The 144,179-nt window shown below is 32.6% G+C and overlaps 4 protein-coding genes across 5 annotated transcripts; 2 read left to right on the plus strand and 2 right to left on the minus strand.

The window, feature by feature from the left end:
* Positions 1 to 12,375: 12,375 nt before the first annotated feature.
* On the minus strand, positions 12,376 to 27,488 carry LOC134709991 (DNA-dependent metalloprotease SPRTN-like). Of its 2 annotated transcripts, XM_063570119.1 has the most exons (8): positions 27,416 to 27,488; positions 20,102 to 20,176; positions 19,407 to 19,654; positions 18,706 to 18,814; positions 18,026 to 18,070; positions 17,342 to 17,416; positions 16,204 to 16,480; positions 12,376 to 13,762 (listed from the first exon to the last, which is right to left on the minus strand). In XM_063570119.1, exons 3-8 carry the CDS (start codon positions 19,646 to 19,648, stop codon positions 12,612 to 12,614), a joined length of 1,899 nt encoding a protein of 632 aa, XP_063426189.1. In that variant the 5' UTR covers positions 19,649 to 19,654; positions 20,102 to 20,176; positions 27,416 to 27,488; the 3' UTR covers positions 12,376 to 12,611. The 2 variants fall into 2 exon arrangements, with proteins under 2 accessions (XP_063426189.1, XP_063426190.1); XM_063570120.1 differs by lacking the exon at positions 20,102 to 20,176 and having other exon boundaries at positions 27,416 to 27,483.
* A 53-nt stretch (positions 27,489 to 27,541) lies between these two features.
* LOC134709992 (microtubule-associated protein futsch-like) lies at positions 27,542 to 49,424 on the plus strand. The gene is made up of 8 exons (XM_063570121.1): positions 27,542 to 27,650; positions 35,306 to 35,420; positions 35,899 to 36,046; positions 37,388 to 37,602; positions 38,219 to 38,389; positions 40,027 to 40,397; positions 41,754 to 44,405; positions 46,152 to 49,424. Exons 2-8 carry the CDS (start codon positions 35,364 to 35,366, stop codon positions 46,219 to 46,221), a joined length of 3,684 nt encoding a protein of 1,227 aa, XP_063426191.1. The 5' UTR covers positions 27,542 to 27,650; positions 35,306 to 35,363; the 3' UTR covers positions 46,222 to 49,424.
* A 10,622-nt stretch (positions 49,425 to 60,046) lies between these two features.
* On the minus strand, positions 60,047 to 75,311 carry LOC134709884 (peroxidase-like protein). Its single transcript, XM_063570013.1, has 12 exons — positions 75,161 to 75,311; positions 74,197 to 74,359; positions 72,199 to 72,392; positions 71,791 to 71,979; positions 71,268 to 71,316; positions 69,269 to 69,369; positions 68,336 to 68,437; positions 67,091 to 67,177; positions 65,912 to 66,626; positions 64,055 to 64,224; positions 63,118 to 63,220; positions 60,047 to 60,211 (listed from the first exon to the last, which is right to left on the minus strand). The coding sequence occupies exons 1-12, from the start codon at positions 75,309 to 75,311 to the stop codon at positions 60,082 to 60,084; spliced, it is 2,154 nt and encodes a 717-aa protein (XP_063426083.1). The 3' UTR covers positions 60,047 to 60,081.
* Positions 75,312 to 96,127: 20,816 nt separating this feature from the next.
* LOC134709885 (peroxidase-like protein) lies at positions 96,128 to 113,775 on the plus strand. The gene is made up of 13 exons (XM_063570014.1): positions 96,128 to 96,235; positions 101,029 to 101,208; positions 102,125 to 102,287; positions 104,413 to 104,606; positions 105,100 to 105,288; positions 106,392 to 106,440; positions 107,371 to 107,471; positions 107,705 to 107,806; positions 108,131 to 108,217; positions 108,980 to 109,694; positions 110,578 to 110,747; positions 111,388 to 111,490; positions 113,646 to 113,775. The coding sequence occupies exons 2-13, from the start codon at positions 101,058 to 101,060 to the stop codon at positions 113,773 to 113,775; spliced, it is 2,154 nt and encodes a 717-aa protein (XP_063426084.1). The 5' UTR covers positions 96,128 to 96,235; positions 101,029 to 101,057.
* Positions 113,776 to 144,179: the final 30,404 nt, after the last annotated feature.

Here is a 144,179-nt window from a genome sequence, read left to right on the forward strand (position 1 = left end):
TTAAATATACATTTCTGTGGAGGGAGACGTGCATTTGGGTTGTTGATTTTGTTAAAAGACTAATAGTTATTTAGAGGGATTTTTTTATCTTCTAAAAAATTATTCGTCTATTAAAATAAATCAACAACCAAAATGCACGTCTCCTTAATTTAAAAAAAATACATTTCTGTAGAGGGGTGACGTGTATTTTTGTTGTTGATTTTGTTAAAAGACTAATGGTTATTTAGGGGAATTCTTCTTCTTCACCTTTCTTCTAAATACATATTTGTCTATTAAAAAATCAACAACCAAAATGCACGTCTCCTTAATCTAAAAAGACATTTCTGTAGAAGGGAGACGTGTATTTTGGTTTTTGATTTTGTTAAAAGACTAATAGTTATTTAGAGGGATTCTTCTTATAAACAAGTATTTGTCTATTAACAAATCCAACAACCAACATTCACACCTCCCCTCCTCAGAAATTCATTTTTCAATTTTGATAAATAGTATATATACCAGTAATTTGTACATTGATGTTAATAATGTACACACTCGTTTACGATTCGCGTTTTTAAAGAAACAAATTTGTAGAAGAAACATATTCACCAATTTGAAATATAAATTCTTGAATGTGACATTTATTTTCAGATTTGTAAGTTTGCAGATTGCATATTCCTAGTAAGAAAATGGCAAATTACCTTCAAAAAACACCATTATAAAAAAAAATGGATATCTAATGAATTAAGAGTACGTTTCGTAAACACAATTCTTCTCTCTTTTTATAGGGAGTTTATTTCAATGTTTGGTTCCAGGGTAATTTTTGTCACATTTTCGAGGGTCTTAATGGTGGTGTGGGGGTGTTTTCCTTCTCCTCTTGGTACCAGCTGAACCCCTCAATTACGCATTTATGTTCACACGCCATGTTCGAGATTTTGACAATTCCAATAAAATTATAGCTCATTATATATACTTGTTTTGTATTTTGAATTTCGGCTCTGTACGCAAATTAAACTTTTAAAAAAAAAAAAAAAAACAGACAGCACCATGGACAAAAGTAAAAACAGACAACATCATGTTTGAGGATTGAAACATACAAAAAAAAATTAAAAACGACAACGCCATGGATTAAGAAAAACAGACAACATCATGTTTGAAAATTGAAACAGACATCATGCACTAAAATAAAAAAAAAAACGACAACGCCAATGCATAAAAAAAAACACATTATGGGCAGAAATAAAAACAGACACCTTCATGGTCAAAAATTAAAACATACAATATCATGGTAAAAATATTAAACAAACAACTCCAAGGACAAAATTCAAAACAGACAACATGATGGTCAAAAGTTAAATCTAACAACACTATGGCATAAGAAAAACAGACAACAGCAAGGACACAAAAAAACACAGGCAGTACCGAGGTCTATATAAAAACAGACATCATGGTACCGTAAAAAATTAAAACATACAATACCATGGACAAAACTAAAAACAGACAACATCATGGTCAAAAATAAAAACATACAAAACCAAGGCCTTAGAAGCAAGGACAAAAATGAAAAACAGACAACACCATGGACAAAAATGAAAGCAAACAAAATCATAGAAGAAAAAAAACAACATCATGGTCAAAAATTAAAACATACAACACCAATGCATTAAAATAATTAAGACAACAACAAGGACAAATAAAAAAAAAGACAGTGACTGTCAAAATACAAGTCCAACAATAAAAACAAACATCATCATGTACAAAAATAAAAGCAGACAACACCAAAGACAAAAAAAAACGACATCGTGGCAAAAAATTGAAACAACACCACGGCCTTAAAAAAAAGACAACTGCAACATGTGCAAGGACTAAAATCAAAACAAACAGTATGAACAGAAATTAAAACAGACAACAGCATGGTCAAAATTAAAACATACAGCACCATGGCATTATAAAGGAGACAACAACAAGGACAAAAATAAAAACAGACAGCAGCAAGCCCAACAATAAAAATAGTAACATCATGACCAAAAATAAAAACAGACAACACTACGACAGAAATAAAATCAAACAACACCATGGAATAAAATAAAAACAAACAACACCATAGACAAATGAAGTAGTGTTATCAGTAAAGAAAGATAGATTGATACTATAGAATAAGAGAAGATTACTTGTAGGGAGAAAGACTGAACCACACTAAACATCAGTGTTAAACTATACAAGCTACATGATTTTTGTAAAAATGATTATTCAAATCAAATCAAATTTGGTAGGAATAATGCTGCCGTTAAACTCCAGGAAAGCCAGATACAAACTGAACTCCAATAGTCACTTTAACTATATAACACTTGAATTACCATATCAGTTTACGACATTACAAGCATTTCATTGCTTTAGGTCAAACTTTAATTTTATACAGGGGCAGATTAAGCAATTTGAAAAGGGGGAGTGGTGGGTGTTCCAACCATACGTTCCCATTCAAATGCATTGATCGTCAAAAAAGGGGAATTCGTGTTAGTAATTTTGCATAGGATTAAATAGTGTCCCCATGAAATTATGTTCCATGGACCAAATTGCACAGATATGATCTATGAAATTTGGTCCAGGACATAATTTTATTATAAAATATTGTCCACCTCTATGTAAAAGTGTCCCTTGACAAGAGATTCTATTGTGACCTTCGCTGGACATTTTTTCATAGTGAAATCATGTCCATATTGCATAAAATTCTTGTCTAATACCAAAAAATGTATTTAACAAAAAATAATAAGACTAAATTGACATTAATTTTGTATTTAGATAAGCAATAGGAATCTACGAATTGTTTTAACATCTTTGAATTATCCTTTTTAACAAGATCAATAATGTCAGGAATAATATTCATAAATGCTATTGCCGTTTCTTTTTGCCCATACGTTTCGGTCTTGATGTCGTCACCAGAATGTCATGTTCAATAACAGTTATATATCATCAGTTGGGATAGTGTTATTATTGTCCTGTTCAACGGGTAGAAACATGTCCCTAAGAAAAACGGGATATACATAAAGACTGAGCAGAAGGAAAATAATCTACATATATTCATGATTTTTGCTCATTATTTTCATCATCAGTTTCACTAGTAATTTCTGCTTCTTAGAAAACTCCAATTTGATCATGTAGATCATTTTTTGTCAACATGTATATAATACATTTCATTGTTTTTAATTTGAAACTGCTTTGCCTTCCTTCTAAATGATCTCCTATCATCATTTTCAAATTCTGGAGGGTACTGACCATCAGACACATAATTATACAGCTGTTTATATTTTTATCACTTTTCATTTTTGTTCACATCTGTGTTGTCTATATTAATATTTCAATTATGATTTAACTTATTCATTAAAACATTTCAATGATTTCTAAATTATTTCCCTTCTATAGGGACAGAAAAAAATAGTTACACTATGAAATATTGTCCTTTGTGACAAAATTTTATTAAACATCCATGAAATTATGTGCAAGTACTTGGGACAATTTTTCACTAAGGGAGACACTATTTGATGGTTTACAAACATGATATTTTGTACCATGAACAAAATTTCACAGCTGAACTGTGAAATAATGTTCTAGAGGACACAATTTCATGGGACACTTTTTTGGCTTACAGCATCAGCTCAATTGTAAAAAGTTTCATTATAATAATCATGGAAGTATTATATTGACATAATACTTTCATGTAATAACTAACTAAGGTCATTTATCAATAGTTTTAATTTTGGATGTAACACGTCTTCTGATTAGATGACGTTGTTTTGTTTATCTTATTGTAATTATGGCATGTGACCATGATGTCATCAACTTTTTAAAACGTCGTTAAATGGAATTTAGAATTAAATTATAAAAAAATAACTGTTATATTTTCTTAATCTGTTCGAAATTGCATAAAATATGAGATGCAAACTGTTTAAAAACGTGTTACGTGCGTAATTCAGTGCGCACCACATTTTTTAATCTTATTTCATCATACACAGAAAAGAAAATTTGTAAGGGTTCCGCGGAACCCAGTGTCTCGCCTACTTTTGCTGTAAATCGGAGGCTCAACAAAAAATGAGGAAAAAAATAAATAAAAAAATTCCTCTTGATACTATCTTTTGATTGTAAGAAGCTTCTGTCCAAGTTTGGTAAAAATCTAGGATAGTTAATGAATCTAATTAATGTTTGAAAACTTAAACTGCCGACTGTATGTAATTTTAACTGGAAGAAAAACTAAGTCCATTTAAAAGTAAAATAGGGAAAAAATGGATTTATTTTTTTACAAAATTTATTTCTGGATACTATCTTATGATCATAAACAAGCTTCTGTCAAAATTTGGTTCAGACCAAGGATAGTTTAAGAAAGTTATTAAAATTCTAAAAACTTTAACCACAGAGTGAATGTAATGTTTCCCCGCAGAAAAAACTAAGTCCATTTATAAGTAAAATACGGAAAAAATGGAATTATCTTAAAGTTTTACAATATTTACTTCTGGATACTATCTTATGGTCATAAATAAGCTTCTGTCCAAGTTTGGAACAAACCCAGGATAGTTTAAGAAAGTTATTAAAATTTTAAAAACTTTAACCACAGAGTGAATGTAATGTTTCCCTGCAGAAAAACTAAGTCCATTTAAAAGTAAAATACGGAAAAAATGGATTTATTTTTTTGCAAAATTTATTTCTGGATACTCTCTTATGATCATAAACAAGCTTCTGTCAAAATTTGGTTCAGACCAAGGATAGTTTAAGAAAGTTATTAAAATTCTAAAAACTTTAACCACAGAGTGAATGTAATGTTTCCCCGCAGAAAAAACTAAGTCCATTTATAAGTAAAATACGGAAAAAATGGAATTTTATTTTTACAAAATTCACTTCCGGATACTATCTTATGATCATAAACAAGCTTCTGTCCAAGTTTGGTAGAAATCCAGTATAGTTTAAGAAAGTTATTAAAATTTCAAAAACTTTAACCACAGAGTGAATATATGTGGACGCCGCCGACGACGACACCGACGCCGACGGAAAGTAGGATCGCTTAGTCTCGCTTTTTCGACTAAAGTCGAAGGCTCGACAATAATACAAGTACAAAAACTATCGACAAGTAGGGTGCACAATAAGTACCCAATGGAATACCGACTGTCTGTTGAAATATCAATCCCCAAACTCAACAAATATATTGTAGATCAAAAAGTCCAGCATTTTGATAATATAATCTTCAGTATATTTTCTGGTAGATTCGGTAGGGTTCTTTGGTAGATTCGGTAGGGTTCTTCACATAATATAAATTATTGTAACCCAAAACAAAACATTTGTATCTACGGTTCCAATTTTTTTAATGTTTTGATGAGATGGTGAATTCGATCTTTCAACTGAACATGGGGAATAAAAGTGTAAAGCGTAGAAAAATCAAAAGTTTTTATGTTGCTGCAATCAACACCAACTATTGTTACCAAATTGCATATAGACTCTTAAAAGCTTGCTCATAGTATCCGAGAAATACAACGTGTAATCATAAAAATTAGGTCAATGTCAGATTAAAATCTCTGAAAAATTTGTACACCATGCCGTCATTTCATACACCAAATTAAGTTTACATATTGCTTAAAGTATATGAAAAACAGTTTTTACAATGAAAAATTAACCTTGACTAGGCTTTTCAAAATGAAGTCAAGGACAGTTGATACCTGCAAGACAGCCTTTGTACCTGTAAACCCGGATTTGTTTTCTCTCAATCGATATGAATTTTAGACAGCAAAATACCACTGTTGCTTTTCTTAACAATCATTCCATACCCTGAATAAATTTGACCACCGCATTTAAATGTGGTTGAAAAAAGAGGGACGAAAGATACCAAAGGGACAGTCAAACTCATAAATCTAAAACAAACTGACAACGCCATGGCTAAAAATGAAAAAGACAAACAGAAAAACAATAGTACACATGGCACAACATAGAAAACTAAAGAATAAACAACACGAACCCCACCAAAAACTAGGGGTGATCTCAGGTGCTCCGGAAGGGTAAGCAGATCCTGCTCCACATGCGTCTAAATAAGACTCATCAATGACGCTCGTATCAAAATATTTAAAAAAAAAGTCAAACAAGTACAAAGTTGAAAAGCATTGAGGATCCAAAATTCCAAAAAGTTGTGCCAAATACGGCTAAGATAATATATGCCTGGGATAAGAAAATCCTTAGTTTTTCGAAAAATTCAAAGTTTTGTAAACAGGAAATTAATGTAAATGACCACATTATTGATATTCATGTCAACACCGAAGTATTGACTCCTGTGCTGGTGATACCCTCGGGGGTTAAACGTCCACCAGCAGTGGCATCGACCCAGTGGTGTAAATGGTTATCAAAGGTACCCGGATTATAATTTAGTACGCCAGACGCGCGTACTAAATTATAGTACGTCAAACAGTTGACAAGAAACTACAAACAGTTTCTGAACCATGAAAATAGGTCAAGGACAAAGGACATGGGGAACAACGATAAGGTATCTGCATACAAGGAACGAGGCATTTAGGTCTTCTACCTCCTGAAATATAAAGTTTTATACAAATAGTTCAACCATTACACAGTAATACCAATGTATCAATTGTCTATAATATCTTAGAAAAAGTAAAAACAAAACAAACACTCGAGCTCTCATCAATGACCAATAAATTATTACAAGGTCAAAGTCCGATAAAAACTACCGGTCTGACATGTAGCACTTCTGATCATTCTATGTACCAACAAATAGTTGATCTATTGCTTATGGTATCTGATTGATATAATGTGACAAAAATGCAGTTTAGGCATAAAAAAGTATTTGTAATTTATCGTTCAATTGTAATCAATGATTAATTACCCGTTTGAACAATGCGTTAACGAAGAATACATATACAATCATTCTTTTCTCCTTGTTGTTATGAGACGCGTTAATTGTTGATAGGGTGCTCTCTCCAAGGTCCGCGCTCTTGTTATATAAAGACACTGATTCAAAGTGCCAGTTCGCTCATTTGTTATTTGGCCGTTGATAGTTAAACATCGGGAAGAAAATACCAGCAAATAAAGAAGTTAGAATTGAGAAGTTTGTAAACCTAGTTGAGTTGAAAGCGTCGTGGTTTTGAAGCAAGCGGTTTTTGAAGTCTATTTGTTACGATTGTTGCAAGCTACCGGGTTGTTCCGATACTGTAATTTCCCTCGGGAATGGTCGCAGTCCCTCGAACAGGTGGTTTGTGATAGTCTGGTGACTTTGGTGCTTCGGAGACTAAGTATTACAATTATTAGAAGCTACCGGGTTGTTCCGACACTGTAATTTCCCTAAGGAATGGCCGCAGTCCCTCGAACAGATAGCTTGTAATAATCTGGTGATTTAGGTGCTCCGGAGACTAGGTGCTTCAAAACTAGTTGTCTCAGGAACTAGGTGCTTCAGAGACTAGTCGTTTCAGGACTAGGTGTCTCAGAGACTGGGTGTCTCAGAACTAGGTGTTTCAGGAACCTAGGATTTTTGAAGCTTGTTCTTAAGTTTAATATAATTGTTTGTCAAATCAGTTTGGACCTCGGAGCCAGTGAAAGGATCAAGGATAATTTGAGGTTATAGTTTTCAGACTACTTTTTGATACAAAGTTATTTGTGTAAATAGTGGTATTCCTTTATTAAGTTTCAAAGTTGGTCTTGTAGTTTTGAGTCAAGCCTCCAAGTTGTAGTTAGGTTTTCGAGTTAATTGAAAGATTGATAATGGAGTATCTCAGATTCTGTGAAAACGGATACGAACATATAGTTCATAAGCCAAACACGTTACAATACAAACCTTACTATATGCATGAAAAATTACCCTAGATCATCAATTAAATGAGGTCGATATCAGGTGTACAATGTAGAATCTCCAGAATCCATATATCAAAAAGTTAAAATCACAAAAATAATAAACTCCCAGAAAAATTCAAAACGGAAAGTCCCTAATCAAATGGCAATATAAAAAGCTCAAACACATCAAACGAATGATCACCAACCGTGTAACGGCTGTATAGCCAGTCAAGGTCGTTAAAAACTTCCATTTCGGATGATCATATTCCTATCTTGGTACAGGCATTTTCTTATGTAGATATCAGTATCCTTTTATTCTTAATCATGAGTTGAAAGTTCGTATTACAAAAATACAAACATTTTTTGGCAGGCAGTCGCTGTACCATGAAACAAGAGGCTCTCAAGAGCCTGAATCGCTCACCTTAATTCTTTTGGTTAAATCTCTCGGATCAACCTATTTTCTTCAAAAGCAAAAAAAAAATCATTTTCTCCTATGTTCTACTTTAGCCATAGAAGCTATGTTTCTTGACATACAAGGAAATAAAATAAAAAATTAATCTAGATACTATGAAACTCATTTAGCCTAAGTTTGGCTGAAATTGATACAGCAGTTTCAAAGGAGAAGATTTTTTAAAGTAAGTCAACATGATGAACAAATTGTGAAAAAAGTCTTTAAAGGGCAATAACTCCTTAAGGGGTCAATTGACAACTTTGGTCAGATAGACTTATTTGTAGATCTTACTTTGCTGAACATTATTGCTCACTTTATAGTTTATCTCTATCTATAATAATATTCAAGATAATAACCAAAAACAGCAAAATTTCCTTAAGATTATCAATTCAGGGGCAGGAACCCAACAACAGGTTGTCTGATTCATCTGAAAATTTCAGGGCAGATAAATCTTGACCTGATAAACAATATTACCCCATGTCAGATTTGCTCTAAATGCTTTGGTTTTTGAGTTATAAGCCAAAAACTGCATTTGACCCCTATGTTCTATTTTTAGCAATGGCGACCATGTTTGTTGATAAATCAAAACCTCGGATACAATTTATAAACTAGATACCCTAAGGAACATTCAGTTGAAGTTTGGAAGTATTTGGCCCAGTAGTTTCAGAGGAGAAGATTCTTGAAATAGTTTACGACGACAGACGACGACAGACGATGACGACAGACGACGGACGCCAAGTGATGGCATAAGCTCACTTGGCCCTTCGGGCCAGGTGAGCTAAAAAGGTTAAGGGCAAATGACAAACAGAAAATTTGTAAATAAAGAATCTGCAAACAAGGTATGAAGCATACATGTTTTCAGCCCTCAGAAATATGAAGCTTCAAACAAACCTCAATGTTAACATCTCTAATTTGAGACTTTGGTCACAGTGAAGACAAAACGCTTTGTAATCGTCAACACACTGAGCCAGATAAATGTGCTAGTTTAAAACAGAAACATCCAGAGAAAGTATAAAAAAAGTAGATGTGGTATGATTGTCAAGGAAAAAACTCTCTAATTGATGTTAAACAATTCATACGAAAAAATAAACGGCCTAATTTATGTACAAATGAAAAATGTACGAAAAAACAAATATGTAACACATCAACTTTGGAAAAAAATATTGAAAAACATATAACACAGCATTGACATTAGCGGGTACTTGTATATCCCAACAACAAAAAGACATAACTACTGATCTGAGAGTGCTTGCAGTTACTGACAGCTGGTTCAAAGCCACTAACAACTAACAAAAACATCATGCATTTTTAACTAAGGTATGTCACCTTCCCACAGGATTTTATTCTGACTCTGACATTGTTGTCTGAGCCAATTAGTCTTTGTTCTAACTCCCAAATGCCCTGTGTGTAGCAGAAAGGCAACACATACCAATTTAAAGTCTTTGGCTGAGGATTAACCCTATACTTGAGTTGAGCATGAAATTGGGTTAAAAAGACAAATGTTTTGGACAAGTAACAATACCAATCACTAAAGTTTCATTTATATCATGTTTACATTGAAAGACGAATTTTAAAAAAAGCTTTTGGTGGTTCATGGTAATTCATGACATTTAGACTTACTCATTTTTTTTATTAGTGTGTATTTCTTTGTGGACTATAAAGAGTAAAATCACAAAAAAATACTGATTTTTTTTATAGCTCTGAATTAAATGGCAAAATTAAATCTCAAATCATCAAACGAATGGACAGCAATTGAAATATGTTTTTTTTCCTTTTCTTTTGAATATATGTAAATAAAAAGATGTGCTATGATTGCCAATGGGACAACTAGTACTATCCACCAAATGTTAATGAAGTTGATGTAATTAATCATAGGCAACTGTATGGCCTTCAACAATAATATTACATTGGTATTGGTGTATATCTTTCTTAATCAGAAACATAAACATGATAAAGGATTGTAAGTTCAAGTGTTTAATGTAAAATATCATAATCAGCTCAATGTAAATTCACATTGTAAAGCTGTTCAGTGTGAGCCTAGGCTCCGTGTTGAAGACTGTACCTTGACCTATAATGGTTTACGTTTATATTATGTGACTTACATGTAGATGGAGAGTTGTCTCATTGGCACTCATACCACATTTTTTATTTGATACATGTGTTTCTTGTTTTTTTTATTTTTTAGACAGATTAGACCATTGGTTCTCCTGTTTGAATCGCTTACATGAAGATGGAGAGTTGTCTCATTGGCACTCATACCACATTTTTTATTTGATACAAGTGTTTCTTGTTTTTGTTTTTTATACAGATTAGACCATTGGTTCTTCTGTTTGGATGGTTTAACACTAGTCATTTTTGGACCCTTTAAAGCTTGCTTTTTGGTGTAAGCAAAGGCTCTGTGTTGAAATCAATACTTTGACCTATACATGCTATAATGGTTTACTTTTATAAATTGCGACTTGGATGGCGAATTGTCTCATTGACATACATACCACATCTTCTAATATCTATGTAAATGAAAAATTTTGAAAAATTAAACAAACCAGTGAATGAAGCATTCTGCTTTCAAATACATGTTATAATTTACTTTTAGAAACACACAACATGCACAATAACAGTTTCAATACAAGATCTCAAAACTAAAAATTAAAAATCAAATTTCACAGAAATATTTGTAAAATCATTATTTTTTTTACATTTTGTATTCTACATGTTCTAGAACTACATGAACTACTAAAATTACTTTCCAAAAATGTACAAGAAATGAAACAAAAGATTTATACGTTTTGTTTTATCAACAAACCTTCTACTGCTAGTCATGACAAACATACTTTTTTGCATAATTAAAATGAACACAACCTGTGGCAAAAACTTCAAATAATATATTCTATGAAAGAAACACAAATAGCTGAAGAAAAATAGAACTGTGAGCATTGTGGGGGAACTAAAAAACTAGAGGCTCTAAAGAGCCTGTGTCGCTCACCTTGGTATATGTGAATTAAACAAAGGAAGCAGACAGTTCATGACAAAATTGTGTTAAGTTGATTGTGATGTGTTTGTACATCTTACTTTTCTGAACATTCTTGCTGCTTACAATTATCTCTATCTATAATGAACTTGTCCGTGTAGTTTCAGTGGAAAATGTTAGTAAAAATTTACAAATTTTATGACAATTGTTAAAAATTTATTATAAAGGACAATAACTTCTTAGGGGGTCAATTGACCATTTTGGTCATTTTGACTTATTTCTGAGTCTTAAATTGCTGTACATTATTGCTGTTTACAGTTTATCTCTATCTATAATTATATTCAAGATAATAACCCAAAACAGCAAAATGTCCTTAAAATTAACAATTTGGGGGCAGCACCCTAACAACGAGTTGTCCCATTCATCTTAAAATTTCAGGGCAGATAGATCTTGACCAGATAAACAATTTTACCCCTTGTCAGATTTGCTCTAAATGCTTTGGTTTTTCAGTAATAACCAAAAACTGCATTTAACCTCCATGTTCTATTTTTAGCCATGGCCGCCATCTTTGATGGTTGGCCGGGTCAAAAAACACAATTTATAAACTAGATACATCAATGATGATTGTGGCGGAGTTTGGATTAATTTGGCCAAGTAGTTTCAGAGGAGAAGATTTTTGTAAAAGATCATGGAGATTTATGAAAAATGGTTAAAAATTGAATATAAAGGGCAATAACTCCTAAAGGGGTCAACTGACTATTTTGGTCATATTGACTTATTTGTAAATCTTACTTTGTTGAACATTATTGCTGTTTACAGTTTATCTCCATCTATAATAATATTCAAGATAATAACCAAAAACAGTAAAATTTTCTTAAAATTACCAATTTAGGGGCAGCAACCCATCAATGGGTTGTCTGATTCATCTGAAAATTTCAGGGCAGATAGATCTTAGCCTGATAAACAATTTTAAGCCTTGTCAGATTTGCTCTAAATGCTTTGGTTTTTGAGATATAAGCCAAAAACTGCATTTTACTCCTATGTTCTATTTTTAGCCATGGCGGCCATCTTTGATGGTTGGCCAGGTCAAAAAACACAAACTTTAAACTATATACATCAATGATGATTGTGGCCAAGTTTGGACTAATTTGACCCAGTAGTTTCATTGTGAAGCTTTATATTGTCTTCATAAGGCAATGTAATTAAAACATTTAGCTAATATTACAGAGTTATCTCCCTGTAGTGTTAGGTACCATCTTTATCAGAACTCAGATTTAACATATATTGCATTTTTGTCCCGTGTTCATCAATCTCATAGACCAGTGATGTATAAAATTACACAATAACCCTTAATCATGTGAATATATAGTACCAGAGGTAGAAACACAAATGTTCAAATGAAAACTAGCTCATTCCTAAACATTGGTCTAAATGTTGGTTTATATTAACAGAGGGTACAGATTGATTACAGACAGGACAGTTAGCTTTACTAGGGTCACTATTCTCATTTTGTTTGTTGTTTATTTTTCTAAAGGCGTCATCGATTTTTGATTCCTGATCAATTTTCTGTTTCTTCCTGCTACCTGTCATATCATCACCTGATAATCTCTTTCCAGATGAATGTCTTTTAGATTTACTTTGTCCGTTTCCTGAGAGATAACTTTGAGATGTATTATTTCCATTCCCCGATGAATTACCTTGAAAATTATTGTTTTTTGATGGATGACCTTGAGATTTATTTTGACTGTTTCCTAAAACCTGACTTTGTGATTTATTAGGTATCAATGAAGTACTATCTGCTTTTGGATCTAATATTTTCAATGATGACCCAAATTGTTTATTTGCCCAGACACTGCGCACTTTAGAAGCTACCTCACTGTCACCTGAAGAAGCTGAAGAAGTTCTATGACTTATTGGGTCAGGATTTAAATTTGGTAACGTTTTATCACTATCATGATTGTTTTGTCCGAAATTCACCCGAGTCATTAAATCCCTTGTTTTAATACTTTCGTTATGATCCTTATTTGCTGAAGAATTTGAATCATAATTGCTTTCATCTAAACTTTTTTCACTTGTAGAATTGTTCAGATTATTTTTCTGTTTTACATCTGTATTGTAATATTTCAAGTTTGATTCTGTACTGACACTTTCACTAGGTTTTTCACTAGTATCCAGACCATCACAAAGAATAAGATCATCATCATCCGAGTCAGATAACATCAATTCTGCAAATTTTTTTTGGCGTAATAATTCTTTATCTGATATTTTCCCTGAGGTTGTGATTGCATTAACACTTGTCTTGACAGTCTTTTTGGGCGAGTCCTTTACAACAGACATAGTTTTTTTAGGCGAGTCCTTTACAAAAGACTTAGAAGTACTGGGTTTATTATCATAGTTATCTAGCTTTGATGTTGATGGTTTACCAGTTTTATTAACTGTTGTCAAGACTCCATTAATAACCATCTTTTTCAGTGAACTTTCTGATTGTAAACTTTGCCCTTTACCAAGGAATGACCTGATATCAGGATTTGTCTTCTTTCCTGCTTTACCCAAATCTGAAAAAAAATGTATGATAAAATGAATTCCAACATCCTCATCAACTATATCTAACACATTTTCTTTTACATTTGTGTGTGTGGGGCCTTGGTAGTTGAGTGGTCTAAATAGTTACTACTGTAATCACTAGCCAGTCAACACTGAGGTTGTGAGTTCTAACCTCGTGGTGCTTAAAAGTGACGTTAAATGACAAACAAGAGGCTCTCAAGAGCCTGAATCGCTCACCTGATTTTTTTTGGTTTAATCTCTCATCAATGATTATTTTGGCTTTTCAATTTATTTAAATGTTCTTTGAATCGTCCTATTTTCTTCAAAAGCAAAAAAAAAATCATTTTCTCCTATGTTCTATTTTAGCCATAGGAGCTATGTTTCTTGACATACAAGGAAATGAAATATAAAATTTATACTAGATACTCTGAAACTCTGAAACTCATTTAGCCTAAGTTTGGCTGAAATTGATACAGCAGTTTCAAAGGAGAAGATTTTTTAAAGTAAGTCAACATGATGAACAAATTGTGAAAAAAGTCTTTAAAGGGCAATAACTCCTTAAGAGGTCAATTGACTATTTTGGTCAAATTGACTTATTTGTAGATCTTACTTTGCTTATCATTTTTGCTATTAACAGTTTATCTGTATCTATAATAATATTCAAGATAATGACCAAAAACTGCAAAATTTCCTTAAAATTACCAATTAAGTGGCAGCAACCTAACAATGGGTTGTTTGATTCATTTGAAAAGTTCAGGGCTGATAGATATCGAACTAATGAACATTTTTACCCCATCTCAGATTTGCTCTAAATGCTTTCATTTTTGAGATATAAGCCAAAAACTGCATTTGACCCCTATGTTCTATTTTAAGTAACGGCGGCCATGTTTTTTGATGGATCAAAAATCGAAGCACACACTTTGTGCAGGATAATCTAAGGAACAATCATGCTAAGTTTCATCCAAATCCATTCAGCAGTTTCAGAGGAGAAGATTTTTTAAAGTAAGCAAATATGATGAACAAATTGTGAAAAATTGTCATTAAAGGACAATAACCCCTTTAGGGGTCAATTGACAATTTTGGTCATATTAACTTATTTGTAGATCTTACTTTGCTGATCATTTTTGCTGTTTACAGTTTATCTTTATCTATAATAATATTCAAGATAATGACCAAAAACTGCAAAATTTCCATGAAATTACCAATTAAGTGGCAGCAACCCAACAATGGTTTGTTTGATTCATCTGAAAATTTCAGGGCTGATAGATCTTGAGCTAATGAATATTTTTACCCCATTTCAGATTTGCTCTAAATGCTTTCGTTTTTGAGATATAAGCCAAAAACTGCATTTGACCCCTATGTTCTATTTTAAGTAACGGCGGCCATGTTTTTTGACGGATCAAAAATCGAGGCACACACTTTGTGCAGGATACTCTAAGGAACAATCATGCTAAGTTTCATCCAAATCCATTCAGTAGTTTCAGAGGAGAAGATGTTTGAAAAATTGTTAACGACGACAGACGACGACGTCGACGACGACGGACGCCAAGTGATGAGAAAAGCTCACATGGCCTTTTAGGCCAGGTGAGCTAAAAATCGATCAAATTTTACATTTGTGATTTGGATTATAAAAGAAAAACATGTTTACTTTAATAAATGTAAATCAGACCATTGTTTTTCTCATTAGAATTGTCTCACATTTAGTCAGGGCTTTTAATAGTTAATTATGAGGTATGGGTATTATAATTAATGCACATCCAAAAACAGGCTTAAAAGATATTTGCTGATTTTTCTCATACCTGTTTAAGTATAGTTAGACAAGTTTTTTCTATTTGTGATTTATGAATGATATGAGCCAATTAAAATAAGAGTACTCTGAAATGAAGCAAAAGTAACAGATGACCACAAACATTTGGGTATTTCTTTTCAAACTTGTTATGTGTAAGTTTGACTCAATGAACAGTATTTGGAAATATTTTTTTCTTTTACTGTGGATTCATCTATTTTCGTTGGTATCAATTTTCGTGGATCGCTGAAAACTGGCATTTTCGTGGATATTTGATTTCGTGGTTTTGCCAGTTTCTGTATAGAAAACATATTGTAAATATGTTATTCGTTTAACATTTGAATTCGTGGTTCATCTCTTCCCACGAAACACACGAAAATTGGTATCCAACAAATAATAATGAATCCACAGTATTACCAGAATAATCATCAGAACAAACCCTATCTTTCTTCTCCTTGTTCGTCTCCTTCTTCTTATTGGCAAACAAAAATTGTTATTATGTGATCCCCTGGACACCCACATGAGGAACCCCAAAAACTAACAGGAGATGTCCACAAATCATTTTGTATTTCTTTTCAAACTTATTGTGCGAAAGCTTAAGGTTGGCTGAATGTATTTGGAAATTATCTTTTTTCTTTTAATTTTTGACTTAATACTCATCAGTACCTGTCTCCTTTTTTGCCTTGTTCGTCTCCTTCTTCTCCTTGTTTTCACTTTTATCTTTTGACTTCTTTTTGCCATACCCTTCTGGTTCCTTTATCTTTTCATACGTTCCATTACACATGTTCTTATGGTCCTTCCACCAGGGGTCTCTCTCTGATGGAGCACGGTTCATGGCTCGCTTAACATAACCAAAGTAGGGTTTTCTAGTTTGACACGGTCCATTACATCTCCACCAATGTTGTCTGAAATGGTCCACCTCGTCATGGAAATTATGATATACCTGTAAATAATGAGAAGACACCTTTACTTCTGGAAAGAGAAGGGAGAACTTGATATTCTGAGCATTTTTTCACTATCAGATTTTTAACACTTACTTCAAGCCATGTTTATTACTAAAGAACAAAAAGCAAGTAAAAAAAACAATATTATATAAGCACCTGCATGTTTGAAAATAAACCACATTTTGTATACATGTTATCTTTTTTGTGCACATAAAGTAGGTTTTTATCATTTAAATGGTTAAATATATTTTGTCATTTCAAGTTTTTTTATAGCTTACTAAACAGAATGTTTTTAGTCATTCTTGAAGGTCATACAGTGACCTATAGTTGCTTGCATCTCAATCATCTATTAAAGCTCTAGTTGATACATTTATCATTGGCAATCATTATTGATCTTTTCAATTTTATATTCGTAAAAAACTTTTTCAAAGTTTACAAATATTACTTGGATGAACAAAAAACACCACCAAGAGACAATAATAGATCATATGCAAAAAAATAGCATATTATAGGTCTCTGGGTTATCCTTCTTATAAACTTTGAAATTGAAAGCAAAAAGAAAAAAAATACCAAGTTCAATTATATATATAGGTAACACTAGGCCATTGAAAGCTGAATATTGGTTCAGTTGGTGTCCATGTGGTCTAGAACACTGGGCCCAGTGCAGGTGGTGTTGTCTTGATGTCCCAACAGCATGAATTTGAATCCATGCGATGGAAGAACAAAAATTAGATTCCCCAAATTTGCAGATTTAACATTGTAGTGCTGATATTTATCGGTTTTATCAATATTGATACTTCCTGTCAAATTATTTTCTTTTTACAAATGGTAACATGACCTCCTCACATAGGTATACTCACTGATATTTTAGTCCCTGTGGCATCATTAATCCTGTACATGTGTTTATGGAATTCTGGCCCATGTCCATCATGATCCTGTAAACAAACATATCAACTACAGTCATTACAATACAAGCATTTATACATAAATACCTTAGATGCATGTTTCATTATAATACTTTATTCTGACTGGATAACTGCACATCACATGTTATTCCTTAAGCAATGGCATTACTCAATAAAACTTTTCATTCATGATAACATGTGGTCCCACAATAAAGTGCACAGGTGAATTAAATTAAAAAAATATAGAAAATTCTGTTTTTTCATGATCAAAGCAAAAAATTTATTTATAAGTATTGAATGCTTCTTTTTGTAACTTCATAGGGTTGTAAAAGCGTTGACTGTGTGTAAGAATGAAGCGCTTCATACAAAATGTACTTCGGTCAACACTTTTACACCCCAATAAAGTTAAAAAAGCAGCATTCAATTCTTAAAAAAACATCATTTATCTCCATTTACCATGCTGTTGTTCTATTTAACTTATATTTGATGTTAACCCTACATACATTGTAAAGCTCACTGTCAGACTGTTAGCAGATCAGAAATTATATAGATTCAAAGTGAATGCAAAATAAATCAATTCAAAGTATGATGACATTATGTTTTCTGGGAAATAATCTAAAATTACATTTGAAAACTGACCTTATTATTATCTGTAATAAACAGGTAGGCATGTATCATCTCGTGCTATAATAAACAAACAAATTGATAAAAACAAGATTGACAATAATCGACAGTAAATTGGATTTTCCTGCATGAAAATGAAATTTACAAATCCCGACCCTGAAACAGGACCAAGTAACACATATAAAACGAATAAATACATTTTTGTAAGGTTCAGAAATGGAAAGTACAAAATTAATCTAAGTTTCCCTGTTTGTGGTTTCAAGATCTACAACTCAACAACGAAACAAGCTAAAATAATGAAAATTAACTTGACCCTCATGGATCAGTCATAGGAAATAACAATATGAGCATATCTAAATCTAAAATGATTTCATCAAAGCTTGTTCGAGTTATTGCACGGCCACTGTCCCATCTGCCTGACCACCAGCCTTGAATCCTGAAATGTGACATAAATGTTAATTTTTTTGCTAGATATCTCTCAGGTCACATATATACTTGTATTGCTGATTACTCAACATGAACAAATCTCATTTAAACCGATTTTGTGGCTTACTTCTGCAACTAGACATAAGTGACCTATAGTTGTTAATTTCTGTGTCATTTTGGTCTCTTGTGGAGAGTTGTCTCATTGCTCTTGGCAATCATACCACATCTTCTTTTTTTTATATCTTTTTAAATTTATATAATAAACTTACAAGTAGTGTTTCTACCAGATCTCTTCGAGGTCGTAACTTTAACAATGGTGAACTGAGTCGAACAGAACATAAACCTCCTCGTCTTTCATAACAACAAAGTCCTGCACATCTGAAATATATAAAACTTTATCATACAGGAAGAAAAAAGAGGAGTTGAAAATCACCAACAAGTATTGTGTGAACCCCCGTCTAAGTGACAAAAATAACTTTGACAAATTACAACTCACCAGAAATATAGTTAAATGTCATTCCAAATCTAATTTAGGTAAGGATATAAAGGCTATATATCTGACTTTGCCTTTCAATTAAATGAAATAGTTTAGTGGTTGTTATTTGTTGATGTAATTCATAAGTGTTTCTTGTTTTTTAAATAGATGACATTACGTGTAGAAGACTGTTGGTTTTTTGTTTTAATGGTTATCCACTAGTCATTTAAGGGCCCTTTATATTAAAGCTTGCTGTTCAATGCGAGACGGTACTTTGACCTATATTAATGGTTTACTTTTACATTTTTGGACTTGGATGGGGAGTTGTCTCATTTGCACTAAATACCACATGAAAACTGGTATCTAACAAAAAATAATGAATCCACAGCATCATTATCACATAAAACATATTACTTTCATGGCAGTATGACAGAACTTTGATATATGAGACAGGGTTAATACCCTCTCAAACTAACTTTCCACAATTGTACTTACAGGGTCATTCTTGGGCTCCATTTCACTTCTATTCCTGCTAATCTCCCCCAGAAGAATTCTTCATTAAATTGTAAGAAGAGTTCCCTGATGTCAGGGTTAGGGTCAATTGTCTCCCAGCTCTCATCCACTATAGACAGGTTAGCACCAGGTTTAGCTGTTGATTGTGAGGGCTGCCATGAGTCTCGGTCTAATTGTTCTTGTAGTTCAAGTGCCAATAAGAAATCATCATCAATAAAGTTCATCTCGTTCTACAAAATAAAAAATATATATTCTATTACCATATACATGTAATCTAATTCCCCTGGTATGGTATTGATGTTGAAGTACAATTTTTCTGCCTGAAATGCCTTATACATTGTAGCTCTTGAAATTTTATGTTATAAACAATGATATAATGTCTTATAATGGTTTACTTTTATATGAATTGTGACTTGGATGGAGAGTTGTATCTTTGGCACTCATACCACATCTTCCTATATTAATGCTATAATATCTGTTTTGGAATAAATATTCTAGAGCCTTTACTTTGCATGTTATGCAACACGTGTAAGGAACAAAAAACCTTATTAGAAACTATATAGTAATCAGTTTTGAGTTACAAAATGTCCTTTTTATCTCCCCTTTCATGCCAGTGGAAAAACAAGTGAAAGTCTATGACTAGCACTTTCTAATAGACATGATAGAGTTTAACTCACCTTTTTATTGACAAATCCAGAGACTTGTAGTGTATCATAAACCTCACCAGGTCCTCATTGACAACTTTTGACTACCTAAAAGCAAAGGTAGATTCTGTATTCAAATATGCTTTTCAAACATTTCAATGGTTTTAAAATCATAATCTGTGTATCATGAACAAAATAATTTCAAATTGAGACAAACACCGTTACAAACAAGTTAACTAACAAATAAATATCATACTTAAAAAGTTGTATGCAAGATACATTTGTACATTAAGACAATAGTGAACAGTCTAGTAACATCCAGACTTGATTATGGGAATATTCTGCTGAACAGTATCAACAAGACTATGATAAACAGATTACAAAAAGTACAAAATACAGCAGCTTGTCTTATCATCAGGACAAGAAAACATGAACATTTTATGCTGATACTTGCCAATTAACATTGGTTACCCATTCAATACAGACCACAATTCAAAATACTAACTTATGTGTACTGCACTTTATGTAGCATTGGCCATTGGCCCTGCTTACATTTAGGAACTAGTCAGTGTAATGTCTATGAAAAGACACTGACCCAATGTTGTTACATTTTGTTTCTTCATTAGGCACAGCCTGGTCCACACTAATTTCTGGTGGAAATTATTAATCATTTGTAATGTAATTTCCTACTAAATAGTCTGCAATTTTTTTGCAATTTTCATGTACAGGAGCATTTAACATTACATAGTCTGCAAAACTGTTCAGTTTATTTTAACAATATTAAGTTGTTTTTCTATCATGTCTAAAACATGATAAATAGTTATGGATTTATTTTTCATACATATATATGTTTTTGTATTAATCCATACAAATGTAATAAATTTCAGCTCAAACATTATGCACTGCATGTGACAAGTAACAGAAAGACACTAGAAATGTCAATAGACAACTTTCGAGTTTGATGCATTTCTGTCCAAAAAAAGTTTTGTTTTTATGTGAACATCATTGGTGCGTTTAGGGGCGTAGTCAATTCCATTCCAATGTTGAGCAATTTGTTGGAAAATTATAAAGCTATATTGCACAACTATTCGGCAAATTTAATTCTCATAATTGTTTTTCAGCACTGCTGTCAATAGGGAACTGTGATTACAAAATGTAAGTACTACTAGTCCAAATAATTATGACGTCTGGCAAGGCTATTTTTTTTTTCTGGGTTGCCTTCCTACGACAGGTTAAAATGGCTATAACAGGAAGGCATCCCAGAAAGAAAAAAAAATAGCCTTGCCAGACGTCATAATTATTTGGACTAATTAAGTGACCTACAGAACAAATATTATTTCAAGTTTATCCTGCCCAATGATGATCAAAAAGACGGTTGGTGAACGTTTATAAAGACGAGCCACTCTATCTGGTAAATGACATCGTAAAGGCCACATGATTGAAGAGTTTTTTCCAGTGAAGAACAAAATCGAAAGTGGTCTATTGATGTTCAAGAAGATTTATGCAAAGTTGAAGAATGGTGCAAAATGAATAATATGTTCATCAATACCAAAAAAACTAAATGTTTGGTTACTGGAACAAGTCAGAAGTTATCAACCCAATCTTTTCAACCAAATTTAGTAATAAATTCAGAAACACTACAAAATTCATCATGTGAGAAATTATTAGGTGTTAAAATTGACAGCACACTTAGCTGGAAAAACCAAATTGATCAAATTTGTGCTAGCATTTCATGATCAAGAATATACCTTCTTTCTAAATTAAAGAAATTTTTAGATATAAATGCCAGGAAAGCATATTATAATGGTTATATTCTGCCTCTCATCGATTACTGCTGTATTATTTGGGGAGAATGTGAAAATGAAGGGATAGTAAGAATATTAAAACTTCAAAAAAGAGCAGCAAGATTAATTCTTGATGCAGACCCATTATCCCCATCAGCCCCCTTATTTAAAAAAACTTGGTTGGATGACAGTAGAAAACAGAATCAAATACCACAAATATTTATTGCTATTTAAATGTATGCGGAAAGAAGCACCACAGTACCTAATTCAAAAGTTTCAACTTATATCTGTAAATAATCCTTATGCTTTAAGGGGTGTTTACTCAAGGTAATCTGATAGTTCCAAAGCCAAAAACTGAACTGTTTAAAAAATCTTTTGCTTATTCTGGATCAGTTTTATGGAATGGACTACCTTATGAAATGCGTAAAGTGCAAAACACTTATTCTTTTAAACAAATTATAAAACAATACTTGAGACAGTCTCAATATTCAGTCTGAAATGATTGCAACTATTACTCTTAGAATTTATGATTTTAATGATTTGTATATAATACATGTAGGTCTATTTACTACATGCGATATGTAACTGTTTTATATCTTTAAATCATGGTACATGTACATTGAACTATTATGTCTATACAATTGTGTTTATATGTTGTATGTTTGCTTTTTTCTTTTATCATTAACATTTTGTTTTTACTTGTATTGCATACATGTATATATATATGAGGGCCTCAGGGAAGATTGTAACTAACTGTGTTTACCCTCTTTAAATAAAGAATTTATTATTTTTATTATTATTATTATTGAAATGACTGAACTCAATGACAATCATGACAATGAGTCAATCAAAAACAAGTCATGCAGAGTCAGGGATATAACTCTATAGGGTTATTACAGAAAAATAACATACATTTAAATTTGTTATTGTCATGATTGTGGACTAAAAAATCAAGGAACTTTGATAACATATGTATGTTACATGTTTCAAAGGGACAATATACATCATTAGTTTAGTTAAAATGTATAAAAGTTCTATTGATATTACTTTTTTCTATATGTATACTTAATTCAAGCTTAGGTATTTAAAGATATAACAGTTCATAGTTTGCCAATTTTGCATAGTACAACTACATGTTATTACAGAAAAATAAAAGCCTGTAATAACTAAAGCATGTAAAGGGTGTTATCACAGCTTCTCTATATATATCACTTCAAAGCATTTGCTCAGACAAACATCATGCTTAATAACAATGTAGTTTAATTTTTTGTAAGAAATAATGACCAGAGCATGTAATGAGGTTCTGCACCACTTTCTCAGTAATTCCCAAGTGTCTTATATAACAAGTTACATTCCTTTAATAACTGAGCCTTGTTATCACAGCTAAGTTTATCCCTTAAGGAATAGACTTGACTCATTGATTTACCATGGTCAATCAAAAATGTATTAATTAATCAAAAAAAATAGTTAACAAGGCTATATGCATTTAGTTTCTGCGCAAAGTCTGAAGAGTTCCTTAGAGCCCACTGATAAATGAAATAATTTTACAAATAACAAGCATAAAAATGTATGTTATTACAGATTTAGAAAATTCAAGGAATAAAGGGTAGACAACTCATGAAAGTATCTATAATAACACACAGAAGTTATTTTCTGGAATAACCCTTTAGAGTTATATCTCTGACTGGAAGCAGGACAAATCACCCCACTGGCAAAAATTATGCCCCACACCAAATCGCCCCACTTTTTCACAAACTCGCCCCACTATTAAAAAAATTAAAAAATCGCTCCAACCTGGTTAACCAACTCGCCCCACTTTTAAAAAAACATCGCCTCACTTGTGAAAAGGGTTAAATCCAGTTAATTTTTCTCCTGTCAACTCGCCCCACTTATTGAAAAAAGGAAAAATCTACTTCTACAATGTATATAAAATTTTCAGGTCTACCAACTAGCCACACTTAAACAATGAAAACTTATTTTGATTTTTGTAATCTACACAGAATACAAAAAAAATACACGAAATTTATTAAACTTTTTTAACATTCTTAAAATATAATTGCAAATACATTTTAGTATCATTATTGGGGAATAACTTTATACTTGAAGGCTTAGTTATTTGTATAACAATTGAAAAGAAACCTGTTAATTGTATCATAATCATACAATTGATGCGTGATTAACATTTATAAATATCACATAAATAGTATCCAACAAAGAATCTATGACCCGGCTTATCAAATTATAAATTGTTCTATCAATAAATGTGAAAAATTAAATTTCTTTTGTCATACTAAAAGAATTAGAAAAAGGTCCCCATATATTGATATATGTAAATTCAAAACTGACCGATCAGTTTTCAGTAAATTTAAACTAAGTGCACATTCCCTAGCAATTGAAAGAGGGCATTATACCAACATTGAAAGAAGTAAACGCATTTGCTTATCCTGTAACAGACAAGAAATTGAGGATGAATACCATTTCTTCTCAATCTGTCCATGCTATACATCATTAAGGGATACCTATATACAAATATTAATAACCAGATGCTCCGCAGGGCGTAGCTTTATACGACCGCAGAGGTTGACCCCTGAACGGTTGGGGCAAGTATGGACACAACATTCAAGCTGGATTCAGCTCTAAATTTGGATTGTGATTAAATAGTTGACACAGCATAGGTTTCTGACACAGAATGAATGTGTTCTAATGAAATTAAAATTTTTGTTTTCTCTTAGAGCAATTCACTATGCTGTTGAATATTATTCCTCTCAAAAAAATGTTTGAAGAAATTTTCTTTTTATTTATGAAATTTCAAATAAGAAAATTGAACCCAATTTTTTTAATCACATCCCCCTTTCCCTTATTCCAAAACTAATCTCAATTAAAATTTCTAATGGAGTTTGCAACAATTACTACTCATTTAAATACATCATAAAATGTTAAGATGTAAAAAAAACTGCTTGTTATCACTGAATGGTAAAGATTATTTTAATTTATCAGTTGGTAGTAAAAAGTGAATGTATATATATAACAAAGATTTAAGTTGATTCTGGACAAAGAAAGATAACTCCAAATAAAAAAATTCTTACAATTAGATATTTCTTGCTTACTATTCTGGACAAAGAAAGATAACTCTAATTAAAAACAAAATTGCTATTTCACAATATTTTGCAATAAGATATTTCTTGCCATTGCGCAATACTGTGCAATTGAAAAGACTTGCTATTGCACAAAACTTAATATAATTTTAGATCCTGATTTGGACCAACTTGAAAACTGGGCCCATAATCAAAAATCTAAGTACATGTTTGGATTCAGCATACCAAAGAACCCCAAGATTTCAATTTTTGTTAAAATCAAACTAAGTTTAATTTTGGACCCTTTGGACTTTAATGTAGACCAATTTGAAAATAAGACCAAAAATTAGGAATCTACATACACAGTTAGATTTGGCATATCAAAGAACCCCATTTATTCAATTTTTGATGAAATCAAACAAAGTTTAATTTTGGACCCCGATTTGGACCAACTTGAAAACTGGGCCTATAATCAAGAATCTAAGTACATTTTAAGATTCAGCATATCAAAGAACCCAACCGATTAATTTTTTGTCAAAATCAAACGAAGTTTAATTTTGGACCCTTTGGACCTTAATGTAGACCAATTTGAAAAAGGGACCAAAAGTTAAAAATCTACATACACAGTTAGATTCGGCATATCAAAGAACCCCAATTATTCAATTTTGATGAAATCAAACTAAGTTAAATTTTGGACCCTTTGGGCCCCTTATTCCTAAACTGTTGGGACCAAAACTCCCAAAATCATTACCAACCTTCCTTTTATGGTCATAAACCTTGTGTTTAAATTTCATAGATTTCTATTTACTTATACTAAAGTTATGGTGCGAAAACCAAGAAAAATGCTTATTTGGGTCCCTTTTTGGCCCCTAATTCCTAAACTGTTGGGACCTCAACTCCCAAAATCAATACCAACCTTCCTTTTGTGGTCATAAACATTGTGTTTAAATTTCATTATTTTCTATTTACTTAAACTAAAGTTATTGTGCGAAAACCAAGAATAATGCTTATTTGGGCCCTTTTTTGGCCCCTTATTCCTACACTGTTGAAACCAAAACTCCCAAAATCAATCCCAACCTTTCTTTTGTGGTCATAAACCTTGTGTCAAAATTTCATAGATTTCTATTAACTTAAACTAAAGTAATAGTGTGAAAACCAAGAAAATGCTTATTTGGGCCCTTTTTGGCCCCTAATTCCTAAAATGTTGGGACAAAAACTCCCAAAATTAATACCAACCTTCCTTTTGTGGTCATAAACCTTGTGATAAAATTTTATAGATTTATATTCACTGTTACTAAAGTTAGAGTGCGAAAACTAAAAGTATTCGGACGACCACGACGACAACGACGACAATGACGACGACGCCAACGTGATAGCAATATACGACGAAAATTTTTTCAAAATTTGCGGTCGTATAAAAATCTTAATTTCAATTTTATTAAATTGCAGTCCACTATAACACTTAAGCATTTGACTGTACTTTTAAATAGCAGTCTACCAGTCATTATAAAAATCACCATAAAGTATATTAATGATTGTCTTTTATTAAGAACATCTGTATAACTTGTATTTCTTTTAATATGCAATGCCAACCTAATTTTTGTTTGTGTTCTTTTTTCAATTGTTCATGAACATTAATAATGTGTTAACTGTTGATATTTATAGCCTTTTTTCTTCTTTGCTGTGAATACCACTGTCACTCTAATATAATTGTAATCAATTTAACTATTGTAAGTTTATTGTCTTAATTTTGTATGCCATAACCGTTTAATGTAAATGTGTTTGTGCAAATAAAATATTGTCTATTGTCTATATAACTTTATTGCAAAAACAGAGTGTTTAACAGCAATTTGATTTTATTGCACTTCACTTAAGTTTTCAAAGGTATTGACATGGGCAGGGACAAAGATATACAACGGGATTGCATCTTTTTTTATAAGTGGTTGATCTATTTGTGATGAGTGGGTCCAGTTGACAGACCGTATTTCAACAGGATTTTAACCCTTTTCATAAGGGGGCATGTTATCATACCTATTTGCAATGGGAGTTTACCCTTTTCATAAATGGGGCGAGTTAGTAAACAAAGAGTGGGGCGTTTTTTTAAAAAGTTGTGCGAGTTTGTGAAAAGGTGGGGCGATTTTCCAGTGCCAGTGGGGCGAATTGTCATGGATTCCTCTGACTGATGCAAGTAAACATACACTAAACAAATATATTTTATACACATGTCTCAGATATGTATTCTGCTTTGTTATGAATATGTTTTTATGTCAGAAACAACCTCGCCAGTTGTAAGTTTTATGCTATGCAGAATCATAACAAAGTTTTCTATCTCATGTTTGTCAGCTGTTTTGTCCAATGTTTTTGTTTCTTTCCAGGAAGTTTATATCAATTTTAAAATATGTTAAGCTATTTCAGGAGGATTAACTTTAGCATAATTCCGTCGTCTTCTGATTTATTTCGTTATATTATGTAAAAACTAGTTTGATTACCAGAAAATTTAAAGTTCTCTTGATCTCAAAAGTTCATTATGTAACAGTCATAGATAAGTCTGAAGAACTTCCGGGATTATGAAAAATCGTATTTCTCGGACTTTTGCCATATCTTAATTATATCACCGGAAGTTGATTTTTGGATTGGAATGTTTTGTGACCAGCCAAAAAGATGTGATAAATAAGGATGTTTTACCTTTATCATCTACAAAAATACAAATTTAATATAAATAAGGTAACACATGAAAGTTTTCTACCTGTCTGACACTCACATTATCCTTCGTTACTTGAAATTACGCATGTAATGATCGGAACAAGACATGCAGATGGTTACTAAGACAAAATAATTACACAGCAGACGGCGAACTGATAGATAATGACTGTAAACACCAAAAATCATTGAAAATGTAATTGAAAATATATACATCGAATTCTCTAATCACGATTTGTATGGTTGCTTATTTCATCCAGCTCCTGTGCTTATTTAAAATTCCTATTCTCAATTTTTTTCTTCAATTAATCAATTAAGAATATAGACCTTCCCTTATAATTATGGTCTATTGTGGTTATTTATATTTGAAATTAAGTTTTGAATATGTATACCAAAATGAGTTCCTTCATGTCCTTAAACATGATAAACAGCATGGAACATGTTATAATTTATTAATGCATTAGAAATCATACTCTGTAAATATAGGCAATGTCTGTGCATACCCGTATGCAGGGACACTTAGCCAATTTGTCCTTTGTAGGCTAGACTTACCTGCAATTGATTTAATAATAAACTGTCATCATGTTCACATAATAGAGATTGAAAATTGAAAGATACACGAAAAGTATTTTCATTTTGTGAATTCAGCGACCATGGTGAAGATAATGGCAAATGATAAATAAATATAGACAAATAAAAAATAAATGTAAGTGCCCATTAAAAGAATAAAATTATACTGAATTTGAATAAATGTAATATGCTTAAAAAATTTGAGGATGAAAGTAATTTTCTAATTAAATTCAAAACAGAAACAAAAAAAATAAATTATCTAAAACAACTTCAAATGAAGTTAGAGTGTATGCATAATTTTTATCAGCAATCAAAGACGGGCTTCAAAGTTATTGTGAAACTGCCTATTCTAGAGGTGGCGTGAATCAGATGTGGATACTTAAAAATTCCAAAGATCTTTTAGAGTACATACAATCTAACTCTCTTTCATTTTGTAACAGTATTAAAACATTTGACTTTTCTACTCTTTACACAAGTATTCCACATTCCAAACTAAAAGACAAATTAAAAGAGTTGGTATTACTATGCTTCATAAAAAAGAATGGCCAACGTAGATACAAGTATCTTGTCTTAGGGAGGGATAAATCATACTTTGTAAAGAACCATTCTGATTCAAACAAAAAATTCTCTGAAACCGATATTATCAAGATGCTTGATTTCTTGATTGACAACATATTTGTTACGTTCGGAGGACGTGTTTTTCAACAGACTGTCGGCATCCCAATGGGAACAAACTGTGCCCCTCTACTTGCTGACTTGTTTCTTTATTATTATGAGGCTGACTTCATGCAGGAACTTCTTAGGAAGAAAGATTAGAAGTTAGCAATATCCTTTAACTCTACTTTCCGCTATATAGATGACGTTCTTTCACTATACAATTCAAAATTTGGTGACTATGTGGATCGCATCTATCCCATCGAATTGGAGATAAAGGATACTACAGATACAGTTAAGTCGGCTTCATATCTTGACTTACATCTAGAAATTGACAATGAGGGTCGGTTGAAGACAAAACTTTACGACAAAAGAGATGATTTCAGCTTTCCAATTGTGAACTTTCCATTTCTAAGTAGCAACATTCCAGCAGCACCTGCATACGGGGTATATATCTCCCAATTGATACGATATTCCCTTGCTTGCATTTCCTATCATGATTTTCTTGATAGAGGGTTACTGCTCACAAGGAAGCTATTAAACCAAGAGTTCCAAATGGTGAAGTTGAAATCATCCCTTCGTAAATTTTACGGACGCCATCACGAGTTGGTTGACCGTTATGGAATAACCGTTTCACAAATGATATCGGATATGTTCCTTACGTCGTAACTACAATCCCCTTCCCTTTCATGAATTTGACCTACCGAATTAGACTATTTACCGGATTTGTAATCACATAAGCAACACGACGGGTGCCGCATGTGGAGCAGGATCTGCTTACCCTTCCGGAGCACCTGAGATCACCCCTAGTTTTTGGTGGGGTTCGTGTTGTTTATTCTTTAGTTTTCTATGTTGTGTCATGTGTTCTGTTGTTTTTCTGTTTGTCTTTTTCATTTTTAGCCATGGCGTTGTCAGTTTGTTTTGGATTTGCGAGTTTGACTGTCCCTTTGGTGTCTTTCGTCCCTCTTTTAAAGATAAAACTTTATATGTCTAAAACTAGATGCATTTAATATTTATATGTTTATCATCATTTATTTTAAAAACTTAACTTTTTTTTTTAATTTGTATTGTTTTTCTCACTTGCAATGACTTGTTTGTAAAACTTTTTTAATTTGATTATTATCTAAAAGAAAATTATCATATATCTACAAAATATATCACATCAATAATTATAAATAATATTTTAACAAAAATATTCAAAAACTAACCAGTGTCATTTCTATGAAAGTGTATTACAATCATGACAATGTATTAGGGAAGTAGTAGTTACCATGGTTACATGTAGCATGGTTAGTGAAAAATAAAATTGGCATTTCAAATCTTTTAAAAAATCTCTGAGTAATCAATTGTTTTCACTAATTGCGATAAATTACTGGTTCATTTCACATTTTATTCCTGATCCAATGATATTTAATTATAAAACCAGATGCAGGTACATCATGTAGCCTACGAAAACAAATTTGGCATGTGGGAACTGCCTTGTAAATACAGCTGTTTCTCAAACCACACCACATTTGGGGAATATATAATATTCATAGATAATGAATTTTGTTTCAATACTGTTACAGTCAGAGCTCAGACATAAACAAGTTGATTTTAATTTTTGACTTGAAAAAGTCAAAACATGTATTTAATATAAAAATGTGTTTTCAATTTTAGACTTGCATGTATAAATCTAAGTCAGAAAATGACAGACTTGGTTTAATCTATATATGTTGATGAAAACACTTAATTTTACTTGGAGGCCAAAGTACACCGCCTATGACAGCAAAAACCTGTCTGAGAGTTCACAAGGACTTGAGCTATCTACAGTCAGGGGACTTACTGAAATAAGTGATTTTTAAAATACTTATTTGACACATGTTTGAGTAGCAAATTCAAGGTTTTGTCACAAATTGGGATTTTGTAGTTTTTTTCAAAATTTTAAACACATAGGTTTAAATAATATCTTTAAATTAGTAAAATAAAAAAAATATGAACTTTTTGCTTCTTTTAAGTAGTGAGGTTTATGCCTTTGATGCTATCATTTAGCTGAAAATTCTATTTTAGTTGAAAAAATGTTATAATAATAGCTTTACATAATGGACTGATACTTTCTTAAAAGATTTTTCACAGTGCTCAGTGGAAGTATTTTCCTGTGAAGTTCAAGGTTTCATCTTTCAGATTATGTAATAAAATTCTACTGTTCGTGATAAAAATTTCACTGTTCGAGGGTGTTGAAATTAGTGGGGATTATTAAAAGAATGATACTTAAAGAAGTGATTTTTGGAAAGGAAATTGAGGTCTGATATTTGAACAAGTGATCTTTATGTCATTATCCTAGATTCAGTACAAGGTCATCACCTGAAATGACCTGGTCATCCTAGACAACACAGATGTTGGTTCTGATAAGTTTAGGAACATAATTAGTCCCTGGATCATTAGTATTCTATATTTAAAGCTACAATAAAATTAAATCACTTCTTCTAGTGATTTATTTGTACTACTTAAAAGGTGATTATTAAAGAAAGACAACTCTAACTTCCAACCTTTATGGAAATAATGTTACTTGAATCAGTGATTTAGAAAATCACTTGTTTAACAATGTTTAAGTAAGTCCCCTGACTGATCTATATTTAATTTATCTAATTGAACATCCTCACTAAACACAAATGTTTTACCTCATTAAGTGCGGTTTCAGGTGGTTGCATTCTAAGGCACTGTCTTTCAATGTTTTCATTATTTGATGTAGATGCATGACCTTTTTATAAATATAAGTGGGTACCAATTTTGATAACTTATTGACTTGTAGGAGTCGATATTTGCAACCTTTTGATTCTGGTCAATTATTTCTTGCTTAACAATATTTGACTTATTAAATTCGAATTTTGTCTTGCATTAAAGGGAGACAAATCCCAAAACTTACAAATTTAGACCTCTTTGAGACATGTATGATGAATTTTGGTGGAATCACTTTTTAAAACTGAATATTCTAGAGTTATGCCTCTTTACAAATTGTTTAATTATTTGTTTCCTTCTCTTACTTTAGTTTGCCTCAATTAAGTGTTATGAAACTTATACACATTATGCTTATTACCATAAAATGCAGATCAAGTTTGAATTTTGGGGTGTCACTTCAGTCGTTCTAGAGTAATGCCTCTGTCATGCCTGTGCAAATGGAAAAAAATGCTGAATTTTTAGTTTCAGTTCTCTAACTTCAGTTAGCTTCAACCAAATGTTTTGAAACTTATACACAAAATGCTTAATTATAACCACAAAATTCATCAAGTTTGATTTTTGGTGGGGTCACTTTACATACTTTAATTAATGCCTGTTTACTCATGACCATGTTTACAAAATGACAAATGGGAAAAAAAATGCTGAATTTTTCGTTTCAGTTCTCTAACTTTAGTTTTTCTCAACCATGTCAACTAAATGTTATGAAACTTATATACACAATACTTATTACTACAAAAACTCAGATCAATAACATATGTGGATAGCATCACTTTTACTGTTCTTCAGTTAGTTATGTCCCTTCATAACTTTATATGATATGCAAGAGTCGGCATAATCTGTGTCCCATGGACACAATCCCCATTTATTTAAATACTAAGGCAACTGGGAAAATTTATTATGCTTGTGAAGCAGATTGAAAGTTAATTGCAGTTATAAAAGTTATTACCCATATATTAATGTAAAAATATGGCGATGTGGTATGATTGCAAATAAAATATTAAGACAACTAATAATCCACAAAACTTCAAATAAAAGTGGATTTATGCAATTCTAGGCAACCATACTACCTTCAACAATGAAAAGAACTCATACTGTATAGTCGGCTATAAAAGTCCCGAATATAAACACATAAAAAAATTAAAACAATGAAATTGAAAAAACTAATGGCATAATCATGATAATTTACATGTATAACAAAACATAAACATATAAAAGAAACATAACGAGATCCAGGTCATCAGCTAAATAACCTTTAATCATGTTAATGGCATCTTCAGATTTCAAATTGCTGTTTTATTGGAAAATGAGTCTTTTTTCCCTGATTTTTTTTTATCATGCATCGATATATACACATATTCTGGAAAAGTTAAAAATTAAATATAAATTACATTTAGGTTCGCAATTCAGGCTCTTATCAGCCTCTAGTTTGAAACTAAGGTTGATAATTAAAGTAAGACTAGATAAAAATGGATATTAAAAAGCCTTAAATATTTTAAAGGGATGTTAAGATGGTTAACATGGTTAAGACAGCAACCTAACATTTATAAATGATGTATTATTGCAAGAAATATATATCTATATTTGTGCCATCACTGGTTTGTATCTATATGTCACAATTGTCATTGATTGTTCTACATAATTTGCAATCAGTACAAAATTAGATACCAATCAATATCATGAATATTCAAATCTTCAACTGTAAATAACCATCATGATCATGATCTTGTTTTCTTCATTATTCATGGATCATCATAAACAAGGAGACAATGAAATCAGACTATATTAATTATGTAATATTGGTCGTCACAGCCAGTGTAGACTGGAATCTCTTGTGATGACTAACTATTGATCCATTTCTTCAGGTGTTCTAAATTAACCTTATTGATTCTGATGTCAATGGACAGGTTTATTTTTAGATTGATTCTCAACGTTTGTCTTCATGAGTAATTGGTTAATGTCCTGATAAGTACTTATAATAGCTTGTTGACAGTACATCATTGCATGATGTCGAAAAATAACTAGGACTTGGCATAAACATGATGACAATGACAGAGAAAGACTGAGACAACTTTCATTTTTTTTGCCACTGAAAGTGGAATGTTCTTTAATTAGGCTTTTTGTCCTTCATGTTGATGGGGCATTTTTAAATTATTATTCGAGTTCATGTTGAGTATATAATCATGATAAAAGTATTCTGTTTTAATACAACCCAAGACACAAGTTTTTATACAAATGTGCTGCATTTCGTCCAATTAACTTTGCATTTTCGATGTAAATTTGGGACAAGAAGCATATATATAAAATTCTAATTTTAGACACCACAAAAAACTTGATAAATGACCAACAACCATAAAACCAATCTGTATAAGATAGAAAGAACTTTACATTTATAGCAAAAGGCCTACATTGTATTTAATGAAATAAAAATTGTTTGATGTTGTCTGCATGTACTAATTACCCATCTAAAAATCAGCCCCACTCCAAAAAAAATATGACACACATGGTTTCAAAATTTATTTAGTTTAAAGCTCTAATGTCAATTTGTCATATCATATTTTTGTCTAAAACATGTAACTTATTTGTTTATATTATCATGATTATTGGTATAAAAAATTGCGATGTACCATCATGTTCAAAATCCTACAAGGACCTATAAGGCACAGGTGACATCAAACAAACACTTTTTTTTGTTAATCCAATTTGCCATTTTATTGTTCAGCTCTTGAATTTAATCATGTTAATATTGATCAGCTGGACCTTAGAACATGTAGAATAAAAAATCAAAACAATTTAATTTAGAAATAATTTTAATATGAAACAATCTTTGCATTAAAGAAATTGTTTAGACTTTATTATTATTAGGTTGAAATTTTAAGCTATTTCACATTGATAATGCATTCAGTTTGATATCTTATTAAAACATGTTTGATGTAAATTTAAAACTGAAAGAAAAAAGTATGTTCTTAAAATCATATTTAATGAATGGAGTTTATTCAACTCCAAAATTCACTGATATTTTTGTATCAGTATACAAAACATGTGCGTATTGTTATGCGTTTACTTTTCTACATTGGTTAGAGGTATAGGGGGAGGGTTTAGATCTCTCAAACATGTTTAACCCCGCCGCATTTTTGTGCCTGTCCCAAGTCAGGAGCCTCTGGCCTTTGTTAGTCTTGTATTATTTTAATTTTAGTTTCTTGTGTACAATTTGGAAATTAGTATGGTGTTCATTATCACTGAACTAGTATATATTTGTTTAGGGGCCAGCTGAAGGACGCCTCCGGGTGCGGGAATTTCTCGCTACATTGAAGACCTGTTGGTGACCTTCTGCTGTTGTTTTTTATTTGGTCGGGTTGTTGTCTCTTTGACACATTCCCCATTTCCATTCTCAATTTTATTTATATGTTAAATAAAAATAAAGAAGAATAAAAAATTTGACATAGAATTTTTTTTAACCAATTTTCAGATGATCTATAGGATTTAAATAACACATAAATAATTGATGTTATATGCCATGATTTTCTTCTCCATGATATATTAAAATCTACCTCAATTGGTCTCTTATGGATAGTTAATTTTATTTAGAATCATACCAAACCTTATTTTCATGTAAAACATGTAAAAAAACATCATGTGCAAGCAAAGTGCTAAACATACTGCCATATCTTTAGGTAACTACATTGAGTTAAGGTTGGGAATTTAAATATATTAATATTTGAAATTTATTTTATTTTCAGGTCCACAAAATCTTAAAGATGGGTTAAATACACCTTTAGGTGTAACAGTAGGGACAAAATGACCACTGAAGATCTACTTGTTCCAGGTGTGGTCATCAAAGAAAGATGGAAAGTGGTTAGTATCCATCATCATAATATTCATCATTCTTAGATTCCAAATAAAGTAATAAACATGATAAAACTATAAACAAATACATGATAAAGTATATTGGGTAAATTATTTTGGAATATCTACCATGTCTACTAATTACATGAAATCAGACCAAAAATTGTTGATATGCTTCTGTAATGTTTAATGTTCCTAAGGAAATTTATTAAGTCAAAGTGTGCAGAATTTGTAGCTATTTTGAATAATCATAATAATCAAAGTATAAATTTGTATGAAGAAATTTTGAGAACTACAAAACAAATTAAACTTTATTTTGTTTTCAATTAATCCACAAAAAATGATAGTCAAAAACAAGAGAATTTACATAAGTGAAAGATGATTTTTTGACATGTACATGATGTTAGAAGATTGTTGTTGCTAAACATGATAAAGAAGAGTCATGAGTAAGGGGAGTTAACTGAACCAAATATGATATTTTTTTCAGACCAAAAAGATTGGTGGTGGTGGGTTTGGAGAGATCTATGAAGGAACTGATCTGATTACCAAAGAGTCTGTGGCCCTTAAATTGGAATCTTCTCAACAGGCAAAACAAGTCCTCAAAATGGAAGTTGCTGTATTAAAAAAGCTTCAGGGTAAGAAAACCGTGTGATTGATGATTAGAAATTTTTACACTCTCCAGTGAGAAGTTTTATAGTTTCAAAACTTTAGGTGCTTTCTTCAAGTGTCATTGGAATTATCCACAGAATATTATAAGAATAAGGAGTTTTTGTTTGATTGCCAAACTATTCACTAGACCAATATGGCAATAAGATTGGGATGTGAATCACTGAAGCATGACTGAAGCCCCCCTCTTTTGCCTTCAGTGCCCCTTGTTCTATTAGTAGTCAGCTCTAGCCTACTAAAAACTAGTTCAAAATCAAACACAAATAATAAATAAATCATGTTTTTTCATAGAATTATTGCCAATCAGAACACATCAAACAGATTTAGTGTAAAGATGTCATAAACAAACTAAAAACATATAAATGTTGTAACTGTAATCACATCCATTACACTACCTTTAGGTGTAATACCACCAAATCATGGTACGTCACATCCGGTTGCATACGAAAGCAGGTCTAAAAAAATATTCCCTTGAATTTGACCGTTGTAGGTAATTAATCCTACATTTTATTGCAGTAAAACTATTTCTGTGTCATAAACATATGTCTTGGGTATTTCAAAACACTATTATTTTTTATTTGTGATTTCTATAGAAAATTTTGTAATCTTGAGGTTACATGGTGACTAAACTTTGTACACAGATAGAATAAGGGGAGAAATTTGATTGGTTAACTTCTAATGATGGTTATTTTCTTATATGCAATGAAATGTTATGTGAAACTTTTTCTATAGAACTGGACAGGATAAAACTTTACTCATGCCAAGTAATTCTTTATTTGAAACAAAGATAAATTCTGCACAATTTTTTGAAAAGTGCAAATTTAACAAAGACTAATAGGGGAAAATCAATGGTGGTATTACACCTATATTAAAAATCATTAAGTAAGAATCACATTCAAACAATAAAGCATCACATTACCATAGACCCTGTAGGGGAGAATGCTGCATGATTCAAAAAGCAAATGATGATCTTTTGTTGACAGATAGATGTTCTCTTGTACAAAAGTCTTGAAGAACAATAAAATCTTATTTAAATTAAATCCTTGAATTGCTCTTGTACTGATATGACAAGATATGCGACATATCAGAACAAGAGCAATTCAATGATTTAATCTAAAATTAAATGAGAACAATACTGAATATTTTTAAACTGTCACCTTAAGGAGGCATTATTCAGCAATGATTTTAATTAGATGGTCATGATGGTAGTGTCACAGAATAAATTTCGCAGACCTAGGTTTTACTTTCTGTCCTCATTAAAAAATGTTTTAAAAAAATTGAAACAAATAGTTATGTTTTTCTTATTATAGGTCGAGATCATGTATGTCGGTTTATTGGCTGTGGTAGGAATGATAAATATAACTATGTAGTGATGACATTACAAGGGAAGAACTTGGCCGAGCTGAGACGGAGTCAATCTCGTGGATGTTTCTCACTCAGTACTACGCTGAGACTGGGAGCACAGATGTTAAAGGCAATAGAGTCTATACATGAAGTTGGTTTCCTTCATAGAGATGTCAAACCAGTAAGTAATAAGCTCACTTTAGGTGAACACAGTGTACTTTTTAATCGAAATATTGGTTTAGAACATGACAAAAAAGCCTAAACACATACATTACATACTGGCAATCTTTAAATAAGGATATTCTTTACAGAAGACTGAGAAGAGAGCCAAAAGATACAAAAGTGATAAGTACCGATTATCAGGTTATCTGCATGTTGATATCGTAAAATATCAGCTGCGAGACATAATATGAAGCTTTTTGTCAAATGATCGTATTGGTGAGATCTCAAGTTCTCTTCAAAGATAAGCAGATTTTGTTCCTCATTTTACACCAATAGTTTTAGAACATATCAATTTTCACCTGTGAAACAGATTTACCATACAAATCAACCAACCTTTGATTGCCCACAAACAGGGGTTTAAATTTGTTTGAATAATTAGAGTTCTTGGGTATTTTTAATTTGAACGGGAGATGACAACAATTGCTTTTAAAGGAATTTTCCATATTATAGTAATATGGTTGTTTTACCTGTGTAATCAGGACACAGTTTAGACAGGGTTTTACTTTAATGGAATCATAAATGTCCTGATTTTATTATCTTAATTTATACATTTATTGATACATTTTATTTAACAGTCCAACTTTGCAATGGGAAGACTCCAGAAAGATTGTAAGAAAGTGTTTATGTTAGATTTTGGCCTAGCTCGACAGTATACAACAGCCACTGGAGAAGTACGACCTCCTAGGACTGCAGCAGGATTTAGAGGAACTGTCCGATATGCTTCTGTTAATGCTCACAAAAATAAGGTACAGAAAAATCAAATCCATCAGCATTGCCTTGATAAACTTACCTTAATTAGTAGTGAGGGATATGTATTGGTACAGAAATTCAGGGGGGATGTGATTGTCACTTTTAGAAAAAATAAACATCTGGTGAAATACAGTTATTTCAAATAATTTGTTACAGTTTGCAGTAATTTAATCGAAAAACCTTTATTCCATGTAATCATCAAGTAGAAGTTAAAAAATTCTTGTAAAACATTTCACTCCTGTGTAAAACTTGACAAATTCTCATAATAATTTTTTTTTTTTTTTAAATTGTTGGTCTGACATATTCTCTTTGAAAATGAATGTGTAACTTACAAACAAATACAGTGAAATCTTTACTTAGATATTATTAAAGAACAATGAAGAATGTGAAAAACAGTGCCGTTTTTTAAATAGCAGAATGTTATTAAATTTAGTAATTGCATTTATGTTAGAGTGTTTTTTAGCGAAAACAAGACACATGCAACAGTATAAAGCACCAATATGAAGGATCAACCAATTATGTTTTGTAGTTTATACACCATTATGCATAAATATAAGCTGGTTCCAAGATAACTACTACACTTTGTTCATCGCTTAAATTCAAGCAGATTCCAGTTACGTATATATGCATTGCTATAAAACAAAATTAATGAAGCATTTAGGTTTAATATTTATCAGTTAACATGGTTAATACTGGATTTTGAAATTGGGGAATATATATGTTTTAAATAGAAATAAGGGCACCCTCTACATGCTCTTTCTGCTCTACAATTTTAGTTACAAACATCACAGAATTTGGTTTTATTTCTTATTTCCTGTTTATATGACAATAATCTACACTGTTTTCTGACATTGTTATTTTGGAGTAAAACTCCATAGACAAACAAAAGAGAACTGGGTAACGCTTAAAAAAGTTATTCTTGAAGCCATGAGGCTAGTAAGGTATTTTTAATATGAAACATCTTAGTCTTGATCATATATATTACGATAAATTGTATAGACAAGTTGCAACAGAAAATGTTTTAGTTCTTGTCTATAGCATTATGCCCTTTATATACACAGAAAAAAGTCCCATAAAATTTAACTTGAGGAAAACTCAAAATCAGCATTTTTAATTTCCTATGAAAATTAACATTGGAAGGGGAGATAACTCTTTCAAAAATGAGTTTTTTTGGTAAGTTTTTTGTTGTTTTTCAAGAAATTTATTTACAGTGTAATACTTTGATTGGGTCATAGTTTGTATATGACTGAATTATATAATCTTCTGCTCATGAAATGTACAAAACCGAAGTGTTATGGGTAGTTTTATTTTTTTCGTGCATTTTTCATTAAAGAAATTGCAAATTTGAAGCTTTGTAACCATTTTGAAAAAATAATGGGACAATTTGGTAATGTTTATATCTGTATCTTCTGTTGCAATTACTTTCAGGTTAGGGTCAAATTTATGCTAGATTGACTGGACTAGGACAGCACCAACTCCAGTTTACTATCATTATAAACTTTCATTATAAAGTTTTTATGAAACTTTATAAGCACAATCAGACAACCAGTAAAACCTTTCATTTTAAGGTGTACCTTTAGATATCTATAACACACTTGGGCTACAGATGTTTATTTCATATATTTATTTGCAGGAGATGGGCCGCCATGATGATTTATGGTCACTGTTTTATATGCTAGTAGAATTTCTATCAGGCCAGTTACCATGGAGAAAAATCAAAGACAAAGAACAAGTCGGGATAATGAAGGATAAATACGATCACTCTTCACTTTTAAAAAACATGCCAAATGAATTTGCGACATTTCTTGAACACATTTGTAAGTTAGAATACTTTGACAAACCTGACTACCCGATGTTACACACATTACTTGATCAGTGTATAAAACGTAAAGGAATTAAAGAATCAGATGCTTACGACTGGGAAAAGATCTACTCTGATGGTTCTGTAGCTACAACTATAACAACATCACCTCCAATAGGGATTAAACAGACACATGGACAGGGGTATATATCTATATGTGATTTATTATTGACTGATGTTTTATTCAATTAGTTGTTAATGTGTTAATGCCATCATAATTCATTGATTACCATTAATGTATATGATTTTTGAATCATGAGAAAATAATTGTTTGATGAATGGAAAATTGCAGATGCCAAGTAGCCAATGGCCTCCAAAATTTGAGCTCCGCTACTAATCTTTTTAGACATTTTTGGTTGATCATATAGTACTATGTAAAATCTAATATATAGTAGATATAGGAAGATGTGGTGTGAGTGCCAATGAGACAACTCTCTTTCCAAATAACAATTTAAAAAAGTAAACCATTATAGGCCAATGTACTGCCTTCAACACGGAGCCTTGGGTCACATCATACAACAAGCTATAAAGGGCCCCAAAATTACTACTGTAAAACCATTCAAACGGGAAAACCAACGATCTATATGTAATCTTTATAAATGAAGGCCACTTAACATATTGATTAGCCAACCCTTGAAAATGGCAATGTTCATTCTCTAGCTCTAAGAGCTAATGCATTAACACATACATATGACACCCAAAGAATGCACTTTGTAAATTTGGTAACTGACTGTTGAGTCAATTATTGAATTATTCTTACACTCATCAAAAGAAGTGCCTATCTTTGATCATCCTTGATCGCGATAACAGCTGTTTTGGAATATATTTTAAATATAAAGAAACTAAATGGGCATACTGTGGATTCATTATTATTCGTTGGATACCAATTTTTTGAGGATTTCGTTGGCACAGTAAAACCACGAAATTGAATATTCAACGAATGATAATTTTTCTATAAGTTTGTATGCAGACTTCAGCAAAACACGAAATTAAATATCCACGAATATGCAAGTTTTTCTTAATTCACGAAAATTGGTACCCACGAAAATAAATGAATCCACAGTATGTAATTGAGGCAGCAACGGAATGGCACAAATAACCAATAGATATCTAGCAGTCAGTTATTAATCTTCAACATACTTGTATATATCTGTAACAATTCGCCTTTTCAGAAACTAAAGGACTATGGGTAATCTCATTGTTGGTACACCAAAATGAAAATAACGATAAGTCATTGGCTCAATTTCCATTGTTTAGAACGTTTAAAACCAATTACAAATTTCTGGTGTACGTTTTTGAAAATATTACCCAGAATGCATTAGATTCTGAAACGGCGAATATGCAATGTTCTTAAGGTAAATTTTCAAAACTACAATATTTAGTGTTGAATAATATATGGATGACAAATAAAAAAAACAAAATTAATGGTCAATATTAAACTTTAAAATGTATACATGGTATATACAAATGTAAGTTTTCATTATATCTTTTCTTTTTAGCCTTCAACCAGGAGGACCTCACACACCAGGGCATGGGGCTACAGAAGCCATGGATGAAAATCTAAGTCAAGATGAGGTCGAGGACAAGAAGATCAAAGATTATATCATTGACAGTAAAAATATCGATAACAAATTACGTGAAGAACATGGCATAATGGAAAACCAGGAACCGAGAGGCGTGCTGGAAATACAGGAAAAACATCAAGTGGAAGAATTAGTCAAAGAAGAAACTGTTGAAAATATCGCCAAACCTGAAACTAACATTGACATACTGGCTGAACGGTTGAATAAGATTATGAAAACAGAGGTTAAAGTTGAGGAACAAAAGCAGGATGTTGAAATAACACAAGATAATAGAGAGATTGTTCCGAAAATAACACCAGCCAAAAAAGTTATGATCATGCCTGAAAAAGATGTAGATGTTGATGATAATGATAAACATAGAGAAGAAACTGTAGGGAAAAGAAGGGATTCTGGGATTGATCATATTAGTAAGGCAGGCATTACTTTTGCTGTCATGGAAACAGAAGATAAAACACATGATGGCGTCCTTGATGAGAACGCTACCCGAGCAGCCCCATTAACTGTAGCTAGTCAGTGGCAGTCAGCCTTTGGTTCTAGCTCTGATAGTTCTAATGATGAGAGCGAAGGTGATAATAATGCTAAAGCCAAAAAGTTGTCTAAACATAGAATGAACACTTTAGCGGATGAGGAAGAATGGCGACCAGATAATGCTTTACGTAATTCTCTTGTGTTACAGGATGACAATGATTTTCTTAAAGGATCTCTGAATTTCTTAGATGACGAATTAAATGAAAGCGATAGTCAAAGTAAAAGGAAAGATTCACATATGAAAACTAGTTCCTCATTAGGACATATTGGTGATAGACATTTATTGAAATCTAGTCCCGGCAAAGGAGCTCTGAAAGACAAAAATACTTTAATGTCGTTATTAAAACAAGGAGGAAGGTCATCACCCCTGGCATTCAAAGAGGGTTTATTACCTTCCTTAGGCCAGTTTAAAGTGGGTCCGTATGGTAAGCCACCAACACCACAATCAAAAAGGGACAGTTCCCCAGCAAAGAAAGGATCAAAACGGGAAGAAAATTCAGGTGGTAAAATGAAACGATCAGAAAGTGAAGGGAATAAATTAGATAAAAAAGACAATATAATGAAGGGATTATTGGAGGAAAGTGATAAGTTTTCTATTGTAAAGTTTGACAATGATAAGCCTGACATTGCTCAAACGGACATTGATACGATAGATCCAAAACCTGAGATTAAACCTAGTCAACCAATCACTGCCCCTCCTCGTCACATAAGTGCAATAGATCAACCCGATCAAATTACCTCTAATCCTTACGGTACCTTTCTAGATTTCAATTCTATAGGTAAACATTCTGAGTCTAGTACAAAACCAAAAGTTGTTGATAAAACAATTAATCCAGTCAAACTTGATATTACAGACACATTAAAACCAGTGAAAACTAGTGATAATGATAGTGGAATTCATATTACTGATAAAACTTCCGATTCTATTTTAAGATGTTCAGACGATAATGTTCCGACAGACAAAGTTGGTCATGTGACTGATGTATCATATCAGTCACCGTTATCGAATCTCTTGTCAAATCCAGGACCACAGTTACATATACCCACTAGTCTTGAAATTATAAATAGCCTCCCATCATCGCCAAAGAGAAGACAACTCCCTGTAATACAACAAGATAATGAAAGTAAGAAAATATCCGTTAGTAAAAATACTGAGTCATTAGAAAAAGCTGTGAGTAAAAATAGTGAGTTGTTAAATAAAGTCAACAGTAAAAAAAGTGGCTCGGTCGAAAATTTAGTCATCAAAACAGATGAATCATTAGAAAAAGTCATGAAGAAAAATACAGAACTGTCTGAAAAATTAATCCATAAAAAGGTTGAATTGCCGACGAAGGTAGTTAAACCTGCGATACCTAAGAAACCTGCAATAGAAATAAAATTAAATTTAGATGAATTTAAGTCTTCTAATCAGACGTTAAATATCATGGAAATGGATGATCATTTAGATTTAGATGATTTTGAATCAGCGAAACATTTATTTGATAGCGGAGCTAAGATAGATTTAGACAATCTTGATTCCGATCGTCAAAGTTCACATAGTTCCCATCATGACGATAAGGCAATTAACAAAGACAAAAAGGAAACAAAGCCTGTAATCTCTAGTCTCAAATCTGAATCACAGCGAGGGAAAGTTAGAAAACATAACAAACTTCATTTTGGAGTAAAAGACGGTAAATTAGTCAGGAATACCATGTCCCCAATACTGGAAGATCCTAGTAAATTAGTAAAGGATCAGCTTAGGATATCATCATCAAAAACATCAGTTAAAAGAGATTTTAAAGAAAGTGATTCCAAAGAAAAATTAAAAAGTGATTCATCAAATGAAAGATTAAGTAGGGCTGATAAGCCACTGGAACAAAAGCGATCAAATTCTGTTAAAGTAAAACGTTCCTCATCTGCTTCACGATTGGATCGCACAACGAAAGATTTAGAAGATGTTAAAGACAAGCTGTCAAGTTTATCACCCAACCCCCCGGACGCTGATCGTCTTCCTAAACCACCACCAGGGCATGCGCCAAAAAATGCTGCAGTATTAGCAAGGTAAGATAACGTATAAAAATCCCCTTAGTCACCATATCACTTGTTATTCCGTCTCCTTTTCCTATCTATTACTCTTATTGGATTTTACAAAATGTTTATATCCAGGATTAAATCATCAAATATTTTTTAACCTTGTCTCAATGGCTTTAAAGCATATGTATTGAATACTTTTCCCCTGGTGGTAATTTAAGGAAATATGTTGATCTCAAAATGAATCTGTATTGACAATAACATAAATTACAAGTGTTGGCCCTTCACATTTTGGTGAATTTTGGAAGTCCAAACCTGCCATGTTTGGACCACCACTTTTCAATATAAAAAAGAAGATGTGGTATGAATGCCAATGAGACATATGTCCACAAGAGACCAAAATGACACAAACATTAACAACTATAGGTCACTGTACGGCCTTCAATTATGAGCAAAGCTCATATGGCATAGTCAGCTATAAAAGGCCTTTATATGACAATGTAAAACAATTGAAACAAGAAAAATAACAGCCTTATTTGTATAAAAACATGAACGAAAAACAAATATGTAACACATAAACATGATATACAAACAACAACCACTGAATTACATGCTTCTGGCTTGGGACAGGCACATACATAAATAATGTTGCTGGGTTAAACATGTTAAACAAGTTCTCTGCAAAAGGTACTGTTGGGTGGCCATGGTGGCATGTAAAACTGCACATTAAACAGCATAAAGAAAGAGTCTTGCAGTAAACAACACATGAACTATTTTGAAAATGTAGAAATTTTAATTTTGCAAAATCTTCTTCTTAAATTTGACAAAATTATCAGTCCTGGTAGAAAAGATTTAAAATATATACCATTTATACCAAGGGGAAATAACTGGATCTTTACACCCTGAAATTTTCAAGGGAGACAATTGGCAATTATAAAAAGATAAATGCTTCAATGTAATTTTAAATAGTTGTATAAATAGTACAAACATGTTCATGATGTTGTACATTATTGTAAGTGATTTGAAATTATGGTGTAGAGTGGTGGATCCAGTGCAAAACAAAAATACTGCAAAATTTGGTAGATAAGAAAACAATTTTAATCGGTCACTGTGATTTATATTCTAATCTATTTTTATTTACATCAAGAACATATAGGTAAAACATTGTATCTGTTTCATGTCTATAAATTTCATTTATTTTTAGTTATTCCATATACTGCATGTTACGTATATAATTTATTTCATATAATAGCTCGACTGAATCTTTGTAAGTATAATCGTAAGTGTAATAATATATTTCTACTTTTTTCAATTAATTAATTAGTTGCACTACTGTGTCCTTTTATTTTGAAATAGAGATATTGAATAGGGATTATTTTATGCCTTTCTATCAGCTATAACCAACCCCCAAAAAGTATAAGCGGCAACCCCATACAATAGTTACTGTGGATTCATTACTTATTAGATGATAGTGAACTTATATATATAAGTAATCATTACAATGATTTTTTTTTATGTTTGGTGTATCATGAATTTAAGAGTTCAACAAAATTCATGTTTTAAAAAGAATTCTTTGAAAATTTGTAAAATCTGAAAACACCAAATATCCCTTTGACATGTTTGATTAAAATATTCCAGAATTCTGACAATTAGTGAATTGACAGTAATTATGGTAATTTGTATTTTACCTGTACCCTTGTGTACCTATCCTGTATATATTTTGTATAGCTTTGCTTTTTATGTTTTGCTTACTGCATGTTTTATTTTATTTTGCAGACGTCGTCGCTACAAAATGGCGTCCACCAATACAAGTCCAAGAGAACCTTCCTCGCCTAGGGCTCAATAACAATGGTGGACCATTTCTGCTTTCATCGTGTTCATATGTGATCACAATTTAAACGTGATAAAACTGATTTGAGCCGGTCTTGCCTTAAAATGGAAGACATATGTTCACACCATGTGTTCAGTTTAAACTCCTGCATTTACATCATGTACAATGTTAAAGATCTGTAAAAGTGATTTTAAGCATTATTTTGAAAGATCTGTATTATTTTATGAGTCATTTTAGATCTGGTTTAGGCCTAGTCATCTTCTATTTGTACGTTTTGCATGAATAGAAATGATCTGGTTTAGGCCTAGTCATCTTCTATTTGTACGTTTTGCATGAATAGAAATTTGTAATTGTAAACGCCACAGCAACCAAACAAGACAAATATAATTAAAAAAGATAGGACTTTTTCCCCATATAAAAACATGTTGATCTTGTTTGAATTATTCACTTATCAACAGTTTTCTAGCACCCAGCACATTTCTACTCAAGTCTTGCTGTCATTTTTTATTTAAATAAATGACCAATGCCAACATTTGTCTTACAAATTAACAAATTTAGGTTTCATTATTCCAGGAAAGCATTTTGAAAAAATAGAAGAAAAAGTTTTTTTATCAGCATATAATTAACAATGATTAAAGCTGCTGGCTCTTTAAAAAAATTATAAATGTCTGAGTGTCATTCTATAAGCAATGAAAAATAGAAATAAATTCACAGCTGTATTATATGAGGCATTTGAAAGGTTCTGTACTTATAAATGCTTAGGCCAAAAAAAAATTATGTCTATTTCCTGTTTCCCGACCGACCCCGACTCACAGCTCCCGACCCTGGATCTTTTTATTCAATTCCATAAAAAAAGTTGCTTCGGGTCCAATCCAGACCTGTATGCCCAAACAATCAAAATGGCTGCTCCCAGCACAAATGTTCCACAATTAAGGTTTAAAAAATGTAGGCACTGGGATAATTAGTCCATTAAAGCTTTTTTAAAGAGATTAAATCATTTTTGGGTACAGGAACCTAATCAGACATGACATTTAACCGACTGCAAATTTGCCAGGGAGTGCAAAAAAATATTTTAAAAATCCCAACCTACCAACCCTGATTTATTTGCCTAGGCAGCAAGAAACAGACATAATTTTTTTTTGGCCTTACTTTATGTTAAATCCAGTGCTGTTGAAATTTATTATAACAAGATATTCTAAAACAAATAGGAATGTTGTTTTTTCTCATTTCTGTCAAACAAACAAGGATGCACATGTTTTGTTTCATTTTGCAATTTGTGTTTATGTCTTTCAGTTTAAGCATTATCATGATTTATGTATGGTTGTTTATTATAGATTATATACTTCTACCTCCTTTTTTCAATCAGAATTTAGCAGTACTTTTTGAATTTTTTGAAATACTAAGGCTTTTCTACCTCGGGCATAGATAACCTTAGCTATATTTGGCAAAACTTTTAGGAATTTTGTTCCTCAATGCTCTTCAACTTCATATTTTATTTGGCCTTTTTAACTTTTTTTGGATTCGAGCGTTACTGATGGGTCTTTTGTAGACGAAATGTGCGTCTGGCGTATATATAAAAGTTAGTCCTGGTATCTATGATGAGTTTATTTTCTTTGATTCTAAAAAGCATACACCATGTATACTTACATATTTTTATGACAATATGTAAATACTATTAAAGCATTGAATTTTGTGGGATTCAAATTTTGTGGTTTAGTCTCAAGTAAAGGATTTAAAAGTATTGCTAAATTCTGATTTAGGAAATAGTAGCTAAATTCTGTGATTATTTTGTTTGTAGAAAAGTGCTAATATGCTTTATTACAGAACTTTTTTGTTCAAATTAATTATGTTATATTGTATATATTTAAAATAGGGGAAAACCTTTTATTATTTTAGATTGGAAGAGTTACTTCCCCTTGTTAAAAATCAATCCAGCTGTGTTACACAGTTGGTTTAAACACTTCAGATCATGTTTTGAAATTAAAACCATTTCCTGTCTAGCATTTCTAGGCTAAGTTCAGATTTTTTGGGTTATTTAAAGGGGACTTTTAAGGTTCATTACTCTTTGAATCAATTGAGAACTTTGATTTTCAATGCCTCCCTTAAAGATAAACAGACATGTTTTAATAGAAGAGTTTCACAATTAATTTAAATACTGGTTATTAGTAAAATCTCTATAACTCTCAAATAATGTGCTACTGGAAATCAAAATGTTTTTATACGAGAGTTTTAAAGAAATGCAGATGAAAAGGTATTTGTTTTGTCTGAGTATTCTGAATAAAAGTATCATTTGCAAATATTAAAAACGTTTTTTATTGCAGAATATTCTCAAAATCATTTATTCATATTTATGACGATCAGTGCTACAACATCTGAGACATAGATAATCATTTAAGTAACATGATCTGTATAGTTTTTTCATTTGTCATGTGACACAAAGTGCTATCATTCACATATCACATGATTTGTACATTTATCATGTGACCTGTTGTCGTTTCAGATAGTTAAAATGGAGGATCACCTGATTCTGCAATATAAAACATGAATACTCTGTGACAGTATGATTTGTGATAACTAGATCTCGAGCAATGTGTTATGGATGTATTGTGATCCGCAATGGTTGTTTTCACAAGATTATGATGTTGTTTTGATATCTTTTGTATGGATGTATTGTGATCCGCAATGGTTGTTTTCACAAGATTATGATGTTGTTTTGATATCATTTGTATGGTTGTGTTGTAGAATGCCTGACCCTAAACATAGGCTTGATTGTACTTAAATGGTTGTTGACATCCCAGTGAATCTGAATTGTATATCTTTTTTTATATTTGTATTATTACAATATTTTAAGAATTATATCTACATCATGAACGTATAGTCTTTTTAGATATATAATCTTTTTACATTTTTTGGTCTATGAGTCTATGACACAGATTGTTTTGAGAACAAGTTTATAGCCAAAAATAATTCTGTATTTTTTTTTTGTACACACTGATTTTGTTGATTAGTGGCAGCATCAACAGTCTTAATGAGAGAAAAAGCCTGTGAAACCTGAGAATTCTTATTGTTTTTAATACTTTAACATTTCAGAAAGTATTTTGAAATGTTCTATAAATGAAAGTTGTTATCTTCTCATGCTAATGATGTACACATTTTTCTCAATCTGGGAACTCATAATTTCTATTTTTAGTCTAATGAATAATCCTGTTCTAGGAAATATGGAGACATGTTAGCTTTTCTCTTTAAACCTTTTTCAATCTTAACTTCTTTTACACTTTGAATTAAAAAAAATAGTAAACCACAATTTTTTTTTACAATTGCTTCATAAAATTGATTACATAGTCCTTAAAACTTAACAAATTTATGCATTTATTTTCATTACAAATATCTGACAGAAACCTCTCTTAATTTCTTCACAATTCCACACATAACCAACTTTGAGTAAAAGTAAAAATCATGAAACGAATTATAGTATTATAAGATTTTTGTAACATGTACTTAAAGATATATTTTCAATTTAAATTCAATTACTTCAATATACAGATGACTTCATAGTATATAAGTATTATTTGATAAAAAAAAAAGTACATTCACATATAAAGTGTACATTTTGAAAATAAACAATACTGATGCTCTAAAAAATTTGAGCCAATGTTGTTTTTTTCATCTCGTTTATACACAAAATGTGATAATTGTGTAAAAATGTCAGAATATTTGCTAGCATCAATTAAAGACATATTTTCAATTTCAAACTTTTTATCACCAGTATCAAAATAAACAAATTGTCCTTGCTTAAAATACACATTTAAATAAATATCTGAGAAAATGGTAAAATAGTGTGATCTTCCCTTAAATATTATAATCAATTTATATTTTGATATGAAAATTGTTCACTAGTATCAGTTTCTAAATGTAATATGACAGAATGAATAAATCTGTTTTTGGGTCTTGATTGCTCTTGATGATACTTCATTTGACCTTTTTTATACGACCGCAAATTTTGAAAAAATTTTCGTCGTATATTGCTATCACGTTGGCGTCGTCGTCGTCGTCGTCGTCGTCGTCGTCCCAATACTTTTAGTTTTCGCACTCTAACTTTAGTAAAAGTAAATAGAAATCTATGAAATTTTAACACAAGGTTTATGACCATAAAAGGAAGGCTGGTATTGATTTTGGGAGTTTTGGTCCCAACATTTTAGGAATTAGGGGCCAAAAAGGGCCCAAATAAGCATTTTCTTGGTTTTCGCACTATAACTTTAGTTTAAGTTAATAGAAATCTATGAAATTTTGACACAAGGTTTATGACCACAAAAGAAAGGTTGGGATTGATTTTGGGAGATTTGGTTTCAACAGTTTAGGAATTAGGGGCCAAAAAAGGGCCCAAATAAGCATTATTCTTGGTTTTCGCACAATAACTTTAGTTAAAGTGAATAGAAATCAATGAAATTTAAATACAATGTTTATGACCACAAAAGGAAGGTTGGTATTGATTTTGGGAGTTTCGGTCCCAACAGTTTAGGAATTAGGGGCCAAAAAGGGACCCAAATAAGCATTTTTCTTGGTTTTTCGCACCATAGCGTTAGTATAAGTAAATAGAAATCTATGAAATTTAAACATAAGGTTTATGACTATAAAAGGAAGGTTGGTATTGGTTTTGGGAGTTTTGGTCCCAACAGTTAAGGAAAAAGGGGCCCAAAGGGTCCAAAATTAAACTTTGTTTGATTTCATCAAAATTGAATAATTGGGGTTCTTTAATATGCCGAATCTAACTGTGTATGTAGATTCTTAATTTTTGGTCCCGTTTTCAAATTGGTCTACATTAAGGTCCAAAGGGTCCAAAATTAAACTTAGTTTGATTTTAACAAAAATTGAAACCTTGGGGTTCTTTGATATGCTGAATCTAAAAATGTACTTAGATTTTTGATTATTGGCCCAGTTTTCAAGTTGGCCCAAATTGAGGTCCAAAATTAAACATTGTTTGATTTCATCAAAAATTGAATAATTGGGGTTCTTTGATATGCCAAATCTAACTGTGTATGTAGATTCTTAATTTTTGGCCCAGTTTTAAAATTGGTCTAAATTAAAGTGCAAAGGGTCCAAAATTAAACTAAGTTTGATTTTAACAAAAATTAAATTTTTGGGCCTCTTTGATATGCTGAATCTAAACATGTACTTAGATTTTTGATTATGGGCCAAGTTTTCAAGTTGGTCCAAATCAGGATCTAAAATTATTATATTAAGTATTGTGCAATAGCAAGTCTTTTCAATTGCACAGTATTGTGCAATGGCAAGAAATATCTAATTTCACAATATTGTGAAATAGCAAATTTTTTTTTAATTAAGAGTTATCTTTCTTTGTCCAGTATAGTAAGCAAGAAATATCTGCAAGAATTTTTTTTAATTGGAGTTATCTTTCTTTGTCCAGAATCAACTTAAATCTTTGTTATATACAATATACAATGTATATTCACTTTTTACTACCAACTGGTAAATTTAAATAATCTTTACCATTCAGTGATAACAAGCAGTTTTTTTACATCTTAATATTTTATGATGTATTTAAATGAGTAGTAATTGTTGTAAACTCCATTAGAATATTTTAATTGAAATTAGTTTTGGAATAAGGGAAAGGGGGATGTGAATAAAAAATTGGGTTCAATTTTTCTGATTTGAAATTTCATAAATAAAAAGAAAATTTCTTCAAACATTTTTTTGAGAGGATTAATATTCAACAGCATAGTGAATTGCTCTAAGAGAAAACAAAAAATTTAAGTTCATTTGAATACATTCATTCTGTGTCAGAAACCTATGCTGTGTCAACTATTTAATCACAATCCAAATTTAGAGTGGAATCCAGCTTGAATGTTGTGTCCATACTTGCCCCAACCGTTCAGGGTTCAACCTCTGCGGTCGTATAAAGCTACGCCCTGCGGAGCATCTGGTTATATAAGCTATAGGTAGCACTCCACAGTTAGGTGTGTAGTTTCGCATTTTGGCCCCTGTGGATTTTTTAAATATGAGAGCTAGTGTGCAATAAAATTCATTTTTGGATAGCTGAGTATTAAAATAGCCTTTGTATTGGGTTTATATGAACATCAAGGTTATGTAATGTATGTAATATAGGCTGTTTTCTGTATGACAGTCCGTATTTGCATGTCAATACCATACATTGGTCCCGCAATTATTGTAATGTTTTTTTCCAACTTTTTATCGCACGAACTTTGTGATTGGATTTTACGAAAAAATGAGGCGAAAGACACCCATTTTTTTATTTGATCATTAGGAAGATTTAAGAAAACAGTTTCTAAAAAGGTATCACTCAAAGGCATTGAAATTCTAGTTTGATCCAAATTTTGGGGGATATATGACATGTTCACCCCCCTTTTTGCAATATTTTATGGTAAATAAATGCTGAATGTTGCCATGGATACACATAAAAGGAATTAATTTTCACCCTTTTAACTTTGGAAAATTGAATCTATGGAAGATACTCATTACATACATATGCACATGTACAACACAACCAGTTAGGTTAATGTATTAGAAATCCAGGAATAGGAGATGATAAAACATTTTGGGGCTCATTTTTAATTTTATTTTCTAACTGTGGAGTGCTACCATAGGTTAACTTAAAAATATATTGGGTAATATTGTCTGCCCATCTCAATTCAAATAAGTCATTTCTTTTTTACTATGCCACCAAAATTTAAATTTGAAATATTTTTTTGTTTAAATTGAATTTAATCAACAACTTAAACATCAAAAATGTATTTGAGTTATGCATCCAAAATAAAGTTCAATTATATAACTAATGTATATTTTTTTGAGATTTAAAACACTGCTTCACAAAATTGATATAATGCTTTGAGATTTTTTTTTATTCAATAAGCTTTAAAGAACTACAGATCTAGAATGTTTTTTTCTTATTTTTTATTTCTTTTCAAATTCTAATTGATATTTTAGTAGACTGCCTTCAAACGTGGCTTTGTGATAGCTATAGTATGTCTGTATTTAAGTTTCATATTTACAGCTTATTTCCTAAAGCATGTAGAGCAAGACTTTAGTTAGCATGCTTGCTTTGTTTTTATATTGTACAATCATTTGAATAACACCCAATTAAATTCAAATATTATATATACAGGTTAAACTATGTCTATATATATGGTTAAAGATGTCAATCTTATTTTCAAAGCTTGCATAAACAATTATACAAATTAAGCAAGCAAGCCAACCAAAGTTTTGCTTTACATGCATTAGGAAATTAGCTGTAACTAACTTCTAGATTTCACTGTTACTTCAGAGCTTCGGTGATCACATGTTGTATAATTCTGTTGTAAGGCTTTCAGAATATGTTTATTGTAATACATTAGTATGAATGGTTATTCTTATGGTAGAGTATTGAAAGTAGTCAAATTGTGTTTTAGAACTTTCTAATAATTTTTAAACATAAATCGCTTTAAATTTAAAGAAAAGTAATAACACATTGAAGCAACTTTTTTTGATAATATTCATTCATACTTCTTAATGACCCTGATTTCATTCTTATGAATTTTTTACGTTAAGTTTGCTTATCATTTCATATTTGAATCTTAAAACTTTCAACTTTTAACGAAATGATAATTGTTTTCTGATATCATTCATTATAGATAAGTCAAATAGTCTTAGATTGAGAAAGACTGCATGGCCCTCTTTGGTTTTGATTGGTGTTTGTTTTACACCACATGAGCACAAAAAGGCTATATCCAGCAATCCCTTTTTGGTTATTTCTCTAAACAAATTATTACATTGAAGATTTAAGAAAGTTCTATAACACAATTGTTTATATTTTTGTTATAATTTGATTGGTCAGAGTACTGCCATGTTTGTTTATGTTAATGATGCATTATGGGAAGCATTTTATTTGCTTTTCAAAAGATTACCATGCAATCTTGTTACTGTCAATAAAAACATTATATGCTCATTTGAATTAGAGGATCATTTATCAAATTTTATGTCACCACTCCTTTCCATTGGCAGAGAATGCAATATTAAGCAAACCAATGCAAAAAATTATTTCTTCCATCCTTTGATTGTAGTCTTCAACATTTACAATAAAAATAGAGTTGTGGTATGATTGTCATTAGATAAATTTCCATATATTTGTAACTTAAGACAAATGGGAATTACCTGTACCCTTAATAAAATTAACAATGGTTGCCTCAAAATAAACCTAGTGGCATAAATTTCATGTGTGAGAGTATAATAAAAACAAACATTAAGCTAATTGCATGACTAAATGAAGTCAACAGTAGTATACTGCTGTTCAAAAGTCACAAATTGATTGAGACAAAAATAAATCCTGCTTACAAACTAAAACCAAGGGAAACACATCAACTATAAGAGGAAAACACCAAACAGCACAAACACTTAAGTGAACAAAAAACCTATTGACAATGCAACACACACAGAAACTAACTATAAGATAACAAGAGCCATTTTCCTGACGTGGTTGATGGACATTTTAAGAAAAATTGATGGGTTGAATGAACTTGAATCTCGCTTTTTTATGGCAATGTTAAATATAACCATTACATAGTAGGAATACAATACAAATAAATGCAAGAACATTCAAGACAGAGAAATACACAAATAAATAATACAATAGTACATTTCGACATACTAACCACAAAATAAAAACGAACACAAAAAACAACATAGGACAGCACAACAGAACTCATAAGAGTATACCATTTATGTTTATTTCAACAAATATTCTACATTTCAAGATGAATACATTTTGATTGAATCATCAACAGTGAACCATCATTTTTAGTTTTGCAAGAACAGTGGGAAAACTTCATATGAAATATGTGTATGACACAAAATATCTACAGTTTAATTTAGGAACTGCAAGTAACGCAGTGGCGGATCCAGAGGGGGGGTTCCGGGGGTGCGCACCCCCCTTTATTTTTGCCGATCAATGCATTTGTATCGGGACATATGTTTTGCACCCCCCCCCCCCCCCGCCCCCTTTGCCCTGGGTTAGCACCCCCCCTTTCGAAAATTCCTGCATCCGCCCCTGTAACGGACAATGCAAAAGGAGTTGACAATATAATTGTGCCATACAAATACTTCTACACCCATGCATTGTGAATAAATCACTTACCGGTACAACACTTTAGTTGTACTTCTTAATTATATAACTTATTTTGCATATAATTATCTTTTGTTTATATTATCGCTGCTTTCAAAAAAGTGGTACAAAATATAATACTACAATACCGATATCGGGATTGTGAAACAAAATATTATATTTGATAATCATATTGAAGCCTTTTTAATACACAATTAATCTATTCAAACATTTAGAAAGCGGAGGATCCTTTAACATTTCCTATTATGAGAATAAAGAGATATGCTGTGATAGCATATTTTGCAGTTTCTAGTTGCTTATCAGGACATAAGCAACTAGAAACTGCAAAATAAAGCATGCCGATACTTAATGGGGCCTTTAAAAACTCCTCCAATTTAGCCGTTCGTGGTGATACGGGATGAAAACAGTAAACACAAAACAGAACACTTAATTAAAAGGTCTTTAAACTGGCTTATTAAGAGGGTGATGTAATAGTTTGGAATATCCCTAAAACTAGTTAGACAAACCAAGGAGGTTATATGAGAAGGAGAGTGAACACTCTGATTGATACAAAATTAGCAGTTCGATCAGAGAAAAATGATAAAATTATAAAGAAACCGACATGTTTATCACCCACTTGACATGGTCCTCTGATGTACCGGGCTGTTACGGCGAGCAGTTCGGGCTATTAGATAAATCGCATATGTCACGTGATTGTTATCAGTGACTAGGTCATTAAAGTTCAGGTGTATTTTGGTAACAATGCAGTATATAGGTGTTTATGATATGGAAAAAGATTTGACGCGCAATTTCAAAATCAATCATCTGTCTACGGTGAAAAAAGATAAAGAAAAAAAGTTATGAGGGTTTAAAGGAAAGTAATTGTGCGATTTTGATTCAACACTACATTGCTTTAAACAAAGATTTTCGCTTCACCTTTCAATTTCTGTTTATGAAAATTGGCAGGTAATAATCATAGAAAATATACGAATATGCAAAAAAAAGTACTTTAGTTACGGTGACCCGAGTTACGACCGGAAGGAATATTTGCAATTGAAACATAGAGAAATTTATCGGGAATAACGCAAAAGTGAATTCTACATCTATATCATTGAAATGCAAAGGGTCTAAGACCCATCACGCAAGTACTAATTTGGTCATTCAATATGGTGCTCATTAAAAACATATTTACATGTGAAATTAAAATCAAATGTTTGTTGCGTGACTACTCTGTTAAATAAGATGTGAGGCTGTTCTTAAATGCCTCTGCATCTTCTATATTTAACAGTCTTATTGGTAGAGTATTCGAGTCTTTGATGGTACGTGGAAAGAAGCTGTATTTGTAAGTGTTTGTTGAAGTTTGAAGGTTTCTAAATTTGCTTCGGTGGTATTGCCGTGTTGTCCTGCCTTGTTGTTCTACATAATCTGGAATATTTATGGCTATCTTTTTATGTAAAGCTTTGTGAAACAAGCAAAGCCTTTTTATTTTCCGTCTTATTTCTAATGATGGTAGTTTTAGCTCCTTCAGTAGACTAGTAACTGACCCAGGTTCTCTGCTGTATTGATGTTTGATGAAACGTGCTGATCTTCTTTGCACCATTTCTATCTGTTTGATGTGGTTTTCTTGATGTGGATCCCATGCACTGCTTGCATATTCAACGTTTGGTCTGACAATGGCTTGATACTTAATTTCTTCTGGGAATTTGCTGATGTTTCTCCTCAGAAAGCCTAATGATTTATTTGCTTTTGCCGTGATGTTATTGATGTGTATATCCCATTTCAGATTGTTGGTAAACTGAACTCCTAAATATGGGTTTTGGCTTACATTTTCTAAAACTTGGCCATGCATATGATAGTCATGTAATATAGTTTTTTTCTTGTTGGTTATTCGTAGAACATAACATTTTGAAGCATTAAATTTCATCTGCCATTTAGATGCCCAGTCAATCAATTTATCTAGATCTTTTTGTAGTTGGTTACAGTCATCTTTGCAGTCTATTGCTAGGTATAATAGGCTGTCATCTGCAAAGAGACGCAACTTTGACTTGATGTCATCTCCAATATCATTGATGTACAAAAGAAACATCAATGGACCTAAAACTGTACCTTGGGGTACTCCTGATTTAACAAAGGCATGTGTAGATGTTTCGCCTTCAACTGCTACACACTGCTGTCGTTGTGTGAGCCAGGCCTTTACCCATTCTATTATTTTGCCATTTATTCCATAGTGCTCTAGCTTCCGCAGAAGCCGTATGTGAGGCACTACATCAAATGCTTTGCTGAAATCGAATATTAGCATATCCACTTGCTATTTTTTATCTAGATGTTTTGCGATATCTTCAATTGTTGTTACTTATTGAGATATGCATGATCTTTTCTGTCTGAAGCCGTGTTGGTAATCGACTAATATGTCATATTTTTCAAGATGTTGCATTATGTGTTTGAAAATGATGTGTTCCATGATTTTGCATGTAACTGACGTCAATGAAACAGGTCTATAATATACTGGCAAGCTTTTGTCTCCCTTTTTAAAAAGTCGTGGTGATAGCTGTAATCCAATCGTTTGGGACAGCCCCTTCATCATATGTTTTCTTGAATAATGTTGTTATGTATGGGGATAAACTTGTAGCACATTCCTTTAGGACTCTGTTCGGTATGTTATCTGGTCCATTTGCTTTTTTTGGATTGACATTACTAAGTTGCTTTCTTTCTCCTTCTACTGGTATCTCTAGATGGTCTATATCAGGCGATGGGCTGCCATTTAATGTTGGTTGACTTGATGTATTTTCATCAGTAAAAACAGATACAAATTAATGGTTAAGTGCTTCTGCTTTCCCTTTGCTGTCTTCCATAAGTTTTCCGTTTGAAATAAGTGGTACTACTCCTCATGAGTCTCTTTTCTTTGATTTAACATATTGCCAAAACTCTTTTCCAACTACAGGTGTTTTTCTCTCACCCTCTTCGTCTACTTCCAAGAGTTTAGATATGTAGTTTTGATGTGCTTCTTCTAATTTAGTTTTTACTGTTTTTCTTAGGAGCTTATATTCTTCCCAGTGTTTTTAATTATTGGTACGTTTTGCCTTGTTGTTGATATTAACATTGACGGCGATGAGACAGATATTCGTTTCTTTCTATTGGTAATAAGTTTACTTTTAACATAAAATTTTTAATTTTTATTACATAATAAAAAATATCACAAAAAATCTTTTTAACTTGTCAATAATTGTATATCCGGTCAGTTTATGACAACTCGGGTGTTTCCGTTCTTACTCGGGAATGCAATTAGGACAAACTCTCCCTCTGTGAAAGAGTCGATCTCAACTAATTAACACCCACTTACAGAAAAGTCGGTAACATTTTATGTGTAATTATCGTCTTTCGTCCTCTCTCCTTCTCATATAACCTCCTTAGACAAACCAACGGTCATGACATTCACGTGTATTAGCATAACTGGTAAAATGTTAATAAGTCTATTTAAACAATCTCAACATAACGAGACGAAAAAATTTTTGTGAAAATGGAAAACATTTAGAAGGTTTAAAAACAATTCGAAAACTAGTAAATTTGTTTTAAGAAAGTAAAATTTCGTGACCATCTTCATATTTTATCAATCTTTCGTTATGGATCAATGTCTCTTGCGGTTGAAACAGTAAATTTCACCACACAGAATACAAAATTATATAACAGACTTTGTCTCCTATGCAATGCTATTTTGGTGGATTGTTGTTTCATTGGCAATAATACCGCATACAACATTTTGTTTTCATAATCACTTTTCTACCTCAGGAAAAGATTACCATAGCTGTATTTGGCAAAACTTTTAGGAATTTTCGGTCCTCAATGCTCTTCAACTTGTACTTTATTTGGCCTTTTTAACATCACTTGACGTCCGTCGTCTTTCGTCCGTCGTCGCCGTCGTTTACTTTTCACATTTTTAACTTCTTCTTCTAGAAAACCAATAAACGGAATGGAACCAAATATGGCATGAATGTTCCTTATGAGGTGCTGACCAAGTGTTGTTTCATCATCCAAGATGGCCGCCAGCGGGGGATTTAGTTTAAGATAGGACCTACGGGAAATACATACAAATGTCTTCTTTTAGAGAACCACTGAATGGAATGAAACCAAACATAGCATGAATGTTCCTTATGAGATGCTGACCAAGTGTTGTTACTTTTTAGCCGATCGATTATCCAAGATGGCCGCCAGCGGGGGACTTAATTTAACAAAGGACCCTTTGGAAAATACATACAAATGTCTTTTTTTTAAAGAACCACTGAATGGAATGAATGCAAACAAAGCAATATTAAACCAAATTTGGCCTCAAACATCATTATAAGTGTCTGTTACAATTTTTCCATTTTTCAATATTATTTCAAGATATCAAGTAGAATCAGGTGAGCGACACAGGTTCTTGAGAGACTCTAGTTTGATTCCAGCGTCACTGATGAGTCTTAAGTAGACGAAACGCGCGTCTAGCGTGAATATAAAATTTCAATCCTGGAATCTATGATGAGTTTATTTCTTACTTACTTACAGTACACTATTACTTTTCACAGTGAGAAAGTGCAATAACTTATAATGTTTGACCGTTAAAGCAAATCTGTAAAACAAATGACGACAGGTATATAATACCAGATTTTACTAGTTATAAACAAAGTGACGTTTGCCAATAGTTCCATAGGAAGTCCATAAAAAACAAGATAACCTAAGGTTATTGTTGCTGAATCCGGGATTTTCAAGCAAATTTTATTTTGACACTTTTAATATGATTTTTTCTTCTTCCAACTTCTGTTTCTATTACCCCTTTCTCTTTGATAACCGGAATTGTTTCTTCTACTCCATGGTCTCAAGTCCAATCTTGGAAAGTCTTGACAAGGTAAACGTGGATCTCTTTAGAAAACATAAAAATATATATATATTAAGTTAAATGATCATACTAAAACACGTATACCATTTTTTGTGCTTTATTCTTGTCTCATAGTGTTGTCCTTTCAGCGGTTATTTAAACATTGTCATATAAGCATGAGGTTTTTCTAGCTATAAAACCATGTTAAACTTTTCTTAAAATGTCCTGTACCAAAGCTTGAATATGGCAGTTGTTATCAAACAGTCCATTTTTATGAATGTTGGCGTTTGTTTTTGTTGCAGTATAGTGTTTTGGTTGTTCAATTGCTTTTTTCTTATAGTGTTTGTGTTTCCTTTGGATTAAGATTGTAACCCGGATTTATTTCCGCCTAATCAATTTATGACTATTGAACAGAGGTTTACTACTATTGTCTTTATTTGTAAGATGGAAAACTCACAGTAAGATAAACATGGCTCATTTCACCAAAATTTAGATTCATTCAAAATTAAATTAGTTCGGACGTCGAATTTATATAAACCTACGGGTTTCCGTTTACGTAGCGAACAAACTTTATATATGAAATTGCCGTCTTTTTAAGGTAAATAAAATGTAGGTTATATTCCGAGCATTCCGTCTGATCATGTTGCAAAAATCATTTATTTTGTTTTCAAATATTTTACCAAATATTCTTTCATATGCAACATAATTATTAATTAAGGCACTTGACCCCCTATTTTTATATTCTAGTTCGAAACTATGGGTGAAAACTAAATCTCTCGTTGCATTTTAACATATTATAATGTGTATTATTATTCTATGTTTAATTAAAGGTCCGTTATATAACTAAACTATTCTTAACTGTGATTTAGTTAATTTCAATGTTTTTTTTACGAAAACAAACAGGTCCGTGAGCCTCCGTTTTTATATTGAAATTTTAAAGAACATTCACCCAGAAGTCCTTTATAGAAAAAAAAAAATCTAACATGATTATTCCTGTTAATTGTAAACGATTTGAACTTTTGAAATATATTATAAGAAAATTCATCCGAGTGTCTTATTGACTCAGATCCTTAGTTATTCCCAAAAATAAATGTTAAAGCTAGATCGTCCTATATCTTGTTATAGATCCCTTATACTTGAAAACTGATAAAAAATTAGGGGGTCTTAATCACAGTTTAGAAAAATTAATATATTGCAATATCGAAGTAAAGGTTCTCAAATAATTTATAAATCCATGTTTAATCCATCATTTTTATACGAGTCAAGAATATGACAGATGTTTAAAATTTTCCATTCGATTGATGTGTATGAACTTTGGATTAAGCCATTTAATAAAGGCCTTTCCGTTTTGGATTTCACTTAGAATTCTGTATTTTTATTATTTTACTATTATTCATGCTCACCAAAAACGTTTTTATGCTATTTTCTTTTGTTTAAAATGTTTGTTGTGTAAAAAGTAAAATCACAAAAATACTGAACTCAGAGGAAAATCAATTTGGAAAGTCCATAATCACATGGCAAAATCAAAAAACAAAACGCATCAAAAACGAATGGACAAGAACTGTCATATTCCTGACTTGGTACAGGCATTTTCAAATGTAGAAAATGGTGGATTAAACCTGGTTCTATAGCGCTAACCCTCTCACTTTAATAACAGTCTCATCAAATTCCGTTACATTTACATGATGCGTTAAATAAACAGTCACAATAAAAAAAATGGTCAAAATATGGGAACATCAGTCATCATCGTATAACAATTTAACAGGACACAACAACATCTACTATCTACGAACACATGGATTGATTTGAGTGTCTGACGTCAGAAAAATTATATACGTCACATAAATTTGTCGTTCAATGTGCATACAATAGTTATCAAAAGTACCTGGATTATAAACAATTTTAAATTTTACATAGGCAATGAGCGCAGACAGGGTTAAAAAATCAAAAGTATGTAAGAATAAATTACAGAAATCAAACTAGTCCAAAAGTTATACATAGAATTTATGAGAATCCAAAACTTTTAAAAGGGAACAATTTAACAGGACACAAAAACCTATCCACGAACACATGGATCTACTCGAGTGTCCGACGTCAGAAAAATTATATACGTCACATAAATTTGTCGTTCAATGTGCATACAAACAATTTTAAAATTTACATAGGCAATGTACGCATACAGGGTTAAAAAATCAAAAGTATGTAAGAATAAATTACAGAAATAGACCGAGATTCAAACTAGTCCAAAAATTATACATAGAATATATAAGAATCCAAAACTTTTTAAAGGGAACAATTTAACAGGACACAATAACATCTACTGTCTAAGAACACATGGATTGATTTGAGTGTCTGACGTAAGAAAAATTATATACGTCACATAAATTTTTTGTTCAATGTGCATACAAACAATTTTAAATTTTTTTTCATAGGCAATGTACGCATACAGAGTTAAAAAATCAAAAGTATGTAATAATAAATTACAGAAATAGACCGAGATTCAAACTAGTTCAAAAGTTATACATAGAATTTATGAGAATCCAAAAAATGTCAATTCCACTACTGTGGAATTTTTTATGAAATTTAACTGTTCCATGAAGCTATGATATGGTCATTTTTATAAATTTCCTGTTTACAAAAGTATGATTGTTTTTTTAAATACTACGGATTTTCTTATCTAAGGCATAGACGTATCTGGGACAACTTTTTAGAATTTTTAGTCCTCAATGCTCTTTAACTTTTTACTTGTTTGGCTTTATAACTTTTTTGATCTGAGCGTCACCCATGAGTCTTATGTACACGAAACGCTCGTCTGGCGTATAAAAATATTGATAACAGACTTATATCATCCATATAAATGCCACAACATGACTCAAATAATCTTCTGACGTTTTCAATTATCTATATAATTATAAAGTATAATAAATAATAATCTATCATAAAGTATTACCCAGTTAACGGAGACTCAAACGAATTTGTAGGCATTGAATTCACATCTAGAGTCCTGCAAAAAAGTGCTGACAACGACTGTCTTTTGATCTGTCGCAATTGAGCTGAAAGAAATGCAGAATCATTTTTTTAAAGTTTCAGTATACTCGTATTGGCTTCATGTGATTATTGCACATGGGAAATAACAGTTGACATAAATCGTAACACCTTGCAATTTTCTTCATTCCCTTCATTGACAAATTAATGCATTCATTTCTATTTGAAATAAATGGACTTATCAATGGAAACAAAATATATTGAAATGATTTTAAAAAAGTTTTCCAATTTTACATGCATTTTTTTATTATTTAAGAATTGAATGCTTCTTTTTTTTTTTTTTACTCCATTGGGGTGTAAAAGCGTTTACCGAAGTACATTTTGTAAATCTGCGCACTTGGCCTTTTTGTTTTTACACTTTTTGGGATTCGAACGTTACTGATGTGTCTTGTGTAGACAAAACGCGCGTCTGGCGTAAATACAAAATTTTATTCTGGTATCTATGGTGAGTTTGTTTTCAACATAGTATTGCTAAAAAAAACTAAAAAAAAAAAAAAAAAAAATATCCATTCCTGTAGGAGAAATAAATGGTCATGATATGTTCTCGTTTCTCGTTTTTTTATATAGGTAAGACCGTTGGTTTTCCTGTTTGAATGATTTTACACGTCTAGTAATTTTTTAACACTTTATACATGTTATAGTTTGCTGTTCGGTGTGAGCCAATGCTCCGTGTTGAAGGCCGTACTATGACCTTTTATGAATTACTTATACAAACTGTGACTTTGATGGAGAGTTAATTGTTTTTGACTGATTCTGTTATTGCAATATTAGTTGAAAGGTTTTATTGTATTATGATATTATAACAAGATTTAAATTGTGATTAACACAATACATATACTAACCAGCAGTAAAACCAGTGGGAGCGAATGCGTTCTCATAAAAGAAACGGTCACCAATCTTAAAATACATGAACTGAAGTCCAATTATACATCTGAATGTTGGTCCTACCAGAGCACCTGGTACTGGTGTCTCTGACAGTCCACCAGCAAATAAATCAATATCTTCAGGATGGCTAAAAGGAATGAAACATGATTTCGATTAAGGTTAATAACATAATGTTACACTCATCATGTACTATTCTAACTGAAAATGTATTCCCTAATATACCAGTGTATGCTATTATATTAAACGCCATTTTGTCTCAAATTATACTGGTGTCTTTTTTACATTGTTTTACATATTGTATTAACCTTGTGGCATCGATTGAATTAATTCGTTCAGTGTATGTTTACTAGTTTTTTGTAAATATTTATTTTTGGTCGAGTTAAGCCATTTTAATTGACATTTTAGAGTGAGCCATTCTATGTTGTAATGTTATACCACTGGTTAAGGTTGGCGCTTGTTAAAACGTTTAAACCCGCTGCATTTGTTTGCAATCTGTCCAAAGTCAGGAACCTGTTGTTAAGTGTTTCTCGTTTCTCGTTTTTTTTTTTTGGAGACCTTTTGCCTTCCTGTTTGAATTGTTTACATAGTCATTTTGGGGGCCATTATAGCTTGCTGTTCAGTGGTATCCAACGATCCGTGTTGAAGGTTGTACTTTAACTTATAATGGTTTACTTTGTACACTTTATAAAATGTGATGGCGAGTTGCCTATCGTCACTCTTACCACATCTTCTTATAGCTATTTATCAAATAAACAATGAAGTGGAATACAAGTTAATATCTATATACCTTTTCTAGATTAGTTATTATTACATTAATGTCCTGCTTATTAGCTAAATAATACGACCGTACCGACATTCGAGTGTTTGGGATTAATGCGGTTGCCATAGTCACTGGTATTATACTGATAACCGTAATAGACTTGGTGTGACATAAATTCTTTACAAGGAAGACATTGATGTTAGATAAGGATATTCCTGTGTCAGATATGACTGCTAAGAAAATAATCAAAGTCATAAGCGAGTCTACATTCACCAATACAAAAAGAATTATAATATTTGTAGTAATTTGATGAAATCATACTTATGCTACTAGCTTGTATAGCTAGGTAATAAAGAGTGTCTTTATTTATTTGACGGTTTAAGTCCAATTACTCTCAAATGACTTATCAGAATGTCTTCACATTAAGTTTACTAATTTCAACAGTTATGGAAAGTTTCGATCAAAGCAAACAGCAAACTGGAATTATAGTACTGTGGATTCATTTATTTTCGTGGGTACCAATTTTCGTGGTTTTAGGAAAATTGACATTTTCGTGGATATTTAGTTTCGTGGTTTTGGCAAAGTCTACACTCATTCCTTTAGAAAATATGTTTTTCGTTGAACATTTGAATTCGTGGTTCTCCTGTATCCACGAAATCCACGAAAATTGGTATCCAACGAATATTAATGAATCCACAGTATAACATTTGAACAAAATTATTCAAATATGACACTACGGGTGATATGAAGGAGTCTCTCCGTTTTATTCAGAGATTTCACATATTCTCTAGGAATTGAATGTTACACCTGTGTACATTGAAATGCTAAGGTGGTTTTCTAGATTTTCAATTTTGAATCAACATAGATTTATGTGATATACCTACCTAAGCATATAGGAAATTGAATTTACCTATGAATTAAATTTCGCATAATCAAATTTGAGCCAAATAAAAGATTTGAAGCAAACTCACTTTTCGGCAAGTTTTTAAGTCAATTAATTTGGTTTAAAGTCCCTATAGTACATTAGAAAAACTACACAATTTAAATAATTTACCTGTAGATAGATCTTAATGCTCTCGCAGATGAAGGACAATGATCGGTTAAACGTAAGTGTCCTGATCCAAAGTGTAAAGCAGGCTGAAATCCACAAAACTGTCGCCATCTGTTATATGATGGAATACCATGGTCTCTACCACGCTGAATGTTAAGTGAACCAAGGTCAAAGCCATTTCCTGGCATTGTTTGAAATAGTCTATTCCTGATTGTAGGAGTCATAAAACGGTCTGATCTACTCTTGAACTGTGTGGTCATCCATCTTGCTATTGCATCTGGCCCAAAGGTAGTAAAGTTTCTTATTGAACGAGTACTGAAGAAATGATCTTCCAAAGGTTCCCTGGCTCGTGGTGTGAAATCTTGGTTAAACGATTCAACAAAAGAACCAACAAGCGAATGGCCATATCGAAACGCTGCGCATCCAAACGCATTTCTCGTAGATGGATTTGCAGAAGGATTATACAATGTATTAAAGCCAAATCGCTTACTTCGTAGCCCGAACATGTTCATACCTTCTTCACCAAGTACAACAGGTAAATATTCAGTGTAAATAATGTGCTGATAAATTCCTGTGAGAATTTTTTTTGATTCTTGATACAATTCCTCTCCATCATACCACCCTAGTGCTCTCAACCTTTCATTAATATTGTTATGTTCACGTAGAAATGCCGTATGTACGACTGTCAGCATTGGAGTTACTGATAATCTACTATCCCCTAGAAAAAGAAAAATCTTTCTTGGTTTATTTTTATAATGATAAAAAGCTTGTTTTTGTCATTATCAAGATAAGAACACAATTTTGACTGGTGTTCAATATTTTGACATTTTTACTTAATATGTCGGTTTGTTTTCTTTACCCATCGTTTGTCAATATCATGGAATTGTATACGACTGTCATTCAAGTGATAGTTTTAGCTAGCTATAAAATAAGGTTTTATCCAGAAAATGCCCGTACCACGTCATGAATTTGGCAGTTGTTATCCATTCGTTTGATTTGGTTGAGTTGTTATTTTGCCATTGGATTAAGGACTTTCCTTTTTGGTTTTTTCCCGGAATTTAATGTTTTTGTGGTTCAACTTTATATATATAATTAATTTTGTTAACATTTCAATAATTCGCTTTCTATAGTGAGAAATGGACAAACGGAGGGAAAGAGGTAAAAGCTACATTCCTTGCTTACCAGATTTGAAACACTCTTCCCCTGCTAAACATTCAGCTCCTGGGGGACCAGTAGGCAGAAGTCTGTTAATGCCTTCTTGAAGTCTGCCTATAAAATAAGCATATAAATGCAAAATTTTCTAATAATAATATACAAACATAAAATATTATACAATGCAATATTATTTTTTTTTTTAAATAATCAAAACATAATACTTCTGGTTTAATCCCCTATTTCTACGGAAATGCCTGTACCAAGTCAGGAATATAATTGTTGTTTTCCATTCGTTTGATGTGTTTGAGCTTTTGATTTCGACATTTGAGAAAGGACTCGTTTTTCTATACCAATCGGAGTTTGATAATTTTGTATTTTTTTACATTTTAGAATGCTTAAACATTTGTAACTTGTAATCGGTAAAAAAATTATACCATTTTACTTTTACTTCAGTTTCCCCTCAATCTAAGCACAGTTATCTGTTGTAGACATTGTCGAAAGCTTATGAATACGCCCTCTTCTTTTGTCAAGATGCATACTCTAAAGTAACTGCAAAGACTCAGAACGTATAAATCATTTCAGTGAGAGGTTTAGCTAGTTTCAAAACAATGTTTAATTAGGAATATTACAGTTGTTATCCGTTCGTTTGATGTCTTTGAGCTATTGATATTCCATTTGAGTAAGGACTTGCCGTTTTGAATTTTCATCGGAGTTTGGTATTTTTGTGATTTAACCTTTTACACGTTTTAACTAATATGAAGCAGGAACTACATGAGACATCTGCTTCCTAATTATTTTCGTTAGGTTGTAGCTGACATTTGTATTGCTATAAACTGTTGAAGTTAAAATAGCATTATAATAATATTTATATGTTGTGTAATAAAGGTTTATCTATTAAAATGTATCAGTTTAATGTTTTTAAATTCAAATTTATATATTTCAAGGTAACTTTTAGTGCTTTAGTGCTATTCTCCTTGTCCTCAAACTTAAAATAAGGACAACTGAATTGTTTAAATTATAATTTTATTTTTCTCCTTATACCAAAATCATATCCATAAAAAGTCTATTTGTGTTCTTATCATGTTATTTGTTTCAATGCTCAGTATTAGACTGTATAATGAAGTTGTGAAAGTATGAGAGAAATATACGAAACAAAAGACTGTGTGCTTACATCATGCGTTTGTGTAAAGCGGTACATAAAATGCTGATAACTTGTACAAAACACCCGTATAAAATTATAATTTGTACATCATTACAACTTGTACACTATACCTGATCCGAATTCTCGTAAGTCATTTTGTTTAGCGAGTGTGCTTCCATACGTCACAGACAGATCAAGAAAAGATGTAAACCGATTAATTTGGTTCCTAGATTCTGGAAAAAAAGGTAAATGGTTTATTGTATATATATAGTTTGCGTTTTTTTCTTTATTTAATGTTAATCAAAACATTTTCACAAATTGGTTTATGTAAAATCTGAAAGCAAAACCTAAAATTCAAGACCATTTTTGCATATTTGCTTAATCTATTTGTAGTTATCGAAAAATAACGGTGTATCGTTGATTTAACTCTCATAATACGTGTTGTACAACTCAAATGATACAATGTAGAACATAACTCTCATAATACGTGTTGTACAACTCAAATGATACAATGTAGAACATAGTACTCTTTTCGAATTCATTTACTTCATAATCATAATCATAATCATAAGAAGAAGAAGAAGAAGAAGAAGAAGAAGAAGAAGAAGAAGAAGAAGAAGAAGAAGAAGAAGAAGAAGAAGAAGAAGAAGAAGAAGAAGAAGAAGAAGAAGAACAAGAAGAAGAACAAGAAGAAGAACAGGAAGAAGAACAAGAAGAACAAGAAGAAGAAGAAGAAGAACAAGAACAAGAACAAGAAGAACAAGAACAAGAACAAGAACAACAAGAACAACAAGAAGAACAAGAACAAGCACAACAACAACAACAACAACAACAACAACAACAACAACAAGAACGACAAGAAGAACAAGGACCAGAACAAGAACAAAAACAAAAACGATACAAGAACAAGAACTATTAGACCAATATTTATATCTAAACGGCAAACATATGTATATGTTTGTACGATAGCTAAATTCAACGTCTACCTTTTCCAATCAAGAAGTTCAAATAGTTTATTGTGTTTATACCTTATCAACGAACCTTTGAAATTAAAAATTCCTTACCTGGTGGACATCCAGGGGCAACACCAAAGTCTGATCTTACAAAGTGCATACAAGTAGTCTGGAAATCACCTGGCGGAGTTCTAAAGGGAAAGCACTCTGGTCTACAAAACAAAGTCATAAAATAGACATACATTTAGTCTCGAAATCACCTGACGTACTTCTATAGGGAAAACACTATGGGCTACAAAACAAACACAAAACAGACATACATTTAGTCTGGAAATCACCTGGCGTACTTCTATAGCGAAAACAATATGGTCTACAAAACAAACCCAAAACAGACATACATTTAGTCCCGAAACCCACTGGTGCAGTTCTTAAGGGAAAACACTATGAGCTACAAAACAAAGACAAAACACACATACATTTAGTCTGGAAATCCAATGGCGGAGTTCTTAAGGGAAAACACTCTGGTCTACAAAACAGACAAAACACACATAAATGTAGGCTCGAAATCAACTGGCGTAGTTCTAAAGGGGAGACACTTTGGTCTACAAAAACAAACGCTAACCCCAAATGTGTAAATACAAACATGTCTTTGTTTAAAACTATGATTCTATTTTTGTTCACATTTCAAACTCGAATATTTACATGTTTCATAAGGGAAATAGCTAACAAATTAATCGTAAATATATATAAACACAAAGCGTGTTTGTTTATTATGGTAATCTCCAAAGCAAATATTTGTTTTCTTTTTAGTCTTTTTTATAACCCCTTGAATGATATGTTGCAATTATTTTGGTTTATTTGATATTGCAAGTATACTGTTATTACATGGTTTAATGTAATCTATTCATATTCAATGTTCAATCATCGCTTTTAGGTATATTAGCTTGATGCGAAAACTCATAAATTCCAAGTAGAGAGATGTCAGGTTGGAGTTTAGAACTTAAGGTAGCACTCCACAGTTAGAAAATAAGACTAAAAATGAGCCCCAAAATGTTTTATCATCTAGTATTCCTGGATTTCTAATACACTAACCTTACTGTTTGTGTTGTACATGTGCATATGTATGTAATCAATATCTTCCATAGATTCAATTTTCCAAAGTTAAAAGGGTGAAAATTAATTCCTTTTATGTGTATCCATGGCAACATTCAGCATATATTTACCATAAAATATTGCAAAAAGGGGGGGTGAACATGTCATATATCCCCCCCAAAATTTGGATCAAACTAGAATTCCAATGCCTTTGAGTGATACCTTTTTAGAAACTGTTTTCTTAAATCTTCCTTATGATCAAATAAAAAATGGGTGTCTTTCGCCTCATTTTTTTGTAAAATCCAATCACAAAGTTCGTGCGATAAAAAGTTGGAAAAAAACATTACAATAATTGCCGGACCAATGTATGGTATGGACATGCAAATACGGACTGTCATACAGAAAACAGCCTATATTACATACATTACATAACCTTGATGTTCATATAAACCCAATACAAAGGCTATTTTAATACTCAGCTATCCAAAAATGAATTTTATTGCACACTAGCTCTCATATTTAAAAAATCCACAGGGGCCAAAATGCGAAACTACACACCTAACTGTGGAGTGCTACCTTAGAACTATTTTGATATGAGCGTCACTGATGAGTCTTATGTAGACGAAACGCGCGTCTGGCGTACTAAATTATAATCCTGGTACTTTTGATAACTATCTGAATTATTATTACAGTTGTTAACACACAATCATACTATTATAACGCTGTAAAACCAGATTCAATCCACCATTTTCTACATTTGAGGGTGCCTGTACCAAGTCAGGAATATGACAGTTGTTGTCCATTCATTTGATGTTCTTTGTCATTTGATTTTGCCATTTGATTAGGGACTTTCCGATTACATTTTCCTCGGAGTTCAGTATTTTTGTGATTTTTTTTTATTATATTTATCTATACTGTATTTTGGAGAAGACTGCATAAAATTTAAAATTTACTCGAGTTTAACTTTTTTTGCTGTAATTAAGCAAATAATAAAAATTATGTTTTAAACTGATATTACCTGTCAACGGGTACATCTCCATTGCAGCAAACTATATCGTTGTCACCATCTACAATAGTTGAATTACACAAACAATTGAAAAATCTCAAAATACGTTATCCCTGACCTTGGATGTGTATGTGGAATATGTATTTATACTTTATACTTGCTTGGCTTTCAAACTATTTTGATTAGAGCGTCACTGAGACTCATATGCAGACGAAGCGTGCGACTGGCGTACCAAATAATAACCCTGCTACCTTTGATATCTATTTGTTTCTTAAAAAAGTTTGATTTGCCTGTGTGTTTGTAATCAAGTGCACCCAGAGCTCATTTATCTTTTATTTAACACAAAACCGTGAAACTTTGAAACCCTTACGTATCAATGCTGTAGAAAAATGTTATGTTTAGAATGTCCTGACATTAATTACTTGAGTAACGTGGTCATATGAATACGACAAAAATATCTAACAAAGCAAAAACAAAGTTCTTGAAATATACCATTTTTAGAGTGTTTTATACCAAAAAGAACGTAATAATTTACCTTTCAGTATAGGTGTTGATATGAAATCGTGGTTGATAAATTGTCCAAAATGAGTAAATGATTCACTGAAAATTCGACTTCTAGGAGGAGATTCGCCACCATTCAGGACAGCGTTAGATATATCACGTGGACTAGGAAGGAGTGATCCAGTCACACTACGTATACGTGGAACAGAGCCAATGTTATATTCTACAATAAAAGTATATGTCAAAACGGTATTGTACATGTAGATTAATTTACATGTTTACATGTTTCAAATTGCATTAAAACAGTGGTTAGAAAACGTAACATTGCATAAAAGATTATAAGCTACACTCAAGACTTGATTCAAATATAATCGATAAAAAACTTTGCATATCTATAACATATCCTTTAACTTTTTAAATCTGCTGAAAATAATGTACTTACGATCATCGTAAGAAGGGGAGAGAAATCTTGCTTGATTTGTTATAGAGGCTCCCCATAATGGATTGTTAAAGTTGTTGCAAGAACCATCTGCTGTTCGGTAGCGGTCGTTAGGATTACATACAGGCCAACGATCTGCACAGTATGGAGCCATCTGTCTGCTAAATTCCGTTGTGTTGGGGGTAGCACCACCAGATCTGTAATTTATTAATTTTACATGCGACAGACAGAGACTGGTATGCGTGTTGGGTTTGCAGTAGGAGTAAACATAGTGAGTTATATTTGCATGTCTCTGTATTGTTGTCTCATTTTTACATACCATACATTTTTGCTATGATAATTCTGATGCATACAGCGAATTTCATTGATTTTTTTTATACGAAATTATAGGTTCTCAGGTAAAAAATTTGATCTGATTTTCAAATAAAAAATATTTTATTCAAGCGCGTAAGGTTATTATTGTTTTGTTCATTTTCTCATTTCTCAATATGTCATAAAAAAGTAAAATCTCAAAATTACTGAACTCCGAGGAAAATTCAAAATGGAAAGTCTCTAAACAAAATCAAAAGCTCAAGCATATCAATCGAATGGATAAAATCAGTAGGGTATCATTACACATACATACTCGTAGGTTAAACTGGAGTCAATTTAGAAGACCGGTAAACATCAATGAGGTAGCATCATGACAACAGTCAAAACCAAAGATAAGATATTCAGAGATTTAAGTACATTCCTCAACAAAACACAGGTGTCTCAACAATATGTCAAGTATTCATTAGATATATGAAGATGTTGTACGGGTGCCGATGAGACAACTCAGCATCCAAGCATTATAAAAACAAATAGCTATAGGTCAAAGTACGGTCATCAATACGGAACCTTGGTTCACAACGAACAGCAAGCTATAAAGGGCCCCTAAATGAAAAGTGTTAAACGGTCCAAAAAGAAAACAAATGGTCTTATCTATTGAAAAAACGAGAGACGAGAACGACTGGTGTACTGCATCAATAAACGACAACCAATGAAAAACAGGTTCCTGACATATGATAGGTGCAAAACACCTGCAGTGGGTTTAAACTGTTTAGCAGGCGCAAACATTCATCCTAACCTGAATGTTACATCACAACATAAAAAGACACATTATAACATATCAATTATAATAGCTCAATTTCAATCAAAAGACTTAATAACAAAAGCAAGTAAACATACACTGAACGAATTATTTGATCTATGACACAATGTAAGTAAAATATGAATTAAAAAAAGGGAAGAGACGAAAGAGAAAAACAAGATTTAAATCATACACAATGGTTGGGGAAACGTGGTGGTGGTGGTGGAGTGTGTATCTTATACTTACCAGTATTTGCCTTGAAGCCTTCTCAACCATTGAACCTAACACTAAATTTCAAAACTACATGAATGAGAATAAATAGTTTGTATGAACCTATAAAGAATGTTAAAGGGAGACCATATCCTCGTATTTCTTTCGCTTTCCTATCGATGACTTCAGTTGTTATCCATGTTGATGTGTTTGAGCTTTTGATTTTGTCATTTTATTACTGACCCTCTGTTTTGAATTTTCCTCGAAGTTCTGCATTTTTGTTATTCAATTTTCGGGCATATATATATATTCAGTAGCAATCAAAAGTTTAGTTACATGATATAAAACATACAGTAATCGATTTAACAATAATATTTACACAAGTGAAATTTGATTACATGATCGTCGTAAACGAAGTTGTTATATTTAGAATTTCCATTTTGTTCTTACGGCTCTCCAAATCATGTGATATACAATACTTTATCTATTTTGTTACTAGATTTTGTTTTATAACGATACTTTTTTTAATATATCAACACCTATACTGAAAGATATTTTTACTTTATTTACTTAATTTCTTTTTTTACTAGATTTATGTTGTAGTTTTAAATATTAAGGCCATTGACAATTTAATTAAAAAAAAAATACATTAGAAACAACTAATTCAAACTTATACCAACCTTGTGGCATAGTTAGCGATCGCAGTAGTTGATATATCTCCCGCGTAGCCAAAATCTGCAACTGCCTGAGGGGCTTCCCCTCTTCTATTGAACAAAGCATAGATAGATACTGGGTTGACAGCTTCAGATCCCGATCTTGGTGCGACAACTCCACCAAGATCATCTTTTATATAGTAAAGATAAATAAAATGTCTTAGCAGATTACTGAAACTATCATTGACCATTCCCAACTTTTGATATTGACAATGATTCCTCTCTAAAGTGAAGGTAAATTTTTCGACTTAGTTGGTCATACACTAATATCAGATATAAACCATCGGCACTACCAAATCAACCGACAGTACCACCCCCAAGACGAACCAGCGCCTAAATCATTATGTGAATATACATTAAGATATGAATGATAGAACACAGAATATCGAAATAAAAAAAGACTTTGAAAATTATTAGTTATTGTATTATTGCAAAAAAAAAATAAACGCATTTATTTGTGACTCAATTCATCAAAAAGTAAGTAACAAAAATACCGAACTCCGACGAAACCTCAACATGGAACGTTCGTAATCAAATGGCAAAATCAAAAGTTTAAGCATATCAATCGAATGGAGAACAAGTGTCTTATTCCTGATTTTTTCTTATGTAAAAAATGGTGGATTAAACTTGGTTTTATAGCTAGCGAACCCTCTCAAAAAATCATCTGCTTATAAATGAGGGGCCAAAGATAACAGAGGGACAGTAACACTCATAGATAGAAAATAAACCAACATTGCCATGGCTAAAAAAAAGACAAACAGAAAATAATAGTACACAAGACACAACATAGAAAACTGACGACTACGCAACACGAACCCCACCAAACACTTGGGATGATCTTAGGTGCTCCCGAGGGGCCAGCAGATCCTTCTCCACATCTGACACCCGTCGTGTTGCTCATGTTATATTAAAAATCTTATAAATTATTCACCAGATCCAATTGCAGGTCCACCTAGTCGTCTATCAGCCACTTCTGTTACAGCATCAGAGATAGCTTCTGAAATCTCTCCTGGACCTTGGGCGCTAGCGAAAAGTGTCGTCTGAACACAAACATCTAGTAGAATATACCATAAGCCGTTCATTTTTGGTTTCAAAGGAAAGGTTTAAATTTCTGTTAAATAAACAGATATTTATACAAGACTTTTTTAAATGTAAATAACTTTCAATCACAGTAAACACTGCTCAATTTCTTTCTTTTAAAATTAAAAAGTTGCAAGACGCACACATTCTTGGTTTAAAATGAAAGTAAAACATCCATCAAAGTTATTACCACATGCAGATTAAAAACACTTGATGAATGATGATTTTTACTAAAAATGACATTTCATGCCTAATTTATATTCTGATTTATCTGATTCTGATTAGAAATGAGCACAACGTTTATATTAAATCAAAATATGTCAAATGCTCTCGATAAATTGTTCTCTAATGATATTACTTATTTTTGGAGAAAACGTTATCAAGTTATATTGATTCATTTGTAACTTTGAAATAAATATTGTTTAAACTAATTCAAAAAATGTTTAAACTGATTATCTAGGAGAAGAAAATAAAACCAACGGACTAAGGTGGGAAAACTATATTTGCTGAAAGTTTTAAAGCATACTTGTGTGATCAAGATCTAAGCAGTGTATGGAGCCAAAATGTTACTAACTAACACTAATGTGCATGACCTTGAAACGGGTCACTACGACTTTGAAGATGTTGCGCGCGACTTTGACACTTGTGTGGAGGACTTTGAATTGTGTGCTGCGTTTGTGTATTGGGATTTGGATTATGGTTGGTAGTGATACAAAATATCTGATATAAATCTATAACTAAGTCGATATTTTAAATAATCTTCATATCAACATATATCGTTTCGGGTTGATACACAGACATTTTTAATTATTGTTTTTCCTCTTAGTAGACTTTTGTAACTCGAAAATCTAATTTCCTTACCTGCAACTCTATCTCGTTTATCGCAACTTTACTTTTTTAAATCATTACACTAGTTTGGTGTTTGAAAATTATCCTTTATGGTTGATATATGTATCTGCTTATTACATTATAATACATATTTTATTAAACGCCGGACTCTGAAAATGTAAACGTTTTATATATACTAGTCAACAAAAGAAACGATACAAGGCAATGTATTATAAATATAAAATAAAATTTGATACACTGTTCCGAGGTAAATAATTGTCCTGTTGGTTTTATTTTACAGAGTGTTATTTTCTCATCAAAACCATTTATTTAAGAGAAATACATTTTCAAAAAAAAGTATTTTTACCAGAAATTCTAAACATTCAAAACTTGTCTGCTTAAAATGTTTAATGCCTTTGCAGATATTTGAATACTTAATTTTCATCGTCAATTTTAGTGTCGACTTTTGTCATCATTTTCCGCAAAATAAACTTAAGCCCGTGTTCATTAGCTCGGTATTTTCTAACTTTTCCATTTGGTCAAATTCTTTTAACCATATGCATTTGCTTTGTAAATGAATGTTTTTCATTGGACAATTTAACAGCTTTTTATATTCATTATATTTTAAGATACATTTTAGTTCAAACTTGCGTATCGTTTCTTTTGTTGACTAGTATATATGTTAAGGTATTTACTTTAAAATAGAATTTTGTCAGTTCTTAAATTAGGTTCTTAACATTCGTAGCCTCGTTAAATATCACGTCAAACCTGGTTGTAAGTTGGAAAGATGCAAAAAGCGAAGGATCAAATTTATCAAATCGAATAAAAGAAAGCTAAAAAGAAAATCAGAAATTAATATCCTGATAAGCACCCCCATATTCTAACAAAAAAGAATACAAGTTTGTAAGGTCCCTTATATGTAATTGATTGATCATGATAAGTTGATTTAAGTCTTTTTAATGCTCTTCAACTTTGTACTTGTTTGGCTTTATGAATATTTTGATATGAGCGTCACTGATGAGTCTTATGTAGACGAAACGCGCGTCTGGCGTACTAAATTATAATCCTGGTACTTTTGATAACTATTTAAATATCAATCAAGGGACAAATCAAGAACATCTCGCTTGTTTTAAGAGGTTAATGAACCGATCTACCTCATTTGAACTACATATAAACATGTAAACTGATAAAAGTATGTGTTTAAGAGATTAAAATAGTTGATGTACAAATGAAGAAAAAGTCGCTTATTTTTAGAATCTATTTAACCGAAGTTGAAAATCTACATGATGATAGAGTAAAAATTAAACTATCATTTTCACCCTTTTATAGAGTTTTTCGATTTTGAAAAAAAATAGTGGAACAACTATTATTTATGAAGTTTTAATATATATAATTTTGACAAAACATACGAATCATTTTATAACCCTTTTAATAATATTCAATCAGTCAAGTTGAGCTCCCTTTCTTATTTCACCTGAATTATGCTTTACTTTGTTTCCACATTGAATTTAAGGTGCGTTTTAAATAAAAATAGGTATTTATCAATGTTTGTGGCTAAATGTTTGACGAAGTACAGTGTTTTATATGTAATACACTATTACAATTTTAGACACATCCAATTTAGAATTTAGCATTCCTACATCTTTACATTTTTTCCCTACTTCTCTCTCATGTAATATTTGTGCATGGTTAGTAGGTGATAATCATTTTCATATGGAGAGTAATAACAATGGATTCTCATGTGAAACTGAAATTTATACCTTTAGCTGAGTGTGATTTACCTGCTGAATTAAAAACCAATACTCTCCTGATCACGGGTATTGTACAAAATGATTTAAAACCCTAAAAGCTAGATTTGATAACTTCTGTCGTTTCGTGGACATGTTTGATCGGTATGATGTGGAACATTCTACGACATCATAACAGAATAAGATCTTTTAAAGTATTAGGGATCTAAGGTTATTCGGGTCAGTAAAGACAAATCAATCAAATATTATAAGAAATTTATCATCTTAATTTCGTGTTTTTTTCACTACCACGACAGCTACCATGCATGGTGGAACTCCTGGACAATTGTAGGTTGTTTGTTCTATGTTCGTTTTTGAATTTCAACCAAAAAAGCAGAACTGGATCTTTCTTTATTGTATTGGATACATTAGTGTCATTACAAACAACGTTATATTTCTGGGCCTTCCAAGTGCCTCTTTCTAAGTTATTCACACCAATTTAATTAGAACTGTGGATTCATTAATATTCGTTGGATACCAATTTTCGTGCATTTCGTGGGTACAGGGGAACCACGAATTTAAATGGTCAACGAATTGCAAATTTCCTAATGGAATGTATGCAGAATTTGCCAAAACCACGAAATTAAATATCGACAAATATGAAACTACATATTCTAGAGGTGGTAAGAATCAGGTGTAGTTACTAAAACATTTCATCCATCCAAAAATCTCCATCCAATTCACTGTTGGAATGTTTCTACATGTCAATGGAAAGATCACAATTGGGAGGCTTAACTCATGGATTTTGTCGTAAAGTGGTTTTTTTTTTTACCAATCCAGATTGTCAATTTGTAGATGTAAGTCAAAATATAAGGCAGACTAAACTGTATTTGTTTAATCAAGTTCGATGAAATAAATACGTTCAACATAGTCTTCATGGCGGAAAGTAAAAATAAAACGTTTAAATTTGTTTGCGCCTGTCCTAAGTCGGGAATCTGATGGTCAGTAGTTGTGGTTCGTTGATGTGTAGAAACGTCATTACGAGTTGGTTGACCGTTATGGAGTTCCTGTTTTACTGATGACAATGGGTTTGTTGTAATTTTCCCCCGAATATAAACTCTCGAATAAGACTTATTAGCGGGATTCTATATACAAGAATAACATGAGGGGTGCCACATCTGCTTACCTTTCCTGAGCACTCGAAATTACCCGCAGTTTTGATAGGGTTCGTGTTGTTCAGTAATTAGTGTTTTATTTTGTGTCATGTTGTTTGTTTTTTTTCTCTTTAAGTCCTGCCGTTGTCAGTTTATTTACACTTTAAGAATTTAAATGTCCCTTTGATATCTGAGAAAAATAATGTGGAATTTGACGAAAAAGCAATTATTCAAATATTTGATTGCGAAAATTCATATCTTTTGGTCATTTATTTAGAAAGATTACATCATTAGTATATTTCCTAACTATAACAGAGTTATGTACAACAAAACAGTTTATTTGTGTGACCATATATAATATAATGTTCGAAATAATATTAATCAACAACAAAAAATATTATTGAATTAATTTTCCTGAAAATATCAATATAATTAACTTCACACTGTCATTACAGGTGCCCTTAAAAAATAGTATTTTATTTTTATTATCTCGCTCGTGTTTATAAAGATTTATATTGAACAAAAGGCTGTGGTCATTGCATCAAAATTAATATTAACAATGAATACAACTTAAAATAAAATATTTATGATGTTTATCTTTGCAACAAGGCTTCTTAAACACGCTAAATATAGTTAAAAAGAAATACAAAACATGATCTATCATTGAATATACAATCAATTTAATTGCTAAAAATCTAAACAGTATGTGATTTTCCTTAATTACTTGTACTATACATGCTAAAAAGCTTGAATAGAAACAAAGATGCAAATATATTTGCAACAGAAATGTATTGTATGTATCAATGTTTTTGGTTGGTTTTTTTTTGGAGGGAGTAAGTGCTGTAGGTTTGGCATATACCCACCATATCCTTTGTGAAACGTCATACTGCTTTAACATAAGTGTCTTTTTATTTTTCTTTATACATATATTAAGATATGTCTCGTTAGTCAAAGAATTTTACTGTAAAAATTACCCGTTTTTGTGTTTGTCTGATCGATTGACAAGAAAGTTGAATAACACTCATCACACCTGCTGGTTGACCTGAGATTAATCATTCAAATGTATTCTTGATAAGGTGCAGCATAAAGTGGGACATCAATGTTGTTCGAATTGCATGAATATCTGAATGAATGTGCTGCAATTTCAATTAAAATTGATATGCCAGCTATGCTGGCACTTATGGTAGAAGCATCGTTTTGGGACAAAGAACGATAACTCTTGCTAGACGACCCATCTGAAAAGTTTCGTCACTCTCGTTAAATCTCGTACGATTATTTTGTTTTAATGGCTGCCAAAATTCTCGTTTCAACGCGATCCTGAAAAAACGGGACAGATCGGAATAATTTCGATGTTAAATACGTCATGAATTTTTATTTGTTTGCAAAAACAAGAATTCAGAAATTTTGGTAACTTGTGTAGTTTATTTAAATTTAATCGTACCACGGAAATTACCAACGTTAGGACAACAACATCTGACGCCATGTTTCGTCTGCTACAACATTCCATTATTAGTGAGGTCAAAACAAATCACCTAAATAATCACAGGTACTGCATGTAAAAGTCACAAAATCATAGTAAACGATAACATATTTAGTGTAAAAGTTCCGTCCAGTCATGGGAACACAGTAAAAAACTCTGCAAGTAATACATTTCGGATTTTTTTTTATAATGGCCATGCGGCATGCGGGGTAAACTCCGGTGCACCGGTTGTGGTTGACCATGACTACTTATGTTCACCTGCCACATAATTCCCAATACCAACGAACGGTGATAATGACGTTGGTTATACTGTTGAATGTGATCAGAGTAAGTCATGAAACCCACAGACTAATTCAAAACTTATGATTTCCCCCCCTCCCCCCCATAATTCACAATCTGTCTGGTTTTTTTTTAAAAGTTGGTTGAAAAACTGACAATAAATGTGCAATTTGGGTACTCTCATGTTAGCAACTTCACAGCTACAAATTTATTTTCATGACTTCCTTTGGCAAACTCTCAACAAATCTTTTCACTGATTATGTCACATAGATCCCTTTAATAGATACAGTCCCAGGAGATGGAAACTGTTTTGTTTTCTCTCTCTAAGTTCAATCATAAAAGGAGACTTGGAGACTTGAGTCTGAGTAGTACATTTAAGTACAAACTATATATTGTATGCTCTCATATTGTCCAAAATTGGATTTATGGGAAGATGGGAGTTAATTTCATAATATAACCAATGATAATACCATGACTATATATAGATATATAGGTATATACATGTACTGGGCATACATTACCTGGGAGATTATCATATTTGTGGGCTACATCCTTAAACATTCAAGCTGCAACAGTCACCTGTTTTCTTTCACCATGTGAAGTTATCTAATTATCATCTTTTTAAAATGAGTAAATTAAATTTTTTACCAGCATCCTTTTCTTCAAAACATAAAGTTTAAGCATGGTATAATGTCAAATTTATTGAAATATTCGAAGAAATAAAACAAAACATTTGTTTAATTCCAGTTTTAAGGATTTGAAATAAAATGTAATGATGTATGAAATTTGGGTACTGACCTCATTACAGAATCATGGATTGTTTGGAGGTCAGTTGAAACCCATTATTCTATGACTCTGGATGAACTCAAAATTAAATTGGTGACCGTGTAACTATATTGTAAACAAGGATAGTCTAAAAAATAAGCACAGAATAAACTTTTGTCTGGTTTATAGAAAAAGTTGGTGAAAAAAACTCACAATATAGGTGCAATTTGTGTACTTTCATGTTAGGAACTTCACAACAGAACTACAAATTTATTTTCATGACCAAAACAAACAAAAAAGTACAAACCTTAAGGCAATAAAATGCTTTGCCATGCACAGCCTGATACGACCGCAGATGTATATTGAGCATATAAATAACACAATTTTTTTTGTCAGTTGAAATCAAACATATTTTAATTTGGGATCCTTTAAACTTCAATATGGACTAATTTGAAAACAGGTAGCAGGTAGACCCACATATTTCTATTCAGAAGAAGTCTCTAACTACATATCTCCTTAATTTCATATGATAGTAAGTCCTACAAAAATATTGAAAATGTGTTCATTTAATTTTTTTCTAGCTTCTCTCATGTGAAAGCAGTACCTTTTTGGTCACTATTAATGTGTTGCGTCTAAATAAGAATTGTAACACTTTATAGTGACTGAACAGGTTAAACAAATACTTCTCAAGAAATCAAAAAAAGAAGACAACTTGAAACAGCACAGCCATGCCAGTATATGTATGTATAAAACTCGGATCAGAATAGCATAGACAATATGTTAGTTTTATGTCCTTGTGAATTTATTGTGAGGAAAGTTATCAATAATTCTGCAGATAATGCAATTCATTCAAGTGTTTTGTACATTGCTGTTAAAATTTTCACACAATCAGTGAAACATTCAAACAAGCTAAACTGAATTTTATTACTGAAAGTTTCAAACATTGACAAATGTTTTATTTACCAAATAACTCATATGTTTCTGTGAGAGAAAAAAAATCATGTGCAATTTTTGGAATTAAAGGGAAAGAAGATCCTTTTCTTGCTCTGGTGCATGTCAATTGTGAATATATACTTACCGTTACCAAATATATTTTCTTTATCATGATACTCACATCAACATTATCCAGAAGTTCATGTACATCATAGGAAAAATGCACAGACTACAGATAAAATGTTTAAAACACCCTATTTTGAGTGCATCTCCTGCCATATCTGTACTAGATGAGTATAATTGATGTAAATAAGGTAAATTTTGGAAGAAAAACCCAAAATAAAAAAAAATACCCCCAATAATGTACTATAACCCCAAAATCAATTATTATCTTCCTTTTGAGTTTTGTGTATGAACCTCCTGGTAAAATTTCATGGAAATCCATTTACTTAACTCAAGTTATTGTCTGAAACCAAATGTGTTTTTTTTAACATGCTTGTATTTCCCATTTCCATTCTCAATTATTTTTTGCTGTCATATAAGAACTTGAAAAGTAAGCTACATTATGTACATGTAACAAAAAAATATATTCAAGAAAGGACATAAAACCGACTCTGAATTTAATAGTACATAATATTGATGTAGAACTCACAAACTGAAGATGATCAGAAATACAAATGGTTTTTTTATTCGAGTCAGATTTTTTTTACCGAATCCCTTCAGCGCTATCATTTAAAATTATTTAGTCAAAATTTAACACTAGTATTAAGGTTTACCATAACAAATTGGCAAATACAGTCTTATTATCACCTAAAAAATACTGTGGACAGACTGACATATGTGCGGTTTGTGAAGTTTTTATGTTTTTAGATATATAAAAGTTAAATTTATTTAGCATATCTGAAAGATAAAATCATTTTTGGCAAAGATCTAGATTCAAAATATTTTTTTGTCCTATGCTTTTTTATTCATCAATTTGGGATTCAGAATATTTTTTTCAAGAAAAATAGCATTTTCCATCTGAACTTATAATTTTATTTTAGACATAAACAAAATGTTATTTGTTATAAGTGCCTTGGACATTCGTTCTGAACATGCATGAAATATTTGCCACTGAACGTTAAACAACCAACAACCAATCATTATCTAGGACATTGCGGTACCACGATTTCCCGAGAACTACGAGAAAAACGTTATATCCCGAAAACAAGATTATATATCCCGAGAACAAGATTTTTAATTGTGTTATAGGTGTTTTTATTGTGTTTTTACTATTTTTATAAGAGATATTACTCGTTTTTATTCAATAAAAATGCAATTTCAGGTCAAAAATTCGATTTCTATGTCTTGTATGCAAAATCCTTGTTTTCGGGATATTACGTTTTTCTCGTAGTTCTCGGGAAATCGTGGTACCCCTAACATTCTAAAGCTGGCATTTAAGGTAGCGCCTTCCTCATATTAACTGAGTAAGAACACTGCTTTGGTGTTGGTTAAAGAATGACATACAAAACTTGACCAGAGAGAAATTGTGCATTGAACAAATAGGAACTGTATTATTTGCTGGAAAGACCAAATTAATTATAGCATAACCTAGGCCCCCTTTAGCACTTAACTCCTAAAAATGCTCTAAGCCTACGATGGGACATTGGTATGATTAAAATTAAAACAAACTATAAAGATGTCATTTTTCATTGAGATGATACATCTTAACTTTTTTGTCAGTTCATAGTTAAGTTGCGTGAAGTGTTGTTTTTCTGTCGTCATGACTTTTGTTCGACAACAGGTGTCAATAGTCACCAATTAAAATATAAAATTACTGATCAATGAAGAAATTAAGAAACATGGTAATTACATATTAACTACTATATTATTGCACCTTTTTCTTTGTCTTGATATATTTTACGTTTGGATGTTTTCTTTCTGTTGTTTTATTTAAATTGTTTTTGAATTAACAATCCAATCTATTTTAAGATTCAACAGTGACTTCTTAACGAGCAATATGATGATTTCATCTCTTAATATATCATTTTGATAACTATAAACAGATTTAAAACATGATGTTTATAAACATGTATGAAGGTGAGGTATGCATTATCAATAAATAATTGAATCATTGAATAGTTGAAAGATTCGCTATTACATATCAGCCATGGTTCGTCTTTATACTTTTATATAAAGGCAACAGTAGTATACCGCTATTCAAAACTCATAAGCCGATCAAAAAAAAAAATCCGGGTTACTTATCAAGTTAGTCAGAGGAAACAAAAAGTGCGTACTTTGTAAATTAGATGCTAACGGTGATGAAAGCAATTACATTTTTAATGTCCAGTATTTTTATTACTGTAGAAAATAATTCCGCAACATGTTCAAAACAAATTAGCAGTGTTAACTAACATGACTAATTTAGATGAAATCAACAACAAATCGAACATTTCCGAGTGAAATATTGTAAATTTCTCTTTCTGCTTTTGTACCTTAGTTTCAGATCATATTGTAACGATTGCGCACCTTAAACTGAGCGGTAAGTTAAATTGAATAAGGTGGCAGAAACCAGTTATTTTACAATAAATCTATAGAATTTCATGGATTTATGATTTTATTTTCTTGAAAATTCATTCAAGCTTATATACAAATAAAATGTATGGTTTCAAGGAACTAAGATGTGTGCGTGCTGATGTAAATACATAGAAAACCTTTAAATGTGGGTGTCTGTCCAGCATGGAGATTTTAAAATTTATAAATGCATTACAAATAAGGCAAAAAATGTGATGCTCTGATACCAATCTAATGCTCACCTGCAGAATCCTGCTAAAAGCCGACATGAATTTTAGGCAAAATTCAAGAGATAAAGGATATTTGGTGAATTAGAACCTTGTCCGAACCTATCCTTACCATCAAAATCTCAAGATATTTTTGTTTACAAAAAAAATGAATATTTCCTCCACTTTGACTGGATGCCATCAAGTGAGGAGACCACAATTTTGACATCTGATTGGACCTATATGTGAAGGAAATCCCCACTCTGTGTATGCAACTACTTACTTGTGTAGTACAATAGCCAAGAATTTACATTCATTTATTTTTTCAGTCCACATGATGCAGTTAGATACCTCAGTACTTATCTATAACAAAATTTCTGCGTGGGACACTTGTTCTGGTACACCAAAACTGGTACCTGCCACCTAAGGAGGCTCGATCGAACATAATTTACATTGACCCTTTGAGTTGTTATATGTTTGAAATAATAACTAAGTCAGGTATAAAGTTCAGATGCATTTTATATACCATCTATATAATCGAATATTTACAATTGATCATAAAACATACATTTATATTTATATACAATGTGCCGTAATCATCTTTATTTATAGGTCAGAAAGGATGACTTCAAATCTCAATAAGGTTGACTGTTTCCGTAGGTTGAACTTTTCAACCTTCTATTTCCAAAAGTATGAAATACTTATAAGGGTTTGTTTGATAAAATATTCATATATCTTATTTTTTAAAATGAAAGTAGATTTCCAGAAAACCTCTTTCATGTTGAGTAAGTGGAAAGACGGTTGACGGGACTTTCCCGTAGGTCGACGGTTGACTTTTGCAAAACAAACAATAGCCATTTGTAGGTTTAGTTTTCTTAAAACAATAAAACCTACATAATAGTTACAAAATATTAAGACAGCTAAATTCCGACTGCTCTTGCAGACAATGAGAATAAATCTAAAGTTCGTTTTGTCAACCCACTATTTATAATTTTCCGGTCAATAGTTCAAAAAATCAAAGCATTTGTTATGTTCCCAGGCAATCTTGTTTAACAGACAGGCAATACACAAAAAAATATGGCTCCTCTTGAAAATAAACTATGGCACTTCTGAGATTTAAAAAAATGTAAAAATAGCGATGCGATAACGTAAACAAAACAGCTGACTCGTCAATTTACTACTGTAAATTATGGACAACACGAGATCCATTAATTTAATGATACGATCACTAAATCGTAACAATATTCAGAAGCAAGTAATTAATCTTGGCAAAAATTAGGTATTGTTAGCAATACTGGTATACCAGTATAATTGCGAACACCACAGTCAGCTGATCTATTTTATGACATGATGTTTTAATTAAACTAACATAAATATAAAACTTCACAATATTTTAACAGAAATTAACTATGACATTTTATGGTATCATCTCTCTTAATGTTTAATCGTTTTGAACAAAGATTTTTCTGCTGAATATAGATAAAGACGACTTAACGATGTGTATTTTATCATTGTTTTAGCATGTACAGAATAGGTGACTAAACGGCATGTGTTCTTTAATTGTTTTATGTCGAACTGTGCACGTGATCTATAACTGATTTTATCTTCGTCATTTTAACTCTGGTGGATAGTTGTCTCATTATTCAATATAAAATATAAATAACATTACCTCTTACAATATTTCCAGCGGTCTGTGGTACTTGCTGGTAATGGGCTGCATTGATCTCCACGCACGGCATTTTTTATATTCTTATATTTGAAATAAGTCTGTATTTGAATTTGGGTCTATTTGTGCAACTATCAAAACAATAATTGAGGAAGAATGCAAATAGGGAACCACGACTACTACAACATGTACAACTCGGATTTGATTAAAACCATTTTCCATATTTTACTATTTGTTCCACAAATCTTTTATTCAAATAGCGCAAACAAACACTTTTTCTTAACATAATTTGTTTCAACATTTCAACATGCGGCCTACACAGCTAGCTCATGTGGAGAAGAGATATGGGACTGGTTGAGAATAAATGTACACTTAGTTTAGTGCATCATGGATCTCCAAAGTGAAATATATTTACCAAAAAGAACAGGCGGAAACCCGGTTGAAATAGAACAAAAGAATCGAAGCTCTTTGTTAGAGAAGGCGATAAATGCGTACTGCAGTAATGTTTACTATAGTAACAAAAAATTTAAAAGTTAATAGAAACAAATAAATTACAATTTTCTTCTCAATAACGAAGTGTTCCATTCTAAAAACACCATTTGCATAAGATTTCATTTTATCTATTACATAGTTAAACAGAACAATTAGATATCAAGCCGACGACATGGGTATTTATCAAGTTGGATGAAGAAAATGCATAACCTACCACGAACGGAGAACATATTAATCTATCAGTTAAGTAATTTTCATGTCTGCCCTTCCATTATGTGACTCAAGAAAAAATTTTAAAACATGGGTGACAATTATTGTATCGACAAGAGAAAATGTTGGAGTTAAATATTTTGACTTGAAAACGTACAAAGCAAGAATATTTGATACATCATCTCGCTTCAGATTCTATCATTTTTATATATCAAAGCTGCAGCTGGACTTTATAACATAAAACAAACAAACAAACAAACAAATAATTTATTAGAGTCTCACCTCTTTAAAACATAAAAAAAACACAGTACTAAAAGATGAAATATATGGGTCAAATGAAATACCTATCTAATGAATCATAAAAACAGAGTAGGTGTGTTCGAATATATGTTTTTACTAAAAGTACTTGACGACAGTCTTTCAGGTTGGATGATGAAAATGCATATCTTCGAAAAAAACATATTTTTTGGTGTGTGATAACTAAGGTTTATAGTTTTCAACCACTAAAAAAATCTAGTCTGCCCTTCCACGAAATATTTAATTAGAATTTTTTTAAATGTTTATGAATTTTCAAAAGTTCCACCTGACAACCGATTAGACAATAGTTTTAAGTTGAATCAATGCAGACAAGATCATTAACTTATGCTCATTAGCTAGTAGATACATACATTTGTCTTTTAGAATACAACTGACATATAAGGATCGTAGTAATGGTGCTATACGGACAAATTTATCGGTTTTCAAGAGCAAAATTGGCAGCGCGTCATCCCTACAATGGCTTCCATTTCTACGATTGTGAAAAATAACTGGCGTAATGGTAAGATAATTTTGACGAAGCAGAATCCTGACTGAGAAGGGATCAAATAAATGATCAATAGCCTTTTTGTCATCACTAATAAGCTACAAGGAAAAATCGTTTACAAATTAAAGGATTGATTGGATCAATTAACATGGTAATCAGACTTAACATTAACAAGGTAATCAGGCTTAACATTAACAAGGTAATCAGACTTAACATTAACAAGGTAATCAGACATTACAAACATAAGAGGAGCGCGTGTCACGCTAAAACGGTAAAGGACACTTGTTATTACCATGCACCAGCTTGTGAAGAGTTGTCTCATTGGCAATTATACCACATCTTCTTTTTTATATATATAAGCGACAGCTTGCAAAACAAAATGTATACGCGAGAAACAAAAGTGACGGTAGAAGAAAAAAAAATAATAATCAGAAGAAGAAAATCAATAGGTCTTTTTACAGAAAAGAAGAAAGACCTAATTAAAAGATATTTACTTTTTTTTTAAAAAAAGACCCAAATTTCAATACAGACTTATTTCATGTATAAGAGTATAAAAAATGCAGTGCTTTGAATTCAATGCAGCCCAATATCAACAAATATTATTAATTTGTATTATTTAACAAATTTGATTAGTTTAGGCATAGTCACATGTTAAACTATATTTTCGAAGGTAGAGAGAAAACGGCGTATAGCAAAAAGCATATTGACCGGCAAAATGCATATCGCACGGTTATTTTTAGAATATCTAAAAACCGATATACTTTGTGACGTCATGTAATGAATTTCAGGATATTGTTTAACGTTTTGAAACACATATCTGTGATCAATAATTTCACGGAAAAAATCTTCAAATACATAAGATGTCAAAAAAAAGTAAATTAAATAACAACTAATATGTTGTTATTGTCAAGGAGACAAATTGTAATATTTATAAAATTCCAACAAACCTAAATGACGAGTTTGATACAAATATGGTCGGAAATTAATAATATAACAAATATAGCCTTTGTATGAGGTCATTACAGGATATATCGACCCAAAGAAGTATATCGACCTCGGACTTCGTCCTTAGTCAATATACTTCTTTCAGGTCAATATATCCTTGTATCGACCTCATACAAAGGCTGTATTTGTATAGTATTGCAGACTACTAGAAATAGAGGTAATTTTATTTATATTTCATATCGATATAAGGAGACATAATTGTCAACCACAACTATCCACTAGAATTGAAATGACGAAGATTAAAGCAAATACAGATCACGTGTACAGTTTGACCTAAAACAATTAAAAAAAAAATGTCACTTATTCTGTACGAGCTTACCCAATGAGAAAATCCACATCGTATAGTCGTCTTTATCTTTATTCAGCCTAACATTCCTTGTTCAAATAGTTAAAACATTAAGGAAAATGCTTCCATAAAAATATAGGTAATTTGTTAGTTAAATTAAAACATCATTTCATAATATGGATAATCTAACTCTGGTGATCACAATTATATTGGTATACGAGTATTGCTAACAAATAAAACCATCATTAAAAGTACTATAGTAGAAAGAGACATTAACATTATTTCACCCATACAAGTTATATTTGTTGTTGATTTTATCTACATTATTCTTGTCAGTTAACACTGCTCATCAGTTTTGAACATCTTTTAGAAATCATTATACCAGTCTTTTTTCAGTCATCAAAAGCTGAACAATTAAAAATGTAATTATATTCATCACCATAAGCATCTAATTTACAAAATACACACTTTTTGTTTTATCTGACTAAATTGATAAGTATATAATAGTAAATAGACAAACCATGGCTGATTTGTGCTTGTGAACTGTTTAATGATTCAGTTATTTATGATAATGTCAAACACGCTTCACATGTTTTAAATTTGATGAAAGTTATCAAAATGATATATTAAAAGATGAATTCATCGTATTGGTCGTTAATTAGTCACTATCACGTCTTTATAAAGATTGGATTATTAAAATCAAATAAAATTAAAATTAAATATTCCAACAGAAAGAAAACACACAAAAACAAAAGCTATTAATACAAATAAAGAAAAAGGTGCAATGATAAAGTATAGTCATGTAATTGATCAGTTATTTTATATAATTGTTGATTACTGACACGTGCTGTCGAACAAAAGCTTTGACGACAGAAAAAAACACTTTACGCCAAAATTTATATATGCACTGCCAAAGTTTAGATGTACATCTCAATGAAAAACTACATCCTTATGTGTATGTTTTTATTTTTTATCATACCAATATCCTATCATGGGCTTAAATCATTTTTTGGAGCTAAGTGCATAAAAAGAGGGGTCTAGGTGCTGTCATCAGTTATTTAATCTTTCCAGCAAATTATACATTTTCTTTTTGTTCAATGCACAATTTTCCTTCTGGTCCAGTTTAGTATGAAATTCTTCGACCAATATATATAGAATGTGTGACCAATACCTATAGAGTGTGTGACCAATACCTATATAGTGTGCGACCAATAACTATAGAGTGTGCGACCAATACCTATAGAGTGTGCGACCAATACCTATAGAGTGTGCGACCAATATATATAGAGTGTGTGACCAATACCTATAGAGTGTGCGACCAATACCTATAGAGTGTACGACCAATATCTATAGAGTGTGCGACCAATAACTATAGAGTGTGCGACCAATACCTATAGGGTGTGCGACCAATACCTATAGAGTGTGCGACCAATACCTATAGAGTGTGTGACCAATATCTATAGAGTGTACGACCAATTTCTATAGAGTGTGCGACCAATAACTATAGAGTGTGCGACCAATACCTATAGGGTGTGCGACCAATACCTATAGAGTGTGCGACCAATACCTATAGAGTGTGCAACCAATACCTATAGAGTGTGTGACCAATACCTATAGAGTGTGTGACCAATACCTATAGGGTGTGCGACCAATTTCTATAGAGTGTGCGACCAATACCTATAGAGTGTGCGACCAATATCTATAGGGTGTGCGACCAATAACTATAGAGTGTGTGACCAATATCTATAGAGTGTGTGACCAATACCTATAGGGTGTGCGACCAATTTCTATAGAGTGTGCGACCAATACCTATAGAGTGTGTGACCAATACCTATAGGGTCTGCGACCAATAACTATAGAGTGTGCGACCAATACCTATAGAGTGTGCGACCAATACCTATAGAGTGTGCGACCAATATCTATAGGGTGTGCGACCAATTTCTATAGAGTGTGCGACCAATACCTATAGAGTGTGCGACCAATATCTATAGGGTGTGCGACCAATAACTATAGAGTGTGCGACCAATACCTATAGGGTGTGCGACCAATACCTATAGAGTGTGCGACCAATACCTATAGAGTGTGCGACCAATACATATAGAGTGTGTGACCAATACCTATAGAGTGTGTGACCAATACCTATAGGGTGTGCGACCAATTTCTATAGAGTGTGCGACCAATACCTATAGAGTGTGCGACCAATATCTATAGGGTGTGCGACCAATAACTATAGAGTGTGTGACCAATATCTATAGAGTGTGTGACCAATACCTATAGGGTGTGCGACCAATTTCTATAGAGTGTGCGACCAATACCTATAGAGTGTGTGACCAATACCTATAGGGTCTGCGACCAATAACTATAGAGTGTGTGACCAATACCTAAAGAGTGTGCGACCAATATCTATAGAGTGTGCGACCAATATCTATAGAGTGTACGACCCATGTCTACAGAGTGTGCGTTATTATTCCTTTAACATTTTATTGAAATTGAGATTTTTCTACAAATGCAACAAATTTATTTAGATATTCCTGCAATTCGAATAGCAATAATGTCCCACTTTATTGTGAACCTTATCAAGAACACACTGAAATCAACCTCAGGGCAATCAGCAGGTGTGATGAATGTTATATATCTTTCTTGTAAATCGATCAGACAAACATAAAAACGGGTAATTGTTACAATAAAATGCCTTCTATTTTGGGCTAATTTAAAATAAAACATAAAAAACACTCAATGTTAAAGCAGTTTGACATGTTTTATCAAATCAAGATATGAATGAAAGAAAATGTTGGGTATAAACAGTACCACCCCTCCCCTAAAAAAAAAAAAAAAAAAAGAGATACATACAATACATTTCTAGTGCAAATATATTTGCATCTTTTCTATTCAAGCTTTTTTGCATGTTTAGTAAAAATGTTTTAAGGAAAATCATATAGTGTTCAGGTTTTAAGCTTTTTAATTGATTTTATATTAAAATTGAGAATGGAAATGGGGAATGTAACAAAGAGACAACAAACCGACCATAGAGCAGACAACAACCGAAGGCCACCAATGGGTCTTCAATGCAGCGAGAATGCTAGATCATGTTTTGTATTTCTTTTTAACTATACTTAGCGTGTTAAGGAAACCATGTTGCAATGATCAACATCATGAATATTTTTATTCATTGTTAATATTAAATTTGTGAAAAAAATGCATTGACCCCAACCTTTTGTTCAATAGAAATCCTTTTGCAGAAAAGGGAGAGAATATTAATAAAACACTATTTTTTAAGGGCACCTGTCATGACAGAGTATAGTTGATTTTATTGATTGTTTCAGGAAAACTTATTCAGTAATGTTTTTTTGTTGATTATTATAATTTTGGACCATCATATAAATTCTCACTTAAAAGGCTTTATATTAAACATTGTAATTACATTAAACTGTTTTGTTGTCCATGACGACGGAATATTTAGAAAATAGACTAATAATCTAATGTGTCTAAATAAGTGACCAAAAGATAAGAATTTTCACAACAAACTATTTCAATATTGTTTTTTAGACAAATTCAACATTTACCTAAATGTTGCAAGTCCTGTTCTACATTTTGTACCCGTCATGTTGTTCTTGTAAGTACAATCCCGGTGATAAGTCTAATTGGAGAGTTTATATTCGGGGGGGGGGGGGGGGGGGGAATGAACAGTATCGTAGTTACGACAATTACAGCAAACCCATTGTCATCAGTGAAACAGGTATTCCGTAACGGTCAACCAACTCGTAATGGCGTTTCTAAAATTTACGAATTGGTATCTTTTGTCCCTCTTTTACGAAGGATTTGTTCCAACTTCATAAGTAGGACCTACTGGTTTAATTGATTCCTTGTGAGCAGACACTCTCTATGATAATCATGGATAACATGTTAGAATATACAAACCCTGAAATGTCGTATCAATTAGAAGATATATACTCCGTAAGCATGGGCTGCTGGAATATTGCTACATTAAAATGGAAGGTTTAAAATTGGGAAGCTGAAATCATCTATTTATATTAAGGTCATTACTCAAAAAATTTTACGGTCGCCATCATGAGCTGATTGGCCATTATGACAAAAGTGTGTCAGAAATCATATCTGATATTCTTCCTCAGTCAAAATAACCTTCCATCATTACCGAACTGAACAAAGAAATAACACGATGGGTGCCGTATACGGTGCAGTAAATGCTTACCCTTCCGGAGCACCTGATTTCACTCCCGGTGTTTAGTGAAGTTCGTGCTGTTTCTTATTTATTATTTATAACTGTTGATGTGAATGTCTTTTTGATTTGTGAGTCTTTGTTTACTCCTTGGTTTTGATTGTTATTGTCTTGTAGTAAAGTGCTTTTTTAACCAACCCTTATTGTCAATTGTAGATGTAAGCCACAACATAGGACGATTTATTTTTTTTAAATTGTCTGGTTCTATAGCACTGAGAAACCAGCCCCTCGAACACCTCATACAGAAATATTAGCTTCTGGCTTGAGCGTCTTGCCTGTATGTCTTGTAGTTTCAGTTTGGTGAGCGTGTTTGAGTCGCAACCACTGACTTCTCAGGATTTGTAGTCTCCTGTTATAAATCTCGCAGGTTGTCGCTGTAATATTTCAAGCTTATTGATGTCTGTAGATGTGTACTGGTCCCATCCTATTGACCATATGATATCCCATTATTGACCTGACCATTGAAATTTATGCGGTTGTCTTTCATTCCGATGGACAATATCTCAAATTTCTTATGAGGAATCCTAGTGTTAATTTTGCCTTCTTGGCTACGTTGGAAATATTGGTAGTCCATTTGAGGTCCTTGTTTAGTTTTCTGGTTCCTTTAGAGTTTATTACAAAATAGTGCCTATTCAATACAGTTTTAATATATATATACATTAACTTATAAAGTGACTCATTTAAAAGAATGTTCATTCAGTTTGTTATGCAAAGTACAAATATGATATAATAAAACATTTTTTATCTTCATAACTCAGGAGCCAAATAAATATAGATTGTTCGTCCATTTGCTTCTTGTATTAAAACATAATTATCATTAGATAATTACATTCTTTTCTGAAATTTTCATATTGAGATTATAATATTAAGGAATAATGGGTGTCAAACCATTTCTCCCATTATACATTTAGTCCAAAAATTGCGGCCCAGGACAATATTAGTATAAATTTTCCAGCACCGTCTTATATTTCATGTATTTAGTCTTATTTTGACCCGGTTAAATATTCAGTAGAAATTTCCTGCCATGTGACGGTAATATATTTGCGAAGTTGATAAGGAAGCCTGTTCCAGCGACACATCTATATATACCTTAATACAGGAAGTGACACACCCCATCCCAGGTTTGGTGACCAGTACAGTAAACAAACATGTTTTTCGAGGTCATCTCTGTATAAAACCGAGTTCCTGTTATACATGCCATATAAAACAAACAATGTATCTATCTATTTGTTTTCTTTTATATGTAAGTGCTGTACATAATTGATTTAAATTACTTTGGTATATATTCCATATGGCGGTGCTCCTACTTACAGGAGGCTTATACACCAAAGAAGAAGCCGAGGTGCCATCTGTCGTCATTATGATCGTTTGCATAATACAACGATATATTTCACACATTGACATTTAACGAATCGACAAGTTACAAAACATCAATATACAAGTTGACAATTTACGAATTGACAACTTGCAAAAAATCAATATATAATTGGCAATTTACGAATCGACATGTTACAAAACATCCATATACAAATTGACAATTTACAAATCGACATTTAACGAATCGACAAGTTACAAAACATCAATATACAAATTGAAAAATCACACAGTTACAAGTTACAAATTGACAAGTTACCAAGTTACACTGTATTTGTTATATCAATTTCGATGAAAAAGATGCATTCAACATAGTCGCTATTTTTTTTTAGTTAGTGAGAGAATACCATCTTTATGGCGGAAAGCGAAGTTAAAACGTTTAAACTCGCTGCATCTTTTGGACATGTCCTAAATCAGGAATCGGATGTTCAGTAATTGTCGTTTGTTGATGTGGTTCATCAGCGTGTCTCGTTTCTCATTTTTAATATAGATTAGACCGTTGATTTTCCCGTTGGAATGGTTTTACACTAGTCCTTTGGGGGCCCTTTATAGCTTCCCCTACGGTGTGAACCAAGGCTTCGTATTGAAGACCGTAATTGGACCTATAAAGGTTCACTGTTACAAATTGTGACTTGGTTGGAAAGATTTTTTATTTGTTTTAGTAACTAGATACGCCACCCTTAGAATAAGTAGTTTCACCATAATTTGAAGCCCGGCTTTGATAACTAATTAAACTGATGTAAATAAATTAAAAAAGATGGGTTTTTTAGCACTTTGAAGACCCAGAAATATAACGTTGTTGGTAAGGACACAACTATATCCAATACAGTGAAGGAAGATCAAGTTCTGCATCTTTGGTTGAAATCCTGAAGGAACATAGAACAGACCTACAATTATCCAAGAGTTCAAACTTGGTCGGTGTTGTGGTGGTATATTTGAGTTTTAATTCTAATAGTAAAAGCCTTATTCATTAATCAAGCATAATGTAATGTGATTTACTCACCAAAAAATGCTGTTTTCTGCGGGGACAACAAAAAATATTCGTCTTGGGTGTAGGACAGGTGTTTTGTAATATTTGGATTTTTACAAATTGATGTAACATGTGTATAAATATACCAATTTAGGTTTTTTTTTATTCTGATTTGTTTTAACAACTGCACAACCATAGTCTATTCGGAATCAGATAGATTATCTACTACCTTTTTTTCCTGCATTTTACAAACTGCAAAGCCTTCGACTAAATCCAACCGTAAGTGCACATATGTGAAAAACAGAAACAAATTAGTTAATAGATATGCATTATGATCAATATGCGGCTTAATACCATGTATGAAAAAGCTCTGATGTGTAGCTGTTGTAGAAAATGAAGCAGACATTTGTAACGGTCAGATATATATCATGCCCACCGAAAGCTCTTTTTTTGAGAGCCCAGATGGTCGTGTGGTCTAGCGGGACGGCTGCAGTGCAGGCGATTTGGTGTCACGATATCACAGGAGCATGGGTTCGAATCCCGGCGAGGGAAGAACCAAAAATTTGCAAAAGCAAATTTACAGATCTAACATTGGTGGGTTGATATTTAGACGAGTTGTATACAACTCGTCTAAACATCAACCCACCAATGTTAGATCTGTAAATTTGCTTTTGCAAATTTTTGGTTCTCCCCTTGCCGGGATTCGAACCCATGCTCCTGTGATATCGTGACACCAAATCGCCTGCACTGCAGCCGTCCCGCTAGACCACACGACCACCTGGGCTATATATATATATATATACATATGGACAATAGTATAACCAATCAATATATGATACAGATTTTCGTCTACATAATTTGGATGTGTTCAAATATGGTTTCCAATAAGTATAATTATTTGGAAAACTAAACACGAATACCAACTATTATACGTCAAACATCTTGACACAAACATTAACACATCTATATTTTAATTTACAAAAATTCTGAAAACTTTCATTTAATTGCCTGTACACATGTCTTATTGACCTACCGAATTAGACTATTTGCCGGATTTGTTATCACATAAGCAACACGACGGGTGCCACATGTGGAGCAGGATCTGCTTACCCTTCCGGAACACCTGAGATCACCCCTAGTTATTGGTGGGGTTCGTGTTGCCTATTCTTTAGTTTTCTATGTTGTGTCATGTGTACTATTGTTTGTCTGTTTGTCTTTTACATTTTGAGCCATGGCGTTGTCAGTTTATTTTCGATTTATGAGTTTGGCTGTCCCTCTGGTATATTTCGTCCCTGTTTTAATGTATGCTGACTTGAAAAGTAAATGGTTTCTATACATTTTTGTTTGAAATAAAGGAGTTAATTTGTTACTTAAGGTTTCAAAAATATCCCGTCCGGTATGTATAAGTATGATTAAAAGGACACTTTGATCTCTGTATACCAGAGACAAAATGCTTTGAGGTAAACAACTATAGCTTATCATATGGCCTAAAACAAGAAGCAATTGCCAACACCGTACATAAGCTATAAAGGTTCTAAAACAATTTTAATTAGATACACAAAAGCTTGCTTAATGCTTAAAACTACAAACAAAAGCAAAAATCATAAAAAGCAACTAACGACACCTATAATGAATAACAAATCAATTTGAAAGATATTAGGCATATGATCGCTTGCTTACGTTAGACACGTGTTTCGTCGACATAAGACTCATCGGTGACGCTCGAACCAAGTAAAACTTCGAAGAATATTTAAAAACACGTAATCCTATTTAAAATACAGCTTAAGTAATATATACCCCCGAGGTAGAACATTTATTGTATTTCAAATATCTACGAAAAATTCAAAATTTTCAACTAAATGAATAGATATCCCCATATATTACAGTATTTATAGCATGTCAACATATAGGTTCTAGACGTGGCCCTAGCACATACGCTATGCTTCCTCTAAAATACTGACCAAATTTGCACCATCGATAAGTCTACCGTATGCGATAGTTAAAACGGTTGGAAATTTAAAAGGTGGAAATATCTCATGTTCAAGTTCATGGTAAAAATATCAGATTTGACACATTTTTGCGTACTTTTAGTTGATCCCATTGAGAAAGAAGTATTTTTCAATAGTTATTCGTAATCTCTTTTTTGTAAGTGCAAATTGACTAAGAACAGTAAGATATTGGTTTTCTACCAAGAAAAAAACGTTGACATTTGATTTTTCTTTAAACTTTGCGTAATATTAGTACCAAAATTGCCTTCTTGGTTATTCATACTCTTTTATTCGAAGCGTTTAGGTCCATAAACTTGAGGGAAATTAACAGAGAAAGCGATTTCGGAAATTTGATTGAAAAGGGGGAGTGTGTAAAAAATGTATAAAATCCAGAATAATACAGTGATAATGATATGTTTTAAACAAGTTATGAACTCTTAAATAATACGAACATCATTAATTTTGGTTTCGAGCCGAAAATATCTAAGAAATGAAAAAAAAATTTGAAAATTGGCACCATTTTTATGAAAATTCAAAATTGTTACAAAAATCTTTTTTTTTCTAAAAAGATTACTTTTTATATTTTTGAAAAGTATTTTTTTATTCATTGACATGTTAAACGTACATAATTTTTGCATTGTGACAACAGAAAATAAAGCTACATGTTATTTTTTTCACGCTTCAACACTGTTGGTCATTTTTCAATTTGGAATTATTTCTAAATTTTAATTCAATTTTTACAAAAATTGCACCGTACGATTTTTTTACGACCGACCAAAAAAGGAAGTTTAGATATGATACTTTAACATATAAAAAATTTAGCTGTGTGTTAGGTGGGTGCATTAAAGTCACTAACTAAGCGTCTTTTCTGGAAATGTCACTCGCCTAATATACTTTAGCATTAAATTAGAAAAATAGCTACTTCTAGCTTACTCATGGTAATTTCCGATTGATGTTTTCATGGTCATATGCTTGCATAAGACGGGCAAAAATACCAGAGGGACAGTTAAACTCATAGATCGAAAATCAACTGACAACGCCATGGCTAAAATTAAAAGAGAAAAAACAGACAATTCAACGTAACTTGAGATATTATAGAAAACTAAAGACTAAGCAACACAAACCCCACTTAAAACAGGGGTTGATTTCAGGTGTTCCGAAAGAGTAATCAGAATCTGCTTCACATGTGGCACCCATCGTGTTGCTCATGTGGTAACAAACCCGTTCAATAGTCTAAATCGGTAGGTCGCATTCATGAAAAGTGAAGGGTATAGTAGTTACGACGTTTATATACCACTGGGATGATGCCTCATGCTTGATTTCTTTATCGATAAAAGTATGACGAAAGATACCAAAGGGACAGTCAAACTTATAAATTGAAAATAAACTGACAACGCCATGACTGAAAATGAAAAAAATACCGGATAGACAAACAATAGTGCACATGACACAACATAGAAACTAAAGAATAAACAAAACAAATCCCACCAAAAACTGGGGGTAAACTCCGGTGCTACGGAAGGGTAAGCAGATCCTGCTCTACATGTGGCACCCGTCGTGTTGCTTATGTGATAACAAATCCGGTAAATAGCCTAATTCAGTAGGTCACATTCGTGAAATGGAAAGGGATTGCAGTTACGAGGAACGTATCCGATATCATTTGTGAAACAGTTGTTCCATAACAGTCAACCAACTCGTGATAACGTCCGTAAATTTTACGAAGGGATGTTTCAACTTCACCATTTGGAACCCTTGGTTTAGGCCCAAATAATGCCAATGCAAATAAAAGTTAAGAATTCAAATCAGCCTCTTTCCGCCATTTTGTAAAACTTAAATATCTTAAAAAGAAGCTCTATAACGTATCAATACATTTAGCTTATTTTGTTCTTTAACTAATGCATTTTTGACTTTTAGTTTAAATTTTGAATTCTTGATCTTAAGATTTGACTTAAGTTCATTTTTTGTATTGTAATGTTAAAGAAATTGTATTAGCAGATTACTGAAACTATCATTAACCATACCCAACTTTTGATTTTGACATTGATTCCACTCTAAAGTTAAAGATTTTTTTTCGATTAGTTGGTTATAAATTAATATCAGATATTTTGTATCACTACAAACCCGAATCCGAATTCCAACACACAAAATACAACTAAAAATCCTCAAAACCAAAGTCAAAGTCGTGCACATCATATTGAAAGTAGAGTGCAACAGCTTCAAAATCCTAAGGACCAATTTCAAAGTTGGGCACATTTGTTTTTTTCTTTTTCTTTTAGATAAATAGTTTAAAATAATTGAATCAGATATAATTTTTATAACTTAGAAACGTTTTCTCCAAAATAAGTAAAATCATCAGAGAACGATTTGTCGAGAGCAATTGACAGATTTTGTTTTAACACGTACATGTATTTAAAATAAGCATTATGGTAATTTCCAATCAGAAACAGATTAAACGGGTCATACATTTGGCATGATTTGTCATTTTTAGTAAAAATCGACTTTCATTAAGTATTTTTAAAGTGCATCTTGTGTTTACTGTGATGAATGTTCTTCTTTGATTTCAAACCAGTAATGTTTGTGCGTTCCTACATTTAACGTATGGAAGAAAGAAATTGAGAAGTCTCCTGATATGTATCTATATTTGGAATTATTTGTCATAATTTTTTGTTCAAATCGATATGCATCATTTTTTTTTGGTGTATTTACTGTGATGAATAGAAAGTGATTTAAAAATGTCTTGTATAAATAGATATCTATTTTACAGAAATTAAAATCATTTCTTGGAAACTTGAAATGGGTGGCAGATGGTATATTCTACTAGATGTTTTTGTTCAGATGACACTTTTCGCTAGCTCCCAAGGTCCAGGTGATATATCAGTATCTATCGCTGATGCTGTATCAGAAGTAGATAATAGACGACATGGTGGACCTACATTAGGATCTGGTGAATAATTTATCAGCAGATTATAAATCAACTGTTTATAAAACTTTGATTTTTTTGAAAATACCTAGGTTTGTCTACCCCAGGTATAGTTTACCTTAGCTGTGTTTGGCAAAATGTTTTATGACTTTTTAGTCCACAAAGCTTTTTAATTTCGCTCTATATTTGGACTTTTTAACATTTTTTTTGTTTAAGCGTCACTGCTGACTCTTTTGTAGACAAAACGCGTGTCTGGCCCATATATACAATTTGTATCCTAGTATCTATGATGAGTTTATTATGAATATGTTGGGAGGGTTAGCTAACTATGAAACCAAGTTTAATCCACCATTTTTTACATGAGAAAATACATGTGCCAAGTCAGGGATGTGACAAATGTGATCCTTTCGTTTGATGTGTTTGCGCTTTTAACTTTGCCATTTGCTTACAGGCCTTCTGTTTTGATGTTTCCTCGATGTTTGGTAGTTTTGTTATTTTATTTTTCGGTGAATTGAGTAACAAATAAATGGGTATGATATTTTGTGCAATAACACAAAAACTAATCATTTTTCAAAGTCTTTTTTTTTATTTCGATATTCTGTGTTCTATCATTCATACCTTATAGAATATTCACATGATGATTCAGGCGCTGGTTCAACTTTTGGTGGTACTGTCGGTTTGATTTGTTTGAGCTGGTGGTTTATATCTGATATTAGTTTTTTACGAACTAAGTCGAAACATTTACCTTCACTTTAGAGAGGAAATATAAAAAAGAAGATGTGGTATGATTGCCAATGAGACAACTATCAACAAAAGAGGATCGGGATCTGAAGCTGTCAACCCAGTATCTATGTCAATTGTCAATGTCAAAAGTTGGGTATGGTCAATAATAGTTCCACTAATCTGCTAAGACACGTTCTTTATCTTTACAATATTAAAGACGAACCTGGCGGAGTTGCTGCACAAGGATCGGGATCTGAAGCTGTCAACCCAGTATCTATGTATGCTTTGTTTAGTAGAAGAGGGGAAGCCCCTCAGGCAGTTGCAGCTTTTGGCTGCGCGGGAGATATATCAACTACTGCGACGGCTAACTATGTCACAAGGTTGGTATAAGTTTGAATTAGTTGTTTCTAATGTAATTAAATTGTCAATGGCCTTAATATTGAATACTACAATATAAATCCTGTAAAAAAATAAATAAAGTAAATAGAAAAGTATTGTTATAAAACAAATCTAATAACAAAATAGAAAAAGTCTTGTATATAACATGATTTGGAGAACCGTAAAACAAACAGCAAATTCTAAATATAACAACCTCGTTTGCGACGATCATATAATCAAATGTCTTCATGCTAGATTATTCTTTACTTGTGTAACTATTGTTTTTAAATCGATAACTGTATATTATATACGATGTAACTAAGCCTTTGATTGCTACTGAATATAGAGGAGTTGTCGGGTTTTCGATAACGGGACATCTTTACATAAAGAATTCTTAAAAACAAAGTTTACACTGAAATAAATCTGAGAATTGTCCAAATAATGCAATTCCAAATAATTGTTATACTACTACATAAAGCAGTTACTTTTAACTTCATGTAGCATAATCTCGCATTATCATACAGAATTCGTATATCATGTTTATCTCAAATTTAAGGTAAAAATAGGAATTCGATTTCAAGTTGATCATCCGCCTAACGTGACCTACATTAGCAGAAACAGTTCTGCTTGGGAACTTGGGTTGCGGGTCACAGCTTATTCTAGGCTACTGACTGATTGAAAGTGGATGCCCATAAATTGAATAAAAAAAATGCAAAACTTCGAGGAAAATTCAAAACAGAAAATTAGTAATCAAACGGCAAAATCAAAAGCTCAAACACATCAAACGAATGGATAAGATTGAAGTTATCGATAGGAAAGCGAAAGAAATACGAGGATATGGTCTCCCTTTAACATTCTTTAAAAGTACCTACATACTACATGTATTTTTGGAATTAAGTGTTAAGTTCGAGGGTTTAGCAGTTTCAAGGCAAATACTGGTTAGTATAAGACACACATTCCACCACCACCATCACTTTTCCCCAACAATTTTGTATATTTTACACATTGTTTTTCTCTTTAGTTTCTTGTCTTTTCTTTATTATTAATATTGTACTAACGTTGTGTCATAGATGAATTAATCCGTTCAGTGTGTGTTTATTTGATTTTGTTATAAAGTACTTTGATTGAGATTAAGCTATTACAATTGATATTTTAAATTGTGTCTTTCTGTGTTGTGATATAACATTCGGGTTATGATGAATGTTTGCGCCTGTTAAAGAGTTTAAACCCGCTGCATGTGTTTGCACCTGTCCTATGTCAGGAACATGTTGTTCAATGGTTATCGTATATTGAATATATAGTTCATCAGTGTTTCTCGTCTCTAGTTTTCTCTATAGATAAGACCATTGTGTTTTCTATTTGAACCGATTAACACTTTTCATTTATGGTACCTTTATAGCTTGCTGTTCGTTGTGAACCAAGGTTCCGTTTTAAAGACCGTACTTTGACCTATAATTGTTTGCGTTTATAAATTGTGACTTGGATGTAGCGTTGTCTCATTCGCATCCGTACCACATCTTCATACATCAAATGAGTACTTGACATATTATCGAGACACCTGTGTTTTGTTGAGGAATGTACTTAGATCTCTGGATATTTTATCTTTTGTTTCTACTATCGTCATGATGCTACCTCATTGATGTAAACCGGTCGTCTAAATTTGACTCAAGTTTAACCTACCAGTATGTATGTTTAATGATACCCGACTTACTTTATCTTTTCGATTGATATGTTGATATGTTTGAGCTTTTGATTCTGATTAGGGACCTTCCATTTTGAATTTTCCTCAGAGTTTAATTTTTCTAAGATTTTCCTTTTTTATAACAAAATGAGAAATGAGAAAATAAAGAAAAGAATGATAACCTTACGCGCTTGAATAAAATATTTCTTATTTGAACATCAAATATTTTTTTTCATCTGAGAACCTATGATTTCGTATAAAAAAATCAATGAAACTCACTGTATGCATCAGAATAATCATAACACGAATGTATGGTATGTAAAAATGAGGCAACAATACAAAGACATGTAGCGATACTGAAAAGTATGTTTACTCCTACTGCGAACCCTTAACGCTTACAGCATAACGGTCTTTGTCTGTCGCATATACAATATATTAAATTACAGATCTGGTGGTGCTACCCCCAATGCAACGGAATTTAGAAGACAGATGGCTCCATATTGTGCTAATCGTTGGCCTGTATGTAATCCTAACGACCGCTATCGAACAGCAGATGGTTCTTGCAACAACTTTAACAATCCATTATGGGGAGCCTCTATAACAAATCAAGCAAGATTTATCTCCCCTACTTATGGTGATCGTAAGTTTATTATTTCAGCAGAGTTAAACAATTAGAGGATATATAATAGATATGCACAATTTATGTGTTAGGTTTACCTTTATAATCTTTTACGCAATGTTTAATTTTCTGACTCCTATTTTAATGCAATTTGATTGCAGTTAGTAATCAAAGGTACCAAGTTTATAATCTAATACGTCATAAGCCAAACAAGTGCAAAGTTAAAGAGCATTGATGACCAACATTACAAAAAAGTTGTGCTGAATACGGCTAATGATATATTGTCTTGGATAAGAAAATCCTTAGTAGTTTTGAATACTGTAAACCAACTTATTTTCGCGGATACTTTATTTCGCGTTTTACCCTTTCTTGCCCACTTCGCAGATATTTAATTTGGCGATTTTCTGATTAACTTGATGAAGTATAATAAAGAAAGATCCAAGGTTTACATATTCGGCTTACATGTTAGTTTATCTACATGTACAACACCGTTTTAACATATTTATGTTTGTAGAATATAACATTGGCTCTGTTCCACGTATACGTAGTGTGATTGGATCACTCCTCCCTAGTCCACGTGATATATCTAACGCTGTCCTGAATGGTGGCGAATCTCCTCCTAGAAGTCGAATTTTAAGTGTATCCTTAACTCATTTTGGACAATTTGTCGACCACGATGTTATATCAACACCTACAATTAGAGGTAAATTTTTATATTGTTTCGGTATAAAGGACGTATAATATTTCAGGCGAAATTTTATTTTTACTACATTGAAACCGGTCCAAACCGAACACCCACGGGACTTTGCGTTTTGTAGAGGTATGCGGAGGTCGACACCAAAATAATTTTGGCATTTACTGACAAGGGATAATAGGTGACACAACAGACGACAGACGACGTTTATTTTTGTGTTGATTTAGATGTAAATGTAAAAATAAAAGAAGATGAAGATAGACATTTTGCTACAGTTTTTTTTGTAAATCAAACGCCACTCCATCTATCACGCTCGTCATTGGGAGATGTCCGACGTGGAGTGATTTTGCTTTTTATAATTATTTTCTCATCCGTTAATTCACTGACCAATTGATATTCACTGTGAATACTGTCAAATGACGATTCCGTAGTTGATCGGGAACGTCATTGTACACATGAGTTCTCGGACTAAACTGGTCACCCGTCGATTGATACTTCAACACACGATAACAGTGAAACAACATCAGGGGTCCAGTTTATTCTCGAACTTTATCGTTGCTAAATAGATAACGGAAGTCTTGGGGAGCATTCAAATCAAATATAAAAAGCCTCTAAAGGGAATCCAGCAATCGAAATCCATTGATCTTGTTGTGTTGCACGACTTCTTAATCAGTGAAAGGCTTCCAAACTACTAGTTAATTAAACAGTTAAGCTACATAATGGCAGTTACGATGTTGTGGCCGTAAATATTTGAGTAAGGTGCATTTAATTTATCTGAGGGAAAGTTGCTTTCTTGTCATTATCGGCGATGAGGGTAGCTAACCAGTTTATATAACATCACTTCTTTTGTATTAATATGAACACGTTTTTCAAGTAATTTACGTCTAGACATCCATGACAGATAATACGTCGATAGAATTTAAATCGTGTTTTTTGTGCAAAAACAATGGAAAAGAACACTTGGTGTTTACAAATGCCGATTTACAAACTGGCAAATCAAACTCGAATAAGAAACATACATCCCACATATATATCCAAGGTCAATGTTAAAGTATCTTTAGATATGATTATTGTTTGCGTAATTGAAATTTGTTTTTACTATTATTTTACAGATGGTGATCAAGATATAGTTTGCTGTAACGGAGATGTTCCGGTTGTCAGGTAATATCAGTGCATGTTTTTGTCAGATAATGTATGAACATACATATTAGGCTTGAATAAAAGAACGAATTGCAAAATTATATTAATCAAAGTAGAACAACATTTCGCACATCCAAAAGTACCAATTTTTCTGCAACAGTAAATTTCTCAAGCAATGATGTTCGAGGACAAAATATTTGAAAATCCAAAGCTTATTAAAAAAATTAAGAGTTATAAACCAAAAAGGACAATAAAAGCACGGCCGAAGAAGGGCAAGAAACCAGAGCTTTCCATGAGGGATATACAGTTCTGTCAACAAATATCTCGTTTACATGAACCAGAGCTTTGCATGAGGGAAATACAATTCTTTCAGCATTAATATCGTTTATATGAACCAGAGCTTTGCATGAGGGAGATACAATTCTTTCAGCATATATCTCGTTTACATGAACCAGAGCTTTGTATGAGGGAGATACAATTCTTTCAGCATATATCTCGTTTACACGACCCAGATCTTTGCATGAGGCATTAATAATTCTTTCAGCAAATATTTCGTTTTCATGACCCAGAGCTTTGCATGAGGGAGATACAATTCTTTCAGCATACATCTCGTTTTTACCTTAGCCGTATTTGGCACAACTTTTTTGAAATTTTGGGTCCTCTATGCTCTTCAACTTTGTATTTATTTGGCTTTTAAACTATTTTGATCTGAGCGTCACTGATGAGTCTTATGTAGACGAAACGCGCGTCTGGCGTATAAAATTATAATCCTGGTACTTTTGATAACTATTTCATGACCCAGAGCATTGCATGAGGGAGATACAATTCTGTCAGCAAATATCTCTTTTACATTGAATGTGAACAAAAAGAATACACTTTAAATTGATAACATTGTTCAAAATCAAATCTATCTCTGTATTCACATATTTGTTTGATGTCTTTGTTTTGTAGACCCGAGTGCTTTCCCTTTAGAACTCCGCCAGGTGATTTTCAGACTACTTGTATGCATTTTGTAAGATCGGACTTTGGTGTTGCTCCTGGATGTCCACCAGGTAAAGAATTGTCAAATTCAATTTCTGTTGGTAAAGTATAAAAATAATTAACCATTTAAACTTTTTGACTAAACAAGATGTATCGATTATCGAAAAACAACAAAACAAATTATAATTGCGCAAATAATTATGATATCTAAACATAAGTTAAAATTTTCCTAGGATATATGTGTCTTATACGAGTTTGATTTGCTAGTTTGTTTATATAAAATATCATTTACATTTTTCACCAGAATCTAGAAACCAAATTAATCAGAGGACATCTTTTGTTGATCTGTCTGTGACTTATGGAAACACACTTGATGGACAAAATGACTTACGAGAATTGGGAACAGGTATATAATAGTATAATGATATTTTTACTTCGATGCTTTAAGCAACACAAAATACCCGACTTCAAACAAAACAATAACGATTAGGAAGTTCGTAATCTCTACAGTTACTGTAAAGCGTATGCATCGTGACTAAAGACAAACCCAGAGGACTTGTTCTGTGCGAATTCGGTTAGATCGTTAAAGTGAATTGGTGTAAGTTTACCAAGTTATAAATGTTTCAGCATTCATTATTATGTCTATACTTTTTTTTGAAAAGGTAACATTATTATATTTTATGTTTGAATGATTGTTTCATCATTAAGCTTTTTAATTTTGATTTTATAGGTAGACTTCAAGAAGGCATTAACAGAATTCTGCCTACTGGTCCCCCAGGATCTGAGTGTTTAGCAGGGGAAGAGTGTTTCAAATCTGGTACGCAATGAATGCAGTTTTTACTAATTTTCCTGTGGTATTCTGTTTCCAATAGCTAGCAAATTGTTGAATCGCTAAATAATTTAAGTAGATCTAATCGTATGAATAGAAAGTAAAATCACAAAAATACTGAACTTAGAGGAAAATCAATTCGGAAAATCCATAATCAAATGGAAAAATCAAATAACAAAACACATCAAAAACGAATGGAAAAGAACTGTCATATTCCTGACTTGGTACAGTACAGCACATTATTTACACTGAATATCCTCCTTTAGTACTAGGGAAAGATGGTATGAACATGTTCGGGCTACGAAGTAAGCGATTTCGGTTTAATACATTGTATGATCCTTCTGCATATCCATCTACAAAGTGTACTACATTTAAATTTTCGTCATTTCTTACCGAGATATTTGCAGACGAGAGAAATTCGTGTACATGAAAAGTAAAATGTAAAATCAGACTTGCTACTTTTAAGGTGTCTTCAATAGATATAAGAAATGTGATATGAGTTCCAATGAGACAACTCACCATGTAAGTCACAATTTATAAAGTAAACCATTATATGTCAATGTACGGTCTTCAACACGGAGCCTTGGCTCACATCGAACAGCAAGCTAAAACGGGCTCCAAAAATTACTGTGAAAAAAAACATTCAAACGGGAAAATCAACGTCAAACATTCAGTATGTTTTATGTACACGAACGAAAAATAGTACCTCTTACGTATGTAAATAGAAATAGATGAATATTTCTTCTCTAGGTGACAACAGACCTGCAGAAGTACCAATGCTGACAGTCGTGCATATTACATTTTTGCGTGAACATAACAATATTGTTGAAAGGTTGAGAGTAATAGGGTGGAATGATGGAGAAGAATTGTATCAAGAGGCAAAAAAAATTCTAACAGGAATTTATCAGCACATTATTTACACTGAATATCTCCCTTTAGTACTAGGGGAAGAAGGTATGAACATGTTCGGGCTACGAAGTAAGCGATTTGGGTTTAATACATTGTATGATCCTTCTGCAAATCCATCTACGAAAAATGCATTTGGAGCCGCAGCGTATCGATTTGGCCATTCTCTTGTTGGTTCTTTTGTTGAATCGTTTAACCAAGACTTCACACCACGAGCCAGGGAACCTATGGAAGACCATTTCTTCAGTACTCGTTCAATAAGAGACTTTACTACCTTCGGTCCAGATGCAATAGCCAGGTGGATGACCACACAGTTCAAGAGCAGAGCAGACGGTTTTCTGACTCCTGCAATAAGGAATAGATTATTTCAAACAATGCCTGGAAATGGCTTTGACCTTGGTTCACTTAACATTCAGCGTGGTAGAGACCATGGTATTCCATCATATAACAGATGGCGACAGTTTTGTGGATTACAGCCTGCTTTACACTTTGGATCTGGTCACTTAGGTTTAACTAATCATTGTGCGTCTGCTGCTAGAGCATTACAATCTGTCTACAGGTGATTATAGATTTTGTAGTTTTCTTAAGGCAGTATTTGGAGCAAAACCAAATTGTTCTTCAAATCTTCAATCCTAAAATTATTATTATAAAAATATTACGAAATTGTATACGTAGGTGAAAACAAATTCATATATTCTGAGGTTGTAAGATAACATATACCTTATCTTTATTCAAAATTGACAAATCTAGCAAACTGATTAAGCATTAAAAAAAACCAGCTGTAACATTCACTTCCTGAATTTGACAATTGAGTCTTTAAACCGTTAATGACAAGCTATACAAGCGATAGTATACGGCTCTTAACATTAAAATAACATTATATGCTTACCAAATAAATACATTCGAGAATTGAATGTTTCTTTTTTTTTTAAATGGAGTATAATTTCGTTGATCACAGCCCTTTTTCTATGAAGTGCGGAATAGGACCATTAATTTTTTATGATTAAAATTCAATGCTACAATCGCAAATTAAAAGTCATATCAAGCTTCCTTGCCTTTTCAATGCATTATTTTAACTTTGTTGCGGTTGACACTTGTAGTTTAATGGGACTTGAACCATTATAGTGGATTGCCTCTAGATTTTTGCAAAAAAATCAAAATTACGAATTCTTATGAAACATACATGTCATGCACACCAAATCTTCCTATATCTGTGTATTATTATTATAAACATAATTTCAAATAAACTGTGTGTTAATGAGAAGTATAAATTTAACAACAAGTGTCCTGGATTCGACTCGAATCGATATGGGAATATCATGACTCCGTGTATCCGTTTTAAATTTTCCTCGGAATTGAGTATTTTTCCGATGATATAACTTTTTACATTACAACAACGACACACATATTAGTATATCGAAATCACGTTTAATTCCTTTTAGCCATCCTGAAGATATTGATTTATTTGCTGGTGGAATGTCAGAGACCCCAGTACCAGGTGCGCTTGTGGGACCAACATTCAGATGTATAATTGGACTTCAGTTCATGTTGTTTAAGATTGGTGACCGTTTCTTTTATGAGAACGCATTCGTTCCCACTGGTTTTACGGCTGGTTAGTATATGTATTGTGTTGATCACAGTTTATTTCTTGTTGTTATTAGTTGATACAATAAGAGCTTTACACTAATATTGCAATAACACATACGCTAAAAACAGCTGTATATATAAATATAAGTGGATGTGATATAAGTACCAATGAAACAATTTTCCATCCAAGACACAACTTGTTAAAGTTAAGCATTATAGGTCAAAATACGGCCTTCAACACGGTGCATTGGCTCACACAAAACAGAAAACTATAAAGGGCCCAAACATATGACCATTAAGTGAAAACCCCTTCAAACAGGAAAACCTGTGATATAATCTTTATAAAAAAAAGAGAAACGAGAAACACAAAGGAATCACATCATTACTATTAATTTCTCCTACTAGAATGAATTTTTTTTAATTTTGTTTTAACAATACTTTGTTGAAATTACATAAACATAAATGTTCTGTTTGTCTTATTTTTAAGAAACAAATATACTTTTTGAAAGTTGTTGGAAAATAAACTGTTGCATTTCTAAATTTAATTTTTGTCCATTACCCTGTAAACAAAAATGGAGAAAAAAAATACACCAAGTGCAAGAATCACATGGAGGTAATGCGAAGTATACACAAACTTTAAAAAAATCTTTCTCCATTTTTTTCAGCTCAATTGCAACAGATCAAAAGACAGTCATTGTCAGCACTTTATTGTAGGACTCTGGATGTGGATTCAATGCCGGCGAATGCGTTTGAGTCTCCGTTAACTGGGTATAACTTTATAATAGTCTATTATTTATTATACTTTATAATTATATAAATTACTCAAAACGTAAGAATATCAATTGAGTCATGTTGTGGCATTTATATGGATAATTTAAGTCTGATAGTTATCAAAGGTACCAGCCTTTTAATTCAATGCAACACGCGTGTTTCGTCTACATCAGACTTATCAGTGACGCTCAGATCACAATAGTTATAAAGCCAAACAAGTAAAAAGTTGAAGAGCATTGAGGACTAAAAATTCTAAAAATTTGTGCGAAATACGGCTAAAGTAATCTATGCCTAGAATAAGAAAATCCGTAGTATTTCTTGCTTTTTTAAACAGGAAATCTATAAAAATGACCACAAAATAGCTTTAATGAACAATTAAATTGCACGGAAATTTCACAGGCGTTCAAATTAGACGTTTGAAGCAGAAGAAAATAGAATAAAAACGTTTTTAGTTTTTAGTGAGCATGAAAAATAGTAAAAAGACAAAAATACCGAACTCCATGGGACATATAAAACAGAAAGTCCTTAATATCAAATGGCAAAATCAAAAGCTCATACACATAAAATCGAATGAAAAACAACTGTCCTATTCTGACTTGGAACAGTCATTTCTTGTATAGAAAATGCAAGGGGGCTCGCGGGTCTAAATCATTTTTTTTGTTTTATCAAATATAAGATTTCGCTTTATTTTTCTATTTATGAACTTTATCTTTTAGCTTATAGAAAAATAAAATGCAAAAAGAGGGGTCGCCGATTATTTACGCTCACAATCTGCCTTCGAAAGAAGCATACTTTTGTGGAAAGGTATTTTTTCTGTTGAACTAATAGGAGAAAAAGAGGTTATATCGAAATAAAAAAAGAACCTATAATTACAGAAATCGCTTAAATTTTACAATTATTTAGTTTATGTATAGCTTATTTGAAAACAATAATAAAAAATATAGGTCACCGATGAGTAAAAAAAGATATTTTAATTTTAATGCCACAAAATAGCATTTTTGTACCAAAGGGAGATAATTTGGAACTTTTCAATGATATAAACATTTAAAAAGTCATCTGGGGCCAAACCGAATCGATTTTTGGGGTTAAGTTTTATATCATATCTTAAAGTAATAACTAATAGTGTAATAACTAAATTTTGTAATGAAAAAACAAATGTTCAATTTTTTGGTGAAATTGTCGTACCCGCGAGCCTTCTTAAGTTTACTTTTAAGAAGCTGGATTGTGTAAATGTTCAATGTTAGATTTTTCTAAAATCTCTACAAAAGACTTTTGAGGGAATGTTTTTTTCCAATATAAAACTGAGGATCACGAACCTGTTTCTTGTTCGTCAAAATACATTGAAATCAACAAAATATCAGCTATTTATTTTTGTTATATAATGGACCTTTAATTAAACATAGAACAATCAACATTATTATATGTTAAAATTCAACGAGAGATTTGGTTTTCATCCATAGTTTCGAACTAGAATATAAAAATAGAGGGTCCTTTATTAACAGATTTCTACGTTGCATATGGAAGGATATTTGGTAAAATTTTTGAGAACAAATAAATGATTTTTGCAACATGATCAGAGTGAATGCTCGGAATATTACCTATTTACCTTAAACACGGCAAATTAAAATATAAAATGTTGTTCGCTTCGTATACGGAAACCCGTCAGTTTAGCTAAATTCGGCGTTCGAACTAATTTGATTTTGAATTAATCACAATGTTGGTGAAATGAGGTATATTTACCTTACTGTGAGTTTTTGCAGATTATAAATTAAGACAATAGTAGTATACTGCTGTTCAATAGTCAAAAATCGATTAAGCAAACACAAATCCGGATAATAATCTAAATCCAAAAGAAACACATATACTATGAGAGGAAATCAACGGAACAACAGAAATACTGATCTTCGCCAACATTCATAAAAATTGATTATTTCATGAAAACAGCAATATTTCTGATTGGTTTAGAGCAAATTTTGAAAAGATGGTCAATTGAACATTGTTTTATAGCTAGCTAAACCTCCTGCATATATGACAATGTGTAAATAACCGCTAAGAGGACAATACTATGAGACAAGAATACAGCACCAAAAAATGGCATACGTGTATTAGTGTGATCATTCCACTTAATATATTTTTTTTATGTTTTCTAAAGAGATCCACGTTTACCTTGTCAAGACTTTCTAAGATTGGATTTAAGACCATGGAGAAGAATCAACAATTCCGTTTATCAAAGAAAGAGGGGTAATAGAAACAGAAGTTTGAAGATGAAAAAATCATATTAAAAAGTGTCAAAATAAAAATTTGCTTTAAAATTCCCGATTCAGCAACAATAACATTAGGTTATTGTGTGTTTTATGGACTTCATATGGAACTATTAGCAAAAGTCGCTTTGTTTATAAATAGTCAAATCGGGAATTATATATCTGTTGCCATTTGTTTTACAGATTTGCTTTTACAGTAAAAAAGTTATGGCACTTTCTCACTGTGAAAAGTAATAGTGTACTTTAAGTAAGTAAGGAAGTGATTATGAAAATAAGATGTGGTATGAGGTGTTATTGCCAATGTAAGAACTATTCATCAAGATATCATTGCAAAAGAGACAAATAGATATAGGAAGATATGGTGTGAGTGCCAATGAGACAACTCTCAATCCAAATAACAATTTCAAAAAAGTCAACCATTATAATAGGTCGATGTACGGCCTTCAACACGGAGCCTTGGCTCATACCGAACATCAAGCTATGAAGGGCCCCAAAATTACTAGTGTAAAACCATTCAAACGGGAGAACCAACGGTCTAATCTATATAAAAAAACGAGAAACACGTATAAATTACATAAACAAACGACAACTACTGTACATCAGACTACATAAGTTTGAAGTCTGCGAGGTAAAACATACTGTTTAAACCGCAAGAGACACTGGTCTATATCGAAATAATAATAAAATAAGAAAATGGTCACAAATTTTTACGGTCGCCATCATGAGCATGGACATTATGAAAAAAGTATGTCATGCAGAAATCGTATCTGATATTCTTCCTCAGTCATAATGAACTTCCATCATTACCGAACTGAACAAAAAAATAACACGACGGGTCCTGTATACGGTGTAGAAAATGCTTACCCTTCCGGACCACCTGATTTCACTCCTGGTTTTAGTGGAGATTCGTGTTGTTTCTTATTCATTATTTGTAACTGTTGATGTCAATGTATTTTTTGGTTTTGTGAGTCTTTGATTACTCCTTGGTTTTACTTGTTATTGTCTTTGACATTCTTAAATTTTTTTTTACAAGTCTCCGAATTGATTTTAAACCTTTAAATGTTTTCCATTTTTACAATTTTTTTCGTCTCGTTATGTTGAGATTGTTTTTTTTATCTTATTAACAGTTTCCCAGTAATGTTTATAAACGTGAGTGTCATAGCTGTTGTTTTGTCTTACTAGTTTTGGGATATTCCAAACTATATCTCTCTTACTAAGCCAATTTAAAAACCTTATAATTAAGTGTTCTGTTTTGTGTGTACTGTTTTCCATCCTGTATCACCACGAAAGGCTAAATTGAAAGGAGTTTTTAAAAGCATCAAAAAAGTATTGGCAGGTCGTAGGGATTTTTTATACCAATTATATAAACAAATAAGTTACATGTTTTAGACAAAAATCAAATTGACAAATTGACATTAGAGTTTTAAAAATATAGTATATATACCAATACACATAATTAACAGCGCTTGGTGATGTTTCAACATTAGAGCTTTACCCTCAATAAACTTTCAAACGATGTACATGTATGTTATATTTTTTTTGGAGTAGGCTGCTTTTTAGAGTGGTAATTAGTACATGCAGACAACATCAAACAATCTTTATTTCATTAAATAGGCCTTGTGCTGAAAATGTTTAGTTCTTTCTTTCTTGTACAGATTGGTTGTTGGTCATTTGTCAAGTCTATTGTGGTGTCCAAAATTCGAATTTTATAAATGCTTCTTGTCCCAAATTTACATCCAAAATGCAAAGTTAATTGGACGAAATGCAAACTTTCTTTCAATAGCTAGCACCTCAGTATGAAAACCAGTTTCTTCATGTACTTGGGTTGTATAAAAACATAATACTATTGTACTCAACAAGAACTGGAATAAATAACTTTAAAAATGCCCTATCAACATGAAGAACAAAAAGCCTAATTGAAGAACATTTTACTTTCAGTGGCAAAACAAATGGAAGTTGTTTCAGCCTTCCTCTGTATGTTTTATGCTAAGTCCTAATTATTTTTCATCATCATGCAATTATGTACTGTCCACAAGCTATTATAAGTACTTATCAGGACATTAACCAATTACTCATGGAGACAAACGTTGAGAATCAATCTAACAATAAACCTGTTCATTGACATAAGAATCAATAAGGTTAATTTAGAACACATTAACTCTACTTTCCGCTATATAGATGACGTTCTTTCACTAAACAATTCAAAATTTGGTGACTATGTGGATCGCATCTATCCCATCGAATTGGAGATAAAGGATACTACAGATACAGTTAAGTCGGCTTCATATCTTGACTTACATCTAGAAATTGACAATGAGGGTCGGTTGAAGACAAAACTTTACGACAAAAGAGATGATTTCAGCTTTCCAATTGTGAACTCTCCATTTCTAAGTAGCAACATTCCAGCAGCACCTGCATACGGGGTATATATCTCCCAATTGATACGATATTCCCGTGCTTGCATTTCCTATCATGATTTTCTTGATAGAGGGTTACTGCTCACAAGGAAGCTATTAAACCAAGAGTTCCAAATGGTGAAGTTGAAATCATCCCTTCGTAAATTTTACGGACGCCATCACGAGTTGGTTGACCGTTATGGAATAACCGTTTCACAAATTATATCGGATATGTTCCTTACGTCGTAACTACAATCCCCTTCCCTTTCATGAATTTGACCTACCGAATTAGACTATTTACCGGATTTGTAATCACATAAGCAACACGACGGGTGCCGCATGTGGAGCAGGATCTGCTTACCCTTCCGGAGCACCTGAGATCACCCCTAGTTTTTGGTGGGGTTCGTGTTGTTTATTCTTTAGTTTTCTATGTTGTGTCATGTGTACTATTGTTTTTCTGTTTGTCTTTTTCATTTTTAGCCATGGCCTTGTCAGTTTGTTTTAGATTTACGAGTTTGACTGTCCCTTTGGTGTCTTTCGTCCCTCTTTTAAGAAATAGATCAATAGTTAGACATCACAAGAGATTCCAGTCTACACTGGCTGTGACGACTAATATTTCATAATTAATATAGTCTGATTTCATTGTCTCTTTGTTTATCATGTTAATCATAAAGTATAACATGTATAAAGAAAATATGATCTTGATCATGATGGTTATTTACATTTGAAGATTTGTATATTGATTGGTATTTAGTTTTTTAATTTAGTCCTGATTGCAATTCATGTAGATCAATCAATGACAATTGTGGCATATGTATGGAATGCACATGCCAGTTCATGCACACATATATACATGCTATATTTTCTTAAGCTACAGGTGGTGACAAAATGACACATTTTGTATGGATTATACAGGAATAAACACCATTTTGTGAATAGAAACTATGCAAAATGATAGAATTTTAAAATAAATTAGGGAAAGCTAGCTTTGAGACAATGCTTGGAGAAAATCAAAAGAAAATATAAGGTCACCGTACGTTTTTTCCGGCTAGAATACTACATATGGAAATTCCATGTAGAATCCTTCAGAAAATGTACTGACTAAGAGTTACTTTCCCTTAAAAATGCTAATATAAAAACATTTAAAAAACAACCAAAAATTATCAACCCGTGTAAAAATACTAATATTTATAAGTTATATTCTTATAAACTATAGTTCTTTAAAATAAAAATTCATATTAAATATCTGCATTCCTGCATCAAAGTTTGCTAACTTGTTAGGAAATATAGACCTTAGATTCTGTTTTTTTACAATCCAAGATGGAGTTAGACACCAATCCCACCTTGAGGCTTTTTAATATGCATTTCTTTAAATTCAGCTTTATCAACCTTAATTTCAAACTAGACATGCTAGAGGCTCAGATAGAGCCTGAATTGAATTGCTTACCTAAACATGCTAAATGAAGTTCTTGATAAAAAATATTCAGAGACAAGATCCAAATTAAATGCATCGCTGAGCACAACCTGATATAACTACAGAGGTTGAATGAACCATGAACAGTTTACACAAATTGGGACACAGATTATGTCCACTCATTTATCATGTTTATATCATATAAAGTTATGAAGGAACATTGATATGAGGCAGGCGTTACTTGTGAATGGGGACGAAGTCTTTGATTTTTTTTTAAATCAACAATGATCAACAATGTTAAAAAGAGAAACGGAAATACCGTAACGTTACCGACTTTGGTAGAAGTGACGTTGTTTAAGTTATGACGTCATATTCAATGTAAACAAAGAAACGCTGTCATCAGGTAACGTTTTTTAATAACAAACATTTGTTTTTAAATGAATTAGTATTAGTTCCTTTCTTAGACTGATAAAAATACATTTTATTCAAAGTCTCATGTAAACAAGTTCGGAAACGGAAGTAGATTTCTGCGCAGATCCGGAAATTCAAAAACGCGACAAAGAAAAAAATTGAACGATTTTGAGTTCATTAGTACAATGAAAAATTTGGGAAATTTTCCCGATTCTTTTTTATTAATTGAATTTTCTACTGTAAAAAGAAAGAACGGTAAAATTTGACGCCACCCAAATTTTTTATTGATCTGAGTTTTGTAGTACTAAGTATTGTGTATATAAGTTTCATAACATTTAGTTGACGATGGTCAAGGCAAACTTAACATGCTTAAGCTAGAGAACTGAAAGGTAAAATTCAGCATTTTTTTTCGATTTAAAAAGGTGCATTCATGAGATTACTCTAGAACAATAAAAGTATGAAAAGTGACAAGACCAAAATTCAAACTTGATACATAGCTTGATGTATTTTGTGGTACATGTAATAATTAAGCATTGGTACATAAATTTCATAATATTGGTTAATGCTAACTTAAGTAAGTAAGATAACAGTTAACTAAAAATTCAGCAATTTTTCCATTTGCACAGGGGTTTTACTCTAGAAAGGCTGAAGTGGCACCCCAAAAACTCAAACTTGATCTGTATTTGATAGTTATTTATTGTGTGATATCAATTGTGCATAAGTTTCATAACATTTAATCAAGGCAAACTAAAGTTAAAGAACAGTAAGGAATACTTAAACAATTTGTAAAGGGGCATAACTCTAGAATATTTAAAGTGATGCGGTCTGTGTTTTGTGGTAATCATACATGGTAATATAAGTGTGTACACAATAAAATAAAAAAATCATAGTCAAGATATCATGATAGTAGAACTATTATACATATATATGTCATGTATGTATCTATTATTTACTCATTTATTTAGATGTACATGTATAATTAAATGTACAATGTAAGCTATTTATTGTGAAATACATACATAATTCATTAAACCAATCATTGATAATTCTTTGAAAATATTGTAAATGTCATTATCATGGTTATATAAATTTAGAACACATGTTTTTTACTTTCTTGTGTATGTTCAAAAAATTTTGCAATGCCATGAATGCTGACGTATAATAACAAATCAATAACTAGGAGGGTCAATCTGGGTACATAAAATCATTCAACAACTTTACTTACATGTACATATGAGACACATTAATATAAAGTTCCTTATTATCAAATCAACGGGCCTCTGATTGGAAATACAAATGTAATGACACAAATATACAATTCATCCTCAATCAGGTTGCTTTTATGTTAATATTGACAATGCAATTTCCCATATATATGTACATGATTTATTGAACTCCTTTTACCAGGGTTCTCACTAAAAAAAAATTAAGGCGAGTCCAGGGACTCATCATTGTTGGCCATGGTGAGCCCAACAGCAAGAGGAAGATATTTATCGCATATGTAGCGGGGTTGTTTCCCCTTAGTCTAGGTAGAACATATATAGCCAGTCTTAATCAACAGAGCTAAGGAATCGATTCTTTAGCTCAGTGGGTTAACGTACTGACTGTCACACAGATGACCGTGGTTCGAATCCCTGTGGTGACGATATGAATTTCTAGAGTAGATACGTGCTCTCCGGTTACACATATAATGTAATATGTTAGTCTCCATTGCCTAACAAAGCAATGAAATGACATTAAAAAAGTTTACATGGTTTAAATGCCCTGAACTTCTTATAAACTTACAACCTCGGCTGTTGTCTGCTCTATGGTCGGGTTGTTGTCACATTTGGCGCCCAACTAAAAACTCCACGATGGTAATCTGGAGAATAGCCAGGGTTTGTGTTGTTAAGAGTCATATATGAAGATATGATGACTCTTGTGGTGGGGGAATAGTGTAGCTGGGTTGCTTCCCCTTAGAACAGGTAGAACATAAATAGCCAGTCTTAATCAACTGAGCTAGGGAATCGATTCTTTGGCTCAGTGGGTTAACAAACTGACTGTCAGGTAGATGACCGGGTTTCGAATCCCGGTCGTGACGATATGAATTTGTAGAGAAGATACGTCCTCTCCGGTTACACATATAATGTAATATGTTAGTCTCCATTGCCTAACAAAGCAATAAAATGACATTAAAAAAGTTTACATGGTTTAAATGCCCTGAACTTCTTATAAACTTACAACCTCGGCTGTTGTCTGCTCTATGGTCGGGTTGTTGTCGCTTTGACCTGTTGACACATTCCCCATTTCCTTTCTCAAATTTACAACTGTACACTAAATTTCTGTACAACCCCTACCTTCATATAAGGTTTTCAAAGATTTCATGAAGATGGGACTTTTAATTACCTTGACCTGCTGTACAACCTTCACACAGATTTCAAGTTAACCACTATGCATATCATGTATACATTGTTTATGGATATTTACTGGTTACATTAATTCCCAAGTTACATGTTGAGAAATACCAGATGAAGCATAGACATCATATTCGGGAACCAGTACTTAAAACAAAATTAATCATTTATGAATATTATATATCTTCCAAAATGAGGTGTGGTTTGAGAAGCAGCTGTATTTAAAAGACAGTGTGTTCATGCATTGCTGTACGTGTGTACCGATGAACCTGCATGTGGGGACACTTAAACAAATTTGTCTTGGAAGGTTCCGTGTACTAGCATCTGGTTTTAAAAAATTAAAGTTGTTGGATCAGGAATAAAATGTGAAATGAACCTGTATTGTTGCAATAAGTGAACACAATTGATTACTCAAAGATTTCAATATTTAAAATAAAATCATGTCAATGTAAAATTTCGACTTTTGAAAAAAAAGTTCAATGCCAATTTTATTTTAATACACTTTCATAGAAATTAGTTTTTGAATATTTTTCTTTAAAAATTAATTATAATTTATAATTATTGATATAATCTGATAATGGAATATATGATAATTTTTTTTTAATACATGTAATAATCATGATAATCAAATAATTCAAAAAAGTTTTAAAAACAAGTGAGAAAAACAATACAAATCTAGAACAGTTTAAGTTCTTAAAGTAAGTGATAATAAAGATATAAAAATATCAAATGCATCTAGTGTTAGAAATATTATCTTATTACTTCAAATTGTGCATTAAACTTTATTTTTAGTCGTTAAAGATAAAAAAAAATATGTCTGTTTCAAAGCAGTAGGTCCAGTAAGACCACTTTTTGGCCCAAGAATATAGCAGTTTTACAAAATTGTTAAAATGTAAACTTTTAGTTATTTATTGCACAGTAGAATGCTTCTGCTACACAAATATGGGCTGTTTATGACAATACAATGCCGATATATGGACCATAATTTGGTATTGGGCCTTTGGTTTCCTTTTTTTATCCTTTTTTATAAGTTCTAAAACTTTAACTTTTATTCTGTGGGTTGTGTTGGTGTTAGAATAGTATTAATGGAACAATTGAGTTTTTCAAGAAAAAGTTAATACATTTTGATTCACCGTTTACGTGACAGGAAACCAAACAGGAAACCAATCTTTATTTTCTTTATTTTGCACAATATATCTCAAAAGACATAAATGAACACCATTACTAGTGTTACTTGCTTCGAATTGTTTGAATAAAAACGAGTCATTAACCAATCCAAATATCTCAATACAACTCCTAAGACACAATTCCCCTTTTCTTGTAACAGCATAAATCTTCAGAGATGTTGAAATAAGAACGAGTCCTTAAACAATTCAAACATCTCAATATTATCTCTAGTACACACTCTTCTATTTTTGTAACATTATATATCTTCAGAGAATCAGTGACCTATCGTATCATGAAATACATATATAGTTTATTTTCATGTATTTAAATATTTGAAATAGTCGGTCAATATTACTATAAGTTTCGTTTTGAACCAAACTATGTAGGCAAGTATCTATTTATTATTACTTCAATAGTAAACTCATACACGCATATATACTCATAGATATTGGTAAGAGATAATTGATTTGAGGATGTTATTTCACCTGGTGTTTCTGTTTAGGTTTTATACTACCTAGGCATTATCCTCATCAGGTACCCTAGCCTTACAGCAACATGAAAAAATAAACGAAAATTCTGAGGCACGACACTCGGTGAGTCATCTCTCTGTTTTCTTTAGATTGACTTGCGAGTATTATGATATAGCTTAATTGCCTATATTCTATTTCAATTTAGAAGATGTTTAATATTCTTTTAAGTTCTTGTGTTTCTGATATGCAATAATGGGTGATTTTTGAAAAAGTTGGTTTGCTGTGCCATCATTCGAAATTAAGTTCCAGTGTTTCCTTAAAGTTTAACCCAGTTGTTAACTCTAGGATTAAAATTTGTTATGAAACATAAAGGTGGTGATTTCCCTTTCTTCCTAGTTATGTACCGTAATGTACTTTCCCTTGTTCTTTTCATTGTTGTTGTTATTAAGGGATCAATTTCGTCTGCAACATAACCCCGTTTCTGGAGTTTTTCTCTGAATAATTGAATTTGTACTTCTATGTCCTCTACATTATTCGATGACCGATTAATCTTATATTTCTCCTGTTATAAAACCTTTAAATACAGACGATGGGTGGGATGATGATTTATGCAGGTATTGGTAGTTATCTGTTGGTTTCAATATAGTTTGATATCTAAAATTTTATTTGTAATAAACCTCTTTCCTTTGTAAACTTTTACATCTAAAATTGAACGTTTGTCCTTGAGGTTTCATGTGTGAACTTAATGAGTGGATGAATGTTGTTAGCTATTTCGAAAAAGTCAAGCAGTTCATTTTCATTTCCGGCAAATAAAATGAAGCCGTCATCTCTATATACTGGCAAATGTATAATTTTGAAAGCGTGTATAAATTCTTCTAGTATTTTAGAGATGATTTCAAAAATTCTCAAGTCTGTAAAGCTGGACGACATAGGGCCTCCCATGGGAACACCTACTTTTTGTTTATATATTACGCTATTAAACTCAAATTCAAAAAAAAAAGTTGGTTTGCTGTGCCATCATTCGAAATTAAGTTCCAGTGTTTCCTTAAAGTTTAACCCAGTTGTTAACTCTAGGATTAAAATTTGTTATGAAACATAAAGGTGGTGATTTCCCTTTCTTCCTAGTTATGTACCGTAATGTACTTTCCCTTGTTCTTTTCATTGTTGTTGTTATTAAGGGATCAATTTCGTCTGCAACATAACCCCGTTTCTGGAGTTTTTCTCTGAATAATTGAATTTGTACTTCTATGTCCTCTACATTATTCGATGACCGATTAATCTTATATTTCTCCTGTTATAAAACCTTTAAATACAGACGATGGGTGGGATGATGATTTATGCAGGTATTGGTAGTTATCTGTTGGTTTCAATATAGTTTGATATCTAAAATTTTATTTGTAATAAACCTCTTTCCTTTGTAAACTTTTACATCTAAAATTGAACGTTTGTCCTTGAGGTTTCATGTGTGAACTTAATGAGTGGATGAATGTTGTTAGCTATTTCGAAAAAGTCAAGCAGTTCATTTTCATTTCCGGCAAATAAAATGAAGCCGTCATCTCTATATACTGGCAAATGTATAATTTTGAAAGCGTGTATAAATTCTTCTAGTATTTTAGAGATGATTTCAAAAATTCTCAAGTCTGTAAAGCTGGACGACATAGGGCCTCCCATGGGAACACCTACTTTTTGTTTATATATTACGCTATTAAACTCAAATTCATATCAATATTATCTCTAGGATACACTCTTCTATTTTTGTAACAGTATATATCTTCAGAGAGTCAATGACTTATCGTATCATTAAATACATATATAGTTTATTTTCATGTATTTAAATATTTGAAATAGTCGGTCAATATTACTATTAGTTTCGTTTTGAACCAAACTATGTAGGCAAGTATCTATTTATTATTACTTCAATAGTAAACTCATACACGCATATATACGCATAGATATTGGTAAGAAATAATTGATTTGATGATTTAATTTTACCAAGTGTTTCGGTTTAGGTTTTATATAACCTAGGCAATATCCTCATCAGGTACCCTAGCCTTACAGCAACATGATAAAAATAAACGAAAATTCTGGGGCACGACACTCGGTGAATCATCTCTCTGTTTTCTTTAAATTGACTTGCGAGTATTGTGATATAGCTTAATTGTCTATATTCTATTTTAATTTAGAAGATGTGAAATATTTTTTTAAGTTCTTGTGTTTCTGGTATGCAATAATGGGTGGTTTTTGAAGAAGTTGGTTTGCTGTGCCATCATTCGAAATTAAGTGTTTTCTTAAAGTTTTACCCAGTTGTTTAACTCTAGGATTAAATTTAGTTATGAAACATAAAGGTGGTGATTTCCTTTTCTTTCTTGTAATGTACCATTATGTAGTTTCCCTTGTTCTTTTCATTGTTGTTGTTATTCAGGGATCAATTTCGTCTGCAACATAACCCCGTTTCTGGAATTTTCTCTGAATATTTGAATTTGTGCTTCTATGTCCTCTACATTATTAGATGACCGAATATATCTTATAATTTCTCCTTTTTTAAAAAACCACTAATTATTGCTGTAAGGCTAGGGTACCTGAGAAGGATAATGCCTAGGTAGTGTAAAACCTAAACCGAAACACCAGGTGAAATGACATCGTCAAATCAATCATTTCTTACCAATATCTATGCGTATATATCACTGGTATTAAAGAGATAATCGTTACTGCAATTACGATTATCCCAGTATGGCGTCGGCAGATATAGGTAAAATCTTTACAGTCATTTTTCTCAAATGTAGCATGTTTTTGTCAATAGTTACTCAGCTTCAAGGTTGTTCTATACCATTACATCATATTTAAATCGTAACGGTGCACTGGAATTGTCTAAGCGCTTTGAAAATTGCCGTTTAAAAATTCGGGATGATAATCGTTACTCTATGGAATTTTTCTTGTTTGATAATCGTAATTTCTTTATCGGATAATAGTAACTGAAACATTTTAAATGTGTCTTTCAGCATTTCAATGGTAATGTGTGTATTAAAATGCAAATGTACAGTTAATTAATGACATTAACGGAAAATAAAAATAAAACAAGAAACTAACAGGTTAATATCTAAGACAAATTTACTTAAATTATATATCTTCGATTTATTGGCGTTTTTTCTACAAAACCGTGATTTCTTGTCCCAGCCACTTTTAAAAAAAATGTGTTTGATCTTTACAATTTTTGTTTGGTGCAGTCACACATGGAATTAGATTTAACATTTTTTATCTCCTTCAGTACCTGGTTTCGAAATTATAAAATAAAATCAGTATACAGCATAGTACGTGTTTTGATGAATATAATCATCCTTGTTACTACTGCAATATAGAGATTGTGGGGAAAAAAACATGTAAATATGTCCACTTCAAAACGGTCACATACGAAACAAGTATTGGGAGATTTTTAATTTTTTTCAATTCTATTCGTGCAAAACAAATAACAAGGGTTAGTTTCATGTAATATTCAGTATGTTATCAACATAGAATAGGGTTGATGTCAACTACGAAACTTTTTGTCCACAACGATCGAAACGGTTTTGTCCACTACGACACTCATGAAAATGTCCACTACGTAACTTAAGTTGTACGTTCATATGAGAAGTACTGTCTAATATTTATAATAAAAAAATGGTTCTCACATTCAGAAAAAAATGAGATCTTTCTAGTTTATAAAGTAAAACAAACTGGAATGTCTATAGGAGACATTAAAATACAATAAGATGTGCGTTTAAAAGCAGTTTCGTAGTGGACAAATGTCCCCTGCGAAACAGTACATACATTATGAAAATAATATTATTTTAAAGAGTATTTAAGATTGCACTTTTTATTTACAAACAGGTCAACAATAGAGGTATTCAAAATAACTCTAGAAAAATTTCGAGAAGTTGATTTTTCATTTTTTTAGGTATGAAATACACACTTTTATTGAAAAATGCCCTTATAACAGACACCAATATGCATAACCTTTTAATATATACATGTTGAAAGCCGTACATTGACCTATAATGATTTACTTTTTTTTTAATTTGTTATTTGGATTGAGAGTTGTCTCTTGGCACTCACATTACATCTTCCTATATCTATGTACCTGTTCAATAAAGGCAACAGTAGTATACCGCTGTTCAAAATATTGACAATGAAGCAGCTGTCGGGTCAGGTATCGTGGTAAGTAGATATTCTAATTGTTTTCAAAGTTTCAATGTTATGTGCGCGTTTAAGGTGGGTTTTTTTTCTGGGGAGAAAATGGAGGGGGATTAGCAATATCCCATATCACAAAAGTGTAAAACTGTTGTTCTTAAATTCTCGTCAAACTGTCTCTGGCGAATACTAAACGTCTTTCCTCCTTCATTATGGCATAACGGGTATGGACTAGAATTGAACCGGTAGTCGCTTCCCGGGGGAAGATATAACACACATAGCCAGCTGCGTGAAATGATTTAAAAAAATATTTACCTTATTTATTCTGTTTTTATTCAGGATAAATCAATGTTCTTTAATTGAAATGTTTCGGGAATTTTTACGCGACATTGAATACCTGTTGGTGACCTTCTGTTGTTGTTTTTTGTATGGTCGGGTTGTTGATCATCTTTTTTGTCTTAAATCTCTAATAGATAAACACACACAAAAAGGTTCGTAACCATTATACACATGTTTTGTTGACTTTAGAAGAGCTTTTGTTACGGTTAATCATACAGGACTGTTTTATAAACTTAGTAAAATTGGAGTAGATACTCATTTTTATAATATAATCAAAAGTATGTATTCTAATAACATACTATGTATAAAAACACGAAACTTCAGACTTTAGATCATAAATCTTAGCCCAAGTCTCTTTAAAATATTTATAAATGATTTTAAATCTTAGATAAAACCTGTGACCAAGTATTGCTATCAAATGTTTCATTAAATTGTCTTCTTTATGCTGACGATCTTGTACTGCTTTCTGAATCTAAAAAAGACTTACAGAATGCATTAAATAAGCTGGAAATCTATTGTCAAAATTGGGGGTTAGAAGTTAATTTAAAAAAAACAAAGTCTGTAGTGTTTGATACATCTGGCCGTATAAAAGATGCACAGCTTTCATGTAAAGACACGTACATCCAAAGTACCCAACATTATACTTATCTTGACGTAACTTTTAGTGCATCTGGCAGCTTTTCAGAAGCTAAAAACATGTTATATAAAAATGCTTTAAATATACAAAATATTTTACTAATTATAAACCTAATATCTCCACTCTAATGCACATTTTTGATCACACATTGAAACCTGTATTATTATATGGTTCAGAAATATGGGGTTGTTTTAATTCAAAAAAGTTAAATAATGACACAGAACTTAATTATTTCTATAGATTGTGTAAAGATCTTAAAAATGAAAAAATGCATCTAAAATTCGGCAGATTTACATTAGGAGTGAATAAGCACGCAACAAATTTAGCCATATTTGGCGAATCAGGTCGTAATCCTCTAATGATAGATGTTTAACAAACATGATTAAATATTGGAAAAGAATTCATGTTAAAAATAATATTTTATTAATAAATGCATACTCTCTCTCAAATACATTATCTAAAGCTGGGAAGAATTGTTGGGCTAGTAGTAATGATGCTATCTTAAAATTAATTGATTTAAAAGAGTATCAGGTGCTTTCATCTTAAATAAACATTAGAAATATGGTGAAAAAGAAATTATATTTAAAGTATTGCAGCATATGGAAGAAAAAATTATTTAATGATAAAAGACAAAATAAGACCTCTGGAAATAAACTTAGAACTTGATCTCTTTTTATTTGGCTTATGGGAAATGAAGATAAATCATTTTGATAATAATTTGTCAATTATTAGAGGTTTAAATATAAACAGAAATACAATATCAAATTAGATTTCTCTATATAAAATTATGTATGATCAAATATGCAATTACATAAGTTATTTCTTTTACATTTGATAAATTAGGTGTACTGTCCAATAAAGGGACCACAGTAACAAACTATTGGTCATATTATATTATATATGTTTATTATTACAAATTGCCTACTTTATTTGCTTTAATATTATATCAATCAACTTAATCAAAATCAATCATATTAATATGTACTTTGTTTAACCTATTTTTTAATTACTTCACATTATGTTTGAAAATTATATTGTTATTATTCTGCTTATTTTGGGCGCCGTGATTGGCAAATAAAATATTTGTTTTTTTGTTTTTGTTGTTTTGTTGTCTCTGTAATACATTCCCCATTCCCAATTTCCATTTTCAATTTTGTTAACCACAAATCTGATGTAGGGTGACACATGCGTTTCCCATGACAAGGATTGACATGTAGCATAGCTTCCTATAAAATTGCCTCTTCCCTCGTTCCCATATTTGTGACATTCCTAGTTCTTGGGAGATTTCTGTATTTTAACATAGTTCGTGTTTTCCCATATCCAAATTTCTTGAAGCTTGTTCAACCTTCCAATTTTATGATATAATAGTATGTAGCTCTTTCCATTAGAACCTCAGTAATATATGCACAAAAAGATATGACATAAGATGTTGAAACGTGATTAATTCATCACTATAATTTCATCATGTGCTATCAGATATACGTTTTTAGTGTCAATATCAACGGAACACTTTCCAGTTACGATTATCTTCTCATTTTTTAATACCATAATTACGATTATCCTTTTTTCCGAGTAACGATTATCATCCCGAATTTTTCAACGGCAATTTTCAAAGTGCTTAGACAATTCCAGTGCACCGCTACGATTCAAATATGATGTAATGGTATAGACCGACCTTGCAGCTGAGTAACTATTGACAAAAACATGCTACATTTGAGAAAAATGACTGTAAAGATTTTACCTATATCTGCCGTCGCCATATTGGGATAATCGTAATTGCAGTTACGATTATCTCTTTAATACCAGTGTATATGCGTGTATAAGTTTACTATTGAAGTAATAATAAATAGATACTTGCCTACATAGTTTGGTTCAAAACGAAACTAATAGTAATATTTCGATAAACTAAGGATTTTCTTACGCCCAGGAGTAGACTACCTTAGCCGTATTTGGCACAACTTTTTGGAATTTTGGGTCCTCAATGCTCTTCAACTTTGTATTTGTTTGGGTATTTAACTGTTTTGGTCTGAGCGACACTGATGAGTCTTATGTAGACGAAACGCGCGTCTGGCGTATTAAATTATAATCCTGGTACCTTTGATAACTATTAACACCACTGGGTCGATGCCACTGCTGGTGGACGTTTCGTCCCCGAGGGTATCACCAGCCCAGTAGTCAGCACTTCGGTGTTGACATGAATATCAATTATATGGTCATTTTTTTAAATTTTCTGTTTACAAACCTTTGAATATTTCGAAAAACTAAGGATTTTCTCACGCCCAGGAGTAGATTACCTTAGCCGTATTTGGCACAACTTTTTGGAATTTTGGGTCCTCAATGCTCTTCAACTTTGTATTTGTTTGGGTTTTTAACTGTTTTGGTCTGAGCGACACTGATGAGTCTTATGTAGACGAAACGCGCGTCTGCGGATTAAATTATAATCCTGGTACCTTTGATAACTATTAACACCACTGGGTCGATGCCACTGCTGGTGGACGTTTCGTCCCCGAGGGTATCACCAGCCCAGTAGTCAGCACTTCGGTGTTGACATGAATATCAATTATATGGTCATTTTACATTTTCTGTTTACAAACCTTTGAATATTTCGAAAAACTAAGGATTTTCTTACGCCCAGGAGTAGATTACCTTAGCCGTATTTGGCACAACTTTTTGGAATTTTGGGTCCTCAATGCTCTTCAACTTTGTATTTGTTTGGGTTTTTAACTGTTTTGGTCTGAGCGACACTGATGAGTCTTATGTAGACGAAACGCGCGTCTGGCGTATTAAATTATAATCCTGGTACCTTTGATAACTATTAACACCACTGGGTCGATGCCACTGCTGGTGGACGTTTCGTCCCCGAGGGTATCACCAGCCCAGTAGTCAGCACTTCGGTGTTGACATGAATATCAATTATATGGTCATTTTTGTAAATTTTCTGTTTACAAACCTTTGAATATTTCGAAAAACTAAGGATTTTCTAACGCCCAGGAGTAGATTACCTAAGCCGTATTTGGCACAACTTTTTGGAATTTTGGGTCCTCAATGCTCTTCAACTTTGTATTTGTTTGGGTTTTTAACTGTTTTGGTCTGAGCGACACTGATGAGTCTTATGTAGACGAAACGCGCGTCTGGCGTATTAAATTATAATCCTGGTACCTTTGATAACTATTAACACCACTTGGTCGATGCCACTGCTGGTGGACGTTTCGTCCCCGAGGGTATCACCAGCCCAGTAGTCAGCACTTCGGTGTTGACATGAATATCAATTATATGGTCATTTTAAATTTTCTGTTTACAAACCTTTGAATATTTCGAAAAACTAAGGATTTTCTTACGCCCAGGAGTAGATTACCTTAGCCGTATTTGGCACAACTTTTTGGAATTTTGGGTCCTCAATGCTCTTCAACTTTGTATTTGTTTGGGTTTTTAACTGTTTTGGTCTGAGCGACACTGAAGAGTCTTATGTAGACGAAACGCGCGTCTGGCGTATTAAATTATAATCCTGGTACCTTTGATAACTATTGACCGACTATTTCAAATATTTAAATACATGAAAATAAACTATATATGCATTTAATGATACGATAAGTCACTGATTCTCTGAAGATATATAATATTACAAAAATAGAAGAGTGTGTACTAGAGATAATATTGAGATGTTTGGATTGTTTAAGGACTCGTTCTTATTTCAACATCTCTGAAGATTTATGCTGTTACAAGTAAAGGAGAATTGTGTCTTAGGAGTTGTTTTGAAATATTTGGATTGGTTAAGGAATCGTTTTTATACAAACATTTAAATACATGAAAATAAACTATATATGTATTTCATGATACGATAGGTCACTGATTCTCTGAAGATATATAATGTTACAAAAATAGAAGAGTGTGTACTAGAGATAATATTGAGATGTTTGAATTGTTTAAGGACTCGTTCTTATTTCAACATCTCTGAAAATTTATGCTGTTACAAGAAAAGGAAAATTGTGTCTTAGGAGTTGTATTGAGATATTTGGATTGGTTAAGGATTCGTTTTTATTTAAACAATGTAGTGTGCAATAAAACTCATTTTTTGATAGCTGAGTATTAAAATAGCCTTTGTATTGGGTTTAAATGAACATCAAGGTTTATATGTAATGTATGTAATGTTGGCTGTTTTCTGTATGACAGTCCGTAATGTTTTTTGCAACTTTTTATCGCACGAACCTTGTGATGTGGTTTTACGAAAAAATGAGGCGAAGGACACCCATTTTTTATTTGATTATAAGGAAAATTTAGACAAAAAGTTTTCTAAAAAGGTATCACTCAAAGGCATTAAAATTTTAGTTTTATTCAAATTTTGGGGGGATATTTGACATGTTCACCCCCCTTTTTGTAATATTTCATGGTAAATAAATACAGAATGTTGTCATGGATACACATAAAAGGAAGTAATTTTCACCCTTTTAACTTTTGAAAATAAACTTTATGGAAGATACTGATTACACACATATGCACATATGCACATGTACAACACAAACAGTTAGGTTAATGTATTAGAAATCCAGGAATAGGAGATGATAAAACATTTTGTGGCTCATTTTTGATTGTATTTTCTAACTGTGGAGTGCTACCTAAGTGTGATAATGAAAAACCTATAACAGGCCTAGACATATTGGATGCTGTAACACGATGCAATCAAGTTTAGATGAGAAACTCAAGTTTGATTTTGATACCATGTATACAAAAGCAACATTGATACGTCAGTGATGACAAATATATTGTGGTTAACCAAAGACTTTTACTATAAAAGTTGATAATCAAACAAGACGAACAAGTCAACGGCTGGTATTTCTGTACACAGTGGTTGGGGGGTTGGTCCCAGCTATTTATCCCGACGATTTTCTTGTTAAAAGTAAAATCAAACCTAAAACATTTGACTATTTTGAAAGTGCCAATACAGTGACAAATTCAGTGAAGAACAATTCTAAGGCACTAGAAACTATTCCTAGCAACACCGATCCATATTAGAGCTCTTTCATTGTCAAGAGAATACTACACTGGAACCAACTGGAAGACCGCATTGTATAAGCAGATACAGTTGAGAGCTTCATGACTGCTCTCCAACACCGTCAATAGGTGTCTCTCTCTCCCGTTGAGTAAACGCCAGAATTGGTGTCTTCAACGTACATGAATACATAAAGACATATACAGACAGATACTGGTCGATCATAAAAGTTACAAATTTATCTATCAACAATCATTCATACTTCATGTACTTCTTCAGATACGTTCTAATCACGAAAACCCCATTCCGTAACATTATTTATTGAAAGTGGATTGGGAAAAACGTTTTGCAACTTTTATAAATCCCTTTCCACTTTGAGGGTGCGAGTGCTGCCTTGTAGAGGCATTAGCCTGCTCTTTTTCGAAATCTAAAAGGATGTTTTTACGTGCAAGAGACATGTCTCTCTCGTTACAAGGACCAGCTATTCCCCTTCCGACGGACTATTATCGTTTCATTATGACCATACTCGCAAATGGTGTCAAGGGAGAGCCGAAAATTCAGTCCCAGAAATTTTCATCCCGAAACAGGGATCGAATCAGGAACCTTTGTGTAAGTAGTCCGGTGCACTAACCACTACACCACGACTCTGAGAAGAGATATTAATTAGACAAGTTCATATGGGTTAAAAGGCCTGAATCAACACTCTAAGTGTGATAGCGGTATAAATATAAGAATATTTTTAAACGCCCTTGACTTGTATAATAATGTGTCAACCTGTCGGATTATCGAACTGTCGGACTATCCAACTGTCGGAATATTTAACTGTCGGACTATCGAACCGTCGGACTATTGAACAGTCGGACTAAAGGGGTGTCGGACTGTTGGACGTTCTTCTCACACACGTGTTGAATTCCGCCAAATTCTTTATGCGCTGGTGTCCTATAGCTATTCTTCCTTCATGCTATTTTCCTGGGCGGTAGAACTGGATCGATCTATTGTCGGTTATCGGTATACCCGCTCCAACCAGCATGAGAGACGTAAAGGTACAGGAATTACCAGAAACAACAATCGAATTCAGATATATACCCTATCATTTGTAGCTGTACACGATCTACAAAAAGATCCCACATACTCTAAACGTGCAATGGGTCGACTCTATTCGGCACAAATAAGACAAATATCCAACAATTTAAACTCACGTGGCAATAAGTAATTAGAGGCCACCGTACGGATTTCAACAATGAGAAAAGCCCATTCCATATAGTCGGCTAGAAAATGCCCCGACAATTAACATGTGAAACAATTCAAACGAGATAACTAATGGCCTAATTACTGTAAAATTTCAGTTGTACTTTGCTTCACTAAAACTGTAGAGGTACGGGTTACAATATTATTCATTTTCATTGCTTACTGTATTATATGTATACCATGTGTCATGTTTGTAAGCCATAGGTCCATCTTCTTAGAGTATTAGTGCTTTTTTAATAAACAATTAACGTACAAAAAAAATAGCACCGATATATAGGAGCACACTCAATTACCAAAAGCTATGTCAAAGCCAATTTTAACTAATATGATTATGTTCTTCCAGACGGGTTGTTCTTTAAAAACGAAATAACAACTAACGTGATATATATCTATGAAACAATGCTACATTTCATATAAAAAAGGACACCAATCATGCAGAGACAGACATTAACTGCGAAAACATGTATATTTGTTACAGATGTGAAACGACAATTTGTCAACCGGATATAAGTAGACTTTTTAATTTTGATGCTTTATTTGCATCATTGAAATAAAGTTTACTAGTTATACTAGTCTGTGTAAGACAAAAACAAAAAATGCAACCTGAATTGTTTTGATGATACCGTCACTACAAAAGTCAAAAAGTCTGAAAAGACCAGCTTTTGTCTGAATTTGCATGAATTTTTACTCGACATTCTTAATTTGTCTGAATAATTTTTAAAAGTTCTTGACATTATATGAATTTTTCTAATAAGGTTCTTAATTTTTCTTGACAAATGTCTTGACAGTATGAACATTGTCTTAAAATTTCTCGATACTTCCTGTATCATGTGATAAGATTCTCGATTAGTCTCATCCAATTCTTGACTGTCTTAAATTTGTCTCGATTTGTCTTGACACATTCTTGACAGTCTTCAATATGTCTTGACACTATCTCAACAGTATAAACAAAAATTAGGGGAAAAGGGGGGGGGGGGGGGGGGGGTCGTTTCAGTGAATTTGTTTCTATCTTGATTCAAAAATCTTATTCATTTTTATGGACATCCAAAAAACATTTTTTTATTCCAATTTGAGTGTTGAATTTTATAATTTTTTAACAAAGATAAATATTTGTGATAACTCCGGAAAAAAAAAATGTTTAGATCTTTATTCTGCATGTCTGTTTGAGATCCATTTCATAAAACCAATAATTTCTTTAAAAAATGGACCCATTATAAATACATTTTTTTATCATTCCTGGAGTAGTAGATAATACTTTTCTTTTAATCTTTGGGAAATATTCATTTTTTGTATGTTGAAATAATTAACTTCATTATTTTGATGGAGAAAATCAATTTTAATTCATTTTTTTTTTATCAAAATGATGATTTTCATTTTCGTCTATGAGCAACCATTTTAAATTTTAGTAGCATGGTCGGTCAACTTGTAGCTTATAAGTGTGGCTCACTATTTGTCAAGCAGGGATTTCTAGTTGACAGTTGCGTGTACTCTGGGTCGTGGAATACCTTAATCTTATGGAGAAAAGCCTGTCCATGTGTAATACTTAATATATATTCCAACAGATGACATTACACAAAGTTTTCTGCTGTTAAATGAATGATTTGTATATCATCATAATTTGCTATTTACATAAACAACATTTTTGTACAAAATTTTTTTACCATATAAACATTGAATATTATGAATGTAGAATGAAATATGTTTACAATATGATTGGTTTTAATTTAATTAATAAGATTCAGGAATCAAAATTTGTAATTATTTAAAAATCAAATTTTAAATGGTTTTAAATCAACACACCCACATCTAAATTATTGTATACATTAGATTTCATAGCCATATGATTTGTAAAGATATTCATATACCCTTTTCAATTATTTTACATGCCCAACTTTATTTTTGAATGTAACTTGAATCAACAGTATGTTATATAAAAAGAAATAAAGATTAAAGTTTTATCATGAATATTGGTCATGATTTGTAAAACATAGGACTGTTAAGTAGATTTCAGACACAATTCAAAATGTTCAGAATATGCCAAGCCATACTGAGAAAAATTATGAATGTCGAGAACATGTCGAGAAATTTCAAGACAGTATTCAAATGTCAAGAATTTGTCAAGAAATTTTAAGACCATATCCAGAATGTCGAGAATATGTCAAGTAAATTTCAGACAAATTTGATATAAATGAGAATGTGTCAAGAAAAATTAAGACACAAGTCATACTTTTGGAAAATGTCCTGTAAAAGTTCATGCAAATTAAGACAAAAACTGTTCTTTTCAGACTTTTAGACTTTTGTAGTGCGTTAAATTAACATTTTCCTTGGCTTATAATGAACCCCAACGAAAAGTGCTTGGCATTTGAATGCAAACAAGAATCGCCAGTAAGGAATTATTAGTTAAATAACAAATTAAAAAAAGAACGAGTAGAAACCGGTGCAGAGACAGAAAACCTACGTAATTAGAAGTTGGGATATTATTTTTGTTTGTATTTATATAAAGTAATGCCTTTTTCCATCTTGAAAACAACAAAATTAAGAACGGAAGTGGAGAATGTGTCAAAAAGACAACCATCCAACAAACAGCAGAAAACAGCACAAGGTCACCAATGGGTCTTTAACACAAGATAAAATGTAGCTGGCCCCTAAAAAATGTTTGCAATTTTTCAGACCTGTGTTGCACAATAAAAAGTTAAAGATCGGGTGCACAAACATAAATGAGCACGAATAGTACGGCGGCTTCGTGAAAAATTGTGCACATCCTGCTACAAGCAGGAAATTTGGCATAGACCTTCATCAACTATTATTCTTTTATTTCAGATATGGAGGCATTTGAAAAAAATGTCTCACTTCCAGGTTACAATGGCGCAATTATTTGTTTACATTTTTTACTCAGATGGTACTCAGAATAGAATCCTATACGGCTTCTGATTGGTTGATACCGGATTGGAATTATATTTAATCGAAAGCTTATCCAATTAGGTTTAGAAATTGCCGAAAATCATATTCACAATTTACAAAGTATAGAAAATATCTTCCATTTGTGTACGTCGGACCCATTAAAAATATGCCTTTTTCTTTAAGCGAAAAAAGTAGGCGATCTTTTCGACAGCATTTTAAGTCAATTTGAGCCGGATGACCCTATCTATTTTGTTAATGTGTAATGCAACACTGGAATTTACTGCTTCCCGAAAGTATTAGATACTAGAGAGTTCTACCCCACTTTTTTTTCTGCACAAACTAAGGGGGGGAAAGTATTTCAAAATAGCCAAATGAACACCTCCGTCCACACCATAATTTGGGAAAGACTATAAAGGCCGATTCTGTGGCACTTTTCATTTTTAAGGGGAAATCAACTTTAGATTTTTTACATTGTAAACGGACCAGCATTTCAATTAGTCTAAGGGTAGAAACAAGAATATGGCTCTTTGTAAACAAAATGGTAGAGAAACCTTACAGGGATGTAATCCTAGGGTAGAAACAAAATATGACTTCCGTACAAAAGATGGATGAACTTAAAAAGTTCCAAAATCACAAACAAATATTTAATCAACGACAATGTTTTTGAGAAAAAGACAAAGAACCAGAGAATGGAAACCCTGAAATGGAAGGTACCCCCAATCGGAGTGATTTATAAAATCCATGAAGCGGCAGAAGTAGATGGGAAGTTTTTGAGGAGTAAGATCCTCACCTTGAAAAACAGAGAAGGAGAAACGACAAGGGTGTGGGCTTGCAGTATACTGAACAGAGAGAAGGAACCCTTGGAAGGAGCCTTCGTGAGAAGTACAGGCTTAGAAGTTAGCAAAAAGACCAAACAGACGTACTTTTCTTGCAACCTTGTGATAAAGTAATTAAAAAAAATAAAAATGATGGGCCGGGTGGGGTAATTTTGTTTTCCAATCCGACATTTTTACCCGGATTGGAAAGTTTTTTTTATGTTTGAAACGGAGCACATCATGAAGTGAAGCGGAATGTAGCACATTGTGAAACGATGTGTGGAGTGAAGTGTAACGGAATGATGTTTGACGTTTTTTTTCCGCGCATGCGCATTTGATACGCACAAGATTTTAGTAATGCCCTTATTGTATATCCAGTACGTCAACAGTCCGTTTTACGCGGGCTTTAAGAGGTTATTGTTATTGTTATTGTTTGACTTTGTCTTGTTTGGATTATACAGCAATGAACGGAGAATATAGTATTACTGCGTTAGAATTTTTATAGCGGGAAATTAGTATTACAGCGTTAGACTTTTTATAGCGGGAAAATAGTATAACCGCGTGATACTTTTTATAGCGGGAAAATAGTATTACGGCGTTAGACTTTTTATAGCGGGGAAATAGTAATACGGCGTTAGACTTTTTATAGCGGGAAAATAGTATTACAGCGTGAGAATTTTTATAGCGGGAAATTTTGTATTACAGTGTTAGACTTTTTATAGCGGGAAAATAGTATTACGGTGTTAGACATTTTATAGCGGGAAAATAGTATTACGGTGGGAAAAAGAGTATAACAGCGTGAGACTTTTTATAGCGGGAAAGAAGTATTACAGGATGAGACTTTTTATAGCCGAAAAATAATATTCAAGGTGAAGGGTAGACGGTTAAAAGTTATTGGTTTAAAGAAGGTTCGGGGTAGTCTAGTGTTATGATTTGAGGTTTTCCAATGGGATATTTTCTCATTGGAAATCCTTTTTATTTTGGAATTAAGAACCGCACTTTGAAAGATCCCCACTGAAACTGAATAGGGGTTGTCGGAGCTTATCTTTTTCATCGTAGTAGTTTTTGAGGCAGGTGGTGATTTTCCTAAACTCAGCATAATGAATTTGTTTATCATCAGCCAAAGCAGTACTAATACATTGTTCGACCAAAAGTTTTGTGGACTGTGCCAATTGCAAGGTGTTGCGGTGTTTTATCTTTTTTTTTTTTGATACGTTTTGAGATCAGTGTGAGTACTATCACGCTAGTGGCACTTAAACAAGCACGGGATCCTAGGGGAAGGGAGGCTATAATACCTATACCTGCTAAAGCTGAACCCATGGTGCAGCTGGTAAACACTAAACTGCCCACAAAACAAGCACCCAGTGCTACAGATACAACTTTGTTCAGACGTTTGTAGATCTTTAAGGTATTTTTATACTTATGAATATCCTCGTTGAGTTGATCTTCCATACATTCGACTCTGGTTTGTCGGTATTCAGAATCTAAATCATCCATTTATTTTATAGGAGCATACCTATGAGGGGAATAGTTTTGAAGGGGCTGTTAGCACCTAAGATTAGACCAGCTCCGTCGTGGAATTGCTGACCACGCTTCAAGTAGAGTCCATCACCATAGGTGATTCGGGCGTTTGAAGGTTTGAGGTAGAGACCGTTGCCACTAGGTTTCACGGTGCAAACGCATCCACCACGTTTTAGGTACAATCCAGACCCTAAGGCCTTGTTGACGGCTTCACCACCAAGACCACTCAAGGCTCCAACACCCAAGGCGGGTAAAATGGCTTTTGCTAACATAGGGATTGCCCTCATTGCCAGCCCTGTCAGCATTGGTAGGAAACCACCCACCTTTTGCATATTCTCCTTCATTTGGGCTTTACTTAACTCCAAAAATTTTACCACCAGAACCTTTTTGTAATCTTTTGAATCTGTCGGTTGGTGAGCATCATCTTGTGTTCGCCTTGCAGATTTGCGTGGGACAAGCAAATGAAGACTAGACAACCCTTTATGGCTGCCTGCTGTAGTTTTTCAGCTTGACCTTTTGTAAAGTTCAAACCATATTCTAGATAAGTCATTTATTTATACCTCACGAAGATGAAAACGTATGGTGAGATGTTCTCCTCGAATGTCATTGGGACGACCAGCTTGATCGGTGAGATCGGTTTGCATCCGACTGATGGTTTTCAAGGTCACTGGCAAGTACACCAGAATGTTCGGGGTTTGAATAATCTTCATGCCTGGGTCGACACCAGGGAAGAAACTGTAGATGGTGGATTGTTTGGTACCATTTACATAGCTTCCATGAATGATATCGCTGTCCACTAGGATGCTGTTGATGCTAATGATGTTAACGATGTGCTCACCTTCTGCATAACCGTTCGTAGCTTTCTGGTAAGTGTAGACCTGGCACTTGAATCCAAATACTGTGCTTAGACTGTTATCAATATTTAAGTCTACTTGATAGTGTGTGGCTAGTGTCAGTGTTGCTCTCAGTGTTGCGCGGTTGGCATCGAGGATAATTTTAGCTTTGTGTTTGTTGATCTGCATCTGTCGCTGAAATCTCCTCGCTGATATTATTGATACCATACGATCCGGTAAACAGTGCAATGGGAAATCAATTGGAGCCGTCGTCGAAGAAGTACTTGAAGGAATTATTGCTTGCATGAATGTTGGGGATGGAGTAGTAAGACTCCAGATTCACCAAGGCCATTTCGTAGGTTTTGTGCTCTTTCAACTGGAGAGGTTGATTGAACCTGGTCAGAATTTGACTGTCGTTCCAGATACGATAAAACAGAACCCCCGCTTAGGGTCTGTAATGGTAGCTATTTGCTGCTAAAGTATTTTGTCCATTTATTTATTCTCAGTAGACAACATTCATCTTTTGACCGTCAGATTCAAATTATAAGATTCTATCGGAGGTCACAAGTGCAAAGGCTTCTGTATCGGCGGGTACATTGCGTTCAAATTCAGTTCGGACCTGAATATCGACGGTTGATTTCTTCAATATCTCACACTGATGATTAACATCGATGACAAAGAGAGTGTAAAGAGCAGACTTACCATGTTGTAGAACTTTTTGCGGAACTCTGCAGCATTTTTGAACACTCTAGCGACCTTATTCTGAGTAAAACTGGTATTGTAATCTATGACGGGATAGCGTTCTGCAATAAGAGTGGCATGTATATTTCGTAGTTGACAATGGTAAAACACGGCGGAGTTATGCAGCTGATTGCTGCCCTTTTCGGTTTGAAATGCGACGATGATCCATCGAGGTTTTTCATGCCCGCTTCTTGTGGCTAGACGCCAGGTGAAGTGTGAGGTTTGGGGTATGGTTATGGAATCACACTGTCTCATGCAAAACCCACAGTTAATCTTGGTCTTGCTCTGGATGGTTTTGTACAGACGCAGCTTGTTTTCATCGGAGGGTGTGACATGGGGAATAAACCAGGATACCTTGCTTAATACCACCTTAGCTACCTCGTTGACGGCTGCTGCTCTAAGCACTGCTTTGGCATCAAAATCACGTACTAGGGAGAGTTCATGTTTGAATCCATCAACGATTTTGTCATAATCCTCGGCAAAACCGAAGATGTGTTTGAGGGTATGGCAAAGAGAATGATCCCTTGTTGGTTGGTTTGCTGATGATATACCCATGGCGAGCTGCGAAACCGGTGTTATCTGCCTCGGCATCAGCTGTTGAATCATTGAACCACAACTGATTAAGGCCCTGTGATTTGGAGAAGTCATCAGGATAGGTAAGCAATCCTAGCATAGTGGTGGAAATACCTGGGTCGTTGATATGCTCGATCTGCTGATCAGATAGTCTATAACTAATACACTTGAACAGATACATAATACCGTTGTGAACGAGGGACACTAAATCTCCATTGGCATATGCAGTACCATCATTCTTTTGAAGCCGGCCCTCCACCAATAGATAACGTTCGGCGGGGTGAAGGAACAGGTTTTGGGTTTCAATGTTGATCCATATTTCAGTACCGGGTTTGTTGAGTTAAGCACCAGCTTTAGGTTCGTATTCATGAACTTCATATTCCTGGAGACTTTCGTTATTCATTATTATATATATCATTATTCCCAGCTTTGTAACCGGCGGCGCAAAGATGCAGACGATCAAAAAGAGAATTAAAGTCTTTTGGGAGGAACACTGTGCTTTGTCCACTGCCATACTTGTTCTGCCGATAGATGTATGATACAATCTCTTTCCATTTGTAGCCTCGACTGGCCTGAGGAGTCCGTGACAGACTAGAGTTACCTTGGTACACAGCCCCGGATGCTTGAAGGATTTCACCATAAGTCTCCAAGTCTTCGGGTTCGAACGATTCTGGACGCTTTTTCACGACAAGTTCCCAAAGTCCAGGAGTACCTTTGTAGCGCACTCCAACGACCAAGATGTCGTCCCCATCAAAAGTATTAGGTGAAGTACCGATCATGATGGTGTCGTCTTCTACCCGCAGACCAAATGTGTGGTCTGCTTGAGAGGTCATACGAAGCTGGAGACATTGTTGTGCTCGCGGGCCGAGTGTGGTATGTGTGGCTTGTTCAATAGGGAGTTGTTCAGCAAGCTCAGTGGGTGGAGGAAGGGCTGGCAGTGGCGCAGGCAGCTCTTCCATATTTTGAGTGATTTTAGAATCTGCCTTCTTTTGAGCCTCAACTACGGGCTTAATCACCTTGGAAAGGTTTTTAGTCAATCCGATTTTATCAAGCCGATGCTGTAGGTTGCTGGCTTGAATGCTCCTCTTGGTTTCTGGTAATTTTTTCGCAAGCAACTCACGCTGTTTGGGGTCAGTGATCTTGATAAACGTCATTTATTTATAGCACAGAACGCTATCAAAACCCCCCATAGCGTTTTTTCAATGCCCCATAGCGTTTTTTGCAACTACCCTGAACGCCCCATAGCGTCTGAAAATTGCTTGTCAGTAAGAAGGTAACTGATAGAGTGTGTTTCTCATCGATAGGTTTAAGTGTCTTTTGCATTTGTTTTTACCCGGTTTGCATGGGTGTGTGCACTGATGGCCTTGATCTGTCTTAGCACTACATTGTGGTTGTTTCGGTTTTTGGCGAGAATAATAATTGTAATTTTTTCCTATGCATATTTTTAGGGGCCAGCTGAAGGACACCTACGGGTGCGGGAATTCTCGCTACATTGAAGACCCATTGGTTGCCTTCGGCTGTTATCTACTCTATAGTCGGGTGGTTGTCGCTTTGACATATTCACCATTTCCTTTCTCAATTTAAATTTTAAAGTCAATTGGGCATTTAGGCTTAAGAAGACCGCATTTACTACAGGATAGTTCCCCTAGTCGAGAATTAACCTCCCATTTTTGCTTACATGGACACTTACACTCTCCAAATCACCCATATGCCGGCAGGTGCAGGATAGACAAATATCCCTTTTTTCTATCACTCTCCTACCATTGCATTCCTTATCGCTACATCCCTTGTCATACGTCTCAGTGTACTGACCAAAATAGTGATCTGCAGAACATCCTTCACAACTAACTAGCCAGAGTGAGAGCCAACTCGGATAGCCACCCAGTTTGAAGTGGGAATGCAGGAGGTATTCCTTTTCATTCTTGATGTCAACCAGCCTGCCTTCCTCCAGTTCGATTTCAAGCTTAAGAATGCATATTTTGTATCCATCGTTTATATTACACTACATAGAATTCATCTAATTTATATCGATACTTTCTATTTGCCTTGGTGCTCGTGAGATCAATGGTCACAAACCCATGAGGCTCAGACCAACAGCGGTTACACAGAGCATCAAACTGTTTCTTGGTAATATCGCCGCTGTGATCGCGACGAATATGATCAAGGTTCTAAGCATCCTGCTGAAAGAGACATATGAAGTTGGCATTTTCTCGGATCGACTGACGAGGTAGCTTAAAGTAATTTTGACTCAGGCCACATTGTTCTGACGACCTCGCACATAGTAACCTTCACATTTGTTCTGTTTACCCAGCATCAAATCGTCGAACACTATGAGATTCTTGCGGGCAGGATCGAGCTTGCGGGGATCTGGCACATTTTTTCCCTGCTCAAAGAAAAGAGTGTCGATTCCACTTGGGTGTGGTTGTAGTTTCAAGGATTCAACGACATCAAGTGTACTAGTAGTGAGTATAGGTAATTCTGTTTGATGGAGATCAATTCCCAAATATCTTCCTTCGAAAATCCCTTCCCAAGTGCTTGCTGCAGCAGCTGGAAGATGTGTTGATGGAGTGAATCTCCAAATACATAAGGGCGATCGAAATCTAACCAACCATCCTTCAGAAGTAGATTATTCATTAGCGTTGTCTTACCACAGTCCGACTTTCCAATGATCAAACCCCTGATCGAGCGCTGTGGGAGGAGACTGTGATTGTGCCTGCTCATGGTAGGTTCATTGCAGGAAATGTCTTCGATGTTCATTTATTTAAATAAAATGGCAATGTACTGTATGAAATGTAGAGCCAAAACAGAGACGAATAACCGAGCCGTGATCGCAAGCAACAATGGACAACGGCGAAAGTAAGTACGTGTGTCGTCTGTGGTTCGAGAAAATCTGAGTTCATCAAGACCACAGGTGCTGGAGTCAAAAACAAACTTATCAAAAATCTTCCAGTCGAAATGCATCTGCCAGGTCATATTTCCACTGGTCCTTGTACCAAACTTAGCAAGCGACTAAATGCTGATGGTACCTTAAAGGCCTGGTCAAAACCAATCAACCGGGTCGATCAAGCAGCCTATCACCATGATCTCTGCTATGCTAAGCACAAGGACACAGCTGCTCGAAATTCCATCTGCGAAAACACCATGCTTACTTCCCTTAATGCCATCCCCAACCCCACCCTACGTCAAATCATGGATCGCAACATTGTTAAAACCTATCATTGGCACCAAAGCTCGATTTAGACTAGGTGTTGGAAAACCAAAGTTCGTTGGTCGGACCAATTAGCAGAAGAGTTGCACAAACCCATCCGATGTAAATTCACAAAGCGACGAGTGGTAGTAGGTGGTGTAGATGAGACTTGGGCAGCTGATTTGGTAGATATGAGCGCTTTCTTTCGAGATAACAAAGGGAATAAGT

The sequence above is a fragment of the Mytilus trossulus genome, chromosome 3, assembly GCF_036588685.1.
Source record: "Mytilus trossulus isolate FHL-02 chromosome 3, PNRI_Mtr1.1.1.hap1, whole genome shotgun sequence".
Classification (NCBI taxonomy): Eukaryota; Metazoa; Mollusca; class Bivalvia; order Mytilida; family Mytilidae; genus Mytilus; species Mytilus trossulus.

Coding starts and splice junctions, on each gene's coding strand:
- LOC134709991 (XM_063570119.1), bottom strand. CDS start 19,648: ATGAACTTTATTGATGATGATTTCTTATTGGCACTTGAACTACAAGAA. Junction 18,815..19,406: donor TGGAGCCCAAGAATGACCCT/GTAAGTACAATT, acceptor TATATATTTCAG/ATGTGCAGGACTTTGTTGTT. Junction 13,763..16,203: donor CAAGGCAAAAAAGGAGACAG/GTACTGATGAGT, acceptor ATTTTTTTTCAG/ATTTGGGTAAAGCAGGAAAG.
- LOC134709992 (XM_063570121.1), top strand. CDS start 35,364: ATGACCACTGAAGATCTACTTGTTCCAGGTGTGGTCATCAAAGAAAGA. Junction 38,390..40,026: donor TTAATGCTCACAAAAATAAG/GTACAGAAAAAT, acceptor ATTTATTTGCAG/GAGATGGGCCGCCATGATGA. Junction 44,406..46,151: donor AATGCTGCAGTATTAGCAAG/GTAAGATAACGT, acceptor TTTATTTTGCAG/ACGTCGTCGCTACAAAATGG.
- LOC134709884 (XM_063570013.1), bottom strand. CDS start 75,311: ATGAACGGCTTATGGTATATTCTACTAGATGTTTGTGTTCAGACGACA. Junction 64,225..65,911: donor GCATTAAGATCTATCTACAG/GTAAATTATTTA, acceptor CATTCCTTTTAG/CCATCCTGAAGATATTGATT. Junction 63,221..64,054: donor TCCCACTGGTTTTACTGCTG/GTTAGTATATGT, acceptor CATTTCTTTCAG/CTCAATTGCGACAGATCAAA.
- LOC134709885 (XM_063570014.1), top strand. CDS start 101,058: ATGGGTGGCAGATGGTATATTCTACTAGATGTTTTTGTTCAGATGACA. Junction 104,607..105,099: donor CTCCCCTACTTATGGTGATC/GTAAGTTTATTA, acceptor TTATGTTTGTAG/AATATAACATTGGCTCTGTT. Junction 107,472..107,704: donor TGCTCCTGGATGTCCACCAG/GTAAAGAATTGT, acceptor ATTTTTCACCAG/AATCTAGAAACCAAATTAAT.